The following is a 141,905-nucleotide window of genomic DNA, read 5'->3' on the forward strand; positions in this document are numbered from 1 at the left end:
TGCATTGCTGCTGGACGATTCATGCTCAACAGTTTCCCGTGTGTATTAAGAATGATCCACTACCCAAAGGACATCCAGACAACTTGACACAACTGTGGGAAGCATTGGCGCCAACATGGGCCAGCATCCCTGTGGAACGCTTTCAACACCTTGTAGAGTCCATGCCCCGATAATTTGAGCCACTTCTGGGAGCTAAAAGGGGTGCAACTCAATATTACGAAGGTGTTCCTAATGTTTTGTACACTCTGTACACTGGAGCTCTCCAGATATTGGCTGTAGCTTTACCAAACCCTTGTTGTATGGAGAGCGTCTGCTAAATCCCCCCCCCCAAAATGAAATGCATGTTGTCGACGTTATTGTTACAGGATCCTTTGTGCCTGGCGATTCTACGACTGATGTTCAACATAGCCCAGTGTATTTTGTCGTGATATGTTGTGTGTGTCCCTATGGTTATGATGGGTTGACAGTTGTGGCTGTTGTGTCTGACTAACCCAGGCCCCAGAGTCTCTTCTGAAGAAGCACTATGCCGACCTGAAGGACAGACCCTTCTTCCCTGGTCTCGTCAGCTACATGGCCTCCGGCCCAGTGGTGGCTATGGTAAGACAAACGTTCCTTGTTGTGTTCATTGACATGATGTAAGCATCTAGTTTCTCCTACAAGAAGACCGAGAAACCTACACATTCTAATGCTGTGGTTCCTAATAGCCCCTGTAACGGGGAACTGTGGTTCCTAATAGCCCCTGTAACGGGGAACTGTGGTTCCTAATAGCTCCTGTAACGGGGAACTGTGGTTCCTAATAGCTCCTGTAACGGGGAACTGTGGTTCCTAATAGCTCCTGTAACGGGGAACTGCACCATAAACACATTCGCTATCTGTACCAATGTCAGATCATAACTTTGATCCTCCAGGCGTCAACATATTAACCCTCCTGTTGTGTTTGCTTCATGTTAACTGTGTTTCCAGTCCAAAATGACCGCCCCATTATAGCTGCTTATAAATCCATAATAATACATATAATCACCTAATGTTGTGTTAGATCTCTTTATCAACTTCAGTTCTTGTGAACATTACAGGTTTTGAACTTCTATTGGCTCTTTATGGTCTGAAGGCCTCTTGACTTGAGCTCATACAACTCATTTTTGAGTTAAAAAAGCATAATGTATGGATTATTTTGACTCTAACAAATACTCAGATGAAACATATTGTGCTATTTATCACAGACTACTTTGTGTCAAAGTTTAACAAGGACTCTCTCCTTCTCACCAGTGTCATGATCAAATATATGATCAAGAGCTTCACATACAGTATATTGTTTGGTCATTGTACTGCCACAGAATGAATTGTGAGCAGGGCCTCAAAAAAGCTTTATATACCAGAGCTGTGAGAAGTTATATATATATTTATTTATTATTGAAACAATGTTGCGATTGTTTGTGAGAATGCCAACAGGTGTGGTTCCCCTGGGGGGAAGGTTCCCTGTGGGGGTTGCCATGGAAGCCAAGAAGGGGAGTGAGGTGTGTGTGTGCTCAAACACACATGCATGTGAGGCATCTGGGAGAGGTGTGTCCATCTGATGAACGTTCATGTGGCTGAACTCAGTTTTATACACTAATTGTAGTCTCACCCATTCATTTCTAATGACCGGTCAATTTTGACTGGGAACACCACAGGTGAACAAAAGTTAAATAAAACATCCAAAATGTAATGAAAATAATCAACATGTATTTTGTGTGTTCAGATGCCCTGTGTGGACAAAGTCATGGAACCTTATGACAATCAGATTTAAATGAACTACATTTTTCAGAGAACTTGTGAATCGGTCCAATTCGACTGGAACGCAGCAGGAGGGTTAAGACTAGTACTTCTATCTTGAAATGTGTTTGACCGCTGTGCATAGAAATGGAAGATCAGAAAGAATACTGTTAATAAAGCGTTATCACTCTGTGTGGGGTGCCAGGTGTGGGAAGGGTTGAATGTGGTGAAGACCGGCAGAGTGATGCTAGGAGAGACCAACCCTGCCGACTCCAAACCCGGCACCATCCGAGGAGACTACTGCATCCAAGTGGGCAGGTGAGAATCAATCGCAGTATGAGACATAACACAGTGATCCTATAATGTAAAGATTCTATGAAGCCTCAACCTTTATGATGGATCATAGGTTTATCATCAGGGCCAGGACCATACCAGTATCGCGATACTCGTTATATATATATATATATATATCACGTACTTTATGGGGTATTTTCACTTTTTATTTAGACAGAGATTTGAAGTGAGAGGGGAGAGAGCGAGGGAGATGCAGAGCGGTGTCTGGGACAGGATTCGTACCCATTCTGAGGGTGTAGTATTTGTGCTGCAGAGCGGTGGCGTTATCCGTGCAGGTTGACTCTTATTGTCTTGCGTCTTCTCCTGCAGGCAGAATTGAGCCATTTCTCCTTAAATAGGCCAGCTGCAAGGTCAAAATTGTTTATTGTAAACATTTATGAAAAGAAAAATGTGCTTTTTGGTCTTAATGTCAGGTTAGGCATTAGGGTTACCAGTGTAGTTAAGGTTAGGGTTCAAAACAAATTGTATTTGTCACATACGCTGATACAACAGGTTAGACCTTACAGTAAAAATGCTTACTTACAAGCCCTTAACCAACAATGCAGTTTTAAGAAAAAAAAGTATTTACTAAAATAAACTGAATAAAAAAAATAAAAAAAAATGAATTTAAGGAGGAACAAGAAAATAACAGTAGTGAGGGTATGTACAGAGTCAATGTGGAGGCTATATACAGGGGGTACCGGTACAGAGTCAATGTGGAGGCTATATACAGGGGGTACCGGTACAGAGTCAAGGCTATATACAGGGGGTACTGGTACAGAGTCTGTTTATTCGAGGTAATTAAGGTAGTATGTACATGTAGGTAGAGAAAGTGACTATGCATGGATAATAAACAGAGTTGCAGTGTAAAAATGGGGGGTGTGGACAATGCAACTAGTCTGGGTAGCCATTTGATGAACTGTTCATGAGTCATAGCTTTTGGGTAGAAGCTGTTAAGAAGCCTTTTCGACCTAGACTTGGCGCTCCGGTACCGTTTGCCGTGCGGTAGCAGAGAGAACAGTCTATGACTAGGGTGGCTGGAGTCTTTGACAATTTTTAGGGCCTTCCTCTAACACCGCCTGATATAGAGGTCCTGGATGACAGGAAGCTTTGCCCCGGTGATGTACTGGGCCATACGCACTACCCTCTGTAGTACCTTGTGGTCAGATGCCGAGCAGTTTCCATACCAGGCGGTGATGCAACCGTTCAGAATGCTCTCGATGTTGCAGCTTTAGAGCCTTTTGAGGATCTGAGGAACCATGCCAAATCTCTTCAGTCTCCTGAGGGGGTAAAGGTGTTGTCGTGCCCTCTTCACGACTGTCTTGGTGTGTTTGGACCATGATAGTTTGTTGGTGATGTGGACACCAAGGAACTTGAAGCTCTCAACCTGCTCCACTACAGCCCCATCGATGAGAATGGTCCTCCTTTTCCTGTGGTCCACAATCTTCTCCTTTGTCTTGATCATGTTGAGGGAGAGGATGTTATCTTGGCACCACACTGCCAGGTATCTGACATCCTCCCTATAGGCTGTCTCATCATTGTCGGTGATCAGGCTGTTGTGTCGTCGGCAAACTTGATAATGGTGTTTGAGTCGTGCTTGGCCATGCAGTCATGGGTGAACAGGGAGCGCTGGAGGGGAATGAACAGGGAGCGCTGGAGGGGAATGAGCACGGACCCCTGAGGGGCTCGAGTTTTGAGGATTAGTGTGGCTGATGTTGTTACCTACCCTTACCACCTTGGGGCATCCCGATAGGAAGTCCAGGATCCAGTTGCAGAGGAAGGTTTTTAGTCCAAGGGTCCCTGAGCTTTTAGGGCACTGATTTATGGTTAGGTTTAAAAACCAGATTTGTATGACTTTGTGGCTGTGCCAGCTAGTGACCACTCTGCAGTGCTGCCTTCAGAACAAGCTCTCCTGCATTATCAGGCACTATTTCCATCGCTTTGACAACTACAGTACTTTCAAACTCATAGTCCCTAAATATAAATATCTTTCCTTATGTCATTAAATGATAATTGTTCTTTCCTTATTGTTTCAGGAATATCATCCATGGCAGTGACTCCGTAGAGAGTGCTAACACAGAGATCAACCTGTGGTTCAAACCTGAGGAGCTGTGCAGTTACACTAGCTGCTCCAGCAGCTGGCTCTACTGAGGAGCTGAAGGCTACAAGTTGCCCCCAGGCACAGGTCTAGGATCAGTTTACCATCCATAAACCATAACCGTCAGCATTAGAAGGGGGAATATAAATCTCTTCCTGGCCGCTGAGGACACTTCCTGTTTATCTTCTGTACCCATCTGTAAATTGGTCCATCGCTGATTCCATTCATTCCTCTGGACGTACAGTTGTCATAGTGAAAATGTTTTTTATCATTTGTTCAGCTTTCCAATAAAAAAAATCACAACCCCTTATTTTTCCTTGATGCTGATTATAACACACAATTTTCTATAGATATTATTATACGTTACATCATGAACATAAACTTTTCTTCGAACATAGACAGTTTAATAGTGCACCCATGTCTTGTGTGCCTCGGTGCTGTGACCAGATTGACATTTCAAACATTAACAGGCAGGCCTCGTCACTGCCAACATTAAGAGGGATTAGCTGGCTCCATAATCTCAGATTGGGATTAACTGTAGATCTGCTGCTTTGCTCAGTTGAGCTAACGGTCAACCTAATGGTAGAGGAGCGGTTGACCTGGGATGACACTAAAGTTGCAAGCGTCACGCACGTGCACTCACACAGAACAGAATATGCTAAGAATAGTGCTGGTGTCATTGGGAAGGTGTGACCTGAGATGCATATCGTGAAAACACCTGAGCCCAGCAGGGTCTTATCTGGCAGATCTCTGTAGTCCGTCTCATTGCAGGGGTCTCCAGAGACGCACTGGGTGTCCACTACAGGCTACAGTGACCTCGGAGCTCCAATCCTCAGCTCTGGCTCTCATCTCCAGGACTTTGCCCACAAGTCCAAAACCCCATTGTGTCTATCTTATCGGCTGGGAACTCATCAATGGCCTTCTGGGCGTTCTGTTGAACCGACTCAAACAAGTTGATGCATGTGTCCATTTCTGATGGATTTATAATGACTTGAGGTGAAGCTGTGGTTTAAAAGGTGTGTGCTTCATAATGGACAGTGGTGTAAAGTACTTAAGTAAAAATACTTTAAAGTACTACTTAAGATGTTTTTTGGGGTATCTGTACTTTACTATTTACATTTTAGGCAACTTATTTCACTACATTCCTAAAGAAAATTATGTACTTTTTACATTTTCCTTACATGGTACATTTTGAATGCTTAGCAGGACAGGAAAAGAGAACATCCCTGGTCATCCCTACTGCCTCTGATCTGGTGGACTCACTAAACACATATGCTTTGTTTTTAAATTATATCTGAGTGTTGGAGTGTGCCCCTGGCTCCATAAATAAACTGGTTTGCTTAATATAAGGAATTAAGTTATTCATACTTTTACTTTTGATACTTAAGTATATTTAAAACTAAATACTTTGACTTTTACTCAAGTAGTATTTTACTGGGTAACTTTCACTTATCCTTGAGTCATTTTCTATTAAGGTATCTTTGCTTTTACTTAAGAATGAGAATTGAGTACTTTTCCCATCACTGCTAATGGAACACCATATTACCTCATTCTACTTCATACGACTTTTTGACCACATCTTTCATTTCCTGTGGTGTTTAAACCAAAGGAGGCTGGTGGGAGGAGCTATAGGAGGACAGGCTCATTGTAATAATGGCTGAAATGGAATAAATGGAACAGAGTCAAACGTGGTTTTCATGTGTTTGATACGGTTCCGTTTATTCCATTAATATAGTTCCTCCCACCAGCCTCCTCTGGTTGAAACAGCATTGAGGTGAAGTAACCTATGGAACTACAAAGAGAGAGAAAAAAAAAATCGGCATTGACAAATATGGTAATTTATAAGTATCAATTTTAATCAGCGTAAAAAAAAAAAATTCTTACAAAAATGGTTAACAGACACCTTTTCACAGCCATGCGGAAACAGTTTGCAATACTTGGAAACAAAAGACACAAAAATAATACAACCAATATTATGTCCCCAAACATTTGGTTTATTTACAAATACAAGGTATTGTCTATCAAACCTCGATCACAGCACAAAATGACCAGAAGAAAGAACCTCATGTATCTAGATAGAGATGTACAAACCACATTGCAACCAAATTTCTACCACAAGGGTCAGTGTTTATAATTTCAATACTATAATTTTTTTTTAACAAATCATTTAGTTATTTGTATCCAAAATAAAACACCAAAACATAACTTAAGCCCCTCCATAATTACAGTTAATGAGAATTATTTCCCCAATAAAATAACTAAATCACTTTATCAAATATATATATAGCACCATGATATATAAGGGTTGAATATAGTGGGGTTGTCACATACAAAAAGAGACCCGTGTTAGTATTCAAAGAACAAACAGACACCTCGTTCTAGATTGACTCCCCTACTTCCACTATACATTTAAGATCCGAAAGGTTTGGATAGGTGTAAGCAATATGCCTCAAAATGCCACTAAGCCTATCAAAAGGGCAAAATGGAGCTTGTACCATCTTTCTCATACCTATCCAATCCTTTCGGATCTATAGCATACATAGGATTAGTGGCTAGGGGTCGATTTTAGAGTGAGCGGTAGCACGACTAAAGACCATAACAGCAAACCAAGCTCAGTGTTGGTCCACAGAAAGACCGTACAATTTTGCATGCACTAACTCAATTGATCCGGTCCCAAATCAGCCCCTCCCTCCACACACTTCCTGAATCGCCCCTTGTACACCTGAACAAATAGGTGTGAGCCTATAATGGCATCCTGTTCTTTCAGGTCTCTTAGGGGGGATTCAGAGGTGTTGATTTTGGATTGGGCATCTCGGTGACATTCCTACATCCATTTCTAAGAATAAAGAGTCATTGTATCACTGAAAAAGAAACCTCTCTCTCCAAAATGTGATTGTGCATTAGGAATTATTTGGGTTATTTGGAAGGTAGCAGCAAAGTTAGTCTATAAACAGTTGTGTCTTTTTGTTTTTCTAAGATACGTAATTTGATCAGTTAATTGGTTAAGATTACCACAATCGTTTCACGCTTTCTTCATTCTCATCTAGTTCGTCATAGTCTGTGCCAGATCTGATTACTTGAAGTTAACAAAAAACAAATCCTGAACTCCAAACCTTGTTGACATAAGAGGATAGTGACACACTACATTTAATTACTCTGCTGGACATTGTATATAACCTTAATTAATATTAACAACTAAATCTAAAAACCCAGAGAGAGGAAACGGTAGAAACTATTGATCGTACATCCGTTGGAAAAGGAACTACACATGGAAACAATAATTGAGGGTAAAAACCTAGCTACACAAAGCATGGCGTCAAACTGAACACTGATCAAGGGGTTCTCAATGCATTGTAAATCATTAGGACATGAAGGGTTTATGTCAAATACCTCACCAAATCAACAGAACAATCACAATACAAGAAACCATATCATAAACAGGGGAGAAATCAACATTCAGACATGGGCAAGAAGAGACATTCATTTGTAAAGCAAGTTATTCCATTAAGACTTTTCTTTGAATAACTTGATGCAAAATGTCATTCTGTTTCATTTTGACTGTAATGCACTTCGCTTGACCCTTGCAGCCAAGAAAACACCTTAGAGAAAAATGCAAACATTTCCTGAGAAGTTCATTGTCAACCTTACTGGTATATAGAAAGAGAGATTATAGGTCATTTCCCATCTACTGCAACAATAACTGAGCTCGGTCAACTTTTCTGTACTATTCTATTTATACATAGTGGGTTCAAATAACATCTATTATATTCTGTTTATAGACCATAGTTCACATAGTTGCCATAGTTATGCAATAGAATGTAGGTCAATTGAAGCAAGTATAACATATTGCATGTACCTTAATATCACTTCAGGGTGTTGTAATTCAGCGATCTGACATAGCAAAATACAGAAAACATTATTGCATATTATTCCATTTCGAGGACTACCTCAAAATGTGCTGTTACAAATATCTGTGTTCGGTGTCTAGTCAGACATATGAGGATATCATTATTTTTTATTTGCATATGGTATATCAAGTTGCCCAAACCTGCATCTCAGATTAGAGACACGTTACGATGTCTCTATTTGACTGCCAAGCTCATCAGGAGGTAGTACAACAATATAACATATCACTGCGAGGGAAGAGAGGAAGTCTAGATACAATTGTCACCACTAACTACCGGCTACAATGCACAAGCAGATTCAGGAAGTCAGGAGGATCTCCAACCAATCAGGAATCTAGCAAAAAATGTATGCGGTCTAATTGGTGAATAAAGAAGCCAATGGGAAAGGTTTTCTCCTGCTATAGCCTACTCCAATCAGATCCCATTGGTTTTGTGAACGTACACTTACAAAAGGCTATCAACAAAGCAATGTTTAATAAATGGAGACATTAACACCGACAACGTTGTTATCCAGTGACTCGGTTGAATACTTAACCAGTACACATCCATTTGGCTCTGAAATAAAGAATTAGCCATAAACAAGAGGGGGGAATTCCTAATCAAACGGTTTTGCTTACCTCGATGTCGTTCTTGACATGTAGCCTACAATGTTTTATTTCTGATTGACATCATTTTAGGATTAAACTTTTGCTCGATTGATAGAAATTCTCTCTTTTACGGGACAAGATTTATGTAGAGTTTGCACTTGTTTTCTTAGAAGAAAATAGGTTATGACAAGGAATAAGACATAATGGTTGAGTGTAATAACGAGTATCTAATGTGGTTTAGCTTTGTTTCTGGAGTTGTTTTCCTAGTTAAAAAAACAGACACTAGAGAAGTCTGGTCTTTCTATTCTAAAGCTGCTGCCATGCTAGAGGTAAGGATGGTTCCAACAAGCCAAAGAGACTGGCTGTTTGCTCCTGTAGTGCAATCTGTGACTGTGTTTCCCAATACACACACTAGCATACTACATAGTATGCATAGACAATACTAAGTAGTATGTCAGTTAACCTATTGGGGCACAACCCCCATCTAGTCCTATCACAAGGTTTCAAAACCCACTCAGGCCAAATCACTTTCCTTAATATCTATATAGTTCTATATTGAATAGGTCTCGTCTATGAATATGTATCCTTACTATAATATCCACGCCACTCCCACAAAGAGCTGTTGATAACAAATCAGCATTTAAGACAAAATAACAACCCTTCAATTGAAAAAGTACAAAAACTAACAAAAACAGAAACTTTACCAAAACTTCAAGTACTATTAGCAAATCAAAGCAAGTCCACTTGGCAAAATTGTTGGAAAAAAGATACCTGTTTTATACAGCTTTTTCCCTCCCCCTCCTTTCAAGACCGCGTGAAATAAAATCCCTCCTTCTTAGCTCTCTTACCTGAAAGAAATAAACCAAAGACCTATATATCTGTCACAGTTAGTGCAGGTGTCTGTGTGTGTGTCCCCGAGTTGTGTCAGAGGTCCTGCCTGGCCTACGGCAGGGTGGTGGGAGAGACAGAGTACCCAGAGAACAGGCTTCTGTAGTGGGCATCCAGAGCTCCAAGGCCCCCTGCCTAGATGCATTTATGGAGGAAGACAGAAAGCCACGGTCATATCCAATCATTCAGGGATGTGGGATTCTGATCAGGTTGTCCAGGTATCTTAGCCCTCTTCCCGGCCAGTGGCTTTAGGAAGTGTCCAGTTACCCGTTGTTTATATGGTATGTCAGTCTCACTGAATGAGTGACTGTCCATCAGGGCTCCAGGGTTTGATGTTGTTGCTGCTCAGAAGTGTTCTTCTCCCCTGGATGGTTTTGGGGAGACCTAAGTAGCTCCCTGTCTTGATTTTGTGGGGTACGGGTTTGGGTTTCAGGGCATGTAGTCACTTAGTGTTTTGGGGTACCAAGTCCCCCAGCAATATTCTCCCCTGATTGCTGTGTTAGAGGGCCATCTTTTGTTGACAAGGTTTTTTAGAGCTCTCTCTGCCCTGTTGATCTTGTCTTGGTTTAGGGATGTGTCTTGTCTTAAGTTGGGGGTTGTAGGCAGTGTCTCTCTGGATGTTGGATTTCAGGGGTTTCTATTGTCCAGCTCCCCCTACCCAGGCTTAGCCCCGGTCCCCTGTCCCCCCTGTCAACAGGGCTCCTGTTTGATGTAGTAGCTGCCAGAGCCGATGCTCTCCTGATCTGAGACGCCATGGGAGAAGGTGAACTCATCCACCTCAGCCTGTTCCTCCTTAAGACGTAACAGAGACTCTAGAGTGAAGGAGAGAGAGAGAGGGAGAGAGAGTTAGCAAAATAGAGGGTTACATAAATAAATAAAAATATATATATTTTTTTAATAGTCGAAACCCTGTTCAGCATACCAAGACAGAAGAAAATAGCTAAACAACCATTTAAAAAATATATATATATCTCTTAGGGGGTAAACAACCATTTAAAAAATATATATATATCTCTTAGGGGGTAAACAACCATTTAAAAAAAAGATATATCTCTCTTAGGGGGTAAACAACCATTTAAAACAAAGATATATATCTCTTAGGGGGTAAACAACCATTTAAAAAAAAGATATATATATCTCTTAGGGGGTAAACAACCATTTTTAGTCACAAAACACTTTTCAGCACAGGAACAGCTATACTTGTTAATACCTAGCCCTCCATCTGAGCCTGTAGTTCCTGTAATGAAACCAGACTTCTAAAGTATATTACATCACCACTTTTCCTCCTTCCTGCAAACGTCCTGCTCACCTAGTTTATTTATTTATTTTTCACCTTTATTTAACCAGGTAGGCCAGTTGAGACCAAGTTATCATTTGCAACTGTGACCTGACCAAGATAAAGCAAAGCAGTGCGATGCAAACAACAGTCAATAATACAGTAGAACAAAATAAAACAAAAAGTCTATATACAGTGAGTGCAAATGAGGTAAGATAAGGGAGGTAGTAAGACAATAAATAGGCCATGGTGGCGAAGTAATTACACACTGGAATGGTAGTTGTGCAAAAGATGAATGTGCAAGTAGAGATACTAGGGTGCAAAGGAGCAAGATAAATACAGTATGGGGATGAGGTAGGTAGATAGATGGCTGTATACAGATGAGCTATGTACAGGTGCAGTGATCTGTGAGCTGCTCTGACAGCTGGTGCTCAAAGCTAGTGAGGGAGATATGAGTCTCCAGCTTCAGTGATTTTTGCAGTTCGTTCCAGTCATTGGCAGCAGAGAAGTGGAAGGAAAGACGACCAAAGGAGGAATTGCATCACGAGGTGAGAGGAGAAATTGCCATTTCTCACATTAGTACTTTCACTTCAATAACATGACACAGAAACAAGTGAATAGAACTTGCTTTCATGCAGGTGTATCCAACACACAGCGATCGCCCTGCAGGGTCAGCACCTACAGTGGCTGAGGACTGACCCCTGTTAGCACCCTCTGTCTGTGTGGAGGTCTCAGTGGTTATTTATTGGCAGTGTTACCTGGTTTGTGGGTGTGATGGTGGTGGTGGTAGTGGTGGTGGGTGCGGGACCGGGGGGCCAGAGTGGGGCCCTGGTTGGAGTAAGGGGGCGGACTCTGCTCTTCGTCCTCCCCTGATAGGCTCCTCCTCCTGCCTGCCTGACTGAAGAGCCGACGACCAACCGGAACCTTCCGCTCTAGACACCAAGTTAGACTCAGGTAAGCTACTAAGGGTGCTTTCAGGGTGCTACCGCTCCCAACAGTGTAGATTTGAATGTTCGGTGGCATAGGGTTACTTTATATGTATTTTGAATAATAAAATAAATGCTAACTTATTAACTAATTAATTACAGATCCTATTGTGTGTGTGTGTGTATATAAAGGTAAATGGCCTAGATAATCACATGATGTAATACATTATATAGCATGTACAGTTGAAGTCGGAAGTTTACATACACCTTAGCCAAATACATTTAAAATCAGTTTTTCACAATTCCTGACATTTAATCCACATAAAAATTCCCTGTCTTAGGTCAGTTAGGATCACCACTTTATTTTAAGAATGTGAAATGTCAGAATAATAGTAGAGAATTATTTATTTCAGCTTTTATTTCTTTCATCACATTCCCAGTGGGTCAGAAGTTTACATACACTCCATTAGTATTTGGTAGCTTTGCCTTTAAACTGTTTAACTTGGGTCAAATGTTTCGGATAGCCGTCCACAAGCTTCACACAATAAGTTGGGTGAATTTTGGCCCATTTTTTTCTGACAGAGCTGGTGTAACTGAGTCAGGTGTGTAGGCCTTCTTGCCACTGTGCTTTTTCAGTTTTGCCCACAAATTTTCTATGGGATTGAGGTCAGGGCTTTGTGATGGCCACTCCAATACCTTGACTTTGTTGTCCTTAAGCAACTTTGCCACAACTTTGGAAGTATGCTTGGGGTCAATGTCCATTTGTAAGACCCATTTGCGACCAAGCTTTAACTTCCTGACTGATGTCTTGAGATGTTGCTTCAATATATCCACATCATTTTCTGTCCTCATGATGTCATCTATTTTGTTGAAGTGCACCAGTCCCTCCTGCAGCAAAGCACCCCCACAACATGATGCTACCACCCCCGTACTTCACGATTGGGATGGTGTTCTTCGGCTTGCAAGCCTCCCCCTTTTTCCTCCAAACATAACGATGGTCATTATGGCCAAACAGTTCTATTTTTGTTTCTTCAGATCAGAGAACATTTCTCCAAAAAGTACGAACTTCGTTTTTTTTCATGGCGGTGTTGGAGCAGTGGCTTCTTCCTTGCTGAGCGGCCTTTCAGGTTACGTCGCTATAGGACTCGTTTTACTGTGGATATAAATACTTTTGTACCCGTTTCCTCCAGCATCTTCACAAGGTCCTTTGCTGTTGTTCTGGGATTGACTTGCACTTTTCGAACCAAAGTATGTTAATATATAGGAAACAGATTGTATCTCCTTCCTGAGCGGTATGACGGCTGAGTGATCCCATGGTGTTTATACGTGCGTACTAATTTTTATACAGATGAACGTGGCACCTTCAGGCATTTGGAAATTGCTCCCAAGGATGAACCAGACTTGTACAATTTCTTTTCTGAGGTCTTGGCTGATTTCTTTTGATTTTCCCATGATGTCAAGCAAAGAGGCACTGAGTTTGAAGGTAGGCCTTGAAATACATCCACAGGTACACCTCCAATTGACTCAAATGATGTCAAATAGCCTATCAGAAGCTTCTAAAGCCATGCCATTATTTTCTGGAATGTTCCAAGCTGTTTAAAGGCACAGTCAACTTAGTGTTTGCAAACTTCTGAAACACTGGAATTGTGATACAGTGAATTATAAGTGAAATAATCTGTCTGTAAACAATTGTTGGAAAAATGACTTGTGTCATGTACACAGTAGATGTCCTAACCAACTTGCCAAAACTACAGTTTGTTAACAAGAAAGCTGTGGAGTGTTTGAAAAACAAGTTTTAATGACTCCAACCTAAGTGTATGTAAACTTCTGACTTCAACTGTACATGTTCAAGTTATTTTATTCTGCTTAAATACAATATTTAAAAAACACCAATCATGTTTCAAACGGTTCAGAAGACGGTTCTGATTTATTTATTTTATTTTTCCGTTATTTTGCCAGGTAAGTTGACTGAGAACACGTTCTCATTTACAGCAACGACCTGGGGAATAGTTACAGGGGAGAGGAGGGGGATGAATGAGCCAATTGTAAACTGGGGATTATTAGTTGACCGTGATGGTTTGAGGGATATGGCCAGATTGGGAATTTAGCCAGGACACCGGGGTTAACACCCCTACTCTTACGACAAGTGCCATGGGATTTTTAATGACCTAAGAGAGTCAGGACACCCGTTTAACGTCCCACCTGAAAGACAGCACCCTACACAGGGCAGTGTCCCCAATCACTGCCCTGGGGTATTGGGATATTTTTTAGACCAGAGGAAAGAGTGCCTCCTACTGGCCCTCCAACACCACTTCCAGTAGCACCTGGTCTCCCATCCAGGGACTGACCAGGACCAAACCTGCTTAGCTTCAGAAGCAAGCCAGCAGTGGTATGCAGGGTGGTATGCAGGGTGGTATGCTGCTGTGAAATGTTCTAACACATGGTCTGAATACACCCAAGGTAAGCCAGACTCAAGTAAACCAGCTAGCGTGGTGTGTGACCACATGTCTACACATAGCCCTGCTAAACCACTTCCTAAGACGTGGAACAAGCTGTGCTTGGAACATAGAGGTAGACAGATGGCTCTAGATGGATAGAACCAGTTTCAGCATGGACATTGCCATCGAGGCCTTCCACCAGTGGCCAACTGGGTGGGGATTCCTATGGGTTGGGAGTTACCAGCCAAAGATCAGAGCATTGCCTCCTTTAAATTGGTTTGAAAATGGCTTTAAGCTATATCACTGCCATTTAGTGGCCACACATGAATAACACACAAGAAGACTCCAACACAGCAGGGGACGATAAATCAACAACATTATCTTTATGCTTTTTCAAACACAACAGAATAACATTCAATACTTTAAAATGGAGAGAGCCCCAATGGCACTGCCTATGTTGTCACGGACACCATAATGGCACAGACAGAAAGATAAGTTTGACTCCATTCCACTGAATCCATTCCAGCCATTATTACAATGAGCCCATCCTTCTATAGGTCCTCCCACCAGCCTCCACTGGTGTGGACCAGGGAAAGAGGGAAGCGAGTGATGATGAAAGAGAAGAGAACTCACTTTTCTTTTGTCCTTTGTATTGTTGGGCTTTCTTCTTGTGCTTAGGTACAGCTGCTGGGACTTCTCTGGCCACTGAAATGACAGAAAATAGAGGAGCAAATAAACAGTGGCCTATTGTTTTACACAAATGTTTGTGCCTGTTATTTTGGGACTCCAATCGCATGTTATCAGGTAATTGGTCACGTATTAGCTGGAACTTAATCCAATCCATCAATGAGAGCCTAAGTGGTAGTTGTTTGGTTTATGTGTTACATGGTGTGTTAGTGTGTTACATGTTGGTGTGTTACATGTTGGTGTGTTACATGTTCCTGTGTTACATGTTGGTGTGTTACATGTTAGTGTGTTAGTGTGTTACATGTTGGTGTGTTACATGTTCCTGTGTTACATGTTAGTGTGTTACATGTTGGTGTGTTACATGTTAGTGTGTTACATGTTGGTGTGTTACATGTTAGTGTGTTACATGTTGGTGTGTTACATGTTAGTGTGTTACATGTTAGTGTGTTACATGTTAGTGTGTTACATGTTGGTGTGTTACATGTTGGTGTGTTACATGTTGGTGTGTTACATGTTAGTGTGTTACATGTTAGTGTGTTACATGTTAGTGTGTTACATGTTGGTGTGTTACATGTTGGTGTGTTACATGTTCCTGTGTTACATGTTAGTGTGTTAGTGTGTTACATGTTGGTGTGTTAGTGTGTTACATGTTAGTGTGTTACATGTTGGTGTGTTACATGTTGGTGTGTTAGTGTGTTACATGTTGGTGTGTTAGTGTGTTGCATGTTAGTGTGTTACATGTTGGTGTGTTAGTGTGTTACATGTTGGTGTGTTAGTGTGTTGCATGTTAGTGTGTTACATGTTGGTGTGTTAGTGTGTTACATGTTGGTGTGTTACATGTTGGTGTGTTGGTGTGTTACATGTTGGTGTGTTAGTGTGTTGCATGTTAGTGTGTTACATGTTGGTGTGTTACATGTTGGTGTGTTAGTGTGTTACATGTTGGTGTGTTACATGTTGGTGTGTTACATATTGGTGTGTTAGTGTGTTACATGTTGGTGTGTTACACGTTGGTGTGTTACATGTTGGTGTGTTACATGTTGGTGTGTTGGTGTGTTACATGTTGGTGTGTTACATGTTGGTGTGTTAGTGTGTTGCATGTTAGTGTGTTACATGTTGGTGTGTTACATGTTGGTGTGTTAGTGTGTTACATGTTGGTGTGTTACACGTTGGTGTGTTACATGTTGGTGTGTTACATGTTGGTGTGTTGGTGTGTTACATGTTGGTGTGTTGGTGTGTTACATGTTGGTGTGTTGGTGTGTTACATGTTGGTGTGTTGGTGTCTTACATGTTGGTGTGTTACATGTTGGTGTGTTAGTGTGTTACATGTTGGTGTGTTACTGTGTTACATGTTGGTGTGTTACATGTTATTGTGTTAGTGTGTTACATGTTGGTGTGTTACTGTGTTACATGTTGGTGTGTTACATGTTATTGTGTTACACGTTATTGTGTTACATGTTGGTGTGTTACATGTTGGTGTGTTACATGTTAGTGTGTTACATGTTAGTGTGTTACATGTTGGTGTGTTACATGTTGGTGTGTTACATGTTCCTGTGTTACATGTTAGTGTGTTAGTGTGTTACATGTTGGTGTGTTAGTGTGTTACATGTTGGTGTGTTAGTGTGTTACATGTTGGTGTGTTACATGTTGGTGTGTTAGTGTGTTACATGTTGGTGTGTTAGTGTGTTGCATGTTAGTGTGTTACATGTTGGTGTGTTAGTGTGTTACATGTTGGTGTGTTAGTTGTGTTACATGTTGGTGTGTTAGTGTGTTGCATGTTAGTGTGTTACATGTTGGTGTGTTAGTTGGTGTTACATGTTGGTGTGTTACATGTTGGTGTGTTACATGTTGTGTGTTACATGTTGGTGTGTTAGTGTGTTGCATGTTAGTGTGTTACATGTTGGTGTGTTACATGTTGGTGTGTTAGTGTGTTACATGTTGGTGTGTTACATGTTGGTGTGTTACATGTTGGTGTGTTTACATGTTGGTTGTTACATGTTGGTGTGTTAGTGTGTTACATGTTGGTGTGTTACACGTTGGTGTGTTACATGTTGGTGTGTTACATGTTGGTGTGTTGGTGTGTTACATGTTGGTGTGTTGGTGTGTTACATGTTGGTGTGTTGGTGTGTTACATGTTGGTGTGTTGGTGTCTTACATGTTGGTGTGTTGGTTACATGTTGGTGTGTTAGTGTGTTACATGTTGGTGTGTTACTGTGTTACATGTTGGTGTGTTACATGTTATTGTGTTAGTGTGTTACATGTTGGTGTGTTACTGTGTTACATGTTGGTGTGTTACATGTTATTGTGTTACACGTTATTGTGTTACATGTTGGTGTGTTACATGTTGGTGTGTTACATGTTGGTGTGTTACATTTGGGTAGAACTGTGGTGTTTGATCTCACTCTGTGCGGCGGGGGGCTGTAGCTGGTATCCGGTCAGCTGACACCAGCCCACGGGGTAGAGGTCAGACGACTGACAGTCCACCCATTGGTCGTACTCGTCCTCCCAGCCGTCAAAGTGGATGCGCAACAGGCGGTGGACGATCCGAGTCACAGTGGCAACACACACCAACCTGGGCTCCATCAGGTCCACAGCCTCCAGCTTCATACCCTGACGGAACCCGTGGTTTGGAACATCCTGGGCAGGGGCAACAAGATGGCGGAGGCAAAGACGAGAGACATTTTTATGTTCGTGGTCAATACAGTGTTTTTTCCATAACAATTTTTGAAAAATGTATTACATCAAACATGTATGTTAGCGAAAAATAGATAAATAATTTGCCTTGTTGGTAATGCCTGCTTGTAGTCGTTTTATTTTGAAGTATAATTTTTATGTGATCATAAAAAGACAGAACCACAGGACTGCGCTAACCAACAAAACAACACAGCCACGATGTCAGGAATCAGTCCTACCTTGTTAAAGAGCTTCACAGGAGCGGCTATTGAACTTGTTTCTCTGAGGTAGTCAAACCATTTAAATGGCAGTTTAGTGTACCCTGTGGGCAGAGTCAGTGGTAAGGCTGGGTTAACACATAACCCTTGACCAGAGAGGCCAAAGAGGAAGAGGAACAAGAGCTACCTTCAACAACTGGGACAAAGAGACTATCTCAATAAGACTATCCTTAATTAAATAAACAACGGTTGAAAAAAAAAAAAAATACCTGAGTGAGGGAATGTTGCAGTCTGTAAAAGAAGGAAAAGAAAGATGGGGTAAGAAGTGTACCTCTAGGGTGTGTGAGTTCGATGTTGTTGATTTCACAGAAGCCGGCAGGGAAGATGGAGGGAGAGGTGGAGTGGTAGCAGAACCAGTCTGAGCCGTCCGTCACCTCCGACCCGTCGACGCCGATCATGAGGTACCCGTCTGCCAACACCTGAAACAGACAGCAAACATCAATCTAAGAAGTATACAACTCAAAACCTTAACAGGTGACCGGGGACTGAAAGTAAGTAGAGGGAAACCCCAATCCAGGGGAGCCAACAGTGGAGTAGTATGACCCTTGAATTCTACCATGGAAACGACCCAAACTGTTGCCATGCCTTTATTACAGTGGCTACACAGAAAGTGGAGAAGTGAGACAGTTACCTTTCTTACAGTGGCTACACTTATAGCTGAGAGGTTTAGAGGGTCGATGGCCTCTAGTTTCATCCTGTCCCTGAACCATTCACCATTCTGGTCCACGTCTTTCACCTGAGGAGATATCACAGATTCATTCATCATTCTGGATCCGTACATTGGAAAAATAATCAATACAAACCACAGAGGCACAAAGACTTGGGGCATTGTAAGCATGTGGTGTATTTACATTACCTTGGCAAACAGCTGGGCGGGGGCATCCATTTGACCATCGATTTTCTTTGACACATCTGGGAAACAAACATTGTCAGCAGAGTCCGAAAACAAACACATTGGACTAACTACCTACCTAGGCCTAACTCACTAACAAATTAACTACCCAAAACCAACTAACTTGACTGACCGGATCGTTTGAAGCGGTGTCCGATGCTCCGTGACCATCCGATGGAGTGTATGAGCGGGGAGTACATGTGACACCAGAAGTCGTCAGAGCCCTCTTCGTAGACGAGCCTCAGCCGTCCCCCAATCACCTGCTCCACCAGGGCCACCCGTGTCCGGCACAGGTGAGTCTTATCCACCACCTCCACACGCATCAGCTTCTTAAAGGGGAACTGCATGTTCTCATGGACCTGGGTAGAGAGGGGGGAATGAAAGGAAGTGCTATGAGTGGGTGCTTTTAGAGAACTAGGGAGAGTTTAAGCCATCGTCCTTACCAGTGTTTACATCTTGCAGCTCAATATGATGAAATCTTACCTTGGTGGCAAAGTCTGGTGGTAGCGTTTTGGCTCCAGTGAGACGCTTCACAAGGAAAGCTTTCCAGTTAGAGTACTTTAGCTGTATCGCTGAGAGAGAAACCAGAAACATAATCCATCATCAGTCTATCAATCTGTTTTCCATCTTCTGTTAAGATCAAGGCCTGTTAAAAAGGCCTGTTAAAAAGGCCCGTTAAAAAGCCTGTTAAAAAGGCCCGTTAAAAAGGCCTGTTCAAAAGGCATATTAAAAAGGCATATTAAAAAGGCACGTTAAAAGGCATATTAAAAAGGCCTGTTAAAAAGGCCTGTTAAAAGGCATTTTAAAAAGGCCCGTTAAAAAGGCCTGTTAAAAGGCATATTAAAAAGGCCTGTTAAAAAGGCCTGTTAAAAGGCATATTAAAAAGGCCTGTTAAAAGCATGTTAAAGGCCTGTTAAAAAGGCCTGTTAAAAGGCCTGTTAAAAGGCATATTAAAAAGGCATGTTAAAAGGCCTGTTAAAAAGGCCTGTTAAAAGGCATATTAAAAAGGCCTGTTAAAAGCATGTTAAAGGCCTGTTAAAAAGGCATATTAAAAAGGCCTGTTAAAAGCATGTTAAAGGCCTGTTAAAAAAGGAAGCGTATTACTATGACCATGATTATGGAATGATGTTTACATTTGGGAGGTACGAGCGGTTTCCCGCTGGATGCGCACCACCCGACGTGGTGGATCTCTGGAACACAGAGGTTACACCAGAAGTCCCTGCTGGTGTCGTTGTCAAAACCCTCGTACCGCAGCAGAGCCTTGAACCCTGGGGAAGAGAACAGAAACACTAAGAGCCTTTCATGGGACATCTTTACAACACCATTACTGTGCATTCTTCAAAGAAATATTAAGAACAGTCTGCTCATTATGGCAAAAAAAACCCAACAACAATACTTTCAAAATGTAAAGAATTGTTTTGTTACACGGATAAAAATCCTTCAAGTGGTTAGATGTGTTCTTACCTGACAGTTTGACGATCCCTGCTACCCAGTAGACTTTAGTAGAGAGGTTAGTATCGGAGTTGAGCACCTCGACCATCACTCCTTCAGCTAGGTCTCCCCAGCACGTACCCATAGGGACCTGAGACACCGAGAAATAACGAAATGTTACATGTTAAATGCTTAATATATCCCACAGGGTACACTGTTGTTGATCAAAACCAGGTAGATTTACAGATATAGAACCTTAGCATCTGCAATTGACTTCATTACAGGACCATTTGAACGCCTAGCTGTTGTTTAAACGTACGTGCTTGAAGCAGCTGACTGGTGCTCCAACCAAGTTATTGCTACATATGTACCGCCCCCAGTCAAAGCCTTCAACAGGAACCACTGTTGGGGAGAAGGAACAAGGTCAACATTAACTTCACTACACTGGGTCAGGACAGAGAATGTGTGTTCTTATGACTAAAACCATCTTCCATTCAAGGCCATTCTTCTGCATAACAACAATATGAGAGATTGTGTGTTCTGACTATAATATAATATATGCAATTTAGCAGAAGCTTTTAACCAAAGCGACTTAGTCATGCATGCATACATTTTACATAAAGACGGTCCCAGTATCCTGGCTTTGAAGCGCCATGCTCTACCAACTGAACTACAGATGGACTCGCCTGCTTTTGACTTAGCCTGGTTCTGTTGTTGTTGACTTGCTTGGTACTGGGCGTAAGCTGCCAACTTCGCCATGAGAGGCTGTTTCTGTAACACCTTGGCCTTTTTCGTAGGTGGTTTACCCTTTAGTAAAAAGCACAAAACATTAACAGTGAGATTAGATTGAAGAAACAAAATATGCCCACACTTTCTACTGGTTATGTTCTCTTGCATTTCCAAAGGAAATAGAAGAAGTTGTTCTAATTCTACTATCTGGCTACAACAAATAACATACAGAACAGTATGGGATTATAAGGTTACCTGGAGTCGAGCCAAGATGCTGGCTTTTTTAGAGTTGGAGGAGTAACTTCTAGAGCAGGAGACGCTGCAGAAGCGTTTAGTCTTGGAGTAGAAGGCGTCTCGCACTCCGACCATCCCACACATCTCACACGTGGCTGGAAAACAAGGCAACACATAAACATTTCCTGGAAACTCAGAATAAAGCAGGAAATTCCAATTCATTCAAAGCAATGTAGTCTTCTTTCATCAGTTATTTTTCTCAACTATATTGTATGAAATGACAGGATAACTATGACAGTAGCAGGCCGGGATCTATGTCAATCACAGGCAGCCACTCAATTCACTCGCTCAACCGGTTTTGTGCAATCACCCCAGAGACACTGACTGACCCATAGGATTCGTAACTGATTTATATCTATGGATTCTATATCAATATTTCCCTGTACTGACCCATGCCGGTCTTGCCGTCGGGATAGGTGTAGACCTGTCCATTGTTTTTGATGATGGGCAGGCTGGCGGGGATGGAGGGCACCTCGTCCTCACTGTCATCTGAGCTGGAGCTACTGGTGCTCTCCTCACTGCAGCTGTCGTACCGGTCAAACATCCCAAACGAGTCCTGGCGCTTACGCTCCGAACGCGGGGTGCGTTCAGCCTGGAAGGAGCAGAGAGAGGGAACGCATGACGCCCTACTGACCCAATTGTACAGTGAGGGGGATATAATATAATTTATTGACACTTGTTTCTTTCAACAAGTGAATAATCACAAATAACATGTTTTATTATGGCATATTAGTCCTAATAGAAGATTGGTATACTTGGAAACGGTGTACGGTAAACAATGTGATACAACAGCCACGCTGATATGTAGCAGATATAACTACCATGGCTACAGATGAGAAACATCCATACCAATACAGTTACTAGCATCGGATAACAAAATGTAACTGAGCAATAACTGAGTCTTACGTATATATATATATATATATAGAGAGAGAATACAATACCAGTTTCCTTGCTATATAATCACAAAGCCGCCTAAGAGTGTTAATTTACCACCTCTGCATATAATAGTAGCTGGTAGCTAACGCTAGCTTGCTAACTTAGCTGTCTGGAGAAAACACCTAAACGATCCTTTCTCCCTCATCTTAATCACATTAACGTTACTTGCTAGCTATTTATGTTATCGTTAACACGTAGCTAGCTAATATTGTTAAAAAGGATTTTGCGGAATGAATGTGAGAGACATGGGCTGGGCCTTAGCTAGCAAACCTGTTATTCCAGTTCTAGCGTTAGTTACTTGGTTAGCTGACCTAGCGTCTGTTACAAGACAACGCTTGCAATAAATTATTTAAATGAGTAGCCATTTAGCATGTAAAAAACGAGTAAAGTAGCCACATATTCACTTTCCAATAAAATAAGGGCTGTTGGATATTGCTATTTTGTAGTTTAGGGGATTCAATCAGCTGTTACTACAATCCGATAATGAAAGGGAGGCGCTAGCTAAGGCTAAAGTTAGCAAGCTTGCTACACAACAAATCGGATACGGACGGACCACATCGGGAAAATTAACTCACCAAATCCCTTGTGTTCTCCATCAGCCCTTCATATAGTTACAGTATTTTATTGGCTCAATTTGAATAGTAAACCCCCCAAAGTAGGGGGTTTAATAGCTTGAAAAAGCTCAACTCAGAGCCCGGAAAGGAACTCAAGCAGGATAGTATCAACAAAAATACAATGTGTCAAATGAGCATGCGCGTTCAGAACCCACTTTGCTGTGATTGGTCAGTGCTGAACGACAACACAGAAAACAAAACAATTGTAAATAGTCCACCCTACTTTCATTAAAATGTAATTTACTAATATAACCATTTTCGATTGTAAAAGAGCAAAGTGACCTGCCAAAAGGTTCATAGTCAATATACTGTAAAAGGCATTTGTAGAGTGGAACAGACGAGGCACAGGTATACTCTGAAATCAAATCAGAAAAGCATTCTGACATTTAACATATTTAAGTGTAATATCTTTATTTTCACAACATAAAACTAACGCACAATAGTACAGAGGCTTACATTTTAATTTACAGATTGATTTTGTTCTAACAGCCACAATCACCTAATATAGGGCTCGAACGACTCCTAGCACAGTGCTTTATCTTAAACAATACTGGCATTCGACTTCTTTTTCCTCCATCTCTTCTCCTCAGCAACTTAAACAATAAACACATAGCAGCAAAGCATAACTGCATGAAAGGCATAACCCAAATCAACCCGTATCAGGGAAAGACCACAGTTCAATGAAATTGGCTGGGAGAACTGCTGCACAGTCTGCAGATGCTAACCATTCCTGCAGATCAGTAGTGATCAGATTGGTTCAGGCCACATGGTAAGTGGCTAAATTTGCCGGCTGAGGTTTTGAAAAAAATTATCCAATTGTTTCAGATAAAACAGAAAATGCCAAGGAGTACGGGGCTAATGGTTCATTTGGGATTCAGCATGAGTCAAGTAAGGCTTCATGAAGAGGACGAGGGGGTTGGTGGCGTGGGGGTGAGGGAAGGTGTCCACTTCATAACATGGAGTTGATGCAGAGAGTGGATGGTCAGTGCTGAAAGAAAGCGAAGGTGAGGAAAACATTTAACAGGCCAATTTTAGTACAACACATCCCACTACACACATCCAATAAAAAGACATGTTAACAAAAAGTCAAGCCTTTGAATTTGTATCCATTCATCATTAAATTCGATCAATTACAATCAGTGCATATTTAACAAAAACATTACAGAAACCAGGGAAGGGTATACGGAACTTGACAAGTCTGTCTTTGGTCTCAGACGAACTCGTCCTCTAGAACATCATCAACGCTTCCTGAGATTGAGGCCACTTCTGAAACAAGAATATAAAAACACACATTAGGTCAACTAATAAATAAGCATCGTCATTCTGGTTACACATTTAATTCACCACCACATCTCAGTGAATTGTCCAGACAGTGTTCCACACGACCCCTGATGAACAACAGGAAGTGCCTTGGTGATTGAGGAGTGACGCAGGCCCAAAGACACACAATAGCCATGTGACGAATCAACCCTAGTTGTGAAAAGTGGAGTCCCTCTGAAATTCAGCTTTACCTCTGTTTGGGATAGACTCCTTCATAGGTCATAACTCCTGAGGGCTCGCTCTCCTGTCATTTACTTCAGTGCAGTTGGATTGCTCGGCGGTTCGCAGACCACTCCTCTGATGCGGTGGCCGCTCTGCAATACCCAATTTTCCACTCTCCGTCCCAAACTCCTCTGATGAATGGAATCCCGCTGAAGGTTCGTTCCTGTGTTCAGATCCTGACTCCTCCCCAAGTGGACTCTTCACTTCCTCCATCTCGTGTTCGTCCAGTCGGTTTCTCTGTTCCTCAGTCTTCTCATACATTCCAGCTTGGCTTTCCAGGGCATTCATGTCCATTGCCTCCTCAGAGAGGTGGAACGGTAATCTTGTTTCTTTCCTCGTCCTCTGTGGGTTGCCACCATCAACATTAGGGCAGGACACAGCCTGACCCTTCTCCCAAGCAGGCGCCACTGACCCCATATAGATAATATCACTCCCACTGCTACTGAAACTACTGCCAACTACAACCACACTAAGACTTTCAGTGCTATCTTCACCACCCCCATGCCTGCCCTCTTCCAGCCACAAGTGCCTCTGTGTGGGGAAGGTAGGAGTGGAACCGATGTCGATGGCCCCCTCACTGTTCTGTTCCTCGTCCACTTCCTCCTCCAGACTGTCACCTCTAGTCGACCACCAAGTTGAGTTTCCCCCAGTTGTCTCCACTTCTCCGGAAGACGAGGTTATGCCACATTCCTCATCCCCGTCATAACTGGAGCCCTCCAGGAAGACGTTGTCACTCAGCATGACCGAACCCAAAACAGAGGTCACGACCTCCAGAGGCGACAAGGAAGTAGACGAAGAGGTACAGGAGGACATAGGAAGTGTGTGTGTGAGTTGCAGCTGGGGCACTGAAAAGCTGTAGAGGTTGGTGGTTCGGTTGAGTGTGTGACAGCGCTCGTCCGGGACCTGGTGGTCTGGGGAGAGGGGGTGTTCAGAGGGGCTGGGGGACTCCAGGATGTGGGAAACCAGGTCCACCAGGGCTCGCTGGGCCGGGGTGGAGTGGGTCAGCCCAAAGCCAAACCCAGAGGGGCTGTCATCAACATCAGCCCGCTGCAGCTCCAGAGGGCTCAGAGAGCCTGAGAATGACAGTGTGGCCAGCTTTAACACCCACTCATCATTCTGATGGCCTGTAACTTAAGACATGTGTTGCCAAAAGGAGTTGGTCACACTGCGAAAAGAGAAAACACCTGGGGACAACGATTTGATTTTCTAGGGCCGTGTATAGGGCTGTGGCGGTCACGAAATTGCATCAGCCGGTGATTGTCAAGATTGTTAATTACCTTGTTATTTGCTTGAAACATTTAGCATCTCCTGGCTTCCACACAACCTACAACCCACTATAAAACCTAATAAATCCATGTAATATAGCCTACACCTTCATTATTGATTTTAGACAGGTCTAAGGAGGCATGACATGAAGAAAATGTAGTCTATTTCAGAAGAACAGAATAGCATACTCTGAGTTGTCCTTATGTTAGGTCCTGATGAGGCTATGCCAAATGGCTGTGGGCTACACTAGTTCATTTACCAGACAAGATTTGCTTAGAATTCCATCAAATTATTTTATAGTATGAAGAATACAATTAAACAAAAGCTGAATAACATAAATTAGCTGCAAATTGAGGGTTTGCACATGTTGGTATTCTGTGTTGAGCGGTTAACAAAGAAATAGATATTCCTATACGCTTAATTTAGAGTTAATGTAACTTCATACAAACGTTGGGCTGTTTTAATACATTGTAAGGCTGTATGAGACTAATGATTTGAAAAAGTCAATTGAAAGGCATGAGCTCTGCTTTGTTTTTTTGCACAGGCTGTACACTCCAATAGTCTCTCATTCACAATTTGATAAGCGCTTGCGAATGCCTCGAATTTCCTGGCGGAATCCCCCTTTTTGGCTGTAATGTACCTAAAAAAATAAACATGTATTTTTCGGCCCGGAGTGACCTTCTCCGTATGTGTGCTGCACAACCCAAAGTGTTTCACACGGCTCTCCGTCATGTGAGAATGACTTGTCATGCAAAGTAGATGTCCTAACCGACTTGCCAAAACTATAGTTAGTTTTTCCTGTAAATTTGATGAGTGGTTGAAAAACGAGTTAATGACTCCAACCTTAGAGTACATAAACTTCCGACTTGAACTATATATCTACGCACTTAAAAAGCAAATGGAGGACACTCATGCCTGCCAGGTAGGCTATGCTCCAGTTGTGAAGAGAAGCAATGTGCTTAACATTAGGAAATTTGAGAAATAAATAGTAGGTCTAGTCTGTTGAGCAACAAGTGTTTGATTAGATTTGCTAATACATTTGCATTGATGTCAGTGATTAGAGGGACAATGGAGCGCTGAGTACCATGCACTTAGTAGCCTACCAAACTTGCAAATGACCAGCAGCAGCATCAGAGCTTAGAGAAGCCTAACTACATGTGGAATTTGACTGCCTTCATGACCGCCAAATACATTCACCGCAACAGCCCGTGTCATGTTCAACAAAGCAAATAAATGCATTGAAAAGGAACATGAGTTATTTCACTCGCTCAGGTAGAACATATTCCATTTAAATGTTTTTGTTGATTTACTTACTGAATGGAACCCTCAGTGTATACCCACCTGATAAGCTGATGCAGGACAGGCTTAGCTCCGACGTGGCTCCAGTCACATCATCCTAAAAGGAACACAGTTAAGTCATATATTTCTGTACTTGAAATCTTCATCTCTAATTGATGGTCCCTCTCCTCTGCCTGGTGTTCTTACCAGCATCCTCTGTAGTGTTCCAGGGTCGTCCCTGTCGCCACCCCCGTTCCCATTATCTTGGCTAGGTACAGCATGGCCCAGACTCACCATCTCCTCTCCTAGATCTACAGCCTGACAGAGAGACCACCAGATCAGGAAGTTCAAATGTTGACAATCATAGGGGAAGAAAAAAGTATGACAGGGCTATAAGAGCCTGAGGAGGAGAGAAAGTGTGAGTGAGTGACAGTTGACAGCCATTTTCCATCCTAGTCCAGTACGGACCTTGCCCTCGGTGTTGTCGTAGAGCTGTACACTTGGCCAAGAGGAGACCTCAGAGTGGGTGTAGCTGCACAGTTTGGCCAGCAGGGGTCTCCACTCTGCAACATACGTCAGGCGCTCAAAGTCATCCAGGGCTTGGTCGCTCCACACGTCACCTGCAGGGTTGACTCCAGCTAGGCTGCACTCGATGGCCTGGAATGGTAGGCTGAGAAAGTCACTTCTAGAAGGGGCATGAGAGAAGACAAAACATTAGCCAAAGAGCCACTAGAGAACACTTTCATCTATGATTTATTAATACAACTAGGAACGCTGGACTATCGTCCAGCTCTTTCTGACCCCTCACCTCATACTTCGGAGACTATCCCTGGGTAGTTCTCCATTGTCTCCGAAGTCGACATAGTAGAGGTCCACTAGGCCAGAGCCCATCACCCCCAGGACCCTCGCCCTGTTCCAGGTGCCGTAGTCCCGGTACGGAGCTGCCACGATGTCCCCCACCACGATGGTCTCCACTCGCTGCTCCTGGAAGAGTAACACAAGTCTCAACACAGACAATCCTATAGAAAGTGTCAAAAACATCTCTGCAATGTAGAATGGTGTTTAGAGCAGACTATTTCAATGGTTTTTTTGTAGGTGGAATCTAGACAGTTGTGTTCATTGAGGCAGGCAACGGGAAACAAATGGGCATGTCTTAATGGACAAGACAGTCCCTTCCTGTTTCAGTCCGTTTTCACCTGTTTGGTGTCTAAAGAATACAAGCAATGACTGACCTGCAGGGTGCCGTTGCTGTAGAAGCGGCTCATCTCGGCAGTAAGTTTGTCCAGCTGGAGGGAGCGGACCCCCAGGATCTGGATCCAGAAGTGGTGGGGGTTCTCTGACGCCGATACATACACCTCCAGGTGCTCATCTGGCTGGAAGCTCAGGTCTGGGCTGGGAACTGGAGAGATATATATTTGAGAGAAAATATGAACATACACACCATTACATAGTCTGTGCTGCAGAGAATAGGAAATCTCATTCCGTAGTCAATGATTAAGAAAATCAGCAGAGTCAATGGGAGAGCACCTGTATCCATCTCAGTATTGTACAGCCAATTTCAAAATGGCTACAACTATCCCAGAACTCAGAACATCAAAACTCACTTTCAAATTTAGAAACATCTGATAGGGAGTCGGGCGACAGAAGATCGTCATCCTCTCGTGCCTCTGTAGCCAGCTGTACGGTCTCTCCTCTATCCTGGGCAAGGTCTCTCACTGCGGTCTGAACACCGTTAGCATGGACCAGCCTCCCTTCCTCCATCCAGAGAGACTGTGGAGCCTCCTCCAGCTTCAGTTCCTGTGTGGGTTTGATCTCAGTGACCTCTGTAGTAACAGAGTAGAGTCCATACAGCCAGATGCTCTAATACACCCCTATATTAGGTTAATAACCATTAAAGGAATGTGTTAGAGCATCAGGGTGTATGGGTCACTACATGACTACTATAGCAGGACTTCTGCACTCCAGAAAAGTGACGCGTTGGACCTTTGTTTACCTCAGACCCTTGACCCTGGGGCTCGAAGGGTCTTCGTTTCTGGCGCAGGGCCGAGGACTGGGTTATCCTCCTCCTTACAGCCTCATCCTCAAATACCTTCTCTAGGATGAGCTCCTATAAGAATAATTAACATGACATTGTTTAAGTGTGAGGTACATAGCTGGTCATAACACTGCAGAACATAAACATTCTTGCCCTTACCTTGGCCCGTCTGACCTCCAGTCTCGTCCCTGTGACAGACACCATGCCCCTCTCTAGGCCCCGCCCCCTCTCCCTGGGACATAGGACTCTTGCTCCTGTTGTCCTGGTGATGAGCTTCAGAGACTCCCCTCCACGACCTGAAGCACACAGTAATATAATTCAAATCATTCATACGATTTCTACCTATGAAACGGTGAGAACTGGAACAAGGCTTTTAAAACCTGTTGGGGCTAGGGGGGGGCACAAGGAGTTCCCTGAAGGGAACACGCCCTCCCATTCAGCTGATAAAAATATTATTTAAAATATTTAACATAAAATATTATTATCAATATAAAATATTCATCTTGTTAATCTACCCATCGTGTCCGATTTTTAAAATGTTTTACAGCGAAAACACAACATATATTTTTGTTAGATGACCACCAAATTCAACACCACAGAGCGATATTTCAGTCACAAAAGCATAAATATAGATAAAATGAATCACTAACCTTTGATTATCTCCATCAGATGACACTCATAGGACATCATGTTATACATGTAGTGTGTTTTGTTCGATAATGTGCATATGTGTATATATAAAAATCTCAGTTTACATTGGCGCGTTACGTGCAGAAATGTTTTGATTCCAAAACAGCCGGTGATTTTGCAGAAATACTCACAATAAACATTGATAAAAGATGCAAGTGTTATTCACAGAAAATTAAAGATAAATGTATCCTCTATGCAACCGCTGTGTCAGATTATTTATACAGAAAGAATCTGAAAATGGTGCTCAGAACCCAAAGAAAGGCACCATTTGTCTCAACAGAAGCGGCAAAAAAACCTAGAAATATTCACTTACCTTTGAATATCTTCATCAGAAGGCAGTTCCAGGAATCCCAGTTCGACAATGACTGATTTGTTCCATAAAGCCCAGAATTTTGCCACTTGTTAGCTTGTTCAGCCCAGCATTCAACCCTCAAAAAGCACAAGCAATTCCTCCAGACAAAAGCTCAAAAAGTTCCGTTACAGGTCGTAGAAACAAGTCAAATGTATGCAATCCATATTTAGGATGTTTTAAACATTAAATCAGCAATAAGGTTCCAACCGGAGAATTTCATTGTCTGAAGAATTGCATTGGAGCGCAAATACACGCTCTCGTGACCGCGCGCAACGAGACCGAGGCTTTCTACCAGACCACCCACCAAAAGAGCTACTATAAGTCCCTCCTTCATAGTAGAATCATTCAACCAGAATCTAAAGACTGACATCTTGTGGAAGCCCTAGGAAGTGCATGCTCATCCAGATCTAACATGGACATCCAATGGCACTGTTCTCTATATTGAGTATTCACTTCCTGTTTGGATTTCTTCTCAGGTTTGTGTCTGCCATATGAGTTCTGGTATACACAGACATAATTCAAACAGTTTTAGAAACTTCAGAGTTTTTTCTATACACCAGTAATAATACTATGCATATATTCCCATCTGGGAAAGAGTAGGAGGCCGTTTACTCTGGGCACGCCTCTCATCCAAAAGTGAAAATACTGCCCCCTAGCCTCTTAACCTAGACATGGCAGTTTCTTTACAGGCATGTAGAACACCCTCTTTACCTATGATACGTCCGAAGGCAGTCTGGGGTACCTCCATGACGTCAGTGGTGGTCTCACAGTCTGCGGCCAGGTTCTCCAGGGAACACCTGGCCAGCAGCACCTGCTGAGGTGAGCCCTGCAGCAGGAAACACACGGAATTCTGGCAACTTTGCTCCCCCTCGCCTGCCTGTGAAGACTCAGAGAGCACCCTCACGCGGGCACCGGACTTCTGCATCACCTGGATGGAGGGCAAAAGAGGGACAGGTGAGAAGAGACCCTCCACACCGTCACACAGAGCCTGACATCATGATGAAATAGTAAGACAACCGGGCCAGGTGGGCTGGTAGGTCACTGACCAGGTCCAGGAAGGAGGCTTGGTACTTGGTAATAGTCCTGTAAACCTCCAGAGGTACCGACATCCTGGACTCCTCGGTGTTAGCAAGCGGAGCTATAAAATAAAAGGAAGACACCACTCCATAACCCATAGTGTAAAAGGTGGTTATCGAGTACCAACGAGATGCGAGACTCACAGCTGGTGCTTTTGATTTGCCGGTAGACTATGTATCCCACCGTCGCTCCTACAGACAGCCCCGCTGCCAGAGCCACAACTTTACCAGAGCTCAGGGTGCTCTTAGGGCCCTCCCGCACTGCCTCCATCACACGCCGCGTGCCCAGGGAGAGACTCCACCTACACAAAGCATGTTACGTCAGACACCACTTAGACAAGTAGAACACGTCATAATTCAGATTACCTAGACAGACGTCGGATTCCACCTGAAAAGCATGTGTTTAATGGCCTCCTGAAAGTGGCACCCATTCCCACACGACACATTTGCTGTTGGAAACTGCACATCCTGAAAGCTCCATAGAAGCCATGCAGTGAAATTGTGAGCGTACAAACCAGTTGGCTAAATTATACTTACCATTGAAATTGGCAAAATAAAAACAGTTATTCCAAAGCAAGAGGGAATAACACCATTTCCCTCAACATCTATACCGTGGAGATAGGAACGTGAAGCAATCGCCCCACTAGTCTGATGTAGGCTACTGCATTCCTTCAGATCAAACCAACACACACAATAGTAACCTATGTGATTAGCCACTGAGCACGAACACACACAAAGCACGGTTCAGCCATAGGGCAGAGAGCATACTGCCTTTGGCCTCAGCCCAGAGTGGCGGCTGCAGACAGAACCCAGACGTGCTGTTAGCTGTGCAACAAACACCACAGTTGGGCCCAGCTCAACTCCTGCCATTAGAAGTAGACCACATGAGGCCCGAAACACTATACAGATAAATACGTCCATCTTTCTAATCTTTGTAACTGGTCCAAGTCCATTTATGTTAATGCATTTGCTGCTTGTGCTGAAATAGGACCGGACTGGAAAGGAGACTATAGTGTAGAACTGAAAGGATTCGACTCGGTTTCGGGGCATACGTAACCCAACAGTGTGGTGTATACGGCCCACTCAGGCCTGAGGCAGCTATAGCGGTCACACCATGCAGACTGAGGCGTGTGTGTCGTCTCACTGTGACAGGATGGCCCGCGGGCTGTAGTTGAGAAAGACCTGGGACTGAGAGATCCCCAGGTTCCCCACGTCCATCTTGGCAACCCAAACAATGTCACTCCTCTAGAATTTGGGCTCTTTTGAGTTCACCAACCAGGAGAATTGACAGACAGGTAAGAGGTTATCAGCAAGTGGCTCATTTTACAGCAAAAATGAAGTATTTGGCACCATCTAGAGACTGTAGATACCTGCTTGCAACTGTGGAAAGGACTAAGTTTGATCATACACTCATGCTGAGCTGGACTATTGTTTGGAATTTGGCTGAATGTCAGTGACCCTGCTGCATGCAGGAAGCTAGCTTGCCTAATAAAAATCAGACTGATGGTAATTGGTATATAGTCAAATAAAGCACTTACAAGCCAGAATGTTGAATACAATTACATTTGTACTTACTCTACTGGCTCTCTGCGGGGTTGGTCCTTCAGCTGGTCGAAATCTGAGACAATAGCCACAGGAAAGCATTATCTACCCAGCATTTTAGAGCGCCAGTACTGATGTTGAAATGTCTTTCACCTGACATGGGCAATACCATGCAAAACACCTGCAAGACATAGTTCAGTATGCATGCTGCATGCCTCACCTGCATGTACATCCAAATTGTGCACGTGCTTTAAGATGTTTGCTCATGACCTGATTACCACACAGAGACCCGCATATCGAAGTGGGTCCAACCTCACGGACAATCGGCAGACTATGTTAAAATATAAATTGTATTCAGACTTAAAAACTAGACATTCCTTGTCTAAGTAAAATGTGCGTGACTATGTTGTACAGGCAATTGAAAGCATCGCCACAATCGGGACTAGGTACCGCTGCAGCAATTAATCCGTAGTACTCAAAATGTACTGCGTCGTGTAAAAACATTTAGCGCCGGAGACCACAAACAGATGCTAGCGTAGAGAACCTGGTTTTCAACGAGGACGTTCAAAAAGCAAACATTCTTTTCATTTCCTTTGAGACATATGCTCAAGTTACATGCGGATGCAAATCATTATTTCCTTTCAGGCGTTAGTCCTTCATTGCAATGGAGAAGCCCGTAACGCTACGTTTGGAGTGCCGCACTAGGCTGCGATGCGTTCTGTGTACCACATGCGTTCAATATTTTCAACTCGTGCGTTGCTTTATGGTGCGGTGGTAAACGGAAGTACAGACTCCAACTATATAAAAGCTATCTAGTTGAACAGCTAAACACATGTACGGCAAATGCGGACTACACACCCGGCAAAACGCATATGCATCTGATGGACATCGGGCAGTGACCGTTTGGAAAGCAGTGTACCGACACTAGCTAACTCACTCAGAATGAGGTCTCAAGTCATTTGGTGCAAACGGAGTCGCAGTGACATTGTCTAGCAGCATTCGATATGTCAAACATGATCATCAATGTCAAATACATTAAAAGCAATCAAAACTAGTGTTAGTTATCGTTGACACTTACAAAAACACCTTCGCTCGTCCTTTGACCGCTCTTCAAAAATCTTCTCCGTTCCAACTCGACGCATGGACGGACGTAAGTAATGTTATATCAAGGCAAACTCAATGATATTTGACTGGTTGGTTAAGAATCCGAATACTGGTGATTTCAGCCAATCACAGCCGAGGTGCTCGGTTGGTCATGCTTTGGGGGAAGAGCTGTGGCCTAAAATAACCAATCACCAATCAAATGTTCAAATTGTCCTCCAGAAGGTGAATTGATGTTGCAGAAAAAACAATGAAATAAATATATTGTACATACAGCGCACGCTGTTGCACGTGTACAGTCAGGTCCAAAATTATTGCCACCCTTGATAAAGATGAGCAAAAAACACTGTATTAAATAACAAATACTGAGCTATATTGTATGCAAAAAAAAGGGGGAATTATATTTTGTTATACTAACGCAATTGCTCAGATAGATTTAGTTTAACAAGTAATATTTATTCTGTAATAGAAAAGTGTCAAAACTATTTGCACCTGTTTTCAATACCTCACCTTTCGAGAATAATGCAACTGAGCCTTTTTCCTAAATGTTTTATGAGTTGGAGAACACATTGGGAGGGATCTGAGACCATTCATCCATACGGAATCTTTCCAGATCCTTGATATTCTTCATCTGCTCTTCAACTCAAACCACAGGTTTTCAATGGGTTTCAAGTCTGGAGACTTTTGATTTTGTGGCCAATTAACCATTTCTTTGTGAATGTTGATGTGTGTTTGGGGTTATTGTCTTGCTGGAAGATCCACTTACGGGCAAGTTTCAGCCTCCTGACAGAGGCAACTGAGGCTAAAATGTCCTGATGCTGGGTAAAGTGCACAAACAAAATCTCTTTCTCTGAGCAATTGTAGTAGTATAAAATCTTATTTTTTTTTAAAATGGCATACAATATAGCTCAATACTTGTGTTATTTATTTTACAGTATTTTTTTGGTCAAGGGTGACAATTTTTGACCGGACTGTAGGATGATTGGGCAGTGATGGCTTTTAATTTTCATCCAAGACCTTTAAATCATGAGGTTTCAGTGGCGATTTTAGCATGTAAATCTTGGTGAGGCAAAATAAAAATAAAAAGTGGGATGCATGCCAGCAAAGCCACAACACAACACAATACACTAAGTGCACTATAACGTTGACAAACGGTGCCCACAAACTGTTAGGGCCTACATAAAGCTGTCCCAACAGCAGAGTCCCAAAAACAGCCCTAACACCTTTCCACTGCTACACCAGGCTATCAGCGGAGCCTTGTCTGGCAGCGAAACCGTTAACTCGGCCTCATTTACTGCCTTTAAAAAAAGCATAGATGAAATGGCTGACTTGTTTAAACGAATGTGGTTTCTGCTGACAATTGATGTACAAACTATGGCATAAAGGGAAGACAAGCGGATAAGAGGCAATCCGTAATTTGGATTAAGACATTAATGAGCGATCTAAGACAGACATAGCCAATATAACTATTTGTTCAGCACTTTTTAAATGTACAGCTCCAGAATTTAGAACATGGGCCGTTCTTACATTATTCCCCCTGTAAACCAAGTCAGAACCATAAGATAAATAAAGGGGTCTGCATATAAGCAGACAATAAAAGCTCTTACAATATTCAACGATTACTTTTCTCAAAAACAGGTAGGTGAAATTAAAAGGTGAAAATAGACCACATTATTTGGGTGAGGCACATGGGCACATGGGCTACTAATAGCTTACTACACAACATACACTTAGAATTACTTTCTAAACTACAGTAGACATATCTCCCTGGCATATTACATAATGTATGCAGCAGCATACAATACATTTTTGGACTCACCTTGTGGTGCTGAGCTCACTTGAACAGGAAGGTGGCATGGCGGTCCTTCATGGGAAAATTTTGTCATCATACTTTGTCATCAAAGTCTGGCATTCTCTGGATTTATTGTGCTTTCAAGTGGGACCTCGAGAAAAAAAGAAAAAAAAAAGGATGAATCATGATGATGTCAGTTCCCAGTTGTCTTGAACTCACTAAAGTCAGATTTTGTAGTTCCGAGTTAAGTTGTTTTGAGCCTGGCACAAATCATGCTACATTGACAGCATGGCCAATGTTGAATGTTTATGATTTTAAACTAGAAAAAGAGACCCTTAAATCTTAGACTTGGGACCACACAGCCACTCCACTGAATAGCAGGCTAATGATTGCTTTGCAATGCTTGCAGTTAGCTGCTGATTCCTTCCAAACTACTCATTGTTGAATTTGCAATTTCCAACTTGTGTAATTTTTATGTCCAATGGCCGATGAGCACCGCACCGATACGTTTTATCTGCCGGGGCGGCAGCGTAGCCTAGTGGTTAGAGAGGTTGCACGTTCAAATCCCCAGCTGACAAGGTACAAATCTGTCGTTCTGCTCCTGAACAAGGCAGTTAACCCACTGTTCCTAGGCCATCACTGAAAATAAGAATTTGTTCTTCACTGACTTGCCTGGTAAAATAAAAGATCTATAATTTGTTTTCATTATTTCTCTTCATGTGACAAGGACTAAGAAGTATTTGCCAGTAGATTGTCGACTTGATTCATGATGGACAGCTAAGATTTTAAAGGTATGATTTTGAAATGATCAGTCCAATCAAAGCTACTGTAGATATAACATGATCTGACATCATTTTATCTGTGGCCAATGACCTTGAGCCTTCTTGGATGGACACTTCTGATGTAACTCTATGGCAGCCCCTTGGCTAAGGTGCTTGAACTTGAACTCTACCCTTAGACTTTAGCAGTGACTTAGTGTCCCCATGAGTAACAGAACACTGAGCCAATCAAGGCACAACGCTCCGTATTTTCTGCTGGCTTGCCCTACCACCACAGAAAGCACTGAGCTGGGCTGAAACACCTGCATTTTACATCTGCCCTACTCAAGAACACAAAAACGAGATCATGTTCGTACACGGCTTTATTAACTCAATTATATTTTTTTTATACATTGTTTGTAAATTGATGTGACACGTATTAATGCAAAAAAATTACATTCAAAACAGGCAAGCCCAACATTGTTTTTACAAAAAATGTGGGATCTCTGCCCCACCTGCCCTGAACGACAGGTCGCCAGAGGTTTACATTTGAGTCATTTAGCAGACGCAGAGCAACTTACAGAAGCAATTAGGGTTAGGTGCCTTGCTCAAGGGCACAACAGATTCTTCACCTAGTCTGTGACCTTTTGGTTACTGACCCGCTGTTAACCAATTTCTGTCTAATCTGTGTACTGTATCAGAGATGAAGAGGCACATCTTTGACTGTACTATGGTACTGTAAAAGCCATAGCTCTGATTTATAGGGTCAGAATACTAGTCTATCTAGTTTTGAATTAAATTAAATAGTTGCTCTCCCATATATTATTATTCAAAGACATTTTAATAAGTGCTTTCTATAGTCGTTCTCAACATGTCCTTCTCTAAGCCTCAAGCAGCCTGCCTTAATTCTGCACAGGACATCCCTGTTGTATCTCAGAGGCCATTGGATGCTTTTCATTTGTGGAATACATATAGTTAGGTGGAATATTTATTTAAAAATACCATATGACATATTTTTGCAAAAAAACAAACAATTATACATCTTTAAAAATATATACGTTTATCAATTCACCAAAGTCTCACATTTTAAGTCAATTGACACAAGGTTCAGCTTTACGCATTTTAATATGGACAAAGTTCCAGAGCCTTGGTTGTTCCACCAAAACTGCTGTTTACCCACCCCAATCCACCTACATCCCCTACCTTCAACACCACCCCAATCCACCTACATCCCCTACCTTCAACACCACCCCAATCAACCCACAGCCTGTACCTTCAACACCACCCCAATCCACCTACAGCCCGTATTGCCTACACTGATCCAGTCCTTTCAGATCTACACATATCTAGGGGTCAATTTGGAGCTGGGTCGTGGAAGAGTGGTAAGAAGGTGTCTAGGTCGATCTGTGTAGTGAAAAAAAACACCTGCAGGCCAAGCTCCACTGAGTTCACATTGCATACTCAAACTGAAAACATTAAAAAACTGAAACCATATCATGACCAAGACTTGGCATCTATAAGGTCTTATTTCTGCATACATGTAAGCAATGACATGAGAAATATATATTAGATACACACAAAACTAGTCAAAAGTTTGGACACTCATTCAAAGGGCTTTATTTTTTTTTACATTGTAAAATAATAGTAAAGACAAACTAATACGGGATCAAGTTGTAACCAAAGTGTGAAACCAATCAAAATATATTTTAGATTTTAGATCCTTCAAAGTAGCCACCCTTTGCCTTGACAGCTTTGCACACTTGGCATTCTCTCAACCAGCTTCATGAGGTAGTCACCTGGAATGTATTTCAATTAACAGGTGTGCCTTGTTAATTTGTGGAATTTCTTTCCATCTTAATGCGTTTGTGCCAATCAGTTGTGTTGTGACATGGTAGGGTTGGTATACAGAAGATAACCTTATTTGGTAAAAGACCAAGTCCATATTATGGCAAGAACAGCTCAAATAAGCAAAGAGAAACGACTGTCCATCATTACTGAAAGACATGAAGGTCAGTCAATCAGAAAGATTAAGAACTTTGAAAGTTTCTTCCAAGTGCAGTCCCAAAAACCATCAAGAGCCATGATGAAGCTGGCTCTTATGAGGACGGCCACAGGAAAGGAAGACCCAGAGTTACCTCTGCTGCAGAGGATACGTTCATTAGAGGTAACTGCACCTCAGATTGCAGCCCAAATAAATGCTTCACAGGGGTCAAGTAACAGACACATCTCAACATCAACTGTTCAGAGACTGTGTGAATCAGGCCTTCATGGTCGAAATGCTGTAAAGAAACCACTACTAATGGACACCAATAAGAAGAGACTTTCTTGGGCCAAGAAACATGAACAATGCACCGGTGGAAATCTGTCCTTTGGTCTGTGTCCAAATTTGCGATATTTGGTCTTTGTGAGACGCAGAGTAGGTGAACAGATGACCTTAGCATGTGTGGTTCCCACCGTGAAGCATGGAGGAAAGGGGGATGCCTTCAACTGAAATATGTCTTCCGCATTTAATTCAACCCCTCTGAATCAGAGAGTTGTTGGGGGCTGGCGTCTTTGGTGCCCAGGGAACCGTGGGTAGATTGACAGATTTTTACCTTGTCAGCCTGGGGATTGAATCCAGCAACCTTTCGGTTACTGGCCCAACGCTCTAACCACTAGGCTACCTGCCGGAGGTGGTGTGATTGTGCTTTGCTGCTGCCACTGTCAGTGATTTATTTAGAATTCAAGGCACACTTAACCAGCATGGCTGCCACAGCATTCTGCAGTGATACGCCATCCCATCTGGTTTGTGCTTAGTGGGACCATAATTTGTTTTTCAACAGGACAATGACCCAACAAACTTCCAGGCTGTGTAAGGGCTATTTTACCAAGGAGAAGAGTGATGGAGTGCTGCATCAGATAACCTGGCCTCCACAATCCCCCAACCTCAACCCCAATTGAGATGGTTAGAAATGAGTTGCACTGCAGAGTGAAGGAAAAGCAGCCAACAAGTGCTTATTATGTGGGAACTCCTTGAAGACTGTTGGAAAAGCATTCCTCATGAAGCTGGTTGAGAGAACACCAAAAGTGTGCAAAGCTGTCATCAAGGCAAAGGGTGGCTACTTTAAAGAATCTCAAATATAAAACATATTTTGATTTGTTTAACACTTTTTTGGTTACTACATGATTCCATGTGTTATTTAATAGGTTTGAAGTTCACTATTATTCTACAATGTAGAACATAGTACAAATAAAGAAACCCCTTGAATGAGTAGATGTGTCCAGTCATATATATGGGAAATACATGTTTTTTTTTAAATAATGGATTGAAATGTACTTATGTGCAGTGTGTGGATGCATTCTATTGTACAAAAACCAACATCTTCAGTCTGTTTTCCCTTTTAAGATAGCTACATTGTTCATTCAATAAGGATTTCTACGTAGTCCAGTGCTTTTACATGACATCTACCTCACACACAGATCTAGCAGACCATGCAACTACCAACTCTTCTATGAAATAGTGTCACTTAAAGTACGCACCAACCAAAGGGAGCCTGTGAAGACCACAAGTGTGCGAGGCCCGATCCTGAGGTGTTAATCTAAAAAAAAAAAAAAAAAAAAAAAAAAGTAGGCACCATGTTTTTATGCCATCTTGGGCCCTGCTCCGACCCCATGTCAATATAATGTATGAGCATTGTAGCCCGCATTCAAAACAGAGAGGGGTAACCAATACCAGAGCACGTGGTGAGAAGTCGAGAGAGGTGTGGGCGCACCACGCATGATCAAACGTATACAGTTTGACTGGGGCACAGGAGTTTTTTTCTGACCTCGTGATACAACCGGGGGAAAAACTCCAGACCGAAGTGCATAGGATGCCATTTGGGAAACAAGGATAAGAAGATCAACACGTCAAGCTGTGAAAATAACATACAACAACAATGAAAATAGAACAGCAGTGGCCGGTCAATCTGTAGCTAGTCATCATTTGTAGAGTTCAAATGGGTCTACTGATATGATCACCCTACAGACAGGTAGCCTGGCGGGTCTCAATAATTCTGCCTTTAGGCCAGGCTTCAATCCGAAAGCACCATTCAGCGCTTGACATAGGCCATTTCCAATTGAGCCGAGGTCTGCAGCTTTAACCTTAAAATGGGATCTCCACGAACGCGGTACCATTGCCTTTGAAAGCAGCATTGTCTACAAGCGTGATCGGATTGAATCGCGGACTAAGTCAGCTTGCACATTGTTGTTGTCGAATGCAGAAACAAGCACACAGGCCAGTAAAAAGACAACTGGATGACATGAAGCACCTTCAGAATACCCTGGGATGCTCTAGAACTCGAGGCTATTCTAATCTAGAAAACCACTGACGAAACCTTATTAGCTTGAGTAGACCACAGTCCCTCAGTAGAACTCTGGTGGGAAAAACAGTATGTACACAAGGATCAAACCGGTCTAGGATGATTGATGATTAAACAAATCCCTTTCTTACAGTACATGAGTTTCAAAGTGGCAGGCTAGCACATTCTTCAAAATACAATTAACCTAGAAAGAGACAAATTCGGATTTTACTTGTTTATAGTAAATTAAATGAATCTTCATTACTTATTGCATTAGAGCAGGATTGCCCTTGGCTTAGCTCGGGAGTCGGATCGTGTGGTTGAAACAAAGGAAACATTTGTTAGGAAGGAAAATCACAAGGGTTATTCTTGGATCCTGGTTAAGAACATGCCACGTTGATTTCATGGCTAGAAGTCTGGGCTATAAAGAGTAGCCTTGTTAAGAAATCCTTAGTATGGTCAACAGAACCTTTCCGAAACTGCTTCAAGTGAATCCACAGGGTTAGTACTACATTGTGGACTCCAGACTTCACCTTGATGGCAGGCTTTTCAGGTCTATCAATGCCAATTATTTGACAGATTTAGGACCAGGACATTGTCCCAGACCAGAATCTGGGCCATGTTACTAGATACATCTCTCCTATCCTTTCAGCACTGCTTGGTCATTCAGATATACAGCAGCAAGTGGCTGTAATGACACACTACATTCAAGGTGAAGGCTATTGTACTCTACTATGGTATTGGGATTCATGTGAAAGGGGGAGACATGCTGAAGTGTGATAAAGTGTGATAATCCCCATGTGAGCCAGTATCAGAGACCAGTGACTAGGACAAAATACCCCCTTCCCTAAACTCAAGTAGGGGATACAGTAAAACCTTCCCCATTCGTTAAGAAAAACATTCCACTAGATAATAAATTATTCACATTTCTTAGCTGTCTTTTAAAAGCAAAAAAGAAAATAACATTCTTTGGGATTTTCCTCTTTTTTTTTTTTTTTTAAACATAATGATACAATATAATTTAAATCTAAAAAATAAAAAAAGATTGGATTTTCGCAGTGTTCGACCACCCAGCACATGTAGCGGTTTGGAGGACCTGCTAGGCAAAGTGCTTTCGGGGTGAGGTGGGTTGAGTGATCCTGGGTTCAAGTCAATGGGCACTCAATGAGTTTGATTGATTCTGGGTTTAAGGTAGAAGTTCCCCTAAACCACAGATCTAAAGTCAGGTAACCCTTTCTCCAATCCTAACAAACAGAGGGATGAGAACCATCTGACCCTGTGTCAGTGGTTAGGGCCAACTTCGGCCTCCTCCAGATTCTGGTGCCTCATCTTTCCCCGAGGGCTGATTGGTTCACAGCATGCTTTGCCACGCCCTTCTGTTAATTGTCAATCAGAAGGGAGAGTTCATCCCTAGTTTAGTCTCAAACTGTAGCTTCTGTCTCTTCTGGTAGCGAACCCTCACCCTGCAGACAGAAGGAATGGAAAGAACAACACATGAGAACCATTTCCCCCCCACATGACATCATCCTCCATCCCACAATCCTCACAGAATCCTCTATTTTCAACCCTTCTGTCTTTTCCGCAATCTTCCTCCCATCATACCCCTCCTCCTCTCACCCATTCCTTCCTTCCTCCATCTTACCGTATCTCGTGTAGTTTGACGGCCTCGTTGAGCAGCACCACCACCAGGCAGGACAGGGAGACCAACAGCCAGGCCAGCATGGGGATGTCCTTCAGGCCAAAGGTCAAAGAACCCGACCTGTCCTGCCACAGCTTGTAGTCCACCGTGGCCTGTACCATCTGACCCAACAGACTGGAGGTGGAGAGGAAGAGTGAGAGTATCAGATGATGCCAACAAAAAAAACATCTATTGCAGCTGCCCGCTTCACAGTTGTTTGAAACAATTAGGCTACACACACACACACACACACACACACACACTTACACTACAAGGACAGTGAGGCACCACCAGGTGTTGCTGAAAGGGTTCTTCTTCCACAGAGGCTGGGAGCGATGGACGTAACTTAGCGAGATGACCACTGGAAAAGAGGAAGGGAGGACACTTCAGAACACAGGACTCTCCACCAGAGAGAACAGAAGTCAGAGTCTGCGTCTGAAATGGAAACCTGTTCCCTATATAACACACTGGTTAAAAGTAGTGCACTACATAGGGAATAGGGTGCCATAGGGCTCTGGTCTAAAGTAGTGCACTATATAGGGAATAGGGTGCCATAGGGCTCTGGTCTAAAGTAGTGCACTATATAGGGAATAGGGTGCCATAGGGCTCTGGTCTAAAGTAGTGCACTATATAGGGAATATGGTGCCATTTAGGATGCATCCTGACTTAACAGATGCAGGGGTGAGAGTTCACCGAGAGCTCCTCCTACCGGTGTGCAGGGCCAGGAACCCAGCCATGACCTTCTGAGTGAGCAGCAGGCCGTTGGACAGCTCTCTGAACCAATGGGGAGCGTCCCGAGCCGAACTGACCCTGAGGATATCAGTACAGTTGATGGTGGTGTTATCGGCCAGTGTAAGGTTGTTGGTCCTCAGGCAGACCTCGTGCAGCGTGAAGCCAAAGCCTAGCAGGTAGGCACACACGGTCAGGCCAAACTTCAGCAGGAAACAACCCAGGAAGTAGGTCTGCGTCTGCAGGAAGTATATGTAGGAAAATCAAGATGTTAAAAGGAATGCCATGGTACACATCATGAGTCATGATTAAGATACACTTTATATACAAAGAAATGGAGCACACAGCCATGCAATCTCTACAGACAAAATTTGCAGTGAAATGGCCTTACTGAAGAGCTCAGTAACTTTCAATGTGGCATTGTCATAGGACGCCACTTTTCCAACAAGTCAGTTTGTCACATTTCTGGTCTGCTAGAGCTGCCTCATCAACTGTAAGCACTGTTATTGTGAAGTGGAAACTTCTAGGAGCAAGAACGGCCTCAGCCGCAAAGTGGTAAGCCACACAAGCGCACAGAATGGGACCGCCGAGTGCTGAAGTGTGTAGCGCATTAAAATCGTCCGTCCTCAGTTGCAACACTCACTACCCAGTTCCAAACTGCCTCGGGAAGCAACATCAGCACAAGAACTGTTCGTCGGGCGATTCATGAAATGGGTTTCCATGGCCGAGCAGCCGCACACAAGCCTAAGCTAACCATGCACAATGCCAAGCGTCGGCTGGAGTGGTGTAAAGCTCAGCGCCATTGGACTCAGGAGCAATGGAAATCTGGGCGAATCGGAGTTCGGCGGATGCCAGGAGAACGCTACCTGCCTCAATGCATAGTGCCAACTGTAAAGTTTGGTGGCGGAGGAATAATGATCTGGGGATGTTAATTATGTTTTTTTCCAGTGAAGGGAACTCTTAACGCTACAGCATACAATGACGATTCTTCAAACTTTGTGGCAACAATTTGGGGAAGGCCCTTTCCTGTTTCAGCATAACAATGCCCCTGTGCACAAAACAAGGTCAATACAGAAATGGTTTGTTGAGATCGGTGTGACTTGACTGACCTGCACAGAGCCCTGACCACAACCCCATAGAACACCTTTGGGATGAATTGAAACACTGCGACTGCGAGCCAGGCCTAATCACCCAACATCAGTGACCGACCTCACTAAAGCTCTTGTAGCTGAATGGAAGCAAGTCCCTTCAGTAATGTTCCAACATCTAGTGGAAAGACTTCCCAGGAGAGTGGAGGCTGTTATAGCAGCCAAGGGGGGACTAACTCCATATTAATGCCCATGATTTTGGAATGAGATGTTAGACCAGCAGGTGTCCCCATCCAATTGGTCATGTAGTGTATCAACAACAAGCATCTGACTCAGCATATTTGGAGTTGGCCAATCATGACAATCCTCCTAAAATTAGCATAGTGTAATGTCTGAAACCGGGCCGGAGTGGGTATAGTACCTTTCTGGGGATGGCATCTTGGTTCTTCCCTGTGGCTACATTCATCACAGAACTGTCTGGTGGCTTTCCTAAGAATGACACACTGCCAACAACACACAGAGACATGGTTAGTATCATGTAAGTCTACTGTTGTACTAGATAACACGAGTGTGAAATCGATATGGTTAGTAGTGGTGGTACCTGAGCAATGGACAGCTGAAGCAGGACAGCCACAGGATGTCAGTGATGTTCATGGGAGGAGGGAGCTGGGCAAGGCAGGCCAGAAACTACACCAACAATAATGTAATCCAATATTCAGGTGAAACTGTTGCATCCTCAGTTCTTTTATTATAGCTGAAATGAATTGGCTGTATAGGTGTTCTCTCACCTGGATGAGGACCAGGGTCAGCTGACACTGCAACAGGAACAGGAAACTCTTGCGGATGCTGTAGGTGGTGTGACGTGCCTGGAAAGGAACCAGACATGTAAAATAAATATACTGTATCTTTGTGTGTCTGTACATGTTTTCCTACCTTATCAGAACCAAAATGTTTCGACAAGGTAGGAAAACAAGAATCATTTGGAAAGTCTGTACTTTTTTCAGGTCCTGAATTTGTTAGTCTTAAGGGTTAAGTTTGGGGTTAAAGGTTAAGGAAAATAGGATTTTGAATGGCAATACATTTTTACTCCCCAAAAATACCTGAAATGTTATGTTATGTATAAATATATATACATATAATAATATGTATTTATATAAATATGAAATATATATAATTATAAAATATATATAAATAAATATATATAAAAATATATATAAAAATAAGAGAGAGCGAGAATGTGGTCGGAAATCCCACTTGTCACCCAACGTCCCCCACTACGCAAAAAAAAGAAAAAAAAAGTTATGAAATGTAAAAAACGCTCAGAACTCCCTCCCCAAAAATGCAGCTCCGAATTCCCTCAATTAATTTTGTTCAAAAATATCATTTAACAAACACCCCATCTACTTTTGTGAAAATGTACCATTTGGTTTTGATGTAGACTGTCGTAAGATGCTTCAAAATTTCAACATGTTGTAGGCTATTAAACAAGGATCTACCTGATGGTAGGCTCTGTGGCCACCGTGTTAAAAAACAAATAGCTATTTCTCTAATCTATTGATGATCAGACACTTCAGTTATAACTGGTTCTGTTGCGCTCACATTTTACAGTCGATAACCACCTTTAGTATTGTTCCAAACTTACTCCTTTTTTCATAAAAAAATAAAATAATTGCCTGTATAGAAATGAAAACGTCTCTGGTGTTTCAGCATGGGTTCATTCACCTTCATGCCATCAATTATACAGGCTGTGTGACCTAGCTCTTGGTTGACTCATCCACATCTCTGTGCATTAGTAATGGGGTAGGCTAAATATATACAACAGAAATCAGAGCGGGAGAGGATGACACTTTTTAAAAAACACTTTTATACTCTCCATGTTCCAGATGACTCAATTACTCATGCTCTGCTCCAGTTCCACTCACATCCTCTGGTGTGTGTGTGTGTGTTTCTCACCTGTTCTATGAGTTTGACCATGCTGACTGACTCCCCCTGGTGGAAGGTGACAGAACAGGCCAGGGTGTTGAGTTGACCAGACAGACTGAGAGGAGACAGACCCTCCACCTCCCCGTTCAGCCCTGCCCCTGTAGCGTAGCCAAACGTCTCCCACGAACACCGCGACGGGTACAAGGGGTCCAGGGCGATGCTGGGGGGAGGGAGGGTGGGGGTTAGGAAACAATAGTGTGTGATCTGTATTCCTCTCCATACTGTCATTAAGTCCAGCAGTATTATGTGGTTGTAAGTGTACTTATGGACGCACATCAAAGACTATTTATAAATTAACTAGGCAGCAGCTGCCGTGTTTGTGACGTGATCACGTGTGTACCTGAGGTCACTCTGTAGAAAGAGGCAGCTGTTGCGGAAGTTAGCAGAGCTCCCCAGGCAGCACGTCACTTCTCTGTTCTCCTGCATGATCTTGATCATCTCACACATGGCTACACACAGAGAGAGAGAGATTTAGAGCACTCACACATGCTGTAACACGCATAACTACATTGCATATCTTGTGATAAAGTACACTTCTATAGCGTGGTCAATTGATTTGTATATTAAAATATAGGAATGTCTCAGTAACAAATACTACGGTTTTTGGAAAACAGAAACGTTTGTTTCATGTAAGTGGAGATGTTCAGACTCACTCTCTGGGGTACAGTCGGTGAAGAGGGGCACCAACAGAGGCACGTTGTCAATGTTCTTCAGGTGAGGACGAACCTGGTGGATACCACGAGGTAGCTTCGCCTGGAGGGAGACAGAAGGATTAGCATGAGACAGGGGGAAAGGACAGACGAGGGAAGACCAACAGTGTATGTTCCTGTACCCGGTTGCAGTCCTCCAGGAAGCTGGGGACATCAGTGGGCTCCTCCTCTGGTAACAGCAGACCCTCTGCCTCATCTCTGGAGTCTTGATGTTCATCGTGTACGGAGTACTGGCCGGGGCTGTTGGGGGCGCCGTCACAGGGACTGTCTCTGTTTGGGGTCAGAGAGATATGACAGTTCCACCCTGTCTCCAGGCCCATCTTCTCTGCAAACACCTACCACATTCACAAAACAGACAGACAATCATCAACGTCACCGGCATCATCACATACATCTCAGCAAACACACACACACACCTTGCTGCGTAGTTCATCCTCCATAGAGAAGTAGACGAAGCGTATGCAGGCAGTGACCAGAGCGTCTATGAGCCTGACGGTGTCTAGACGAGCCTGGAACTGTGATGACACCATCCCCATGAAGATCTGACCACTCAGAGCCTGAACACAGTCGTCCTTCTCCACACCTCCTATACCCTCTATGGAGAGAGAGAGAGAGAGGAGTGAGAGAGGAGGGGGACAAGACAAAGTTACACTAAGATACAACATCTTGTGAGTGTAGCAGCATCTCCCTTCCTGCATACTCCAGTCTTCCCTCCCTCAGTCCCTCCCTCCCTCCCTCCCTCAGTCCCTCCCTCCCTCAGTCCCTCCCTCCCTCAGTCCCTCCCTCACCATCAGAGCTCCAGGAGTTCCTGCGGGAGACATGTTTGATAGGGGTGGTGGAGGGCAGTTCTACCCCAGAGAAGAGGTTGGGTCCGGGGGCTAGCTCCACACATTTCCCATTGAGCTGGTTGGACAGAGACACCTGCATGGGCTTGTAGGCAAAAGCAGAGCAGTATCCCGACAGACAGGCCCGTTGGTAGAAGTCCAGAACCTTCTTCCTGTAGGGGGGGTAGACATATTAAGGGCTAATAATAGTTGTCATGAGGCTGCTATAAGGCTGTCATAAGGCTTCACGAGGCTGTTCTGACCTGTCGGAGCCAGAGAGGGGGTAGATGTCGGTTCCGTCCCAGACGTCAGTGCAGGCCTCCAGGATGAGGTCAGCTGAGCCGTGAGACAACATCTGGACGTTATCTAGAGGTGAGAGGTCAGGGGTCACAGAGGTGCAACAAAACGTTTCCAAGAAAGAGGTCAAGGGTTAAAGAAGAGGAGGGCAAGAGATGGAGAGAGCGAGAAGCCAATCAGAGAGATGAGTGAGAGGGGAGAAATACAAAGAACAAAAGAGCTATAGAGAAAAAAATTATAATACAAATTGAGCTATTCTCACTGGAAGAGGAGTCTCTGATGAAGAGGGAGATGAGGTGGCTGATGGGAGGTTGTCTCTTGGTAAAGTTATGTTGGCGTCGAGGGACAGACTCCTTGGCCTTCTCCCCACAGGGCAGCTGGTACAGAGCTAGGTGGTTCTCCTGTTTAAACAGCTCCCTCGCCCCGGGAGTGAACCCTGAGAGAACCCCAGGAAGAGAGAGAAGGAGTCAGAGTGTATGAGTCTGGAGTTCACACAGTAAATGTATACTTTCTCTTCCTCTCCTCACCTATAAGCCTGGACAGCTCACACAGTCCCCAGGGCACGTGGACGGGCAGCACGGCCCCGTGGCTCTCCTGCAGCGCCAGGTTACTGAGGTGGTCGGAGAAGCGGCAGAGCTGCTGGGTGACGCTGGCGTTGCACAGGTTGAGCAGGATGTTGAGGCCCAGGGGCTTGAGGCTGGGCAGGTGGCACTGCCAGCCCTGCTCGTCGAACTGGATACTCACCGGGTTCTGCTGGTCCTGAGACAGACTCAACATTTCCAGGTGGTAATCACACACGTAGTCCTCCGCTTCGTTGTCATAGCAACCCGACATATCCTGTAGAGAGGGGTGATGAGAAAGAAGAGAGAGAGGGGAGAGAAATGCTGTGTAGTAAGATGACAAGAGAATTATATACAGTGTGTGTGTGTTTTACCTGTTCAGGGCCCTGATCCCCTCCATCAGTGTCGTGGCTGAAGCTGACATTAGATCCTGAGGGGTGTTTGGTGCGTGTGTGTGTCTCCCGTGCTTGCGAACAGCCAGTGTCATGTGACGTCTCGCTGGGCTCATACCCATCCATCATTGGCATACACAGCAGAGCCTCCCCCTCCAGTGTCTGATGGACAGGATGAACAGCCAGACATTACTCTTTCAATCACTGAAAAGCACTCAAGTTAAAATAAAGTAAATAAATAAGTCGTTTTTGGGGGGTATATTTTTCATAACTTTTAGGTCACTATATTCCTGAAGAAAATGTGTTTTTTCTCCATACTATTTTTATCAGTACTATTACATTTTGAATGTTTACCAGGACAGAAATGGTCCAATTCACAAACTTATAAAGAGAACATCCCTGGTCATCCCTACTGCCTCTGATCTGGAGGACTCACTAAACAGAGAACATCCCTGGTCATCCCTACTGCCTCTGATCTGGAGGACTCACTAAACAGAGAACATCCCTGGTCATCTCTACTGCCTCTGATCTGGTGGACTCACTAAACAGAGAACATCCCTGGGCATGGTGAGAGGAGGAAACTCTAAAAACAGACGTTACACACAGGGGAGTGGCCAATCACATTTAAACAAACATTTAAACGGACGTTACACACAGCGGAGTGGCCTGTTACACACAGGGGAGTGGCCTATCACATTTAAACAAACATTAAAACAGACGTTACACACAGGGGAGTGGCCAATCACATTTAAACAAACATTAAAACGGACGTTACACACAGGGGAGTGGCCAATCACATTTAAACAAACATTAAAACGGACGTTACCCACAGGGGAGTGGCCAATCACATTTAAACAAACATTAAAACGGACGTTACCCACAGGGGAGTGGCCAATCACATTTAAACAAACATTAAAACGGACGTTACCCACAGGGGAGTGGCCTATCACATTTAAACAAACATTAAAACGGACGTTACCCACAGCGGAGTGGCCAATCACATTTAAACAAACATTAAAATACTGTTAGAAGCAGTGAAGTAAATACATCCATACCGGTATATAGGAAGATACGACATACCACCCATCCACCCAGCCACACACCCACCCAGCCACCCACCCAGCCACCCAGCCACACACCCCACCCACCCACCCACCCAGCCACACACCCACCCAGCCACCCACCCAGCCAGCCAGCCAGCCAGCCACCCACACACCCAGCCACCCACACTGCCACCCACACTGCCACCCACCTCGTCCCGGTCCTCGGAGTTGACAGAGAGGTCGTCTCGCAGGTCTTCTTGACTGTCGTTGTGAGGCGGCTCCACGCGACCACTAAAGAACAGTACCGTCTCTGGACTGGGGTTAGGCCAGGATAATACACCCCGTTTATCCACACAACACAACACCTGGAGAGAGAAAGAGAGCGAGTTACACACAAATGCACACACACACACAAAAGCACAAATGCACACACACTTACAGTGACAGAGCCAAGTGTGTGTAGCAGGCTGGAAGTATAGCAGAGTGTCTGTGATTCTCCCTTCAGCACGCCCAGCAGGTGTCTCCACACACACCGCAGCATCTCCTGCACACACACACACACACACACACACACATTTAGGCTACATCGCATTTTCACCCACTAAACAAAATACATAGTTGATACATAGTTGACTCAATTTTGCGGGCAATATAATCTACAGTATAGTGGGCTACAGTGCCTTCAATAAGTATTCAAACCCCTTGTCTTATTCCACATTTTGTTGTGTTACAGCCTGAATTCAAAATGTATTTCATTGAGATTGTGTGTTACTGGCCTACACACACACAATACCCCATAATGTCAAAATGGAATTAATGTTTTAAGAATTGTTTACCAATTCATTTTAAAAATGACTCGTGTGTACAGGTCCTTCAGTCGAGCAGTGAATTTCAAACACAGATTCAACCACAAAGTCTGGGGAGGTTTTCTAATGCCTCGCAAAGAAGAGCACCTATTGGTAGATGTGTAAAAATGTTTTAATAAAAGCTGATACCCTATTGAGCATGGTGAAGTTAATTACACTTTGGGTGGTGTATCAATACACCCAGTCACTACAAAGATACAGGCGTCCTTCCTAACTCAGTTGCCGGAGAGGAAGGAAACCGCTCATGGATTTCAAAACAAGGCCAATGTTGACCTTAAAACAGTTAGAGTCTTATTGGCTGTGATAGGAGAAAATTGAGGATGGATCAACAACATTGTAGTTACTCCACAATACTAACCTAAATGACAGAGTGAAAAGAAGGAAGCCTGTACAGAATGAAAAATATTCCAAAACATGCATCCTGTTTGCAAACAAGACACTGAAGTAAAACTGCATGAAATGTAGCAATTAATACAAAGCATTATGTTTAATCCAACACATCACGGAGTACAATGCTCCATGTTACCAAACATAGTGGTGGCTGCATCATGTCATGGGTATACTTGTAATCATTAAGGATTGGTGATGAAAATAAACAGAACAGAGGACAGGCAAAATCCTAGAGGAAAACCTGGTTCAGTCTGCATTCCACCAGACACTGGGAGATGAATTCATCTTTCAGCAGGACATTAACCTGAAACACAAGGCCAAATATACACTGGGGTTGCTTACCAAGACGACGTTCAATGTTCCTGAGTGGCCGAGTTACAGTTTTGACTTAAATCAACTTGGAAATGGCTGTCTAGCAATGATCAACAACCAACTTGACAGAGCTTGAAGAATTTCAAAAAGAATCATGTGCAATTATACAGTCCAGGGGTGCAAAGCTCTTCTTAGAGACTAAACCAGAAAGACTCACAGCTGTAATCTCTTCCAAAGGTGATTCTAATATGTACTGACTCAGTGGTGTGAATAAATGTGCAAACATGTTTTCACTTTATTTCATCCATTTTGAATTCAGGCTGTAACACAACAAAATGTGGAATAAGTCAAGGGGTCTGAATACTTTCTGAAGGCCCTGTATATTATTAGTGGCAAAGTGGAAAAGAAAACACCTCTAGAAGACCTTCATCTTTCCCAAAATGGTTGAAACCTAAATGTGAGTAAACACAGTATTTGTAGACGTCATTTTAGATGTCTTCAGTCTGACTACAGTCCAGGCGATGCAATCAGGGACTATGACCCAATATTCTCAGATGCTTCCTTTCCTTAAGTCTTTTTCTTAAGAAATTATATTTCTCCCAGGTCCTTCTGACCCTTTCCAGATTCATTTTCATCAAGTAAGACTTTTGAGTAAAGGACACAAGGAAAGGAAGTCGTTTGAGAGTTGAAGTACACAGCTAGTGAGGCAGAGTTTCCCCATCATGCATTGCAAGCTAGAGGACAGAAGTGGCAGGCTCATGGGAAAGGCCGATCCAGAACCAAGCCCTATAGCAGGGAGGGGGTTAGTTCTGGACCAGGCCAAAGTGTCAGTAACGTAGAGGTGGGGGCGGTGAGTACTGGGGTTTTGTGGGGGGAGTCAAAGGGTTACGTGATTAGCTAAAGAAATGGTATGATGAAAAATTGCCCAAACTAGATGAGTCAAATTTGCCCTTCCATTAGGGATGATCGGAGAAAGACTGATTGGCTGACAGAGAGAACCAATAGAAATGCCAAAGAGACGAGATCTCATCATGCCAGCTGAAGAAAATCAATCACATTAGGGATAAACAATGCAAAACCAAATAGATGATTGGAGTCCCAAACTCGAACAACAAAAGAAGATGCGTGAGGTGGGTGTGTGTGAGCTACAGGGTTTCACAGTGGTGGGTGAAGGGGCGAGGGCGGGCAGCGTGAGGACAGGAACGAGGGGGGAGGCAGGGGTAGGACTTGGAGAAGTTATACCTGGGAGGACACCACTTCAGTGTAGCTGCTTAAAGTGTCCTCGGAGAACTTAGCAAGCTGGGGCGAGAGAAGAGGCTAGTTAAACCACACAGGAGGCATCTCTCTGTGTCTCGCATGGCGCTGGTGTATGCGTTTCTCACCAGGCCAGTAGGAGAAGCTCTGCTGGACTCAGCCAGGACGCTAGCCTCGCCATAGGTGTTGACCAGCACCCACATGACAGGAAACAGCAGAGGAAGGATGGGCAGCACTCCCATCAGCTGGAACACAACACTTATTATAATAGGAATATTTTATAGGTTTGAAGAGATTCTGTCCCCATAGGATCGCCCACCCTGCTGTAAATAGGGAGAAGGGGCACGGCCAGGAAGAGGGAGTCTCCATACCTGCAGCTGGATGAAGTTGAAGCGTCCAGGAGTGAGGCTAGGGGCGTCAAAGAAATAACGCACTGTATTCACAACCAAGAACGTCATCTATAGGAGGAGAGAGGGATAACGTGAGGGACAACAGCAAGTAGCTTTAATTAAGAAACTGTGTTTCTGTGTCTGCTTTTCTCACCAGTACAATAGGGCAGGCGAACTTGGCCATGATGGACTGAACGGTGAACCTCTCGTTATCCAGGGCTGTGATTGGTCGAGACAGAGCCAGGTCCAGACTGTTCCTGTAAAGCACAGAGGTGGATTCAGCCAGGGGTGTCAGTCATTTTAGATGACGTCATGAGACGGTTTGAGCCTCATCCTGGACAACAACAAACATGCAGTTCAGAACAGTATTAGACTTAATGTGGGTCTGGGAAACCTGCCCTGCATCTTTAAACTGCTTCAAAATGACACACTGAGACGTCACAATTTCAGGTTTCCTTTGACTCTAGATGATCATTCATGATTTGCGCAAACTTTCTCCTCGAGTTGAATTCTTGGACCAAGAATGGTTGGATATCAAACTAGCTCGAGGTGAATTATTACCTCAAACCCGTTCATCTCAAAATCAAAGTTTGTCAGACTGTTTAGCCTCAAGAGGATGCATTGCCCACCTGACGCTGTCGAGGATGGGCGTGCGGACCACCCTGAAGAGGCGGTGCTGCTGGGGGCTCTGGGGACCCCTCTTCTGGTCCCCCCGGGGGGAGGGAGGGGGAGAACGAGGTGGGAACATGTCCCCTGGCTCCAGAACTATATGATCGTCATCCTGGAGAAGGGAGATACAGGTGAGACCTCCACATAAGCAGTATCCACCTCCTCTCTCGCCTTTACCATCTAGACCCCCCTCTTTCCCTCTCACCTTCACCATCTACGCCTCCCTCCCTCTCTCTACCCCCCTCTTTCCCTCTCACTCTTCATCCCTCTCGCCGTACATTGATGCCTCTGAGAGAAGAGAATGTCTCCTGTCCTGGCCGTAGTGCTATGACGTCTCCCTCCACCAGTAGGGACACAGGCAGGTTGACCAGGTTGGAGTCGCGGTAGGTCCAGTGGAGCGACCAGGAGGGGGAGGAGGGGGTGTACAGGTCAGGGTAAAGGGAGGGAGACCACCTCATCCCCTCACCCAAATCTGCCCAGCCCGACAGGTAGCCTGGAGGCGGGAGAGAGAGGGTGGAAGGGGAAATTAAAAGATAGGATCACAAAATGAGAATGGTGGAAACTTGTCAACCTCAAATAAAAGTGTTTATTTCTTAACATTTTCCCTCCATTTAAATGTCCAACTGTCAACTCTCATCCCATCTCCTCTCCTCCTTGCGCCACCCCCCCCTTTCCCTCACCGTTGAGCTGATTGATGATGCTGTTGAGCCGGTGCACCATCTCAGTTCTCCTCAGCCTCTGCTGTCGACCAATCAGCATGAAGCTCAGCGTGAAGAGCATGAGGAGGGCTGCAGCGTTCACCAACTCTATCCCAGAACTACAGAGAGAGGAGAGATATGATAGTTTTCACAGACTGTTGGGGATTCCTGTGTTTCAACCTTATTTTATAGTGAGGTAGCTCTGATAGGAACATTTGGGTTGAAGTCCCAGTCTAAACAATACCCACACAAGTCCCAGTCTAAACAATACCCACACAAGTCCCAGTCTAAACAATACCCACACAAGTCCCAGTCCAATACCCACACAAGTCCCAGTCTAAACAATACCCACACAAGTCCCAGTCAAACAAGTCCCAGTCTAAACAATACCCACACAAGTCCCAGTCTAAACAATACCCACACAAGTCCCAGTCTAAACAATACCCACACAAGTCCCAGTCTAAACAATACCCACAATTTACAGAGGCCCAGTATAAATAACACCCACAATCAAAAAAAGTTGGTCCAATTGCCTGAATTGATACCATAACAATAAATAGAATGCCAAGTTCATAACATTAATGTGCACCACTGTTTATTCAAATGATCCTTTAAACTACTACTTCTAGTTTGATGGTTATAGTCATCAATTGTCCCATTAACGATCACCCATATTAGCAAACTTATGTCATATCAAACTTATTTCACATTTCTCTAGTATAGGTTACTTATCGTAATGAACGATATCAGCAAACGCTATCGGTATGGTCTGTGTCGATAATGTTCTGTCAATTGTCCCAGCTCCACAGTCAAACACACCTGCCGTGCGGCTGGTCGCCATAACAACAGAGAAGTCCCACCACCACCAGCAGTGTGAGGGCGGCTCCCGGCCAATGGAGACAGGAGTGGCGGTTGCCATGGTGAAGGAAGCTTTTCACCCACTGCTCCTAAAATAACATCAACAAACAAAACAGCTCATTACGCTCTACAACAAAGTGTGTGTGCGTCTGTGTGTGTGTGTATGTATGCGAGTGTGTGCGGTGCTATCTACCTGTGCAGTGGGTTGTTTGCCACGGCCTGTGGTCTGGTGCTGGTCAAGCAGGGTGGTGAGCTGGTCCCTCAGTGTTCCCAGAGCCTGACCAGTGGACAAGCCCAAGGTCCCCGCTCCCCCCTCCTCCTGAAACACACACAGACACAAAATATATAGTTAGAAATCACATTACAGTCAAGAATGATTCAAATATTTCAAAAAGGTCACAAATTCATGGACATTTATGGTACAAAAAGCACCTTGTCCACATAGCTTGGCTGCCCATGACCGCTGAAACAGAGCAGTACCTTGCTAGCTGCTTTGCCTTGGTCCTATGCACAGCTAAACTGAACTGTACAGTATAATTATCGTCACTCTAAACTGAAGCCAATAGGAATTGGTTTTAAATGAGCAGAGATTAGAGGTCGGACGATTTCAAGTTTTCATAACAATCTGTAATCGGCATTTTTGGACGCCGATTACATTGCAATCCAACAGACCACCTGTTACGCGAGTGCAGCATCAAAAGGGCCTTGTGGCTGCAATGAGCCAAGGTAAGTTGCTAGCTAGCATTAAACTTATCTTAACATAATCACTAGTTAAACTAGTAATATCAACCATGTGTAGTTAACTAGCTTGTCCTGCGTTCCATATAATCAATGCGGTGCCTGTTAATTTATCGTCGAATCACAGCCTACTTCAACTTCGCCAAACGGTTAATGATTTAACAAAAGCGCATTTGCAAAAAAAAGCACAATCGTTGCACCAATGTACCTAAACATAAACATCAATGCCTTTCTTAAAATCAATACACAAGTATATATATTTTTTAAACCTGCATATTTAGTTATAATAAATTCCTATGAGCAGGCAATATTAACTAGGGAAATTGTGTCACTTCTCTCGTGTTCTGTGCAACAGAGTCAGGGTATATGCAGCAGTTTGGGCCGCCTGGCTCGTTGCGAACTGTGTGAAGACCATTTCTTCCCGAACAAAGACCGTAATTAATTTGCCAGAATTTTACCTTATTATGACATAACTTTGAAGGTTGTGCAATGGAACAGCAATATTTCGGGTTGACACCCATTCGATAACATACTTAACGGTTCCGTATTTCACTGAAAGAAAACTTTTTGATTTTGAAATTATCGTTTCCGGATTTGACCAAGTTAATGACCTAAGGCTCGTATTTCTGTGTGTTATTATATTATAATTAAGTCTATGATTTGATATGATAGTCGTTATCGGCTTTTTTGGGTCCTCCAATAATCGGTATCGGCGTTGAAAAATCATAATCGGTCGACCTCTAGCAGAGATTGTTATGCTATAAATGTAATCATTCCTCTACACTGAACAAAAATATAAAAACACAAATGTTGGTTCCATGTTCATGAGCTGAAATAAAAGATACCAGAAATTCTCCATACGCACAAAAAGCTTATTTCTCTCAAATGTTGTGCAAAAATGTGTTGACATCCCTGTTATTGAGCATTTCTCCTTTGCCAAGAAAACTCCATCCACCTGACAAGTGCGGCATATCAAGAAGTTGATTAAACAGAATGATAATTACACAGGTGCACCTTGTGCTGGGGACACAAGGTCACTCTAAAAGATGCAGTTTTATCACACAACGCCACAGATGTCTCAAGTTGAGGGAGCATGCAATTTGCATGCTGACTGCAGGAATGCCCACCAGAGCTGTTGCAAGATCATTTCTCTACCATAATCCTCAAACGTCATTTTAGAGAATTTGGCAGTATGTCCAACCGGCCTCACAACCGCAGACCACGTGTCCAGCGTTGTGTGGGCGAGCAGTTTTCTGATGTCAACATTGTGAACAGAGTGCCCCATGGTGGCAGTGGGGTTATGGTATGGGAAGGCATAAGCTACAGACAACAAACACAATTGCATTTTTATCGATGGCAATTTAAATGCACAGAGATACCGTGACGAGATCCTGAGGTCCATTGTCGTGCCATTCATCCACCGCCATCACCTCATGTTTCAGCATGATAATGCACAGACCCATGTCGCAAGGATCTGTACACAATTCCTGAAATATGAAAATGTCCCAGTTCTTCCATGGCCTGCATACTTAGACGTCACCCACTGAGCATGTTTGGGATGCTCTGGATCGATGGGTACAACAGCATGTTCCAAATACCGCCAATATCCAGCAACTTCGCACAGCCATTGAAGAGGAGTGGGACAACATTTCACAGGCCACAATCAACATCTCCTATGCAGTGTGTCGCACTGCATGAGGCAAAATGGTGGTCACACCAGATATGGACAGGTTTTCCTTGTTTTGAAGGTATCTGTGACCACCTGTTTGACCAGTCATGTGAAATCCATAGATTGGGGCCTAATGAATGCATTTAAATGGACTGATTTCCTTAGATGAACAGTAACATCTTTGAAATTGTTGCATTTATATATTTTTGTTCAGTATAGTTATGCGCAACAGAAGTGAAGCTTGCTGTAGAGGAACAGTCATACCTAATGTCAGTGGGTTAGGGTTACAATGGAAGTGAAGCTAGCTGCAGAGGAACAGTCATATCTAAATGTCAGTGGGTTAGGGTTACAATGGAAGGGAAGCCAGCTGCAGAGGAACAGCCATATCTAAATGTCAGTGGGTTCAGGTTACAATGGAAGGGAAGCCAGCTGCAGAGGAACAGTCATACCTAATGTCAGTGGGAACCCAATCTTTTCCCACACTCTACAGACACCTAATTTCAGCTCAGCTTTGTTTTCAAGCTCCACATCCCACACAGCTATAAATAAAACGGACAATTCTCCAGAGTCAAGAAGCAGAAAATCCTCTAGACATGGACACACACAAAACACACCCGGACGTCAGAGCCTGGGTGACACCGCTTCAGCATCCTAATGCCTGGCTAGCCGGTCTCATCTCTCTCTGCCCTACACTGAATCTTGGTCTAGCTCAGCCACAGCCCAGTGCCAGCTGGACGAGCTCAGACTGAATGTGCCTCTGCAATGTCTGTCTAGATGATACAGGAGAGTGTAAGAGTGGAGGCATATGAAAGCTGAAAGAAAGAGTGCATGGGTGGAAAGGAGAAGAGAAACTGTATTGAGGGTTGTGCTTTGCAGTGTTTCCGCAGCAGTTGTTTAGTGTGGTGGTGCGCCACGACAAATTTACAGTCCACTTTTCCTCTGCAAACAAAACAAGTAATGAAAATAAAACCTACTCTACTCTTGATGTTATCAGAATGATCCATTTACCTAGTCGGCTTGTGCGTTTTATGCCAGATAAATATTCCTTGAGGAACAAGTTACGAGTGCTATAGGGAGGGAAACATGAAATTCTGACAAGTAGTCAATGCATAACAATTCTCGCAATTGCAGGGAAAACAGAAATTAATGGCCTTTGTTAAAAAGAGGACCCCAGCTTTCCAGTCCTACGTTCCTACTTTTAAACTCCTAAATATGAGCAAACTGCAACATTTTAAACCAAGAGTTTTTAGCAGTGGCATGGTTAATTAAGCAAGTTACCACTGCTATTCCCTGTGAGTGCATAGGGGAAAGTGGGGCTAAATCATGGGTAAATTGTAGGGTAACTTGGGGTAAAATGCCACCCGCCCTCAAAACACTTTCAGTTGAGCAAGAATAGTGGTCGCCAGTGAAAGTGTTGGGGGAAAAACTGCCATGAAGTGGTTTCTGTGAGAAGTATAGACAGGGGGCGTATTACCCCGGGTGGTGGAGTGGCCCCAAGTTACCCAAACAAGACAGGCCTACATTATATTCAGTGTTTATGCAAGTTTTTGGGGACTTAAAATTCATCAATAGGATGCTAACTAGTTAAAATATCACATTTGGGATCTAGCTAATGATTAGTGCATTCGGGAAGGAGTCAGACCTTTACTTTCTCAACATTTTGTTACATTACAGCCTTATTCTAAAAATTGATTTGGTTTTTTCCCCCCTCCTTAATCTACCCAAAATACCCCATAATGTCAAAGCAAAAACAGGTTTTTAAAAATGTTTGCAAATTTATGAAAAAATATGGGGAAAAAATATCACATTTACACAAGTATTCAGACCCTTCACACAGTACTTTGTCGAAGCACCTTTGAAAGAGCTTACAGCCTCGAATCTTCTTGGGTATGACACTACAAAGCTTGGAACACCTATATTTGGGGAGTTTCTCCCATTCTTCTTTGCAGATCCTCTCAAGCTCAGATCCTCTTCTCCCTTGATTGCTCAGTTTGGCTGGGCGTCCAGCTGTAGGAAGAGTCAAGGGTGGATCCAAATTTCTTCCATTTAAGAATGGAGGCCCAATGCGTTCTTGGGGACCATCAATGCGGCAAAAACATGTTTGAGACCGAAAGGAGCAAGTGTGACACTCACGTGTCCAAAATCAGTACTCTAAGCGCTCAAGTGGACTCTGCAATGCAGCAGAATACCACCCTTAGGTACTTCTGGAGGAAGTCCAGCGTGACCACCAATCCAAGCAACCGGAGCCCTGTACTCACAGGACTAAAGACGATAGATTTCAGTCTTCTCCTCTTGGCTTCCTCTTCTCCTCTCGGCACTGAGTAATATGGCGCCTCTTCGCCAACAACAAGAAGGCTTGGCTTCTCCTCTTGGCCTTTCGGCCCCAATCTCTCCACAGGATGAAGCCAACCCTCTTCGCCCGCTTGGCGCGGAATACCTTGACAAACTCATCAAGAATTTCCCCACCTTTGACCCCGTTCCAGGTCAGCCAAACGATACTGAGACATTCCTAGCTGACATGGAGGACGCGTTGGAGGGCCAAACAATACGGGTTCTGACAGGGTTTGCCTGTTGAAGCGAACATCGAACAGACACGTGACAAGGTTCATTCGTCTACAACAGCAACACGTGCTAAATGTCTACGCTAAACTTGCCACAGCTCTGAATTTAGAATTCAGTGGTTCTGTGACTCGCAAACACAATAGCTCACTGGCTAACACCGTCAAACAAGCTCAGAACAAACACCCACAGGCGTACTATCATAGGCTTCGTTCAGCTTACTTTGGCCTACTCACTGAAACAGGCATGGAAGACTTGTTACCTTTAAAAAAAAAAAAAAATCCTGTCAAACATGTATCCTACCTTCATTACCTACTTGGGCCCTGCAGCCCACGTTGGCTTGCCTATCTTACAACTCAGAGCTTGCAAGCACAGCTTGAGGCATCAAAAGTTCACAACGCTAAGAGCCCTGATCACTCGGTTTTGAAGTTTGACCAGGAGCACTCACTCCAGTTAGAGGGAGCAGTATCAGGTATTGGAGCGTTGAGAGATGACGCACAACAACAGTTTCTACCATGAAACCATGATTCCAATAACCACAGCGGTCAAAATAACTGTGAAGTACGTCGCCATCAACATGACTACCGCTACAATCGACCTGTTCACTACGTTCCTGCACCCAACCCACACAAAGGGTCAGAGCACAAGGGTAACAAAGGGTTGAAGGATGATCAAAACGTAGACCAATGTTCTCCAGAAGTTCCACTACGTAAGAACTAAAGCGAGAAATATTTGAGAAAAGGGTAAAAGATAAGTCACAAATACCGGACACCAGGTCCGCAGGAATTAACATCCATAGCAAGGACGTTAAAGTTTTAATTTCTCCCGCTCTCATTCGAGACCCTATCCAGGGCTCGCTTGATCAAGAAACAAGCCCCCGGGCTTTGTCTATAGATTCTGATACAAAGGTTGCAAAGAAAAAGGTCAAACACTTCGTTAAAGCCAAGCCCACTCAAAATCGGAAAAGTCAATCTGCTTCCACCTTGAACAGAAATGGCACATCACGTCGTTGCGAACGACCACTCCACTTTGTGGGGAATATGTCCACTAAACACAAATCGAAACGCCCATACCTGGAAACAGTCCTGGAGGACTGCTTAAACTTGTCATGCGCTAATTGAGTCGGGTGCGACAATATCACTCATCTCTCAAACATTGTTTGATGATCTTAAAAGGGCTTTGAAGCCAACTAAACGTTGGTTAAAAGTGGAACGATGCGATACTACACTTCGAGGGGTCACTCAGACTACCTCGCCTCTCACATTGAGAGTCATGCTGAAACTACACTTCCAGGACGTATCACTCGTTCACCCTGTCTATGTTACCAGCCTCGAAACTGTAACCCTGCTACTTGGAGCAGACTTGATGGATCGGTTACTCCCATTGATGGATTGGAAAACCAATCAGGTATGGTCACAGGCCACAATGCCTTCTCCACCGACCCACACTGTCTACCCCTAACGCTAGCTGCAACGCAGTCATTCACGAGGGGTATGTCAAAAGCACCCATTGGGAAAAAGACATTTAGAAACCTCTTGGGGCAGAATCCGATCCAAGGTGATATTACGATATCTCGACACATTCCATCAGCCAACCTGATTGACCATTCTTTTCATGATTTCGAGCCAGCCGTCTCTGTGAATACGCAACTTCCCTCCTCCTTGCAGTCGTGCAATACGGTAGTTGAGATGAACTTCTCTTGCCCTTCGGACACTTCCGCAAGCACTACGGCCGTCTCAGCAAGAAAAACATTGATGCGCAGAGTATACTCTGATTCCGATGATACACCTGTCACCCCTTACAATGTCACTAATGGCGTCAGTCCAGCAATTGACCTGATGACTCCCACTGGTGAAACACATTGCGAGATCACAGACCGATATCCTCATCTCAGTTCGCAGGTACTGAAGAGGTTGCCACACACGGACGCGGTGGTGACTGACATGCCTCTACAGCCACTGAGCATTTTGAAGCACAAACACCAGGATATTTGGTTGAAAGTTTACAGCCATTCTCATAACAACGTGGCCGCTGACAACTCGTACATAATAGGGTCCAACCTTTTCGTTTGCGCCTCAGACACCAACACCACCCGCTGGTGGGGGTTCCCAAGACACAAATGGGGGAGGAATAGTAGCCCAGACCCATGATGAGCCTCATCGAGGCCGGTGGGGGGGTCGAGACTAAGGACAACACCGTCGAGACTAAGGACAACACTCCCCTATGAGAACAGTGAGGAGCGAGGCCGCCTTAGAACATAAATGAAATCTAGAAATGAAATCCCTTTGAGCACCAGTACCAATACCAGCGACAGTCAGTCCAGCTACAATCAGTAAGAAGGTTAGAGACCTAACCAATCAAATTACCCTTGACAATAGCAACATAGGAGTCACTCAAAGTGCCACACATGGAAGGGAATCTCCAGTGCACTCTTCAAATGGTTAACAGACACGTCACTAATAGAATCCTCCATTCAGGACGATCATGAACCACGATCACACCACGTACGACTGGTCCAATACTTAAAGAGTACTTCCTTCATGAGGTTAGCTTCTATGTGGATAACATAGCTATGAAAGAGACTTCATACCTATCGCTACTACAAGTGGAAGACACAGTGACTTGTAGTAAAAACTACTACAGACTCCCTCGACACCAATTCTGATTGACCTCCAGGCATTGACCTAAAAATTACCTGACTACATCAGACTCATTCTGAACAAGTTGTAATCTGCCAGGATACTTGGTTTTCTTCCCTTGACATGCGTGCTTGTGTAAGCATAAACACACATGCACAACAGAACATCCAATTAGGATTTATGCTAGGATCACTTAAGGGTCCAAGCAAAATACCAGCCTTAGTAAATAAAGTTGAACATTTACTTCTAGGCCTTTGACTCTACAGCACTCACCAGTTTTCTTCCCAGAAGTCCATAGGTCATCCCTGTAGACTGCCCAAAACTAGTGCCTTCCAGCTGAAAACTTATCATATAGTTATCAACTTAGGATAGTGCCTAAGCAACACACCAAGTAGGAAAACCCTAGATATGGCATTAGAGACAATGTCATGATAGTCATTTTGCCAGAACATTGGACGTATATAGAATACAGTCCAATTAGATAATTTTTGTGTGAGAACTATATTTTGTATATCTTTTGTTTATGCTTCCATTCCTTTTCGGTTCAGTTCCTTTGACACTTAGGAAGTGATAGAGCCATAAACAAAGTCCCCATACAACCATCACTTAGTGCCACAGCGCCGCTCATTGGGGAATGAATGTAATTCCATATATTTCATGAGTGTGTGTGCGTTGTTAACATCTGCCTAAGTTACTGCCCAGATCTTCCAGTCTGGACGACGACCAGATGACGGGTCCGGAACGGCGACTCCAAACCCGGACACCCACGGCCCATCCTTGTGGCGGCATGCCCCGCTGTCAGGGAGCCTACCAAGGTAAACCACCAGAGGGGGGGACCGCAACGGCGATCACCAACCAGGACATCCCCTGGCCCTTCCTGGGGTACTTTGCAGCTTCCAGGGAACCTACCAAGGTACATCACTAGAAGGGACCGCAACGGCGATCACCAACCGGACATCAACTGCCATCCTTGTGGTGGACTGCTGCGCTTTCAGAGAAGCCTACCAAGTTTAACCACCAGAGGGGACTGCAACGATGATCTACAAACAGGACATCACGTGTTCATGGTTTTATGTTGATTTGTAACTTGCAGGACAAACAAGCAAGATCCAAACCACCAGGGGGGTGTATGTCATGACGTTGTCCTTTTGGGTATAGCAAGCCCATCCTCCTCTCCCTGCCTCCCCCTTTGCCTCCTTCAACTAGGCTGCTGTGGTCAGAGGTCGTAAATTCCTGAGAAGACCTCATGGACACAGTTATAGAGAGTAGTTTTTCATGGAGACAAAGGAAATCCTTCCACCTCACAGAACTTGAGGTACGAACAAATTTCATGTTCCGGAGAAAGTGTAAAAGATCGGTGAAGAATACAGCTACGAACTGGTCCGTTTGTCACAACTTGGGAAGCTCATGGGAGACGGTGTGGCCACATTACCATAACACTGTTTATATAAAGAGCCCCAGATATAAGGTTTACATCTAATTGTTGTATAAGATGAATGAGTGAGTATGACACTGTTTACACAATTTTACAATGTGATTTTGGACTGTTTAATGAAGGAAAACTCAAAAAGGGAATTGGATTTGAACTAAATCAGAGGACTGCCCCTGAGCCCAGTTAGGGTCAGACATCCTGGGACAGCCCTTTCCTGCCATTTGGAATAAAAACCCAACTTTGAGAAATGATCACCAGACCAAGCTTACCTCAATTACGAGATGGCTAAAGGTGTATGCCATTACAGAATCTTTTTGAACCATACCACGTGGTTAAACTCTTAGACTATCGATACCGACAGAATAAGAACAAGTCTTTGATTTTGATTACTAGTCTGCAGCTAGAAATTCGGCATCATTGAACGCGAAGAACGACAACCACCGAAACATCCATTCTATAACGAATGTCATTCTGAACAATCCCCTCTAACCACAACCGAGAGAGAGGGAGAGACGGACAATTCTACAAAAGAAATGAACTTTTCACCAGCGATCAAGACGACACACTGAGCGTAAATATATATATATATTGATTGCAATTGTTCCAGACTGAGTGAGCGTTCATGTGTAAGGATTAGCATTTCAATTGTTATAGTTATCACTTTGTAGTGACTTCTTAGTCGACCCCCACTTCCCCTTTTGTCTAACAAGCCGCCCTGCCGGTTCAGCCCACTAGGGCACATTCTCCTATCATTTCATGTAACCTCATTTACCTTGTTTGTTTGTTTGTTTATGCATTTCTGTGAATTACTTAGTAATAAATAAATGATTTAAGACAATTGATGTATGGATGACTCCTAGTGAAGACTGGGTTCGTGCAGATAACCAACCATTTACGACGTTTGGAATGAGACTAACGTGAGGTAAAATAAATCATTAATTAATTAATTCAAAGACTAATTGATCAGATAAAATATCTGAAAAGTTATTTTAGGAAATGATAACTTTGTAATCGGAATATTTTTCCTTGGTGCCACGACTTCCTAGTTAATTAGTTAAGTGATTAATTAGTTGATCGCGCAGTAACTAATTACAGAGAATCTTTGATAAAAACTATAAGTCTTCAGTTAATGATAGTAAAGACACGACAATAGCTAGCCATTTCACTTCGGTTACACCAGCCTCATCTCGGGAGTTGATATGCTTGAAGTCCTAAACAGCGCAATGCTTGACGCACAACAAAGAGATGCTGGCAAAACACCCGAAAGTGCTGTTTGAATGAATGTTTACGCGCCTGCTTCTGAATACCACTGCTCAGTCAGATACTTTGATACTTGTATGCTTATCCAGATTATATGCAACGCAGGACACGCTAGATAATATCTAGTAATATAATCAACCATGTGTAGTTAACTAGTGATTATGATTGATTGTTTTTTTATAAGATAAGTTTAATGCTAGCTAGCAACTTACCTTGGCTTACTGCATTCGCGTAACAGGCAGTCTCCTTGTGGAGTGCAACGAGAGAGAGACAGGTCATTATTGCGTTGGACTAGTTAACTGTAAGGTTGCAAGATTGGATCTCCCGAGCTGACAAGGTGAAAATCTGTTGTTCTGCCCCTGAACGAGGCAGTTACCCCACCGTTCCTAGGCCGTCATTGAAAATAAGAATGTGTTCTTAACTGACTTGCCTAGAAAATACTGATTTCCGATTGTTATGAAAACTTGAAATCGGCCCAAATTAATCGGCCATTCCGATTAATCGGTCGACCTCTACTGTCTGCACTTGGGCTCTGTGTGTGTGGATGGCTCGATGGATGGTGTCTGTGGTGCCAGGCGAGTTTTCAATATAGCCTGCCTGCGGGTCATGGATCTGATTGTGGATCTGGGGGTCATTTTGGAGAAGTCCTGGAGACAGGCTTTCTTTGGAGGAGTGGACTGTGGATGTTGTTCAATGGGAAAGTTTTTATTAAAAATAAATCTTAGGTTCCATGTTGTCACAGTTGCTTCTTGTTGACGAGGCATCAGCTAACGTTAGCTTCCTCTGCTTCTTGTTGACGAGGCATCAGCTAACGTTAGCTTCCTCTGCTTCTTGTTGACGAGGCATCAGCTAACGTTAGCTTCCTCCGTTTCTGAATTCATTTGTGGCCTTTTTTTCTAGCTGGCAAAATATGTGAGCTAGATTGTTTGTGTATTACCATATGTTGATAACATACCCAAGTTTGTCACTGGTATTGGCTAGTAAATATCCTAAATCTAGCCAGCTAGACAGTTATAGCCGCAAGCTAAAACTAGGGAAAGAGGGAACAGAGAATTTACTTTGTTTCATCTGCAGCTGGCTTGATAAAGTCATTTTACAGACTATAATTGCTCAATATGTTGTGAATATCGTAGGAAAATCCTCACAGCTTAGTGGGCATCAGCTCATCATGTACAGTAGGTTCACCGTGTGAATCTTCTTGTGTTCGGTTTTCATATGCAGGGAAAATAAATTGTACAATTGTAAAGTAAAAAGTTAGAACCCATGTATATTCATAGTCGAGGGAAGTAATGGTGCCGAGGGTGCTGCAGAACCCCCTGACAAATCACAATTCAATTCATATCATTTGAACTGATATACTCTAGGCCTTTATTACTCCTGTATGAGCGGAGAAAAATACTCCACAGCAGAGTGGGGTGACAGAAAAGGAGGAGGCTGAGAAGGAGAGCGGATGGTGTGGTTGCTGACACTTGTCAACCTTCAGCTCACTGCTTTAAAAGTACAGGCTCATGATAACGAGCTGACAGTCCAGTTCCTCTTTTGAGACCCCAGACCAAAAACGGTTTCAATGTCTGTCATGAATAGCCTACATTTATTGGCCAACTTAAAAAAAAAACCTTGGAAGAGCGGTCTGCGGGGATCAGTCAGCGCACACACACCAAGGAATCTCTGTTTCACAAACAGCCCACTTCAGGGAGCCAGCTGACATCGCTGGGCGCTAGGAAACTCACCTGCTTCTTATCCTGTAGCTCCATGGCAACCAGCGCAGCCTCTCACCATGCTCCGAGTCTCACACACACACCAGACGAGCATAGGCAGCGCCTTCACCCTCCGAATGTCCCCTCGATCCCCAACTTCGGCTGTCCCCTCGATCCCAAACTTCGGCTGGAGGACAATGTCACCCACTGGCCCCGCTATGTCAGCCTGCTCTGCCAGACTGAGGGGATGACCACGCACACCCACATGGACTCACTGCAGGGTACGCTGGGAGATGTAGTTTTTGAGGAGGCTAGTTACTGTAGTCACGAATGGCTGGGTAGATCTGTGTGGGGAAGAGATCAGTAAAAGGGAAAGATAAATGATTACGGTATTGGTATATAGCAGTGATTTCATACCCTAGCTATAGGTCCGTGGGAAAGAGGTAGAGACGGATGTCTTTCTGACAGTTTCAGCTGAACAGGTACAGGAACCAAACCCAACGTGTATGATCCATTTACTTAACATGTATACATGGTGTAAGAATGCGGTCCAATAAGCAACTGGTGCAAACTACTCTGCACAAAGACGTCATGAACTTATATAGCCAGCCCATTCACAACAAGAGCCTACGTCAGAAGCAGAACTATTCGTTGCTGACAGATGTACAATAGATTTAACGTACTCACTTTCTGCGTATGCTTATCCTTGGATTTCCTTGCACTGATTTGACCTGTACTTACAGTGTCTTCTATGGGAGAGAGAGAGGCGATGAACGACAGCCCACATGTCATGATGCTTTTATAGTGACTTCCGGTTTTAGTGTGCATACGGAGCTTATGGTTTCACATGCCTTCTAGATAACTGGGAGTCAATGGTAGTGTCTGCAGATTCTGCCATGGAAAAACAAGAATGCAATGCACCTAGCTAAAACTTCCCACTATCAATGCTGTGTGAAAAAAACACGTGTTAATGTTGCCAGCTAAAGCACTGTTTCCGATTCATCGCCAGCTAGCTAATGCGAGCTAAGCTAGCTAGCGTTGCCATTTGCAACGTCAAGGTTCGTTTTCTTATCGATGTCCAGAGACGCCTGCGATAACTGGCAATCTCGCGCTAAGCAATTTACAGAGCGAATGACACCACTGTCAATGCGCCAAATATATCTGTCATACTCACGTTCAGGTTGCAACGAGGTCTGTCTCTCGTCACAACGTTTAAACCTCAATTTGATCTCGAAAAGCCCGTGTACAGTCCACTAGTGAAACGCCATGTTCGTGAAGGAGTGGCATTTCTTGTTGGAAGCGGTGAAGTACGGTTGTGATAGGTTGGGATTCCTGGAGGGCTTGCCATAGGTGGAATATTCTCTCGTTTGTTGATAAGGGTTTTGATTGACGTGTGTAGGAGGGGCGGCTGGTGGAAGTCCTATTTTTACGGTCTAGACACGAATCGACCGTTTTAGTTTTACTTATCCTCAATTCAATTTCAATTCAAGGGGCTTTATTGGCATGGGAAACACATGTTAACAAGCAAGTGAAATAGATAATTAACAAAAGTGAAATAAACAATAAAAATTAACAGTAAACATTACACTCACAGAAGTTCCAAAATAATAAAGACATTAAAAATGTCATATTATGTCCATATACAGTGTTGTAACGATGTGCAAATAGTTAAAGTACAAAATGGGAAATAAAATAAACATGGGTTGTATTTACAATGGTGTTTGTTCTTCACTGGTTGCCCTTTTCTTGTGACAACAGGTCACAAATCTTGTTGCTGTGATGGCACACTGTGGTATTTCACCCAGTAGATATGGGAGTATCAAAATTGGGTTTGTCTTCAAATTCTTTGTGGGCAGTGTGCACATAGCCTGTCTTCTAGAGTATGGGGGCCTTTCTCAATAGCAAGCCTATGCTCACTGTATAAGTACATAGTCAAAGCTTTCCTTAAGTTTGGGTCAGTCACGGTGGTCAGGTATTCTGCCACTGTGTACTCTCTGTTTAGGGACTCTTCTCCAGGTTCATCTCTCTGTAGGTGATGGCTTTGTTATGGAAGGTTTGGGAATCGCTTCCTTTTAGGTGGTTGTAGAAATTAACGCCTCATTTCTGGATTTTCAATCTCTCTGTAATCTTTTTCAAAGGTGAGTAGGTTACTGCGTAGTTGGCTTTACCAGAGAGGAAGAGGCGGTCCATGAAAATAAGCCCACGAAGTAAGGATTCTTTTGTAGGGTGGTCCATCAGAGCGTGTCAAATTTGGTCAACATTGAATTGTTAATTTTCTACAAGAGGCAATTTTTGTTGTTGTTGATTGAATAGAAGTTTCTTCATGGTTAGGTTGTTTCCAATGCACTGATATAAAATGGATTCACGTTGTAAAAACAACAACTTTATATCAGAGTTGTGTCTGTTGTCATGGAGATAGAAGCCTCGTCATTTTAGCATGGACATTGCCATTGAGGGCTTCCACCATTTTAAAGTGTTCAACTGGGTGGGGATTGCTACGAGTTGGGCGCAATCCGCCAAAGAAGAAGAATACATTGTACTACTTTAAAACGTAGAGAACCTCAATGGCGCTTCCCATGCTGTCACAGACCGGCCACATCATGATGATGCAAAAATGCATAATTTTGCATATTCCTGATATGGCTGGTGAAACTTTGCTTATTCACAATGATTCACAGCTGTAATGGCTGCCAAAGTGCTTCCACCAATGTTAGGGCAACATTTTAATTTCCACCTAAATAGACATACCCAAATGTAATTATTTTTCATGACATGGCTATAAACAATAACTGGTATTGTGACATTGTTTAAGAAAGGTCTGGAATTGACCTTTCTGGTAAAAAAATAATTATAAATGCTGAGATTTTCTCCTAAAACGTCCAATGAGCGTCGCAGATACCATTCAAATGTGTGCCGACTGATTACAACAGCAGCATAAAGCACAAAGTGATTTTGTCCGTCTGTGACCATGGAAAAGTCGTCTTCTTTCAATTCTGTAGCATTTTTTTCCATTTTGAGAGCTCAAAATCCAGCTGAGACTATCACAGCGAGATGAAACCATAATGGCTGGACTGTCATCGTTTCATTTGTTATCTCTAAAGCTGGGCTCACTCACTCAGAGGAAGAGATAAGCGATTCTTTGTATGGATCGAAGACCTGGGATAACTATAGTTTTAACTAGGCTTTGTGGAAAGTACCTATTTTCTCTGGGAACAAATAGTTACTTTGGAGGTGACTACAAATATTTGAATACATATCCCAAAAAGTACTACTTTTTTAAAAACTATTTCAATTCAGATCTCAGAAAGTAACTAACTACTTTTAAAAAAAATGTTTGATTACAGATCTCAGGAAGGGACTTCTTTCCTGAAGCTATTGGATTGGCTGCTTTAAACTAATGTCCGGAATGTATCTGGAACTGCATGTTGAAGGTATAAATGAAAGGGATAGAGCACACACCATCTCCTATACTATTTCAATCTATCTGACAGTCATATGTGATCTACACAATATATTTCTATCTGAACATTCCATTGTCCTATATGTCCATTGCCCCAGGTGTACATAATCAAGTCAAACAAATTATATTCTGAACAGATACGTATAAATAAGTTGCAATTCTCAACTACTGTATGATTCTTTCAACATGCCACTGAAAAGGTTGAAATCGGCAAATCCTTTTATGATACCTGACAAATACTGCAGAGTGATTCAAAGCCTTTTATGATACCTGACAAATACTGCAGAGTGATTCAAATCCTTTTATGATACCTGACAAATACTGCAGAGTGATTCAAAGCCTTTTATGATACCTGACAAATACTGCAGAGTGATTCAAAGCCTTTTATGATACCTGACAAATACTGCAGAGTGATTCAAATCCTTTTATGATACCTGACAAATACTGCAGAGTGATTCAAAGCCTTTTATGATACCTGACAAATACTGCAGAGTGATTCAAATCCTTTTATGATACCTGACAAATACTGCAGAGTGATTCAAAGCCTTTTATGATACCTGACAAATACTGCAGAGTGATTCAAAGCCTTTTATGATACCTGACAAATACTGCAGAGTGATTCAAAGCCTTTTATGATACCTGACAAATACTGCAGAGTGATTCAAAGCCTTTTGCAACCGTTGCAAACAGCAAGTTGGATGCTGAGCAAAAACAACTTCAAACCTCTTTGTCCATCTGAGGGTAAGAGTTCTTGTTTCAACCACACACTACACCCTCTTTAAAGGGATAGTTTACTCAGAATACAAACTAACACGATTTTCAACCTACCTTGGCTGTAGTTGTTTCAAGGAGGCAGGTTTTTGATATTTTGCAACACATAATCACCATATTTTGTGACTGCAAGCATTCTCAGTTTTATTTTACAAGGCAAGTCAGTTAAGAACATTTGTTTTTCAATGACGGCCTAGAAACAGTGGGTTTATTGCCTTGTTCAGGGGCAGAATGACAGATTTGTACCTTGTCAGCTCGGGGATTCAATCTTGCAAGCTTTCGGTTACAAGTCCAACACTCTAACCACTAGGCCTCCTGCCGCCTCAGTAACACCTAACATTAAACTGTTCAAGAAACAGCAGAGGGAGCACCCTCCCATCCACATTGATTGGAGAAGGTGGAAAGTTTTTTTTTTTTAAGTTCCTCGGCGTACATATCACTGACAAACTGAAATGGTCCACCCACACAGACAGTGTGGCGAAGAAGGCGCAACAGCACCTCTTCAACCTCAGTCGGCTGAAGAAATTTGGCTTGTCACCTAAAACCTTCACACTTTTATAGATGCACAATTGGGAGCATCCTGTCCGGCTGTATCACCACCTGATACGGCAACTGCACACCCACAACCGCAGGGCTCTCCAGAGGGTGGTGCGGTCCGCACAACAGGGGGAAAACTACCTGCCCTCCAGGACACCTACACCACCCGATGTCACGGGAAGGCCAAAAAGATCATCAAGGACAACAACCACCCGAGCGAGCTACTGCCTGTTCACCCTGCCATCATCCAGAAGGCGAGGTCAGTACAGGTACAGCTTCTATCTCAGACTGATAAAGAGTCATCAGAGGGGCTGCTGCCCACACACAGACCCAAATCATTGGCCACTTTAATAAATGGATCACTAGTTACTTTATGGTGCCACTTTAATAATGTTTACATATCTGCATTACTCATCTCACATGTATTTACTGGTCTATGCCACTCTGACGTTGCTCATCCATATATTTATATATTCTTAATTCCTTTACTTAGATTTGGGTGCAATTAGGTATTTGTTGAGAAATTGTTAGATATTACTTGTTAGATATTACCTGTTAGATATTACCTGTTAGATATTACCTGTTAGATATTACCTGTTAGATATTACCTGTTAGATATTACCTGTTAGATATTACCTGTTAGATACTACATGTTAGATATTACTTGTTAGATATTGCTGCACTGTCTGAACTAGAAGCACAAGCATTTTGCTACACTCACAATAACATCTGCTAACCACGTGTATGTGACCAATACGATTTGATTTGATTTGCCTGTGTAATAAAACTGTAATTAATTTTGGATCAACATTTTATTTGCATGTCGTTACATAGTCATACTCTGGTAATTGTATTTTAATTGCGAAGCAATGAGCTGAGTTTTTGTAACTACTGTACAAGAGGTATAGTGACTGTTCCTTATTCCACTTTTGTAAAGACTCCATTATTATGGAATTATAAATGAGTTTACAAAGTCCTAGGTAACAACAATGTTGCTATTGTAGTAATCACAAGGTTACTACAAAGGTTATTACTACAATGTATAAGAACTGGATGTCAAGTGTTACTGTATCACTTATCTCACTCATTATGGCAATATAGTCATTTTCAAGCTACAAAAGTGCAAAAAAAAGTATAATGCTGAGGTGATTCCCTAAACAGAGAGTACACAGTGGCAGAATACCTGACCACTGTGACTGACACAAACTTAAGGAAAGCTTTGGCTATGTACAGACTCAGTGAGCATAGCCTTGCTATTGAGAGAGGCCGCCAAAGGCAGACCTTGCTCTCAAGAGAAGACAGGCTATGTGCAGACAGTCCACAAACTGAGGTGGAAACTGAGCTGCACTTCCTAACCTCCTGTCAAATGTATGACCATATTAGAGACATATTTCCCTCAGATTACACAGACCCCAAAATTATTTGAAAACATATCCAATTTTGATAAACTCCCATATTTACTGGGTGAAATACCACAGTGTGCAATCACAGCAGCAAGATTTGTGACCTGTTGCCACAAGAAAAGGGCAACCAGTGAAGAACAAACACCATTGTAAATACAACCCATATTTATGTTTTTTATTTTCCCTTTTGTACTTGAACTTGTATGAGTGTAATGTTTACTGTAGACTTTTTATTGTTTATTTCACTTTGTTTATCCATTTCACTTGCTTTGGCAATGTTTCCAATGCTAATAAATCCCCTTGAATTTAATTGAGCAGACCGATTAGGCTTTTAGGCATTATAAGGCATGGGACCCTACAGTGTTCAGAGTGCTTTGTACACCAATGTCAGTCAGAACCAGAACCGCTCATCTAAGAGTTTTTTTTAAACTCTGAATTGTGACGACATCAAGACATCTTAGTCTTTTATTCATTTGGAAAATGTTCTGTAATTTTATTTCACTTTTAAAATGTCAAGTAGATCTATGGGGGTGTAATCAAACTGAAACCCTTAGATTTAATATTAAGGTAGCAAATTGTGAATACTGTGCAAGGTGTGTGAACTTTGGATAGCTTGAGGAGACACAGCTTCTCTGCCACAAACCAGACCTGTTGTGGCAGTAAATAATGAGCCCACTAATAATGAGCCCACTAATAATGAGCCCACTAATAATGAGCCCACTAATAATGAGCCCACTAATAATGAGCCCGTCAATAAAACAAACAAAACAAACTTGAACTTTTTTTGTGTGTGAGGATTTCTGGATCCCGTGTGGCTCAGTTGATAGGGTATGGTGTTTCTGGATCCCGTGTGGCTCAGTTGATAGGGTATGGTGTTTCTGGATCCCGTGTGGCTCAGTTGATAGGGTATGGTGTTTCTGGATCCCGTGTGGCTCAGTTGATAGGGTATGGTGTTTCTGGATCCCGTGTGGCTCAGTTGATAGGGTATGGTGTTTCTGGATCCCGTGTGGCTCAGTTGATAGGGTATGGTGTTTCTGGATCCCGTGTGGCTCAGTTGATAGGGTATGGTGTTTCTGGATCCCGTGTGGCTCAGTTGATAGGGTATGGTGTTTCTGGATCCCCTGTGGCTCAGTTGATAGGGTATGGTGTTTCTGGATCCCGTGTGGCTCAGTTGATAGGGTATGGTGTTTCTGGATCCCCTGTGGCTCAGTTGATAGGGTATGGTGTTTCTGGATCCCGTGTGGCTCAGTTGATAGGGTATGGTGTTTCTGGATCCCCTGTGGCTCAGTTGATAGGGTATGGTGTTTGTAACACCAGGGTTATGGGTTCTATTCCCACTGGGAAAATGTAAGAGCATCTGCTAAATTACTCAAATGTAATGAAAGAGTGTACTGCCCTGTTGAGGAGAGCGTTTCATTGTACCATTTACACTGTACCCTGTGCATTTGACCAATAAACTGTAGAGGAGAGCATTTCATTGTTTCCTGTGCATGTGACTAATGAACTTTGGTTTATTTTGAGACCATTTGACTTGAGCCTGTTGTAATCTGTTTATAATTGTATAATTAGCCTAGCAGTAGTAATTATCATGTTATGGGTTAGATGGGATGATCTATGTGCATTGTGTTTGTGCTGAGATAAAGGGGGCCTGTCTCTGAGTGCAAAAATGATTCCATAACATAACATTAGACCGCTGGAGCGCCTGTTGATTTTGTCCACCCAAACTAGACCCGATCAGGACACACAGGTTGAAATATCAAAACGAACTCTGAACCAACTATATTAATTTGGGGACAGGTCAAAAAGCATTAAACATGTATGTCAATTTAACTAGCTAGCTTGCTGTTGCTAGATATTTTGTCCTGGGATGTAAACATTAGGTTGTTTTGTCACCTGAAATGCACAAGGTCCTCTACTCCGACTATTAAACCACAGATAAAAGGTTAAACCAAGTTAGTTTCTAGTAATCTCCCCTCCTTCAGGCTTCTTCTTCTTCTTTGGACTTCATATGGCGGTTGGCAACCAACTTCAAGGTGCATTACCACCTCTAACTGGACAGTGGACCTCAGTTCACCTTTCAACCACCCACATGGGTATACGCTGCTAAAAGCCAATGAGGATATGGGAGAGGCGGGACTTGCAGCGCATCAAGCATCAAAAACAGAACCAAGTTCTATTTTTAGCGCGCAGTGTGGGTGCAATGATTGACTAACTTGTATGTGTAAATGTATTTTGCAATGGTTGCGCTCACGCTGTGTGGTCAGCATGTGAGGGTTGAATAGGAGCCATGTGTCTGGGGTTTGCTCTGATAGACCATAATCACTGTTTTATAACTTTACACTTTTTTTATACTCTTAGAATGAATATGCATTTAAAAAAAAATACATTCTTAGAGATTGAAAGTAGTGTTAGGTTTAAGGTTTGAGAAGTGTAATTATCTAGTGCAGTAGACTGTAGGAATGTGTACTACCAATAACTCAAAGCCTCTCCTGACTCATTTTTTATTTATTTTATTGTATTTTATGTAACCTTTATTGAATTAGACAGGTCAGTTAAGAACAAATTCTTATTAATAATGACGGCCTACCCCGGACAAACCCTAACAACGCTGGGCCAATTGTGCGCCGCCCTATCGGACTCCCAATCACGGCCAGTTGTGATACAGACTGGATTCAAACCAGGGTCCGTAGTGACGCCTCTAGCATTGAGATGCAGTACCTTAGACCGCTGCGCCACTCGGGAGCGCAGCGATAAGAAGACCTGCGAAAGGCCCGGAGGAGTGCGAAGGCTCTGGACTCTGGGACACGGTAACACCAAGAGGAACAGACTCAGTTTCTGCTCAGCAACAGAGACTGGTTGTTCATCCTAGACATACGGTAGGGGGGTCTAGTCAGAAGTGGGGTTTAGTCAGAAAGGTATACATCTATGTGCTTGTGTGACCTGTAGATTGTCTTTTGCAGCTGCAACACTCAGTGTGGTGAATAAATCTAGCTTGATTTTTCTCTGAGTCCGTCTGGAACACAGGAGGTTGGTGGCACCTTAATTTGGGAGGACAGGCTCGTTGTAATGGCTAGAGCGGAATAAGTAGAAAAGTATCAAATACATCAAACACATTTTTTAAAAATATTTATTTTACCTTTATTTAACTTGGCAAGTCAGTTAAGAACAAATTCTTATTTTCAATGACGGCCTAGGAACAATGGGTTAACTGCCTGCTCAGGGGCAGAACGACAGATTTGTACCTTGTCAGCTCGAGGGTTTGAACTTGCAACCTTCCGGTTACTAACCACTAACCACTAGGCTACCCTGCTGCCCCGGTTTGATGCCATTCCATTCACTCTATTCCAGCCATTCTTATTCCAGCCATTCAATCCTCCCCTCAGCAGCCTCCACTGGTCTGGATTATTGTACCAGAAATTAGAACCTACCAGTATCTTACAAAGATTCCAGGATTGCCAGGCCTACTGTAGGCTTCTGGGCTAGAAGTTGTTTCCATACTGTAGTTATGTAAGAATGGGACAGGTCAGTTTGTTGTTTTATAGGCCTATCAAACTGAACACAGCTGGAAAACAGTATCTCTTTCTAGCATAGCTTTTCTATTAGCAATACATGTTCACATAGAATTTAAACAACAATACCTTATTCATCAAGCTTTTTCATAGTTATACACAAAGTAAACAAGAACATCAATCCCCAAAATATTTTTTAAGGCCAGGCACAACAGGCTGAAATGAAATGTTTGCTTCTACTTATACATTTTGAGATTTGTTGGTATTTTATAATATGAGTAATTTCTAAAAAAGAAGCATAATTTTTTAAAAACTTGATAAAAAAATATATTTTCTTTAGTTTATCATACTATAGTGCCACTTTAAAATGGACATATATGAATCATTTCAAAACTCACTACATTAAATTACCAATAATTTAAAAGACCATTGCATAGATAATGTTACAAACTGGACTATATTCAGTGACCTACTTTGAAGAGATGGTGATTGGGTATAAAAAGGCATTTGGCCCCCAAATTCAGTGTTCTTAAACTGCCACTTCTCGAAAATACCTCCTCCCACAACTAGTTTTTCTCAGCTTCAGAAGCATCTGCATTTACAACATATTGTGTGGTTATCCTTAAATATATTCTCAAGACTTCCCCTGAAGGAATTGTTGAATCACTACATGACCAAAAGTATGTGGACTTGTCGAATATCTCATTTCAAAATCATGAGCATTAATATGGAGTTGGTCCCCCCTTTGCTCCTTCAACAGCCTCCACTCTTCTGGGAAGTATTTCCACTAGATGTTGGAACATTGCTGAGAGGACTTGCTTCCATTCAGCCACAAAAGCATTAGTGAGGTCGGGCACTGACGTTGTGCGATTAGGCCTGGCTCGCAGTCGGCATTCCAAATTATCTTCCACACCGATCTCAACAAACCATTTCTGTATTGACCTCGCTTTGTGCATGGGGGAATTGTCATGCTGAAACAGGAAAGGGCCTTCCCCAAACTGTTGTCACAAAGTTGGAGGCACAGAATCGTCTAGAATGTCATTTTATGCTGTAGCGTTTTCCTGAAAAGATTTTCCTTCACTGGAACTAAGGGGCGTAGCCCGAACCATGATATACAGCCCCAGACCATTATTCCTCCATCAAACTTTACAGTTGGCACTATGCCTTCAGGCAGGTAGCGTTCTCCTGGAATCCGCCAAACCCAGATTCGTCCGGTGGACTGCCAGACGGTGAAGCGTGATTCATCACTCTCGAGAACGAGTTTCCACTGCTCCAATGGCGCTGAGCTTTACATCACTCCAGCCGACGCTTGGCATTGCGCATGGTGATCTTAGGCTTGTGTGCAGCTGCTCGGCCATGGAAACCCATTTCATGAAGCTTGTGGCGGAACAGTACTTGTGCTGCTTGTTGCTTCAAGAGGCAGTTTGGAACTCTGTAGTGAGTGTTGCAACAGAGGACAGGCAATTTTGAATCACTATGTTTTCCAGCACTTGGCAGTCCCATTCTGTGGGCTTGTGTGGCCTACCACTTCATGGATGAGACAATTTTGCTCCTAGATGTTTCCACTTCACAATAAAAGCACTTACAGTTCACCAGGGCAGCTCTAGCAGTGCAGACATTTTACGAACTGACTTGTTGGAAAGGTGGCATCCTAAGACCGTGCCACATTGAAAGTCACGGAGCCAATCTACTGACAATGTTTGTCTATGGAGATTGCATGGCGGTGTGCTCGATTTTATACACCTGTCAGCAACGGGTGTGGCTGAAATAGCCATTTGAAGGGGTGTCCACAAACTTTTGTACATATATTGTATGTTGTACATTTTTTATTCTAGATAACATTTTCATTGGAAAAATGCACCAAAAATGCATTTTATGTGTCTAGTATTTCACAGATAGAAAGATAACAAATATTTATCCACAATCTGCTCTGGACAAGTCCGGTCATGGAGTGTCTTAACAAAATTAAACCAAAATATTTAGACTGACATGCATGATATGCAAATATGTGGCCATTTAATTAGATATTAAGTCATTTGCATATTTAAACCAAATATTTCAGAATAATTGTAATACGAAAAAATATTATAATTGTGTCTGCATTCAACTGGTAAAAGTGAATTGCTATATTGATTAAGGGGAAAAAATTACCCTGTGAGGGTGTGGTGCCTGGCCTTAAATTACACAAACATTTATTGCAAATAAATCTTCACATTGATTATATAAACACGTACAAAGGAATTTAAAAATGTGGACTTTCATTGGTACTCGTAGCTGTAATATGTTGATTTTTGTATAACTAAATGATGTAGATAAAAATATGAAGGTATTGATCCTGAGCCATCTAGGCTGAGGGTATCAGCAGGCTCCCTCGCTAAGAGTGTGTGTGTGTGTGTGTGTGCGTGCATCTACTAGTTGCGGCTAGAGAGAACTATTGATGGGTGGTTGTACCAGCTTCTCCATAATGACAGCAATGATGTGGCACAACTCCTTGGCCTGTAGGGCAGAGAACACACACACACACACACACACACACACACACACACTATTGAGTAGCGTTCAGGTTGCATCTCTAACGTGCGCTGCCCTTAGTGCCCAAGTCCCTTCCACTGTCTAACCTCACGGCTTACACAACTAACCCATACACCAGTGGTCACCAACCTGTTGTCCTGGAAAGCTCCAACTAAATTCTGCACTCCATGTATCTCTACACGGGACTGGGGGTTGGTGACCACCGCACTGTCATAGCCTACTGTGTACTGAGTTGTACTTCACCTGCTTGAGGTGGACGGTGATGGTTTTTGGGCGTCCTGGGTTGCCGTACTTGATCTCCACTCCTGGCACCTTCTTGTCTTGCTTGGATTTGACCAAGCTCAGTGACTGCACTTCCACCAACGGGATCACAAACGCCCGCTCCTGAATAACACAGGAAAATTATTAGAAAGCATTAGTAGATGCGAACTAGAAATGATCAAAACATTAATAATTGCAGACATCTTTCAAAGCCACAGATCCATAAAATCAATCAGTTCACTCATAATTCCCGAAACACTATGCCTACATTATGTACGTTTGGGGTGTCCCTCCATACACAACAGTGTTTCTGGGGTGTAAATTCATTACCTGTGTTTTGGGATGGCAGAACAACACTTCCTCTTGGTTGACAGCCACCAGGCAGGGCGAGGGGCAGCTGCGATGGCTGACCTTCTGAGCCAGGAAGATATTAGAGCCGAACAGAGGTAGGGAGCTCAGGCACTCTGGGGATAGAGGCAGCAAATCAATCAATATAATTATACTCATACAGCATTATACTGTAGATATAGTGAATCTAAATATATTTGCAAATACATTTATCACAAAGTGCTTTACACAACCAAGGCCAAAATAAAAGTGTTAAACATGTGTGTGTGTGTGCTGTGTGTGTGTGTGTGTTGGTGCCTCACCGAGTAAGCGTGCTTTGGCGTCGTGGGGGCTGAGGGACAGCATGGTGGTTCTCTCTCTGAGGGAAATAGAGTGGATCTGCTCCAGGTTGGTGCTGCCCCCTTCCTGTCGGGGGAGGTACTCCTTCAGTTCAGGCCTGACAGGGACAGAAGAGAGAGAACTATCATTAACTCTATCACTCTTAACACAGGACAGAGAGAACAATCACTTATGTCCGGTTTGAAAACAACCGTATGGCTCACAGTGAGGGCTGCTGATGAGTGTAGGGGCTAAGGCAGTGTTACTCATTGCGAGGCTCGCGGTGATTTTCCGATTTTCCCTGGATGGGGAAAATTGTTCCCTGGATGGCAGATAGATGGCAGTAAAGTGCAGCTGTTGAACAGAAAGGCCGAAATAGAACACAACTGCTCAGCTACAGCAACTGACACGTATCAGTTTGCTACTAGCTAATTTTGCAGTCTGTTCAACATGGATCGATTTATTGTAAAAAAAATAAATCTATTGACAATGAAAATGAGGGAGAAGAGCTGGAGAACAATGTGACCGCTATGAACGAATAACCACCGGAGAACAAGGAAAATCAGGAAGATGGCGGTGGGGAAATGCAGCTAGCTAATGTAGCTAATGTAGCTAACGTAGCTAACGTAGCTAACGTAGCTAACATAGCTAATGTGGCTAACGTAGATAATGTAGCTAACGTAGCTAATGTAGCTAACGCAGATAATGTAGCTAATGTAGCTAACGTAGATAATGTAGCTAACGTAGCTAACGCAGATAATGTAGCTAACGCAGATAATGTAGCTAACGCAGATAATGTAGCTAATGTAGCTAACGCAGATAATGTAGCTAACGTAGCTAATGTGGCTAACGTAGCTAATGTAGCTAACGTCGCTAATGTGGCTCCGGTGGCTAAGAGAAGGATACGAGTCAAGAAGAACACCAAAAGTTCCAAGAGAAGTGGACAGAAGTCTTTTTTTTGTACTGCATGATGGGACTAGCTCACTTCGTCTTATTTTCCAGAAATTGTTTTCAACAAGAAAATTTAGAGCGACATTTCCAGTCACACATTGCCCACTTTGACACAACATATCCGCCACAAAGCAACCTCAGAAACAACAAAATAGCGCAACCCAAAGGACAGCTCAAAGGACAGCAACAAATGATGGACAGATCTAGCACTGTAGCAGAGAAGACGACAGAGGCAACATGAGATTGCTTGGATACCCGCCAGAAACAAGAAGACCTTCACAGACGCGGAGATTGTCAAATAAATGTTTTTTGGCTTTAAGCTAAAATATTGTATGCTGAAATTGAAAGCCTTTGTTACATTTTTTGCTGAAAATAATATTGACTGGTCAAATCGGGCATCTGTGTGCACTGACGGCGCCCCAAACATGCGAGGGAAGGAGAAGGGACTCACAGGCCTGATGAGAAAGAGAGAGGATATTCCCCAATGTGTTACGTTTCATTGTGTTATTCATCAGGAAGCACTTGTGGTTAAACTCAAAGACCGTGACTGAATTTGATCCAGGAAGTCGTGCGCGTGATGCACATGATAATTGCGAGGGCACTGAATCACCGTCGGTTCTGGACTTGCTGGAGGAATACCAGACAGAATACAGCATCTCTCTCTCCTTCCTCAAATCCGTGAATTTGTTGCAAGCCAGGGGGAGAGAGGAGCCAGAGCTGGATGATCCACAGTGGATATTAAAGCTGTTTTAACTTGCATCACCTGCCACCTGAACACGGTGAATCTCCAGCTCCAAGGGAAAGATAAAACTCTGGGCAAAATGCTGCATGTGGTCACAGCATTTCAAAATAAAATCACCACACTGTTCATACCTGACAGATTGTTCATTTCCCAAAACTCAGAGCAGTCACCACATCCAACCCAGACATAATGCAACATGTTAACTTTGATGCATTTGTGCATGTGTTGAAAGAGTTGGAGTTTGAGTCAAGATTCAAGGATCTCATCAAGTACAAGGAGTTTTTCAACTAAATCGAGAACCCCTTTCATGTGCCAGTGTCATCTCTGACCCCAGTCATCACAGCCCTCTGTCCTGACCGTGCTGGAATAGAGAGTGAGATTAGTGTCATCTCTGACCCCAGTCATCACATCCCTCTGTCCTGACCGTGCTGGAATAGAGAGTGAGATAGTGTCATCTCTGACCCCAGTCATTACAGCCCTCTGTCCTGACCGTGCTGGAATAGAGAGATAGTGGAGCTGCAGGGAAAATGACACATTGCAAGGTGAACTAAGATCAGGTGTTATCCATTTCTGGAGCCTTGTGTCAGACACAGAGTATCCACTTCTGAAGCAGTGTGTGCAAAAGGTGACATTCATTTTTTTTGTCAGGACTTATTCATGTGAAGCAACATTTTCAACAATGAGTATTGTGAAACAAAAACAGAGAAACAGGATGACCAATGCACACCTGGATTGCCTCACAAGGATAGCAACAACAGACTATACATTTATGAATTAATTCAGTCAAGGAGCAGCAGGGACATTTTCTCTCATCCAACTACTGAGGTAACCCTTAATATGGGTCTTATACATGTGATGTGCTGTACATCAAATCAATTACAGGTGCTCTATTGCTCTCAATTTGCTCTCAAATTGGATAATTCGATAATATTGGAAGAAAAAGTATAACAACTTAAAGATCTGCGCGGCTCTCTGAATGATTGTCTCAACCCAAAGTGGCCCCCATACAAAAAATAGTGAGTAGCACTGAGCTAACGGCTAAAGGTTAAGGCTAGTACTCACACAGAGGGCTCTTGAGTAAGTCCCTGTGCCAGATGCTGCAGGACAGCCAGCTCTGCCATCTGCTGGACAACATTGGCACCACCGCTTGGCAGCAGCAGTTTGCCATCCAGGTAATCACCCAGGACCTGCAGGTAACAGACAGGGACAGAAGGAGTTCATTGAACTACAGGGACAGAAGGGTTGTCACCAGGGCCTGACATAACTGGAGGTGTTTTCTATGATAATAACAGAACTCGGGGTCGTTACTATGGTACCTGTTGGAAGTGGAACTCCAGGTACAGGTCATTGTCGAAGTGAAGGGGGTGTGTCCACATGACGCGGTGGAAGGACAGGACAATGGAGCCGTCATCCAAAAGGAAGTCAAACAGGTACTCATCAGGGTGGATTGGCCGCGTCATCCCCTCTGACGGAGGAGGGGAAGAAGAGAGGCAGGAAGGAGGTTGTGATAAGGCAGGATGAAGAGAGAAGAAGAGAGATCTTTCTGCTGCGCCACAAAATCTCTACACAGTCATTACCTATAATACATCTCTACACAGTCATTACCTATAATACATCTCTACACAGTCATTACCTATAATACATCTCTACACAGTCATTACCTATAATACATCTCTACACAGTCATTACCTATAATACATCTCTACACATTCATTACCTATAATACATCTCTACACATTCATTACCTATAATACATCTCTACACAGTCATTATCTATAATACATCTCTACACAGTCATTACCTATAATACATCTCTACACAGTCATTACCTATAAAACATCTCTACACAGTCATTATCTATAATACATCTCTACACAGTCATTACCTATAATACATCTCTACACAGTCATTACCTATAATACATCTCTACACAGTCATTACCTATAAAACATCCCTACACAGTCATTACCTATAAAACTTCCCTACATAGTCATTACCTATAAAACATCCCTACACAGTCATTACCTATAAAACATCCCTACATAGTCATTACCTATAAAACATCTCTACACATTCATTACCTATAATACATCTCTGCACTTAGCAAAATAATACCATCTGACTGCTGTTAATCTGACTAATGTTGGAGGATTTATTCTGTTTTAATGTTACTACTGAATCACTATGATAAATATAATCGCTTTTATTGTTTTATTTTTATTTTTAACAAAGCTGATATTTACTTTGCAGTCCAAAGTGTAGGAATACAGGTGAAATCAGTTATTGACAGAGTTATGGAGGCGTAACAGGAAGATCAGAATGCTGTGAACCAAGAGGTTGTGAGTTCAAATCCCAGGTGAGGACATGTTGAATAATGATTACTGTATAAATAAACACACAATGTAATTCGTGACATCCTAATGACTCATTTCTGTTTGGGGGGGGGCATCATGTGACAATTAGAATGTGAAAGGTTATGTGATCACACTGGAAATTTCACATGTGAAATCATGTGGGGGTTTTTAACTGTAAGGGAAGCCTTTTGCGGTCACAAAATGAATGTCTAACAATATTTTGTCAGTTGCAGGTGAACAGTTTGGGGGAGTCATTTGGGTTATATTGTCACGCCCTGACCTTAGAGAGCCTTTTATTCTCTAATTTGGTTAGGTCGAGGTGTGACTAGGTTGGGTACTCTAGTTTTTGTATTTCTATATTGGTCTGGTATGGTTCCCAATCAGAGGCAGCTGTCTATCGTTGTCTCTGATTGGGGATCATATTTAGGCAGCCTTTCCCACTGGGTTTTTGTGGGATCTTGTTTTTGTGTTGATGCCTGTGAGCTCAACAGAACGTCACGTTTCGTTACTCTTTATTGTTGTTGTGAGTTTCATTGAATAAACACGTGGAACTCTACGTACGCTGCGCCTTGGTCCGTTAATTCATTAGACGATCGTGACATACAGTATATAATCTATAGCATGTTAGCTATATGATGTCTGTTTGTCCTCCTACCCTGGTCCTGGCTGGCATGGATAGAGAACTCGTTGACTTCTGACAGGTCCTGGATGCCCATCTCTGTACACAGCTCTTCCACCACCTCCTGAGCCACCTGGGTACACAGAGTCGATCTTTATTTTTCTTCGTGATGATAATGAAAGGGAGGCAGGGGAAAGGAGAGAAGGAGTCTTGACTTACGCTAAAGCTGCGTATCTTACAGGGGAAGTCTACTCCACCCGGCAGCTTGATGGGGAACCGGCGAGAGCTTCTGCCAGCCTACAGAGAACAACACACACCAAGCGATGATGGAACTGATCGTCACAAAATAAAATATCCACACTCATGTCTCACCAGTATGGCTTCCATCTCTACTTGAGAGGGGACGTGTCTGCGACCTCCGTGGATCAGAGACCGGAACAGGTTCTCCTTACAGTATTGAGACAGCTCTGAGATGGAGAGGAAACACACACACACACACACACACACACACACACACACACACATCTGCATTGGATACAGAAGAGCGCTGGGGTAGCAGACAGCTGCAGACTTTTAAAGGGATATCTTTGGGGGCATCGCCAGTGTGTGAGGGGGGAGCAGGGCTGTGTGTGTGTACCTTGGTAAGGGTGTGAGGGGTCTTGGCTGATGTTTTGTAAGAGTTGTGTGACGTAGGGATTGAGAGTGCCAGAACAGGGGAAGAACCCTGTTACCAGGTTCAATAAACGCCAACCTCGGGTACAGCTCTGCCTGTATACCACACACACAAAACACACACACACATACGTAAGGAATTGACCCTCTGTATACTATTCACAGGTAAAGGTTTATACACAGACTGCCAGCCTCTCACCTGTGAGTGTTGTTAGTCGTCTGTTTGATGACCTGGCAGTAGATCTCATCTCTCAGGAACTCCTTCTCCTTTCCCAGCTGAACACACAAACACGATAGACAGATATTACTCCCATGTTTTCATTCAAGCAGTTGTATCCTCATTAGGAGTGTACGGTGAGCGATAGTGTGTGTGTGAGATATATGTATGTCTCACCATCAAGACATGGCTGACACAGTCTTCCTCAGACTTGTGATTCCCCAGAGGCTGGTCTCCCATGAACTGCATCACACCTTCAGAGAGAGTATTATCAACGAGGAAAATTGATACGCAATGTAGTGCAGGTGTGTGTGTGTGTGTGGACTCACTCATGAAGGCCTGGACAGCCAGGTTATTAAGATCAGGATCAGAGTACAGGATGAGAGATTCCCGAACGGGAACCTCTGTGTACTGAACCATCTCTGAGAAGTTTCGACCTCCATCAAGAAGACCTCTACCCTCCATGCTGTGATAGAGAGACAAAGGGAGGAGGATTAAGAGGAAGAGAAAGAGGAGGAAGGAAGAGGAGGAGAAAGAGGAGGAGAAAGAGGTGAAAGAGGAGGAGAAAGAGAAAGAGGAGGTGAAAGAGGAGGAGAAAGAGGAGGAGAAAGAGGAGGAGAAAGAGGAGGAGAAAGAGAAAGAGGAGGCGAAAGAGGAGGAAAGAGGAGGAGAAGAGGAGGAGAAAGAGGAGGAGAAAGAGAAAGAGGAGGAGAAAGAGGAGGAGAAAGAGGAGGAGAAAGAGAAAGAGGAGGAGAAAGAGAAAGAGGTGAAAGAGGAGGTGAAAGAGAAAGAGGAGGAGAAAGAGAAAGAGGAGAGAAAGAGGAGGAGAAAGAGGTGAAAGAGGAGGAGAAGAGGAGGAGAAAGAGGAGGAGAAAGAGGAGGAGAAAGAGGAGGAGAAAGAGGTGGTGAAAGAGGAGGTGAAAGAGGAGGAGAAAGAGGAGGAGAAAGGAGGTGAAAGAGGAGGAGAAAGAGGAGGAGAAAGAGGAGGAGAAAGAGGAGAAAGAGGAGGAGAAAGAGAAAGAGGAGAAAGAGGAGGAGAAAGAGGAGGTGAAAGAGGAGGAGAAGGAGGTGAAAGAGGAGGAGAAAGAGGAGGAGAAGGAGGTGAAAGAGGAGGAGAAAGAGAAAGAGGAGGAGGAGGTGAAAGAGGAGGTGAAAGAGGAAAGAGAAAGAGGAGAAAGAGGAGGAAAAGAGGAGGAGAAAGAGGAGGAGAAAGAGGAGGAGAAAGAGGAGGAGAAAGAGGAGGAGAAAGAGGAAAGAGAAAGAGGAGGAGAAAGAGGAGGAGAAAGAGGAGGAGAAAAGAGGAGGAGAAAGAGGAGGTGAAAGAGGAGGTGAAAAGAGGAGGAGAAAGAGGAGGAGAAAGAGGAGGTGAAAGAGGAGGGAGGAGGAGAAAGAGGAGAAAGAGGAGGAGAAAGAGGAGGAGAAAAGAGAGGAGGAGAAAGAGGAGAAAGAGGAGAAAGAAAGAGAAAGAGAAGAAAGAGAAAGAGGAGAAAGAGAAAAGAGAAAGAGGAGAAAGAGGAGGAGAAAGAAAAGAGGAGGAGAAAGAGGAGGAGAAAGAGGTGAAAGAGGAGGTGAAAGAGGAGGTGAAAGAGGAGGAGAAAGAGGAGGTGAAAGAGGAAGAGAAAGAGGAGGAGAAAGAGAAAGAGGAGGTGAAAGAGGAGGAGAAAGAGAAAGAGGAGGTGAAAGAGGAGGAGAAAGGTGAAAGAGGAGGAGAAAGAGGTGAAAGAAAAGAGGAGGAGAAAGAGGAGGAGAAAGAGGAGGAGAAAGAGGAGGAGAAAGAGGAGGAGAAAGAGGAGAAAGAGGAGGTGAAAGAGGAGAAAGAGGAGGTGAAAGAGGAGGAGAAAGAGGAGAAAGAGGAGGAGAAAGAGAAAGAGGAGGAGAAAGAGGAGGAGAAAAGAGGAGAAAGAGGAGGAGAAAGAGAAAGAGGTGAAAGAGGAGGAGAAAGAGGTGAAAGAGGAGGTGAAAGAGAGAAAGAGGAGGAGAAAGAGGAAAAGAGGTGAAAGAGGAGGAGAAAGGTGAAAGAGGAGGAGAAAGAGGTGAAAGAGAAAGAGGAGAAAGAGGAGGAGAAAGATTGGAGAAAGAGGAGGAGAAGAGGAGGAGAAAGAGGAGGAGAAAGAAGAAAGAGGAGGTGAAAGAGGAGAAAGAGGAGGTGAAAGAGGAGGAGAAAGAGGAGAAAGAGGAGGAGAAAGAGAAAGAGGAGGAGAAAGAGGAGAAAGAGGAAGAGGGAGAAAGAGGAGGAAAGAGAAAGAGGAGGAGAAAGAGGAGAAAGAGAAAGGGAGAAAGAGGAGGAGAAAGAGGAGGTGAAAGAGGAGGAGAAAGAGGTGAAAGAGGAGGTGAAAGAGGAGGTGAAAGAGGAGGTGAAAGAGGAGGAGAAAGAGGAGGTGAAAGAGGAGGAGAAAGAGGAGGAGAAAGAGAAAGAGGAGGTGAAAGAAGGAGAAAGGTGAAAGAGGAGAGGAGGAGGAAAAAGGTTCAAGAGGAAAGGAGGAGAAAGAAAGAGGAGGAGAGCATCTCTGAGAAAGAGGAGAGAGAAAACTCTGAGAAAGAGAGAGTCTGAGGAGGAGAAAGAGGAGGAGGAGGAGAACCGGAGAAAGAGGAGGTGGAGAGGAGAAAGAGGAGGCTGAAAGAGCTGGAGAAAGAGGAGGAGAAAGAGGGAGGAGGTGGAGAAAGAGGTGAAAGAGGAGAAAGAGAAAGAGGAGGTGAAAGAGGAGGTGAAAGAGGAGGTCAAAGGTGGTAAAGAGGAGGGGAAAGAGGAGGTGAAAGAGGAGGTGAAAGAGGAGGTGAAAGAGAGGAAAGAGGAGGTGAAAGAGGAGGTGAAAGAGGAAGAGGAGGAGAAGGAGGAGAAGAGGAAGATAAAGAGGTGAAAGAGGAGGAGAAAGAGGAGGAGAAAGAGGAGGAGAAGGGGAGAAGTTTGATAAAGAGGTCACCCTTGGAGGAGAAAGAGGAAGAGGAGGTGAAAGAGGAGGAGAAAGAGGAGGAGAAAGAGGAGGAGAAAGAGGAGGAGAAAGAGGAGGAGAAAGAGGAGGAGAAAGAGGAGGTGACAGACAAAAAGAGGAGGAGAAAGAAGAGAAAGAGGAAGATAAAGGAGAATGAGGAGGTGAAAGAGGAGGAGAAAGAGGAAGATAAAGAGGACAAAGAGGAGGTGAAAGAGGAGGAGAAAGAGGAGGGAGAAAGAGGAGGAGAAAGAGGAGCTGAGAAGAAGAGGAAGAGAAAGAGGACACAAAGAGGAGGAGAAAGAGGAGGAGAAAGAGAGAGGAGAAAGAGGAGGAGAAAGAAGAGGAAGAGAAAAAAAGAGAAAGAGGAGCTAAAGAGCTGCCCGAGTCAGAAAGTGAAAGAGAAAGAGTTAGAAAGAAGTGGAGAGGTCTAGGTGAAAGAGACAGGTCAAAGAGGACAGAAAGTAGTAGGAGAAAGAGGAGGAGAAAGAGGAGGAGAAAGAGGAGGAGAAAGAGGAGGAGAAAGAGGAGGAGAAAGAGGTTGCAGAGGAGGTGAAAGAGGAGGTTCCAAACTGTCTCTGGAAAAGATAAAGAGGAGGACAAAGAGGAAGATGTTCGTCAAAGAGGAGGAGAAAGAGAAAGATAAAGGGTTTCCAAGAGGAGGAGAAAGAGGTGAAAGAGGAGGAGAAAGAGGTGAAAGAGGAGGAGAAAGAGGTGAAAGAGGAGGAGAAAGAGAAAGAGGAGGAGAAAGAGGAGGAGAAAGAGGAGGAGAAGAGGAGGAGAAAGAGGAGGAGAAAGAGTTCTCTGGAGTGATGAAAGAGGAGGAGAAAGAGGAGTTCAAAGAGAGGAGAAAGAGGGTTTGGAGGAGGAGAAAGAGGAGGAGAGAAAGAGGAAGTGAAACTGTAAGAGAAAGAGGGAGGAGAAAGAATGGTTTGGGAAAGAGCCCCTGAAAGAGGAGGAGAAAGAGGAGGTTAAAGAGGTGAAAGAGGAAAATGAAAGAGGAGGAGAAAGAGGTCTGAGGAGGTCCTAGAGGAGGAGAAAGAGGAGGAGGAAGTTTCAGAAAGAGGTGAAAGAGGAGAAGGAGGAGAAAGAGGAGAAAGAGGAGGAGAAAGAGAAAGAGGAGAAAGAGGAGGTGAAAGGTGAAAGAGGAGGAGAAAGAGGTGAAAGAGGTGAAAGAGGAGGAGAAGGAGGTGAAAGAGGAGGGGAAAGAGGAGGAGAAAGAGAAAGAGTAGAAAGAGGAGGAGAAAGAGGAGGTGAAAGAGAAAGAGGAGGTGAAAGAGAAAGAGGAGGTGAAAGAGAAAGGAGGAGAAAGAGGTGAAAGAGGAGGAGAAAGATGTGAAAGAGAAAGAGGAGGTGAAAGAGGAGGTGAAAGAGGCTGAGGAGAAAGAGGTGAAAGAGGAGGAGAAAGAGGTGAAAGAGGAAGATAAAGAGGAGAAAGAGGAGGAGAAAGAGAAAGAGGAGTAGAAAGAGGTGAAAGAGGAGATTTTTAAAAAGAGGAGGAGAAAGAGGAGAAAGAGGAGGAGAACATCCTTTTGAGGAGGAGAAAGAGGAGGAGGAAGAGGAGGAGAAGGAGAAAGAGGAGGAGAAGGAGGTGAAAGAGGAGGGAAAGAGGAGGAGAAAGAGAAAGAGAGAAAGAGGAGGAGAAAGAGGAGGTGAAAGAGAAAGAGGAGGTGAAAGAGAAAGAGGAGGTGAAAAGAGAAAGAGGTGAAAGAGGTGAAAGAGGAGGAGAAAGATGTGAAAGAGAAAGAGGAGGTGAAAGAGGAGGTGAAAGAGGAGGAGAAAGAGGTGAAAGAGGAGGAGAAAGAGGTGAAAGAGGAAGATAAAGAGGAGAGAGGAGGAAAGAGAAAGAGGAGTAGAAAGAGGTGAAAGAGGAGGAGAAAGAGAAAGAGGAGGAGAGAAAGAGGAGTAGAAAGAGGAGGAGAAAGAGGAGGAGAAAGAGGAGGAGAAAGAGGAGGAGGAGGAGAAAGAGAAAGAGGAGGAGAAAGAGAAAGAGGAAGAGAAAGAGGAAGGAGGGGTGATGATTAAAGAGAGAAAAAAAGAGGTGATTGTGTAGTTATGGCAGACAGTTGTAACACTAAACATAGGATTACACACTGTACATTGTACAACCCTATTACCAGTGTTGTAATTGGGCTCCCGAGTGGCGCAGCGGTCTAAGGCACTGCATCTCAGTGCTAGAGACCCTGGTTCGATTTCAGGCAGTATCACAACCGGCCGTGATTGTGTGTCCCATAGGGCGGGTCACAACTGGCCCAGTGTTGTCTGGGTTTGGCTGGGGTAGGCCGTCATTGTAAATAAGAATAGGTTATTAACTGACTTACCTAGTTAAATAAAGGTTCAATTAAAATGACCCCTCTTACCTCGTGTCAGCATCTCTGAAGTATTTCATGGCAAACTCTGTCATCAGGAACGTCTGTACGTCATTCATCTCACTACCCTGAGCCGACCCCAGGACGGAGCCATCTCGGCTGGGCTGTGCTGAGCCGTTGTGGGAGGTGGGTCTGGGGGTTGGAGCTCTCATGCTCTTCCTCCTCTCGTCGCGGCGGCCAAGGTGGTCATGGTGGTAGTCAGGAGGGGCAGACGGCTGAGTGATGTCCGTGGGGAAGAGACCCGAGCGCCCCCCAATGGAACCGAAACACCAACCTGAGAGAGAGGGAGAGAGCAGGGTTAGGACTGTCACAGAGAGAGAGAGAGAGAGACAGAGGTCAAAGGTCACTGTGATGACCTCACCTGGTTCGAGGCCATCTATGGGCAGCAGTTTGATGATGTCACCCTTGCGGAAGTTGAGCAGGCTCTTGTCGACCGTCTCAAAGCTCTTCAGGGCGATCACATGATCCGAGCCCTGAGAAGGTTTGGTAGGAGGTTACACACAACAAAGATTCTACACAGTAAGATGTACCAGGAAATGTACACTATATATTCACAAGTATGTGGACACCCCTTCAAATTTGTGGATTCGGCTATTTCAGCCACACCCGTTGCTGACAGGTGTATAAAATCGAACACACAGCCATGCAATCTCCATAGACAAACATTGGCAGTAGAACTAAAGAGCTCAGTGACTTTCAATGTCCCACCATCATAACATGCCACTTTTCAAACAAGTCAGTTTGTCAAATCTCTGCCCTGCTAGAGCTGCCCCGGTCAACTGTAAGGGCTGTTATTGTGAAGTGGAGAGGTCTAGGAGCAACAACAGCTCAGCCACATAGTAGTAGGCCACACAAGCTCACAGAGTAGGACCGCAGAGGGCTGAAACAATAAATATTGTCTGTCCTCGGTTGCAACACTCACTACCAAGTTCCAAACTGTCTCTGGAAGCAACGAGCAGCACAAGAACTGTTCGTCACAAGCTTCATGAAATGGGTTTCCATGGCCGAGCAGCTGCACACAAGCCTAAGATCACCATTCACAATGCCAAGCATTAGCTAGAGTGGTATAAAGCTCGCTGCCATTGGACTCTGGAGCAGTGGAAACACGTTCTCTGGAGTGATGGATTGCTTTACACCAGGCAGTTCAACGGACAAGTCTGGGTTTGGAGGATGCCAGGAGATTGCATAGTGCCAACTGTAAAGTTTGGTGGAGGAGGAATAATGGTTTGGGCTAGGCCCCTTAGTTCCAGTGAAGGGAAATCTTAACACTACAGCATAAAATGACATTAGAAACGATTCTGTGCTTCCTACATTGTAGTAACAGTTTCCTGTTTCAGAATGACAATGCCTCCGTGCACAAAGCGAGGTCCATACAGAAATGGTTTGTCGAGATCGGTGTGAAAGAACTTGACTGGCCTGCACAGAGCCCTGACCTCAACCCCATCGAACACTTTTGATTTACATTGGAACACCGACTACGAGCCAGGCCAATTCGCCCAACATCAGTGCCCGACCTCACTAATGTTCTTGTGGCTGAATGGAAGCAAGTCCCTGCAGCAAAGGGGGGACCAACTCCATATTAATGTCCATGATTTTTTAAATGAGATGTTCGACGAGCAGGTGTCCACATCCTTTTGGCCATGTAACGTGTATATAAACAACTATTTGAATGATATGAGATGTGGAAGAGGAGGGTGGTTACCTCGACGAGTTCTTGGTGGAACAGCCTGACCACGGCAGTGATCTGAGCAGCTCTGTTGCTCTGCAGCTGCAGCTGTTCTTCTTTCAGACTGAATTCCACCATGTCTGCAGACCGCAGCTTCACCGACAGCAGCTCCGCGTAGCTACACAGAGAAAACCACAGCACTTACTGTACACATACAGGGAGAACATACACCGACATCACATACTAGATGTATACTCTCACTTAATCATTCATAGTTCATACGTCTTTTCCATTTGGTTGTGATTGAAGGATGGGAGTACCTGTAGCTGCGTAGCAGGATCAGGTGTTTGGGGTTGATGCCTGATGCTCTGGCCACCTTCAGCAGACGAAGCCCACGATGAGACACACCCAATACCTGGGTGTCCCCGCTGGTATCACCCTACAACACACACACACACACACACACACACACACACACACAGAGAGGTTTATACACACTCCAGTCTCTCACACACAGGAGAGAGAGAGAGAGAGAGGGGGGGACTAACTCACTTTGACAGGAAACAGTCTTGTGAAGTAGTTTTCCCAGTTGTCTCTGGCAGCCATCACTATCCTCTTCTTCATGCTGTCATCCTGGACCAAGCTGACACTTGTACCCACATTGAAACTGGCTGGAATAGAGGGAGAATAGAGAGAAAATGACAGAGAATGAGGGAGAAGAGAGAGAAGGAGGGAGAATAGAAAGAGAAGGAGGGAGAGGAGAGAGAGAATAGAGAGAGAATAGAGAGAGAATAGAGAGAGAAGGAGGGAGAGGAGAGAGAGAATAGAGAGAGAAGAAAGGAGGGAGAATAGAGAGAGAATAGAGAGAGAAGAAAGGAGGGAGAATAGAGAGAGAATAGAGAGAGAATAGAGAAGGAGGAGAATAGAGAGAGAATAGAGAGAGATAGAGAGAAAGGAGGGAGAATAGAGAGAGATAGAGAGAGAAGAGAATAGAAAGGAGAGAGAATAGAGAGAGAAGGAGAGAGAATAGAGAGAAATAGAGAGAGAAGGAGAGAGAGAATAGAGAGAGAATAGAGAGAGAAGAGAGAGAGAGAGATAGAGAGAATAGAGAGAAGGAGAATAGAAATAGAGAGAGAATAGAGAGAGAGAAGGAGGAGGAGAATAGAGAGAATAGAGAGAGAAGAAAAGAGAGAATAGAGAGAGAGAATAGAGGAGAATAGAGAGGAGGAGAATAGAGAGAGAATAGAGAGAGAATAGAGAGAGAAGAGAGAGAGAAAGGAGGAGAATAGAGAGAGAAGGAGAGAATAGAGAGAGAATAGAGAGAGAGGAGAATAGAGAGAATAGAGAGAGAATAGAGAGAGAATAGAGAGGAGAGAGAATAGAGAGAATGAGAGAGAATAGAGAGAGAGGGAGAATAGAGAGAGAGGAGAATGAGGAGAGAGAGAATAGAGAAGAGGAGAGAGAATAGAGGAGAGGAGAGAGAATAGAGAGAGAGGTGAATAGAGAGAGATTTTGGAATAGAGAGAGAAGGAGGAGAATAGAGAGACAAGAATAGAGAGAGAATAGAGAGAGAGAATAGAGAGAGTAGAGAGAGAAGAAAGGAGAGAGAATAGAGAGAGAATAGAGAGAGAGAATAGAGAGAGAGAATAGAGAGAGAGAGAATAGAGAGAGAAGGAGGGAGAGGAGAGAGAGAATAGAGAGAGAATAGAGAGAGAAGAAAGGAGGGAGAATAGAGAGAGAAGAAAGGAGGGAGAATAGAGAGAGAATAGAGAGAGAAGGAGGGAGAGTAGAGAGAGAATAGAGAGAGAAGAAAGGAGGGAGAATAGAGAGAGAAGAGAGAATAGAGAGAGAAGGAGGGAGAGTAGAGAGAGAATAGAGAGAGAATAGAGAGAGAAGTATATAAACAACTATTTGAATGATATGAGATGTGGAAGAGAGAGAGAATAGAGAGAGAAGAGAGAGCAGGTGAATAGAGAGAGAATAGAGAGAGAATAGGAGAGAAGGAGAGAGGAGCAGACGAGAATAGATATAGAAGAACTATAGAAGAGAATGAGAGTGGAGAATAGAGAGAGAAAGGAGGTGTCCAATAGAGAGAGAATCCACATAGAATTTGAAGAGAACGTGAATAGAGAGAGAAGAATTTGAATAGAGAATAGAATAGAGATGAGAGAGAGAGGAGGGAGAATAGAGAGAGAATAGAGAGAGAGGTGTCCACATCCTTTTGAATAGAGGGAGAGAAGAGAGAATAGAGAGAGAATAGAGAGAGAAGAATAGGAGGGAGAATGAATGAATAGAGAGAATAGAGAGAGAAGAGGAGGGAGAGAGAATAGAGAGAGAAGAGAGAGAGAAGAGAGAGAAGAGAGTAGAGAGAGATCCTTTTAGAGAGAGAATAGAGAGAGAAGGAGGAGATAAAGAGAACTATTTGAGAATAGAGATGAGAAGAGAGAGAATAGAGAGAACAGAGAGAATAGAGAGAGAATAGAGAGAGAGATAGAGAGAGAAATAGAGTAGAGAATAGAGAGAGAATAGAGAGAGAACAAATAGAGAGAGAATAGAGAGAGAATAGAGAGAGAATAGAGATAGAGAGAGAACAGAGAGAGAAGGAGGAGAGAGAATGAGAGACCTAGAGAGAGAAGAGAGAGAGAATAGAGAGAAGAGAGAATAGAGAATAGAGAGAGAGATATAGAGAGAGAGAATAGAGAGGTGAATAGAGAGAGAGAATGAGAAGAGGGAGAGAGAATAGAGAGACCTCGAGAGAGCATCCTTTAGAGAGAGAATAGGCCCAGAATAGCAGACGAGAGAGAATAAACAGAATATTTGAGCTGATAGAGAGAATAGAGAGAGAATAGGAGAGAGAGGAACCACAGAACTTAGAGAGAAAGAGAGAACTAGACTAGAGAATGATATAGAGATGGAGAGAACAGAGGAATAGGGAGAGAATAGAGAGAGACCTCGACGAGAGAGAATAGAGAGAGGTGGAACATAGAGAGAGAATAGAGAGAGAGAATGACACACGGCAGTGAGAGAGAGAATAGAGAGAGAATAGAGAGAGAATAGAGAGAGAGAATCTAGAGCAGCTCTGTTGAGAGAATAGAGAGAGAGTAGAGAGAGAGGAGAGAGAAGAAAGGAGAGGAAGAGAGAGAGAGAATAGAGAGAGAATAGAGAGAGCAGCTGAGAGCTGTTCTTCTTTCAGAGAGAATAGAGAGAGAATAGAGAGAGAGAATAGAGAGAGAATTAGACCTGAGAGAGAATCTGAGAGAGAATAGAGAGAGAGAACAGAGAGAGAGAATAGAGAGAGAGAAATAGAGAGAGAGAAAAGGAAGAGAAAGGAGAGAATAGAGAGAGAGAAGAAAGAGAGAGAATAGAGAGAGAATAGAGAGAGAGAATAGAGAGAGAATAGAGAGAGAATAGAGAGAGAGAGAATACACATAGAGGAAGAAAGGAAAACCCAGAGAATCAGAGAGAGAAGTTTAGAGAGAGAGAGAGAGAGGGGAATAGGAGAGAGAATAGAGAGAGAAATAGAGAGAGAGAATAAACATACAGGAGAACATACAGAGAGATCAGAAGATAGTAGAGAGAGAAATATGAGAGAGAATTCCAGGAGAGAGAGATAATAGAGAGAGAAGAAGAAGAGAGAGAATAGAAGAAAGGAGAGAAAGAAAGGAGAGAGAAAGAGAGAGAATAGAGAGAGAATAGAGAGAATAGAGAGAGAGAACAGAGAGAATAGAGAGAGAACAGAGAGAGAATAGAGAGAGAACAGAGAGAGAATAGAGAGAATAGAGAGAGAATAGAGAGAGAATAGAGAGAGAATAGAGAGAGAATAGAGAGAGAATAGAGAGAATAGAGAGAGAATAGAGAGAGCCTAGAGAGAGAATAGAGAGAATGCGAGAGAATAGCAGGATCAGGTTTGGTTGAGAACAGCCTGATTGCCACCCAGAGATGATGAACACACCAGAGAGGAGATATACCTGAGGAGAATAGAGAGAGAATAGAGAGAATAGAGAGAGAATAGAGAGAGAATAGAGAGAGAGTAGAGAGAGAAGAAAGGAGGGAGAATAGAGAGAGAGTAGAGAGAGGATAGAGAGAGAATAGAGAGAGAATAGAGAGAGAGTAGAGAGAGAATAGAGAGAGAATAGAGAGAGAATAGAGAGAGGATAGAGAGAGAAGAAAGGAGGGAGAATAGAGAGAGAGTAGAGAGAGTAGAGAGAGAATAGAGAGAGAATAGAGAGAGAATAGAGAGAGAATAGAGAGAGAATAGAGAGAATAGAGAGAGAATCACACACAGAAAAGAGAGAGTAGAGAGAGAATATGGAATTAACTCACTTTGAAAGGACAAGAGATGCTCTGGCCACCTTAGAAGAGAATAGAGGAGGGAGAGAGAGAGAGAATAGAGAGACACTTGAGAGAGAAGGAATAAAGAATAGAGAGAGAATAGAGAGAAGGATAAAGAGAGAGAGAGTAGAGAGAGAACAGAGAGAGAGAGAATAGAGAAGAAAGAGAGAGAATAGAGAGAGAAGGAGGGAGAATAGAGAGAAATAGGAATGGAGGGAGAGTAGAGAGAGAATAGAGAGAAGGAGGAGAAATGATTTAATAGAGAGAGAGAGAGAAGGAGGGAAGAGAGAGAGAAGGAGAGAGAGTAGACAGACAGAGAAATAGAGAGAGAAGAGAATAGAGAGAAAATGAGAAGAATGGAGAGAGAGAAGGAGGGAGAGTAGAGAGAGAAGAAAGGAGGGAGAAGAGAAATAGGAGAGAAAGTAGAGAGAATAGAGAGAGATTAGAGAGAGAATAGAGAGAGAATAGAGAGAGAATAGAGAGAGAATAGAGAGAGAATAGAGAGAGAAGGAGGAGAGAATAGAGAGAGAAGAGAGAGAGAATAGAGAGAGAATAGAGAGAATAGAGGAATAGAGAGAGATTAGAGAGAGAATAGAGAGAGAAGGAGGGAGAAGAGATAGAGAGAGAATAGAGAGAGAATAGAGAGAGAATAGAGAGATTAGAGAGAGAAGGAGGGAGAAATAGAGAGAGAAATAGAGAGAGAATAGAGAGAATTATGGAGAATAGAGAGAGAATAGAGAGAGAATAGAGAGAGAATAGAGAGAGAATAGAGAGAGAATAGAGAGAGAATAGAGAGAGAATAGAGAGAGAAGGAGGGAGAATAGAGAGAGAATAGAGAGAGAATAGAGAGAGATTAGAGAGAGAATAGAGAGAGAATAGAGAGAGAATAGAGAGAGAATAGAGAGAGAAGGAGGGAGAATAGAGAGAGAATAGAGAGAGAAGGAGGGAGAATAGAGAGAGAATAGAGAGAGAATAGAGAGAGAAGGACGGAGAATAGAGAGAGATTAGAGAGAGAATAGAGAAGAATAGAGAGAGAAGGAGGAGAATAGAGAGAATAGAGAGAGAATAGAGAGAGAATAGAGAAGAATAGAGAGAGAATAGAGAGAGAATAGAGAGAGAAAGAATAGAGAGAAGAGGGAGAATAGAGAATAGAGAGAGAATAGAGGAGAATAGAGGAGAATAGAGAGAGAAGGAGGGAGAATAGAGAGAAGAGAGTAGAGAGAGAATAGAGAGAAATAGAGAATGAAAGAGAAGGAGGAGAATAGAAGAGAGAAAAGGAGGGAGAATAGAGAGAGAAGGAGGAGAGAAGAGAGAGAGATTAGAAGAGAATAGAGAGAGAATAGAGAGGAAATGGAGGAGAATAGAGAGAGAAGGAGGGAGAATAGAGAGAGAATAGAGAGAGAATAGAAGAGAAGAAAAGAGGGAGAATAGAGAGAAAATGACAGAGAATGGAGAGAGAGGAGAATTAGAATAGAAAAAGGAGGGAGAATAGAGAGAGAATAGAGAGAGAATAGAGAGAGAAGGAGGGAGAATAGAGAGAGAAGGAGGGAGAGGAGAGGGAGAGTAGAGAGAGAATAGAGAGAGAAGGACGGAGAATAGAAAGAGAAGGAGGGAGAATAGAGAGAGAAGAAAGGAGGGAGAATAGAGAGAGAATAGAGAGAGAAGAAAGGAGGGAGAATAGAGAGAGAAGGAGGGAGAATAGAGAGAGAATAGAGAGAGAAGAACTAGAACTAGACTAATTTGGTAAAATAAACAACGAGACTCACCTGGTAAAATAAAAATCTAGACTCACCTGGTAAAATAAACAACGAGACTCACCTGGTAAATAAACAACGAGACTCACCCAGTAGGTCCTTCATTTTCCTCCTCTCCTCTCTGGAGATCCTCACACAGGTGTCACAGTATGTGTCTCTCATGATCTGAAAGGCAAACAAAAACCCAGATTTATATTAATATAAGGTGTGATATGTAGGAGGTAGTGAATAAAAAGGGTCACAGGGAAATAATCAACACTGACCTGCTCACAGAGGAGATTGAGGATGTAGGGGTGGTTGAACTTCTCTCTGGGGTAAAACACCTGAACACACACAGGGAAATGATTGTGATTCACATACAGTAGAATGCAAACACATTGTAGAACAATACAGACAATTCTATGTTCTTGCCTGCAGTTCCAGCTCACCTCTTTGCGTAGGAACAGTTTGCCAGGCATAGCCGAGTAGGAGAAGTAGACGCTGGCAGAGAACCTGTGGAGCTGGGAGCGAACACTCTCCTCCCCAGACAGCAGATCTATGAAGGACAAATCAAATCAGTTGTTTCTTTGTTGTTGTATATCTTGTATATATTTTGCAATTTAGTACAAACAAAGGAATAACACAGCTGCCAGACATATGAAATGAAGTATTTCTTAAGCAAGACATGGGACAAGAAGAGAGCTTATCTATGCTTATCTATGTAGAAGTCTTAAATTGTGACCAGTCCCTTCTCCCTCCATTTAATATACACCAGATGGAACAATGGAAGGATTAAAGCAAATAAAGCAAATCAAAGGTTATTGGTCACATCCCCATATTTATCAGATGTTATTGGTCACATCCCCATATTTATCAGATGTTATTGGTCACATCCCCATATTTATCAGATGTTATTGGTCACATCCCCATATTTATCAGATGTTATTGGTCACATACCCATATTTATCAGATGTTATTGGTCACATCCCCATATTTATCAGATGTTATTGGTCACATACCCATATTTATCAGATGTTATTGGTCACATACCCATATTTATCAGATGTTATTGGTCACATCCCCATATTTATCAGATGTTATTGGTCACATCCCCATATTTAGCAGATGTTATTGGTCACATCCCCATATTTAGCAGATGTTATTGGTCACATCCCCATATTTATCAGATGTTATTGCGGGTGTAGTGAAATTTATCAGATGTTATTGGTCACATACCCATATTTATCAGATGTTATTGGTCACATCCCCATATTTATCAGATGTTATTGGTCACATACCCATATTTATCAGATGTTATTGGTCACATACCCATATTTATCAGATGTTATTGGTCACATACCCATATTTATCAGATGTTATTGGTCACATACACATATTTAGCAGATGTTATTGGTCGCATACCCATATTTATCAGATGTTACTGGTCACATACCCATATTTAGCAGATGTTATTGCGGGTGTAGTGAAATGCTTGTGTTCCTAACTCTAACAGCGCAGTAATATCTAACAATTCACAACAATGAAACACAAATCTAACTCTCCTCACCAAACACAAAGAATGTGAGTTACTTTACCTCTCTGTGGAGTTGTGACTGCAGTATCTGAGTTATGGAACGTGTATCTGAGGCTGTGGCTGGTCAGGCGGTGCAGAGACAACAGTGCAAACACAAACACTGTACTACTGTCCATGCCTGCTCGTACTGTACCTCTGAAGTAGTTTAACTTACTGAGTGTGGGGGCAGCCTTGGTGGGGGGGTCTGGCAAGCTCTCATAGATGTGTTGGACTGGGGGAGGAGGAGGAGGGGCGAACCCGGGAGGAGCAGGCGGAGGATTCTCGGAGCGTCCCTGAGTGCCGAACATGTCGGCAAGGGAGCGCTGTTTCTGCTTCATGTGGTTGGAAATGGGGTGAGGCCCTCTGGTGGAGGGAGGAGAGGGTTGCCGTGCAGGGGGAGGCTGTCTCTGACGGGGTGAGGGGAGGGGGAAGAGTATTACTATAGGCTAGGTAAGATAACTGAATGGATATGTTAGCTCCTCACCAACATGTCTCGGGCTAGGCAACAATGTACACACAGCTCTGACCTTCTGCTGTTGTACAGGTCCGTTATTTCTGAGGATAGAAAGGGCCTCCTCTTTAGGATCTTTCTTCTTCACAAACGGCTGTGCTGGAACCCTGGAGAGGAGCGAGGGAGTTAGATTTCCGCTAATGCAGCGGGATCTACACAGCAGATGACATGTGCTTCAAACATTTAGGATGGATCCACAGTCCCACTGACCTGATTGGTTTCAAGGGTTTTGGATCATTGACAGGGCGGTTCTGGTACTGTTTAATAATGTCGTGGATTCTGGTGCTGGGAGGGGGCGGCGAGGCAGGGGGGCTGGGGCGGTCTGGTTCTCTGGCAGGAGGAGACGGGGGACGTTGCCAAGTCCTGGGTGCTGGAGGTGGGGAGGGGGAGCGGGGAAGGGTCTGTTTGGGGTGCTCCCTCCGGGACCTTGCCAAGTCCTGGGTGCCAGGGGTGGGGAGGGGGAGCGGGGAAGGGTCTGTTTGGGGGTGCTCCCTCCGGGACCTTGCCAAGTCCTGGGTGCCAGGGGTGGGGAGGGGGAGCGGGGAAGGGTCTGTTTGGGGGTGCTCCCTCCGGGACGTTGCCAAGTCCTGGGTGCTAGGGGTGGGAGGAGGAGGGGGAGCAGGGACGGGTCTGTTTGGGGGGGCTACTGGGAGCAGGGCGAGGCTTTGGCGGTTTGGCTGCTGGCTTTGGCTGAGAACCTGACAGAGTGAATGACAGCACAGGCAGCTGGGTGTAAGGTAAGACAAGTGGTAGTCATTTTATCCTGTGAAAACTACAGTTTATCTGAAGTTGAATAGGAAGATGTGTCCAACTCTACTCACCAATCTTCTGGAAGAACTCTCTCTTGTCCTTGAAAGAGTCCAGCTGGTCTGGACTGACAAAGTCCACATCTCTCTCCGGCTGATAAAAACAAAGACACTTTACATCTCAGTTTGCTTACAAGATAATGTTGTTGTTATTAATGTGTTTCTATTGTAATGAAATAACACATTTTTGCAATGGTTAAGTACATTAAAGATAAAAAGAATCAAGCAGAATTGAGCACAAACACACTAGCATCACACCACTCCTCTGTAGTACAAACCTCAGGTATGTGGTGCTGTATCTGTGGTTTCCTCTGGCTGGGTGTGGTTAGCGGCGGAGGGGCGCGGGGGAGTGTTTGTGTCTGGGCTGGGAGTGAGAGGGCAGAGTGGTGTGTCTGTGTCTGGGCCGGGGGAGAGGGGGCGAGGGGGGGTGTGACGGGTCGAAGGTTAGCCTGGCGCCGCTGCTGCTGTCGCTGCTGCTCCTGAGTCTGCTGCTGGGACATAGTCATTGCCTGCATTGTCATCTGCTGGGCCTGGAGAGGGAGGGAGGACGAGACATGAGAGAGAGAAAGTGAGTGAGTGAGTGAGTGAGTGAGTGAGTGAGTGAGTGAGTGAGTGAGTGAGAGAGTGAGTGAGTGAGTGAGAGAGAGAGGGAGAGAAAGAGTGATGAGTGTGATGGAGAGAGAGAGAAAAAGAGAGAGAGAGAGAGTGTGATGAGAGAGAGCGAAAGACCGATGGAGTGATAGCGAGAGAGCGAGAGAGAGAGAGAGCGAGAGAGAGCGAGAGAGCGAGAGAGCGAAAGACCGATGGAGTGATAGCGAGAGAGCGAGAGAGAGAGAGAGAGAGCGCAATGGAAAGAAAGAGTGATGGAGAGAGAGAGAGAGAGAGAGCGCAATGGAGAGAAAGAGCGATGGAGAGAGAGGAAGTGTAGTCATGTTAGAATAGAAATGGTGATATCATAAGAACATGAATTAAGGATAGGGGTAGGATTATGGTTTGTTTGTTATCATGGCATGTTTGTCCCAGTTTTCCACCAGTGTCTCCAAGTCCTTACCATGAGTAGGGCCTGTTGGTTGATGAAAGCCTGCTGCTGTGCTGCCATCTGCTGGGGGTCCAGGCCTGGTGCAGCTGGCTGGGGTGCCATCATGGTTGGCATCATAGGCATGGGGGGAGCTGGCATCATACTTGGCATCATTGGAGCCCGGTAGTTTTGCATGGCAGGGTTCACTGGCATTCCTGGGAGACACATTTTTTTTTTGGGGGTGATCATCGTTAGAATAATGCAGGATAGAGAAAATAGATGACTTGTGTAAATCACAATTAGAATGTTTGTGTAATTAAATTACTCCCCTCACTCACCCATAGAATAGCCTGGCATTGTCATTGGAACACCTGCAACACAGATTTTGTATTTAACATTATAATTAAAATAATGAGAGAAACTGACAGAGAGAGAGAGAGAAACTGACAGAGAGAGAGAAACTGACAGAGAGAGAGAGAGAGAAACTGACAGAGAGAGAGAGAAACTGACAGAGAGAGAGAGAAACTGACAGAGAGAGAGAGAGAGAGAGAAACTGACAGAGAGAGAGAGAGAGAGAAACTGACAGAGAGAGAGAGAGAAACTGACAGAGAGAGAGAGAGAGAGAAACTGACAGAGAGAGAGAGAGAAACTGACAGAGAGAGAGAGAGAGAAACTGACAGAGAGAGAGAGAGAGAAACTGACAGAGAGAGAGAGAGAGAAACAGACAGAGAGAGAGAGAGAGAACTGACAGAGAGAGAGAGAGAGAAACTGACAGAGAGAGAGAGAGAAACTGACAGAGAGAGAGAGAGAGAAACTGACAGAGAGAGAGAGAGAGAGAAACTGACAGAGAGAGAGAGAGAGAAAGAAACTGACAGAGAGAGAGAGAGAGAAAAACTGACAGAGAGAGAGAGAGAGAAACTGACAGAGAGAGAGAGAGAGAGAAACTGACAGAGAGAGAGAGAGAGAGAAAACTGACAGAGAGAGAGAGAGAGAAAGAAACTGACAGAGAGAGAGAGAGAGAGAGAAAACTGACAGAGAGAGAGAGAGAGAGAGAAACTGACAGAGAGAGAGAGAAACTGACAGAGAGAGAGAGAAACTGACAGAGAGAGAGAGAAACTGACAGAGAGAGAGAGAAACTGACAGAGAGAGAGAGAGAGAAACTGACAGAGAGAGAGAGAGAGAAACTGACAGAGAGAGAGAGAAACTGACAGAGAGAGAGAAACTGACAGAGAGAGAGAGAAACTGACAGAGAGAGAGAGAAACTGACAGAGAGAGAGAGAAACTGACAGAGAGAGAGAGAGAGAGAGAAACTGACAGAGAGAGAGAGAGAGAGAAACTGACAGAGAGAGAGAGAGAGAAAACTGACAGAGAGAGAGAGAGAGAAACTGACAGAGAGAGAGAGAGAGAAACTGACAGAGAGAGAGAGAGAGAGAAAACTGACAGAGAGAGAGAGAGAGAGAGAAACTGACAGAGAGAGAGAGAGAAACTGACAGAGAGAGAGAGAAACTGACAGAGAGAGAGAGAGAGAGAGAGAGAAACTGACAGAGAGAGAGAGAGAGAGAGAGAGAGAAAACTGACAGAGAGAGAGAGAGAGAGAAACTGACAGAGAGAGAGAAACTGACAGAGAGAGAGAGAGAGAAACTGACAGAGAGAGAGAGAGAAACTGACAGAGAGAGAGAGAGAAACTGACAGAGAGAGAGAGAGAAACTGACAGAGAGAGAGAAACTGACAGAGAGAGAGAGAGAGAAACTGACAGAGAGAGAGAGAGAAACTGACAGAGAGAGAGAGAGAGAGAGAAACTGACAGAGAGAGAGAGAGAGAGAGAGAGAAACTGACAGAGAGAGAGAGAGAGAGAAACTGACAGAGAGAGAGAGAGAGAGAGAGAGAAAACTGACAGAGAGAGAGAGAGAGAGAGAAACTGACAGAGAGAGAGAGAGAGAAAACTGACAGAGAGAGAGAGAGAAACTGACAGAGAGAGAGAGAGAGAGAAACTGACAGAGAGAAACTGACAGAGAGAGAGAGAGAGAGAAAACTGACAGAGAGAGAGAGAGAGAGAGAAACTGACAGAGAGAGAGAGAGAGAGAGAGAGAAAGAAACTGACAGAGAGAGAGAGAGAGAGAGAGAGAGAGAGAGAGAAACTGACAGAGAGAGAGAGAAACTGACAGAGAGAGAGAGAGAAACTGACAGAGAGAGAGAGAGAGAGAGAAACTGACAGAGAGAGAGAGAGAGAGAAACTGACAGAGAGAGAGAGAGAGAGAGAGAAACTGACAGAGAGAGAGAGAGAGAGAGAGAGAGAGAGAGAGAGAGAGAGAGAGAGAGAGAGAGAGAGAGAGAGAGAGAGAGAAACTGACAGAGAGAGAGAGAGAGAGAGAGAAACTGACAGAGAGAGAGAGAGAAAGAGAGAGAAACTGACAGAGAGAAACTGACAGAGAGAGAGAGAGAGAGAGAGAGAGAAAACTGACAGAGAGAGAGAGAGAAACTGACAGAGAGAGAGAGAGAGAAACTGACAGAGAGAGAGAGAGAAACTGACAGAGAGAGAGAGAGAAACTGACAGAGAGAGAGAGAGAGAGAGAGAGAAAGAAACTGACAGAGAGAGAGAGAGAGAGAGAGAAACTGACAGAGAGAGAGAGAGAGAGAGAGAGAGAGAAAACTGACAGAGAGAGAGAGAGAGAGAGAGAGAGAGAGAGAAAGAAACTGACAGAGAGAGAGAGAGAGAGAGAGAGAGAGAAACAGAGAGAGAGAGAGAGAAACTGACAGAGAGAGAGAGAGAGAGAGAGAAAGAAACTGACAGAGAGAGAGAGAGAGAGAAACTGACAGAGAGAGAGAGAGAGAGAAAGAAACTGACAGAGAGAGAGAGAGAGAGAAAACTGACAGAGAGAGAGAGAGAGAGAAACTGACAGAGAGAGAGAGAGAGAAACTGACAGAGAGAGAGAGAGAGAGAGAAACTGACAGAGAGAGAGAGAGAGAGAGAGAACTGACAGAGAGAGAGAGAGACTGAAACAGAGAGAGAAAGAGAGAGAGAGAGAGAAACTGACAGAGAGAGAGAGAGAGAGAGAGAGAAACTGACAGAGAGAGAGAGAGAGAGAGAGAGAAACTGACAGAGAGAGAGAGAGAGAGAGAAACTGACAGAGAGAGAGAGAGAGAGAGAGAGAGAAACTGACAGAGAGAGAGAAACTGAGAGAGAGAAACTGACAGAGAGAAACTGACAGAGAGAGAAACTGAGAGAGAGAGAAACTGACAGAGAGAGAGAAACTGACAGAGAGAGAGAGAGAAACTGACAGAGAGAGAGAGAGAGAAACTGACAGAGAGAGAGAGAAACTGACAGAGAGAGAGAGAAACTGACAGAGAGAGAGAGAGAAACTGACAGAGAGAGAGAGAGAGAGAAACTGAGAGAGAGAGAGAGAAACTGACAGAGAGAGAGAGAGAGAGAGAAACTGACAGAGAGAGAGAGAAAAACTGACAGAGAGAGAGAGAGAGAGAAACTGACAGAGAGAGAGAGAGAGAGAAACTGACAGAGAGAGAGAGAGAGAAACTGACAGAGAGAGAGAGAGAGAGAAACTGACAGAGAGAGAGAGAGAGAGAGAGAAAACTGACAGAGAGAGAGAGAGAGAGAAACTGACAGAGAGAGAGAGAGAGAAGAGAGAGAGAAACTGAGAGAGAGAGAGAAACTGACAGAGAGAGAGAGAGAGAAAACTGACAGAGAGAGAGAGAGAGAAAACTGACAGAGAGAGAGAGAGAGAAACTGACAGAGAGAGAGAGAACTGAGAGAGAAACTGACAGAGAGAGAGAAACTGAGAGAGAGAGAGAGAGAAACTGACAGAGAGAGAGAGAAAACTGACAGAGAGAGAACTGACAGAGAGAGAGAGAGAGAAACTGACAGAGAGAGAGAGAGAGAGAAACTGACAGAGAGAGAGAGAGAGAGAGAGAGAGAGAAACTGACAGAGAGAGAGAGAGAGAAAGAAACTGACAGAGAGAGAGAGAGAGAGAGAGAGAGAGAGAAACTGAGAGAGAGAGAAACTGAGAGAGAGAGAGAGAAAACTGACAGAGAGAGAGAGAGAGAAACTGACAGAGAGAGAGAGAGAAGAAACTGACAGAGAGAGAGAGAGAAACTGAGAGAGAGAAACTGACAGAGAGAGAGAGAGAAACTGACAGAGAGAGAGAGAGAAACTGACAGAGAGAGAGAGAGAAAACTGACAGAGAGAGAGAAACTGACAGAGAGAGAGAGAGAAACTGACAGAGAGAGAGAGAGAAACTGACAGAGAGAGAGAAAACTGACAGAGAGAGAGAGAGAGAGAAACTGAGAGAGAGAGAGAGAGAAAACTGACAGAGAGAGAGAGAGAGAGAGAAACTGACAGAGAGAGAGAGAGAGAGAGAAACTGACAGAGAGAGAGAGAGAGAGAAACTGACAGAGAGAGAGAGAGAGAGAAACTGACAGAGAGAGAGAGAAAAACTGACAGAGAGAGAGAGAAACTGACAGAGAGAGAGAGAGAGAGAGAGAAACTGACAGAGAGAGAGAGAGAAAACTGACAGAGAGAGAGAGAGAAACTGACAGAGAGAGAGAGAGAAACTGACAGAGAGAGAGAGAGAGAGAGAGAGAGAAACTGACAGAGAGAGAGAGAAAAACTGACAGAGAGAGAGAGAGAGAAACTGACAGAGAGAGAGAGAACTGACAGAGAGAGAGAGAGAGAAACTGACAGAGAGAGAGAGAGAAAAACTGACAGAGAGAGAGAGAGAGAGAAACTGACAGAGAGAGAGAGAGAGAGAAACTGACAGAGAGAGAGAGAGAGAGAAACTGACAGAGAGAGAGAGAAAGAAGAGAACTGACAGAGAGAGAGAGAGAGAGAGAAACTGACAGAGAGAGAGAGAGAAACTGACAGAGAGAGAGAGAGAGAGAAGAGAGAGAGAGAAACTGACAGAGAGAGAGAGAGAGAGACAGAGAGAGAGAGAGAGAGAGAGAAACTGACAGAGAGAGAGAGAGAAAACTGACAGAGAGAGAGAGAGAGAAACTGACAGAGAGAGAGAGAGAGAGAAAGAGAGAAACTGACAGAGAGAGAGAGAGAGAAGAAACTGACAGAGAGAGAGAGAGAGAGAAACTGAGAGAGAGAGAGAGAGAAAACTGACAGAGAGAGAGAGAGAAAAACTGACAGAGAGAGAGAGAGAGAAAACTGACAGAGAGAGAGAGAGAGAAAACTGAGAGAGAGAGAGAGAGAAACTGACAGAGAGAGAGAGAGAAACTGACAGAGAGAGAGAGAGAGAGAAACTGACAGAGAGAGAGAGAGAGAAAACTGACAGAGAGAGAGAAAGAGAGAGAAACTGACAGAGAGAGAGAGAGAGAAACTGACAGAGAGAGAGAGAGAGAAACTGACAGAGAGAGAGAGAGAGAAACTGACAGAGAGAGAGAGAGAGAAAACTGACAGAGAGAGAGAGAAACTGACAGAGAGAGAGAGAAACTGAGAGAGAGAGAGAGAGAGAAACTGACAGAGAGAGAGAGAGAGAGAAACTGACAGAGAGAGAGAGAGAGAGAAACTGACAGAGAGAGAGAGAGAAACTGACAGAGAGAGAGAGAGAGAAACTGACAGAGAGAGAGAGAGAGAGAAACTGACAGAACTGAAACAGAGAGAGAGAGAAACTGACAGAGAGAGAGAGAGAGAGAGAGAAACTGACAGAGAGAGAGAGAGAGAAAACTGACAGAGAGAGAGAGAGAGAAACTGACAGAGAGAGAGAGAGAGAAACTGACAGAGAGAGAGAGAGAAAACTGACAGAGAGAGAGAGAGAGAAAACTGACAGAGAGAGAGAGAGAGAAAACTGACAGAGAGAGAGAGAGAGAGAAACTGACAGAGAGAGAGAGAGAGAAACTGACAGAGAGAGAGAGAGAAACTGACAGAGAGAGAGAGAGAGAGAAACTGACAGAGAGAGAGAGAGAGAAACTGACAGAGAGAGAGAGAGAGAAACTGACAGAGAGAGAGAGAGAAACTGACAGAGAGAGAGAGAAAGAGAGAGAAACTGACAGAGAGAGAGAGAGAGAAACTGAGAGAGAGAGAGAGAGAAAACTGACAGAGAGAGAGAGAGAAACTGACAGAGAGAGAGAGAGAGAAAACTGACAGAGAGAGAGAGAGAAACTGACAGAGAGAGAGAAGAAACTGACAGAGAGAGAGAGAGAGAGAAACTGAGAGAGAAGAGAGAGAAAAACTGACAGAGAGAGAGAGAGAGAAACTGACAGAGAGAGAGAGAGAAACTGACAGAGAGAGAGAGAGAGAAAAACTGACAGAGAGAGAGAGAGAGAGAAACTGACAGAGAGAGAGAGAGAGAGAAAACTGACAGAGAGAGAGAGAGAGAAACTGACAGAGAGAGAGAGAGAAAACTGACAGAGAGAGAGAGAGAGAAACTGACAGAGAGAGAGAGAGAGAAACTGACAGAGAGAGAGAGAGAGAGAAACTGACAGAGAGAGAGAGAAGAAACTGACAGAGAGAGAGAGAGAGAGAAACTGACAGAGAGAGAGAGAGAAACTGACAGAGAGAGAAGAGAGAAACTGACAGAGAGAGAGAGAGAGAAACTGACAGAGAGAGAGAGAGAGAAAACTGACAGAGAGAGAGAGAGAGAGAAACTGACAGAGAGAGAGAGAGAGAGAAACTGACAGAGAGAGAGAGAGAGAAACTGACAGAGAGAGAGAGAGAAACTGACAGAGAGAGAGAGAGAAACTGACAGAGAGAGAGAGAGAAACTGACAGAGAGAGAGAGAGAGAAACTGACAGAGAGAGAGAGAGAAACTGACAGAGAGAGAGAGAGAGAAACTGACAGAGAGAGAGAGAGAAACTGACAGAGAGAGAGAGAGAAACTGACAGAGAGAGAGAGAGAGAAACTGACAGAGAGAGAGAGAGAGAGAAACTGACAGAGAGAGAGAGAGAAACTGACAGAGAGAGAGAGAGAGAAACTGACAGAGAGAGAGAGAGAGAAACTGACAGAGAGAGAGAGAGAGAGAAACTGACAGAGAGAGAGAGAGAAACTGACAGAGAGAGAGAGAGAGAAACTGACAGAGAGAGAGAAACTGACAGAGAGAGAGAGAGAGAAAACTGACAGAGAGAGAGAGAGAGAGAAACTGACAGAGAGAGAGAGAGAGAAACTGACAGAGAGAGAGAGAGAGAAACTGACAGAGAGAGAGAGAGAAACTGAGAGAGAGAGAGAGAACTGACAGAGAGAGAGAGAGAAACTGACAGAGAGAGAGAGAGAAACTGAGAGAGAGAGAGAGAGAAACTGACAGAGAGAGAGAGAGAGAGAAACTGACAGAGAGAGAGAGAGAGAAACTGACAGAGAGAGAGAGAAACTGACAGAGAGAGAGAAGAAACTGACAGAGAGAGAGAGAGAGAAACTGACAGAGAGAGAGAGAGAGAGAAACTGACAGAGAGAGAGAGAGAAAACTGACAGAGAGAGAGAGAGAAAACTGACAGAGAGAGAGAGAGAGAAACTGACAGAGAGAGAGAGAGAGAAACTGACAGAGAGAGAGAGAAACTGAGAGAGAGAAAGAAACTGACAGAGAGAGAGAGAGAGAAACTGACAGAGAGAGAGAGAGAAAAACTGACAGAGAGAGAGAGAGAGAAACTGACAGAGAGAGAGAGAGAGAGAAACTGACAGAGAGAGAGAGAGAGAGAAACTGACAGAAGAGAGAAAGAGAGAGAAAACTGACAGAGAGAGAGAGAGAGAAAACTGACAGAGAGAGAGAGAGAGAGAAACTGACAGAGAGAGAGAGAGAGAAACTGACAGAGAGAGAGAGAGAGAGAAACTGACAGAGAGAGAGAGAGAGAGAAACTGACAGAGAGAGAGAGAGAGAGAAACTGACAGAGAGAGAGAGAGAGAAAAAACTGACAGAGAGAGAGAGAGAGAGAAACTGACAGAGAGAGAGAGAGAGAAAAACTGACAGAGAGAGAGAGAGAGAAACTGACAGAGAGAGAGAGAGAGAAACTGACAGAGAGAGAGAGAGAGAAACTGACAGAGAGAGAGAGAGAGAAAACTGACAGAGAGAGAGAGAGAGAAAACTGACAGAGAGAGAGAGAGAAAACTGACAGAGAGAGAGAGAGAAGAAACTGACAGAGAGAGAGAGAGAGAGAAACTGACAGAGAGAGAGAGAGAAAACTGACAGAGAGAGAAGAGAGAGAAACTGACAGAGAGAGAGAGAGAGAGAAACTGACAGAGAGAGAGAGAGAAACTGACAGAAGAGAGAGAAACTGAGAGAGAGAGAGAGAAACTGACAGAGAGAGAGAGAGAGAGAAAACTGACAGAGAGAGAGAGAGAAGAAAACTGACAGAGAGAGAGAGAGAGAGAAAACTGACAGAGAGAGAGAGAGAGAGAGAAACTGACAGAGAGAGAGAGAGAGAGAAACTGACAGAGAGAGAGAGAGAGAGAGAAACTGACAGAGAGAGAGAGAGAAAACTGACAGAGAGAGAGAGAGAAAAACTGACAGAGAGAGAGAGAGAGAGAAACTGACAGAGAGAGAGAGAGAGAAAACTGACAGAGAGAGAGAGAGAGAAACTGAACTGACAGAGAGAGAGAGAGAAAACTGACAGAGAGAGAGAGAGAAACTGACAGAGAGAGAGAGAGAAACTGACAGAGAGAGAGAGAGAAACTGACAGAGAGAGAGAGAGAAACTGACAGAGAGAGAGAGAGAAACTGACAGAGAGAGAGAGAGAGAAACTGACAGAGAGAGAGAGAGAAACTGACAGAGAGAGAGAGAGAAAACTGACAGAGAGAGAGAGAAGAAACTGACAGAGAGAGAGAGAAACTGACAGAGAAAAACTGACAGAGAGAGAGAGAGAAACTGACAGAGAGAGAACTGACAGAGAGAGAGAAACTGACAGAGAGAGAAGAAACTGACAGAGAGAGAGAGAGAGAGAAACTGACAGAGAGAGAGAGAGAGAGAAAAACTGACAGAGAGAGAGAGAGAAACTGACAGAGAGAGAGACTGACAGAGAGAGAGAGAAACTGACAGAGAGAGAGAGAAAGAAACTGACAGAGAGAGAGAGAAAACTGACAGAGAGAAACTGACAGAAACTGAGAGAGAGAGAGAAAACTGACAGAGAGAGAGAGAAAACTGACAGAGAGAGAGAGAGAGAAACTGACAGAGAGAGAGAGAGAGAAACTGACAGAGAGAGAGAGAAAGAAAGAGAGAGAGAGAAAGAAACTGACAGAGAGAGAGAGAAACTGACAGAGAGAGAGAGAGAGAAACTGACAGAGAGAGAGAAAGAAACTGACAGAGAGAGAGAAAGAAACTGACAGAGAGAGAGAGAGAGAAACTGACAGAGAGAGAGAGAAAGAAACTGACAGAGAGAGAGAGAGAAACTGACAGAGAGAGAGAGAGAGAAACTGAGAGAGAGAGAGAAACTGACAGAGAGAGAGAGAGAGAAACTGACAGAGAGAGAGAGAAAGAAACTGACAGAGAGAGAGAGAGAAACTGACAGAGAGAGAGAGAGAAACTGACAGAGAGAGAGAGAAAGAAACTGACAGAGAGAGAGAAACTGACAGAGAGAGAGAGAGAGAGAAACTGACAGAGAGAGAGAGAGAGAAAGAAACTGACAGAGAGAGAGAGAAAGAAACTGACAGAGAGAGAGAAACTGACAGAGAGAGAGAGAGAAACTGACAGAGAGAGAGAGAGAGAAACTGACAGAGAGAGAGAGAAAGAAACTGACAGAGAGAGAGAGAGAAACTGACAGAGAGAGAGAGAGAAACTGACAGAGAGAGAGAGAAACTGACAGAGAGAGAGAGAGAGAAACTGACAGAGAGAGAGAGAGAAACTGACAGAGAGAGAGAGAAAGAAACTGACAGAGAGAGAGAGAGAAACTGACAGAGAGAGAGAGAGAGAAACTGACAGAGAGAGAGAGAGAGAAACTGACAGAGAGAGAGAGAGAAACTGACAGAGAGAGAGAGAGAAACTGACAGAGAGAGAGAGAGAAACTGACAGAGAGAGAGAGAGAAACTGACAGAGAGAGAGAGAGAGAAACTGACAGAGAGAGAGAAACTGACAGAGAGAAAGAAACTGACAGAGAGAGAGAAAGAAACTGACAGAGAGAGAGAAAGAAACTGACAGAGAGAGAGAGAAAGAAACTGACAGAGAGAGAGAGAAAGAAACTGACAGAGAGAGAGAGAAAGAAACTGACAGAGAGAGAGAGAGAGAAACTGACAGAGAGAGAGAGAAACTGACAGAGAGAGAGAGAGAGAAAAACTGACAGAGAGAGAGAGAGAGAAACTGACAGAGAGAGAGAGAGAGAAACTGACAGAGAGAGAGAGAGAGAGAAACTGACAGAGAGAGAGAGAGAGAGAAACTGACAGAGAGAGAGAGAGAGAAAACTGACAGAGAGAGAGAGAGAGAAACTGAAACCAGAGAGAGAGAGAGAGAGAAACTGACAGAGAGAGAGAGAGAGAAAAGACAGAGAGAGAGAGAGAAAACTGACAGAGAGAGAAACTGAGAGAAACTGACAGAGAGAGAGAGAAGAAACTGACAGAGAGAGAGAGAGAAACTGACAGAGAGAGAGAGAGAAACTGACAGAGAGAGAGAGAAACTGACAGAGAGAGAGAGAGAAACTGACAGAGAGAGAGAGAGAAACTGACAGAGAGAGAGAGAGAAACTGACAGAGAGAGAGAGAGAGAACTGACAGAGAGAGAGAGAGAAACTGACAGAGAGAGAGAGAGAAAAACTGACAGAGAGAGAGAGAGAAACTGACAGAGAGAGAGAAGAAACTGACAGAGAGAGAGAGAGAAACTGACAGAGAGAGAGAGAGAAACTGACAGAGAGAGAGAGAGAAACTGACAGAGAGAGAGAGAGAAAACTGACAGAGAGAGAGAGAGAAACTGACAGAGAGAGAGAGAGAAACTGACAGAGAGAGAGAGAGAAACTGACAGAGAGAGAGAGAGAAAACTGACAGAGAGAGAGAGAGAAACTGACAGAGAGAGAAAGAAACTGACAGAGAGAGAGAGAGAAACTGACAGAGAGAGAGAGAGAGAAACTGACAGAGAGAGAGAGAGAGAAAACTGACAGAGAGAGAGAGAGAGAAACAGACAGAGAGAGAGAGAGAGAAACTGACAGAGAGAGAGAGAGAAACTGACAGAGAGAGAGAGAGAAACTGACAGAGAGAGAGAGAGAAACTGACAGAGAGAGAGAGAAACTGACAGAGAGAAACTGAAAAACTGACAGAGAGAGAGAGAAAACTGACAGAGAGAGAGAGAAGAGAAACTGACAGAGAGAGAGAGAGAGAAACTGACAGAGAGAGAGAGAGAGAAACTGACAGAGAGAGAGAGAGAGAAACTGACAGAGAGAGAGAGAGAGAAACTGACAGAGAGAGAGAGAGAGAAACTGACAGAGAGAGAGAGAGAGAAACTGACAGAGAGAGAGAGAGAGAAACTGACAGAGAGAGAGAGAGAGAAACTGACAGAGAGAGAGAGAGAGAAACTGACAGAGAGAGAGAAAGAAACTGACAGAGAGAGAAAGAGAGAGAGAGAGAAACAACAAGTGTGCGGTTAAAATTGGCAAAAAACACACACATTTCTTCACACAGGGTCGTGGGGTTAGACAGGGATGCAGCTTAAGCCCCACCCTCTTCAACATATATATCAACGAATTGGCGCGGACACTAGAAAAGTCTGCAGCACCCGGCCTCACCCTACTAGAATCCGAAGTCAAATGTCTGCTGTTTGCTGATGATCTGGTGCTTCTGTCACCAACCAAGGAGGGCCTACAGCAGCACCTAGATCTTATGCACAGATTCTGTCAGACCTGGGCCCTGACAGTAAACCTCAGTAAGACCAAAATAATGGTGTTCCAAAAAAGGTCCAGTCACCAGGACCACAAATACAAATTCCATCTAGACACTGTTGCCCTAGAGCACACAAAAACTATACATACCTTGGCCTAAACATCAGCGCCACAGGTAACTTCCACAAAGCTGTGAACGATCTGAGAGACAAGGCAAGAAGGGCCTTCTATGCCATCAAAAGAAACATAAATTTCAACATACCAATTAGGATTTGGCTAAAAATACTTGAATCAGTCATAGAGCCCATTGCCCTTTATGGTTGTGAGGTCTGGGGTCCGCTCACCAACCAAGACTTCACAAAATGGGACAAACACCAAATTGAGACTCTGCACGCAGAATTCTGCAAAAATATCCTCCGTGTACAACGTAGAACACCAAATAATGCATGCAGAGCAGAATTAGGCCGATACCCACTAATTATCAAAATCCAGAAAAGAGCCGTTAAATTCTACAACCACCTAAAAGGAAGCGATTCACAAACCTTCCATAACAAATCCATCACCTACAGAGAGATGAACCTGGAGAAGAGCCCCCTAAGCAAGCTGGTCCTGGGGCTCTGTTCACAAACACAAACACACCCTACAGAGCCCCAGGACAACAGCACAATTAGACCCAACCAAATCATGAGAAAACAAAAGGATAATTACTTGACACATTGGAAAGAATTAAACCAATAAACTGAGCAAACTAGAATCTTATTTGGCCCTAAACAGAGAATTAGTTTTTGTTTTTTTATTTAACCATAACCTCAGTGAATACCTGACCACCGTGACTGACCCAAAATTAAGGAAAGCTTTGAACATGTACAGACTCAGTGAGCATAGCCTTGCTATTGAGAAAGGCCTCCGTAGGCAGACATGGCTCTCAAGAGAAGACAGGCTATGTGCTCACTGCCCACAAAATGAGGTGGAAACTGAGCTGCACTTCCTAACCTCCTGCCAAATGTATGACCATATTAGAGAGACATATTTCCCTCAGATTACACAGACCCACAAAGAATGTGAAAACAAATCCAATTTTGATAAACTCCCATATCTATTGGGTAAAATACCACAGTGTGACATCACAGCAGCAGAATTTGTGACCTGTTGCCACAAGAAAAGGTCAACCAGTGAAGAACAAACACCATTGTAAATACAACCCATATTTATGTTAATTTATTTTGCATTTTGTACTTATTTGCATATTGTTACAACACTGTCATAGTGTTTCTTCTGTTTATTTCACTTTTGTTTATTATCTATTTCACTTGCTTTGGCAATGTAAACATATGTTTCCTTTGCCAATAAAGCCCCTTGAATTGAATTGAGAGAGATACAGTACCTGGTCTATACATCCCTCCTCCTCCTCTCATCCTCCTGTTCAACTTGACCATACACTCCTGGTCCTACACACACACACACACACACAACGGAGTAACATGCAGTAATATAAACACAGTAATATATCACAGTAATATATCACAGTAATATAACACAGTAATATATCACAGTAATATAACACAGTAATATATCACAGTAATATATCACAGTAATATAAACACAGTAATATAAACACAGTGATATAAACACAGTAATATAAACACAGTAATATAACACAGTAATATAAACACAGTAATATATCACAGTAATATAAACACAGTAATATAAACACAGTAATATAACACAGTAATAAACACAGTAATATATCACAGTAATATAAACACAGTAATATAAACACAGTGATATAAACACAGTAATATAAACACAGTAATATAAACACAGTGATATAAACACAGTAATATAAACACAGTAATATAAACACAGTAATATAAACACAGTAATATAACATAGTAATATAACACAGTAATATAAAACAGTAATATAAAACAGTAATATAAACACAGTAATATAAACACAGTAATATAAACACAGTAATATAAACACAGTAATATAACATAGTAATATAACACAGTAATATAAAACAGTAATATAAAACAGTAATATAAACACAGTAATATAAACACAGTAAAATAACACAGTAATATAACCACAGTAATATAACCACAGTAATATAAACACAGTAATATAAACACAGTAATCCAAGACGAAGGAACAGAAGACCCAGTCCAACCAGTAACAGGTAATCACAGGTAATCACAGGTAAACACAGGTAAACACAGGTAAACAGAGGCAAACAGAGGCAATCACAGGTAAACACAGGTAAACACAGGTAAACACAGGTAAACACAGGTAAACACAGGTAAACACAGGTAAACACAGGTAAACACAGGTAAACACAGACACCTCCTATTATATATAACATTGAATGGTGTAGTGAAAAGAGTGTCTCAGGTAATATACCGACCCCTGGTCCCTGGTCCATCACTGGGTCAAAGAGGTCATCCAGATAGCAGTCCAACTGACCAGAACCCCCTGACTGCTGGTAGTCTCTATGGCCCTGCTGGGGGAAACAAGGGGCCGGAATGGAGGGGGCCGGGGGGATGAAGCCATCTAGATCTGTTGTAATCATCCTAATGGAGAGACAGAGAGAGAGAGAGACAGAGACAGAGAGAGAGAAAGAGAGCGAGAGAGTGAGAGAGAGTGCGCGAGTGAGTGAAGTTGGGGTCCTGTGTTCTCCCAATCTCACGAGTCTCCCTCATTGTTGAACAGGTAGTCAAGGTCTGTGTGCCTCCCAATCTCACCAGTCTCCCTCATTGTTGAACAGGTAGTCAGGGTCTGTGTGTGCGATCTCCAGTGTAGCATCAGTCTCTGCTCCAGCCAACAAGTCCAAGACAAAGTCACATCCAGCCAGATCAGACCAGCCCTCATCAGCTAGCAGAGACACAGACCAGCCCCGTGGAGCCTCAGGTAACCCTCTGAAGTGGAGCAGCCACGAGGCCAGCTGCTCCCCTGTGGTCCAGGACTCTACCTCAGCTGTCATCTTCTCCTCTGGAAGAGATGGAGAGAGAGAGGGAATGAAGCATACTACCTTGGTGCTGGAAACATCAACACTCCAGCCAAGTGTACCACCAGAATCCCACTGAGCAAATGGAACCACAACACAAGACAGAAAAAGCGTCAGATATTCTGTAGACATTACATATACAGTCGTGGCCAAAAGTTTTGAGAATGACACAAATATTAATTTTCACAAAGTCTGCTGCCTCAGTTTTGAATGATGGCAATTTGCAAATACTCCAGAATGTTATGAAGAGTGATCAGATGAATTGCAATTAATTGCAAAGTCCCTCTTTGCCATGCAAATGAACTGAATCCCCCCCAAAACATTTCCACTGCATTTCGGCACTGCTAGAAAAGGACCAGCTGACATCATGTCAGTGATTCTCTCGTTAACACAGGTGTGAGTGTTGACGAGGACAAGGTCCAGGAACAGTTTGGTGACGAACAATGCCTTTTTCCAGCATGATGGAGCACCTTTCCACAAGGCAAAAGTGATGACTGAGTGGCTCGGGGAAACTCCCCAGACCTTAATCCCATTGAGAACTTGTTGTCAATTCTCAAGAGGCGGGTGGACAAACAAAAACCCACAAATTCTGACAAATCCAAGCATTGATTATGCAAGAATGGGCTGCCATCAGTCAGGATGTGGCCCAGAAGTTAATTGACAGCATGCCAGGGCGGATTGCAGAGGTCTTGAAAAAGAACGGTCAACACTGCAAATATTGTCTCTTTGCATCAACTTCATGTAATTGTCAATAAAAGCATTTGAAACTTATGGAATGCTTGTAATTCTACTTCAGTATTCCATAGTAACATCTGACAAAAATATCTAAAGACACTGAGGCAGCAATCTTTGGGGAAATTAATATTTGTGTAATTCTCAAAACTTTTGGCCACAACTGTACTGTTATAACCCCTCTCACTCACCGTTGAAGGTATGCATGTCCATCACCAGATTTCCTCTCCTCTGATTGGTTGTCCACTCCAGCTGGGAGGGGGGGTGGAGGCGGGAGGCAGGGGAGGGTAACTTGAGGGAGGTGAGGAGTTTGTGCTGGCACAGAGAACGATATTCACCTGGACCATTATCAGATACATACCTGTTCACAGGGGAGACAGAGAAACACAGACTTACATACCTGTTCACAGGGGAGACAGATAAACACAGACTAACATACCTGTTCACAGGGGAGACAGATAAACACAGACTTACATACCTGTTCACGGGGGAGACAGAGAAACACAGACTTACATACCTGTTCACAGGGGAGACAGAGAAACACAGACTTACATACCTGTTCACAGGGGAGACAGAGAAACACAGACTTACATACCTGTTCACAGGGGAGACAGATAAACACAGACTTACATACCTGTTCACAGGGGAGACAGAGAAACACAGACTTACATACCTGTTCACAGGGGAGACAGAGAAACACAGACTTACATACCTGTTCACAGGGGAGACAGATAAACACAGACTTACATACCTGTTCACGGGGGAGACAGAGAAACACAGACTAACATACCTGTTCACGGGGGAGACAGAAACACAGACTTACATACCTGTTCACGGGGGAGACAGAGAAACACAGACTAACATACCTGTTCACAGGGGAGACAGAGAAACACAGACTAACATACCTGTTCACAGGGGAGACAGAAACACAGACTTACATACCTGTTCACGGGGGAGACAGAGAAACACAGACTAACATACCTGTTCACGGGGGAGACAGAGAAACAGACTAACATACCTGTTCACAGGGGAGACAGAGAAACAGACTAACATACCTGTTCACAGGGGAGACAGAGAAACACAGACTAACATACCTGTTCACAGGGGTGACAGAGAAACAGACTAACATACCTGTTCACAGGGGAGACAGAGAAACAGACTAACATACCTGTTCACAGGGGAGACAGAGAAACAGACTAACATACCTGTTCACAGGGGAGACAGAGAAACACAGACTAACATACCTGTTCACAGGGGAGACAGAGAAACACAGACTAACATACCTGTTCACAGGGGAGACAGAAACACAGACTTACATACCTGTTCACGGGGGAGACAGAGAAACACAGACTAACATACCTGTTCACGGGGGAGACAGAGAAACAGACTAACATACCTGTTCACAGGGGAGACAGAGAAACAGACTAACATACCTGTTCACAGGGGAGACAGAGAAACACAGACTAACATACCTGTTCACAGGGGAGACAGAGAAACACAGACTAACATACCTGTTCACAGGGGTGACAGAGAAACAGACTAACATACCTGTTCACAGGGGAGACAGAGAAACACAGACTTCCATACCTGTTCACAGGGGAGACAGAGAAACAGACTAACATACCTGTTCACAGGGGAGACAGAGAAACACAGACTTCCATACCTGTTCACAGGGGAGAAAGAGAAACACAGACTAACATACCTGTTCACAGGGGAGACAGAGAAACACAGACTAACATACCTGTTCACGGGGGAGAAAGAGAAACACAGACTAACATACCTGTTCACAGGGGAGAAAGAGAAACACAGACTAACATACCTGTTCACGGGGGAGACAGAGAAACACAGACTAACATACCTGTTCACGGGGGAGACAGAGAAACAGACTAACATACCTGTTCACAGGGGAGACAGAGAAACAGACTAACATACCTGTTCACAGGGGAGACAGAGAAACACAGACTAACATACCTGTTCACAGGGGAGACAGAGAAACACAGACTAACATACCTGTTCACAGGGGAGACAGAGAAACACAGACTAACATACCTGTTCACAGGGGAGACAGAGAAACACAGACTTACCTGCACATGTAACACAAAATCCAAAGAACCAAGAACATAATGGTTGACAAAGAGATTACATTTTAATGGCTCTCTTCTAGTACTACACAAAGCACATGTTTAACCACTCCAAAAAAGACATCTTTACAAATTATTTTTCTCACTGCGCTGCTTACTTGAGTAGGGGTTTGTCCAGGGCTGGGGAGGGGGTGAATGTACTAAGGCAGTAGGCCAGTAACAACCAGCCCCGCAGCGCCACCTCCTCTGACTCCCTGCCCCAGGTGGTGTGGGCCAGCTGGGCTAGGATCTCATCCCTCAGGGGGGGTCTAGTCTGGCCCTGCTCCACAATGTAGTTCCCCAACATCTGCTCTTGCCAGCCACTCAGATCACTGTCCCCTGCAAAACGCAGTATCTGAGGGAAAGACGGGGATATAGAGGGAGGTGACATGAAGTTAAGATAACACCAGCACCATACTGTAAGCATCTGTCTTCTTGTCCCTATATCAGTGTGTGTGCGCATGCGTGTCCAGTACTGACCAGTTTGTGGATCTCCAGAGCGGTTTGAGCGTCTTCAGGCTCCAGAGAGGTCAGAGGTCGCTGGAGGGAGTAGCCCTGTGGCTGACACCAGCCATCCTTCAGTGTGGTGTTGGCGTAGCGTGAGAAGGGGTAGCTGTCGATATCGAGGGGCAGGATTAGGGTGTTTTGTGCTTTCACCTGTGGAGGCGCCACCTCTGTCACCCCTGATACGTGCTGCCGCCCTGGTGGAGAGACACAGAACTAGAATCACACAGAGAAAAGACAGAGGCAATGGCAGCCTTGGGTCCAGTCCAACAACAACCTGTCGTTTATTTGTTCTGGGGTGACAGGGTAGCCTAGTGGTTAGAGTGTTGGACTAGTAACCGGAAGGTTGCAAGTTCAAATCCCCGAGCTGACAAGGTACAAATCTGTCGTTCTGCTCCTGAACAGGCAGTTAACCCACTGTTCCTAGTCTGTCATTGAAAATAAGAATTTGTTCTTAACTGACTTGTCTAGTTAAATAAAGGTAAACAAATAAAAATTAAAAAAATTACAGAGCAGAAGAAGTCAGATAAAAGCGTTATGTTCTACATAAATGTTTTAGGCAATCCCAGCCCTCCTCAACCCATCTTCTCCAATCCCAGCCCTCCTCAACCCATCTTCTCCAATCCCAGCCCTCCTCAACCCATCTTCTCCATTCCCAGCACTGCTCTCACTCACCTGCTGCGCTGCGTAGTCTGGCCGATAGCTCAGCCGGAATCTCCAACGTTCTCACATCCTGGAAAAGGGAATTATCAGGAAGGAGTAGTTGATTAGACCAGAGGCTCCTTTTAAATATACGGCTCTGAATTCTATATCTAATAAAATACTTCAATTGGAATAGATTTTGTACAGGTGTTAAGAAACAAACTGTAGTTAGCTCCCACCATTCCTGTAGAGTACGAATCCTGGGTCTTTGTGGTGGTGGTATTTTTCACCGTGCTCCTCTCATTCCTGTCTTTTTCCTGAGAGCAAACAAACACACAGCTTCGACTGAGTTGAGCCCCAAGCTATCTATATGATGTTAAATAGTTTTCATCTAATCAGGAGAGGCTGAGCACTGATAGGCAGCGAGGACCCCTCCTTTCAATATAACAGAAACCAAACAGACAACCCATGAACACACAGCTGACAAAGCTTTACACAAACAGGAATCAGCAATTAATTTCATATATTAAATTATATCCAGCCTTTTCTCAATTATTTCCCAGCTTGTGAATAAACCTTCGACTGTTTTTCTCCAGGTGTTTCTCCTGTACCTGTCATCAGGTGTGCTTATTCTACCTGCTCAGGAGAGGCGTGAAGAGGTCTGTCAGGTAAACAGACTATGGACAGAGAGAGAGAGTCCAGTCCTATTCTCAGTCACACAACCTGCTATATATCCCAGCTGCCTTCCCTCCGCCCACAATACAAGCCACACGGATACTAGAGTCCAGAATGCAATCCTTTATCTTATGGTTTACAGCCTGAGCTCGATACAGCTAAAGGTGTTCCCTCATATCCCTGTGAATGTATCATCCTGTACTCTTCTGTTAGGATGCACGTAGATCCCTTGTCAATGTATTTACTGAGGTGTATTGATGGGTGTGTGTGGGTTACGCAGTACACAAACAAAGAAACACACAAACAAAATGTAGTTTTATGCTGAGGTGCATGGGTGCACACACACACACACACACACACACACACACACACACACACGCAAAGACAATGTAGTTTCCTGATTAAGAGATTTGCTGATGTGATTGCTGGGTGGTTAATGGGTGCTGTCAGTTTACTAAACGTGTGTCAGCTACATCTGTTGCAATTAAAAGCGATAGTCCACTAGAGTATCTGTATTGTAATCCTTTCATTAATCCACCACATTTGGTATGATGGGGACAATATCTATACATCCATTCCTGTAACGGGGTAAGTGACTGATTGCCGGGAAGTCAGGCACAGGAGAGCAGAGATTGGTGATAACAGGATAACTTTAAAATACACCCTGGCCCAAAGGCACAGGAGAGGCAGCAAGCACAAAGCACAACCACGGTAACATGAACCGGATAAACAAAAACAAACAAACCTAGGTTTGAAACAAACCTAGCGCAAGACAGCCTGTAGCGTAACAACCTACACAAAGAACAATTCCACACACAGACATGATGGAAACAGAGGGTAAAATACATTTAGTCTGATGAGGGAATGTGAACCAGGTGTGCGGGAAAACAAGACAAAACAAATGGAAAATGAAAGGTGGAGCGGCAATGGCTAGAAGACTGGTGACGTCGACTGCCGAAAGCCGTCCGAACAAGGAGGGATCGACTTCGGCGGAAATTGTGACAATTCCACAGAGTTTGAATTCCACATTACTTATCAAGTAATATACAGTGCCTTCAGAAAGTATTCCCACGCCTTGACATTTAAAAAAAAAATGGAGATTGTGTGTTAATGGCTTCCATACAATACCCATAATGTCAAAGTTGAAAATGAAAAGCTGAAATGACAGTAACTATACAAGCCTGACTAAGTTCTGGAGTAAAAATGTGCTTAACGTGGATTTTTGAAAGACTTCCTCATCTCTGTACCCCACACATACAATTATCTGTAAGGTCCCTCAGTTGAGGAGTGAATTTCAAACACAGATTCAACCACAAAGACCAGGGTGGTTTTCTCAATGCCTCAGTGCCTCGCAAAGGCCACCCATTGGTAGATGGGTAAAAACAAAAGCTGACATTGAGGTTATTAATTACACTTTGGGTGGTGTATCAATACACCCAGGCACTACAAAGACACAGGCGTCCTTCCTAACTCAGTTGCCGGGAAGGAAGGAAACCGCTCAGGGATTTCACCACGAGGCCAATGATGACTTTAAAACAGTTACAGAGTTTAATGGCTGTGATAGGAGAAAACTGAGGATGGATCAACAACAGTGAACTTACTCCACAATACTAATCTAAATGACAGAGTGAAAATAATCAAGCCTGTACAGACTAAAACATATCCCAAAACATGCATCCTGTTTACAATAAGGCACTAAAGTAAAACTGCAAAAAAAAAATGTGGGAAAGAAATGACCTTTATGTCCTGAATACAAAGTGTTATGTTCTGGGGCAAATCAACACAACACATCACTGAGTACCACTCATCATATTTTCAAGCATGGTGGTGGCTGCATCACGTTATGGGTATGCTTGTCATCGTTATGGGTAGGTTAGATTGGATGTTTATTTAGTGACATGCACAGGGTCACAGATGCCGTAAAATAGCACCAACAATACAGGTGTGAATTGTATGCAGATGGGGGAGAAAAAAACATACATTTAATCGGTTTTGAATTCAGGCTGTAACAATAAAATGTGAAATAAGTCAAGGGGTACGAATACTTTCTGAAGGCTCTGTACATGGTACAACAGTTCACAACAACTCTACCAGGTGATCGATAGCCTCTCTTTCTTTCTCCCTGGCCTGTCACCATGACAACAGCGTCCATAGTCCAAGTCCCATAAAACAATAACACCCAATGAGACTAATTCAATAACCAGCACCCAAAGGGGAAGCAAAAAGAAAGTAAACTAAACCGCTCTAATAGATGAACACGGAGAAAAATGAAATGAACAACAATAGATTAGAGAAAAATAAAGGGAGAAGACCACCTTCACCATCATCCACCTTAACAGCAAACAAAAACTAAACATTGGCAATAGTATACTCTCTTACTTCCTGTCACTCTTCCTCCCTCTTTCTCGCTTTCACCCTCTCCCTCCATCTCTCTCTTCTTCCCCTAAACTCTCAAAATGTCAATACAGCCCTGAAGAAGATGCAGTATTATCAAGTATTAAAAAGCCTATTGATAAAAGAAGCAATACCTGTTAATAATCCTGTATTAGTCCAGAGAGGGAGGCAGAACTGGCAAGCGGAAGGAGAGATGCCACAGCCTCTTACTTCAGTAATATGGGTTAAAGTCCAAGACAGGAAGGGTGTGCGTGCGTGCGTGCGTGCGTGCGTGCGTGCGTGCGTGCGTGTATGAGGAACACGAAACAGAGAGAGAATGGGTATGGAAAGAATATAGAAGGTGGTAAGTGTAGGTAAATTGGACAAGGACAGGAGGTAACTGAAATATTTCGGTGACCACGACCTGTTTACATCACATTACACTATAAAAAAAATGTTGTAGGCATTGTGTTACTTAGTTAGGGTTGTTTTCTTTAAAAATAACCAGGTTGGGTTGTTGATGATGGGTTATTGAGATATGACCCAGTGGGTCAGATTAGAAGGCTGTAGCCGTAGTATAGAATGGGTGTGGCTTTTAGGACATTATTTTTGGCCACCCGTGATAGCAAATTTAATTCCGGTTAATCTGTTCTGATCACGTTTGTGACTTTAATGAGATTTACACTAGTGTATAAGTCCCTTAAGAGCTTCAGAGCATATCGTCATTTTGGGGTGGATGCCATTTTGTTACAATATGTAAATAATAACATTATTAATTTAGTTTAAGAATATGTAATGTGCAAAAATATTAAAGGAACATTTTAATTTGCAGTGTACATACTTGAAAAAGAAGTGTACAAACGTAACATGTGGAACAGGATAAGTCAACCCAGCGTGAAAGGGAATAAACCCCAGAACTGATTCCAACAACCCAACACGTGGAATTACTCATGCAAAAAAAACAGTGTGTGTTCTATCTAATATTTACCCAACGCTGGGTTATCAAATAACCCAAATTGGTTTGTTTTTAACCAATCATTTTTTAGAATGTACCTGGCAGTGATGCAGAGAGGGAACAGCAGGCTACCTGGTTACACATTCACTTCAATTCACTCCTGATGCCTTTCTTCTCAAAGAACAATTATAGGATCAAAAACACACATTTCCTATAACTACATTCATAAACAGTCACCTGTTCTTGCCAGGAGAGTTACTGAGACAATTTAATCAATAAATATTCTCTGAAACAGTAGTGATTCACCCTAATCTGTATGTAATTATACATAAATAAAGTCACTCCCAACCTCATAACATGCTAGTTTAATAAACAATAGAAAATAGAACACTCCAATTGAATTTACAGGATTCTCTCTAAGCAGGAAGTGACTGTATCGTACCTCACGTAACCTACAGATCAATGATAGGGACACCCCGGCTCTCCCCAAACACAAAGATATGAATTTCAAAACCACAAACACTTACTCTGTCAACACAAAGACTTGAACTCATTCTAATCCTGAAGTTCTCACACAATCAACTAAATTCCTCAGAATTCAAAGTCTCTTTGGGATGAAAATGAACCAGGCTTTATTGATTCAGCCATGACTGAGGTGAACATAAACATGAGTGATGAACACCAACAGGTAATACCAAAGCCACGTTCATACAACATTGTTGAACTTAGGAAAGTCAGGCTTCCTCGCTGGTCCATAGGATAAAACTACAGCAGTAGGTTACGTGAGATATTATATATATTATTATATATTATGGTACCACAACAGTATCAAGATGCATTACAATACGCATTCAGGTATAATATGGAAGGTCATGATGAAACGACATCAGGGTGGGAGAGAGAGGGGAGGGGTACACATTCCTCCATTACACCTGTGATGGGGTTTCTTACAGTGCCTTGCGAAAGTATTCGGCCCCCTTGAACTTTGCGACCTTTTGCCACATTTCAGGCTTCAAACATAAAGATATAAAACTGTATTTTTTTGTGAAGAATCAACAACAAGTGGGACACAATCATGAAGTGGAACGACATTTATTGGATATTTCCAACTTTTTTAACAAATCAAAAACTGAAAAATTGGGCGTGCAAAATTATTCAGCCCCTTTACTTTCAGTGCAGCAAACTCTCTCCAGAAGTTCAGTGAGGATCTCTGAATGATCCAATGTTGACCTAAATGACTAGTGATGATAAATACAATCCACCTATGTGTAATCAAGTCTCCGTATAAATGCACCTGCACTGTGATAGTCTCAGAGGTCTGTTAAAAGCGCAGAGAGCATCATGAAGAACAAGGTACACACCAGGCAGGTCCGAGATACTGTTGTGAATAAGTGTAAAGCCGGATTTGGATACAAAAAGATTTCCCAAGCTTTAAACATCCCAAGGAGCACTGTGCAAGCGATAATATTGAAATGGAAGGAGTATCAGACCACTGCAAATCTACCAAGACCTGGCCGTCCCTCTAAACTTTCAGCTCATACAAGGAGAAGACTGATCAGAGATGCAGCCAAGAGGCCCATGATCACTCTGGATGAACTGCAGAGATCTACAGCTGAAGTGGGAGACTCTGTCCATAGGACAACAATCAGTCGTATATTGCACAAATCTGTCCTTTATGGAAGAGTGGCAAGAAGAAAGCCATTTCTTAAAGATATCCATAAAAAGTGTCGTTTAAAGTTTGCCACAAGCCACCTGGGAGACACACCAAACATGTGGAAGAAGGTGCTCTGGTCAGATGAAACCAACATTGAACTTTTTGGCAACAATGCAAAATGTTATGTTTGGCGTAAAAGCAACACAGCTCATCACCCTGAACACAGCATCCCCACAGTCAAACATGGTGGTGGCAGCATCATGGTTTGGGCCTGCTTTTCTTCAGCAGGGACAGGGAAGATGGTTAAAATTGATGGGAAGATGGATGGAGCCAAATACAGGACCATTCTGGAAGAAAACCTGATGGAGTCTGCAAAAGACCTGAGACTGGGATGGAGATTTGTCTTCCAACAAGACAATGATCCAAAACATAAAGCAAAATCTACAATGGAATGGTTCAAAAATAAACATATCCAGGTGTTAGAATGGCCAAGTCAAAGTCCAGACCTGAATCCAATCGAGAATCTGTGGAAAGAACTGAAAATTGCTGTTCACAAATGCTCTCCATCCAACCTCACTGAGCTCGAGCTGTTTTGCAAGGAGGAATGGGAAAAAAAATTCAGTGGTTACAGCAGGCTGTACTGGCTGGGCTGGTTGTGTTGGCAGGATTCCATTGGCCTTGCCCATGCCCAGCTTGTTTATTCTGGGGAGCACGATGGTGGCTGGATGGAAGGTGGATTGGGGATCCAGAGACTCTGCTCTTCTTGCTGGCCAGGCCGCTATTACTAGCCACACACATGGTCATCCTGTGTTTGAGCAGGTGGCTCCCTCCCTCTGCTTGATGGCTTGGAGAGTGAGCCAGTGGGAGACGCCAATGGCCTAGGGTCACTGCTCAGTTTACCCCTCAGGTTGAACCCTTTGGGCATCTTCCCTTTGATCCAGCCCAAGACATGTCGTAGAGTCATCATGCCTTTCCTGCAAGCGATGACGGTCCGTGGGTTTGGCTGAGACTGCATCTGTAGACCTGTAGCTGCTTCCTCTCTAGGCTTTGCCAGCAGCTTACTGGTCCTGTACCAAACAGACGCCATCTTGACTCTGCCCAGGACCGGGCCAATGTTTTTCCTGTTCAGGACAATGTTTCCTTCTCCATCTTACCTTTCGCTTGTTCCTGTTCTCCTTTGCCAGATGGGCTTTGAGGTCTTTTTTTTTGTTGCTTTCAGCATCATCATCCGTGATGGGCCTTTGGATGAAGCTGAGGTAGCCTCATCCCCCTGCGTCTCCACAGGGGAAGAAGCATCGGTCTTTGTCATCGTCACCTTTCAGAATCAGGGCTCCTTCCTCTGCTCCACTGGCTTTCCGTTTCCCTTTCTCTCTGCTTTACTGGGTTTCTATTGTCACGGATTTGTCAGCCATCTTGCATTTCAGACCCTTGCTGGGTCAGGGACGCTGGTTGTCAAACTGAGTGGGGAGCCAGGCCCAGCCAATCTGAATGAGTTAACCCACAAAAAATGGCTTTACTACATAAAATGTTTAGATAACTTAGACAAGTGCACCAGGTCATGTAACGAGCTTGTCAAAGAGTCAGTCAACATTAGGACAGAGCTTGACGTTTTACACCCTGATCACCACAGGCCATAGGTGAGAGAAAGTTTAGCTACTGAACCCATTAGCTCCAGGATCACAAGTGCCATCATAGCTCCTGTACTGTGTAGTGAAGTGTATTACCACACAACATAAGACTTGCTACGATTAACTACCAAAGACAAAAATAATTTCAGGTTTTTGTTATTCGGTTGATGTTAATTTAATAATTTAGAACATTGCAAAAAAAACTAAAAACTAAAACACCCTACGTGGTTATGTTTGATCTCAGCTTGAAGTAACACTAGCTGTAGATGGATCTAAATAGGTATTCACGTGTCACTGGTGAATGAGGGAGTGGAACGGTGAGAGCAGGTGTGTGGTGATGAGACAAGGGAGAGAAGGATAGAATGAAAGAGCAGTGCCTTCTCTTGGAAAGAGATATAATCTGTGCTCTGGAATGCACAGGCTAAGCTCTATTTCTTGCTTCATTTTCCTCCCCCTCTTCACACTAAATTCATTTCACTTGTTTTTCAGTTGAAGAGCATTTAGATTTCATCTACAAAACATGCAAGTGAAAATGTTTTACTTATGGACCAGGAAACGGTTAAAACAATATGAAAGGACATTTGATTGGCTACATGGGTAAACAAATATGCTCTAAACAGCACATTCTGGCAGGGCGTTATAGTTCATAGGGGCAAGGTGCTTTCTGTCATGTTTGAGCCAACAATAAACATTCTCCCTTTCACCACCATTAGAGAGTGAACAGTCGGATCTTTGAGTGCAGCCTTATAGATGTTCAGTTTCAGCAAAGCGATGGTGGACCAGCCAATTAGTGCTGCTCAATAGTTGATCATTAAAACTCTTGGCTGTGCTTGTATGACAACCGATCCCTGCTTTATCCACTTCACCGGCCAGCACCAAACTCACCAGGCTCAGGGTATACCTGCAGGCCATGGCCATCAGATAATCATACCTGGTTGTGAATGTGCCGATTGAGGGGAGAGTCAGAGCAAGGCTTGAATCAGCAATCCTAATATTCAATCAAGCAGTCAATAAAGTCCAACTTCATAAAAAGGAACAGACGAACTCTTGTGAAAAAAAAAGAAACTTGTATTCATTTTCCAGCAGGACATTATGTAGTGTGAAAGTTAGCAATCCAAAACTTAGGGTTCTCATACTCAACCATTCACTACAAAAATATATTCTAGAGACCATAAAAAAATGCTAAAATACCCAGCATTTCGGAGAAACAGTACCAAAATATTTCCTTGTAAGATCCGACTATAGCAGCCAACCCCAATTAACAAAACAGGTCCAACTGCAGGCCTAGAATCATCATATAATACATATATATATTAAACATTTGACTACAATATCTTAAAATTACATTCCTAAATTACATTATTCAATGCGATGTTCAAAACAAAAGACGTTGGACAAAAATGTAAAACCCCCATAGAAAGTTGTTCCCCTAGACATTGTGTGCTACACGGTAGTGGACAAGTACCTACGACAGGTTATAACACCTTAACGAGCGGACGGTGGGGGAGGCCAGTTAGCAAAAAAAAAAACGCTTGGGGGAGACATTTACGGCACAGTGGTCTTGCACGACTAGTCTAGTAGTCAGATCAGTTTCTGAGGTTGGCTAAAGCAGGAACAGGGCCCGTATACACAAGGAATGCTGATCTAGGATCCGGCCATATAATCTTATTATACTCTTATAAACCTAAACCGATCCTAGATCATCACTCCTACTCAGAGGCTTTGTGGACATGGCTACCAGGCTGATGTTCTAGGATTAGGTCTGGTTCAAAATTAACTGTTCCGAATCCACAGACACTCAGTGTTGCTCTCTCTCGCCCCAAACAATGTCTTGTCAGCATTAGCAACAAACTACCATGTCAAACAGGTCACTTTTTAAACATTCCTGTTGTTTTCTTGTACAGTCCCCCCCATCTAGATTTTAGGTCGAATCAAAACAAAAATACTAAAATCACAGGTCAAATTAAATCACAATTAAAATATGAATAAAAACAAGTCCATTCCTCCTCCTGATATCTCCCAGTCTCTGACCGTGTCTCTCTAGGAGACGAAGGCAAGCGAGGATGTGCCGAGGCAGGGTTGGGACGAGTTCCACAGGTCAGCTTGGGTTCAAAGGTCGGAAGGCCGCGACTGGGGTCGGGGTGAGGAGGGAGTGGATGGGTGAGTGAGTAGGGTGTGTTAAATGCAATTATGGCTTGTGTGTGAAGGTGTGTGAACTGTGATTGGCTTTGGACAAGCGCGTCAGCGGAATGACCATATCATGACCACTGCGTTGCAGGTGTAGAGGTACCAAGTGTAGGAGGGTATTACAGTACAGTGGTTGGTCTCTAGGCACAGCCGGTGGACCCCCTCTCCATCGCTCTTCTCTCTATATGGGCTCAAATCACACCCTAGTCCTCATACACTACACCACTCGCCCTATATGGGCTTGGTAAAAAGCAGTGCACTACTTGGGGAATAGAGTGCAATTTGGGACACGGACAGTGAGTCAGTCTTTTTGGGTTAGGGGGTGAGGTTTCAGTCTCTGGGGGCTAGGGGTCATGGTTCAGGGGTCAGTAGTGGCAGTATTAGTAGTGTTGGCGTAGTTTGCTAGGCAGACTCCATGATGTCTCATGACCAGGAAGGACTGTCTCAGTCTGAAAGAGAGAGAGAACAAGAGATGAGGCTGTTCATTTGTTTTGCTCAATGCTATCGTCATAGCAAATCATAATCATCACCGTTGTGATACTCATCATACCGTTTCAGACCAGGGTACAAATATCTGTTACATTCAAAGTAGGCATTCAGTGGCTGAATATTTTTGTGCCTTTGGAAATACACTTGGAAAATATTTGAAAAAACTAAAATACATCGACTCCCATGCACTTAAGCTAGGTATTTGGAAATATACTGAAATATAAATGCAATTTATAAAGTGTTGGTCCCATGTTTCATGAGCTGAAATAAAATGCCCCAGAATTGTTCCATATGCAAAATAAGCCTGTCATTAAAATTCTGTGCACAAATTTGTTTACATCCCTGTTAGTCAGCATTTCTCCTTTGCCAAGATAATCCATCCACCTGACAGGTGTGGCATATCAACAAGCTGATTAAACAGCATGATCATTACACAGGTGCACCTTGTGATGGACAATAAAAAGCCACTCTAAAATGTGCAGTTGTCACACAACACAATGCCACAGATGTCTTGAGGGAACGTGCAATTGGCATGCTGACTGCAGGAATGCCCACCAGAAATGTTGCCAGAGAATTGAATGTTAATTTCTCTACCCTGAGCAGCCTCAATGTCGCTTTAGAGAATTTAGCAGTACGTCCAACTGGCCTCAACCACAGACCACGTGGAACCACACCAGCCCAGGACCTCCACATCTGGGTTCCTACCCTGCGGGATCATCTGAGACCAACCACCCAGACAGCTGATGAAACTGAGGAGTATTTCTGGAAGCAATAAAAACCTGTTTGTGGGGAAAAACTCATTCTGATTGGCTGGGCCCACCAAGGTCCACCTATAGCTGTGCCCCTGCCCAGTCATGTGAAATCCATAGATTAGGTTCTAATTGAATTGATTTCAATTGACTGATTTCCTTATATGAACTGTAACTCAGTAAAACCTTAACTGTTGCATGTTGCGTTGATATTTTTGTTCGGTATAGTTCTAGGTGTGATTAGATGGTCTTCCTTTCTGCAGACTGGGACAAGTATTGCAGCTTCATGTGATCTCTGTCTGGTCACGTTTTTATTCATCTCGGTTAACCCAGAACTAAAAGCTTGCGTAATTTGGTCAGATGCTACATTATGTTTAGGTAGTGTCTGTCAATGAGAGATTATGTTTTCATAAACTCCTTCCCACTGTAGGCTGGCTACATTCATTTAAATGGACTGTCATCCTAGTGGGTCTGAGGCCGCGGGGCCAGGTTCACAGTGAGGTCACTATAAAATATAAATTCAAAATGCTCACTAAAGTAGTGCACTGGACCCTGGCCCAGTCCCGCATTAGAGGACCCTGGCCCAGTCCCGCATTAGAGGACTGACATAGTCCCGCATTAGAGGACTGACATAGCTGTCTGTAACACGGTCACAAAAAATGATAATATTTGAACCCGGTTCTTCACTGATCATACCAAACTCACCTCCATTGGTCAGCACCTTCCCTCCAGCGAGAGCACTCTTCACGTTGTTCTCCAGGAACGTCCTGTAGCAAACAAAAATGAGTACCAACAAAACACATTGGAAGGAGCAGCTAGCCTAGCACATTAGAGCATTGGGCCAGTAACCTAAAGGTCGCTGGTTCGAATCTCTGAGCTAACTCGGTGAAAAATCTGTCTGTGCCCTTAAGGCACTTAAATCCTAATTGCTCCTGTAAATTGCTCTGGATAAGAGCATCTGCTAAATGACTCAAATGTATAGTACCAGTCAAAAGTTTGGACACACCTACAAAGCTGTCAGAGGCAAACGGTGGCTCCCTTGAAGAATATAAAATATATTTGGATTTGTTTAGCACTTTTTTGGTTACAACATGATTCCATGCGTGTTATTTCATAGTTTTGATGTCTTCACTATTATTCTACAATGTAGAAAATAGTCAAAATAAAGAAAACCCCTGGAATGAGTCGGTGTTGTAAAACTTTGCGTAAAATGTAACGTTTTGTCATGAACACTTGGCTTTAGGGACAAATACTCACGGCTGGTATCCTTCTAGAGATTTCTGGATCTCCTGAAGCACAGCTGTAAGGAACAAACAGGTCAGACCACAGACACACAATGATGATTGACAGTTGCCATGAGTTAAGTTGGCTATGATGAAACATGCAGTAGGGTGGTCGTGGGTTGCTATGTAACAGACGGAGCTGACAGTTAAATTGGACACTTCAACGCGGCTCAGCAGGTGAGATCATGGCAGTAGCAAACATGAAGGTTGCTGGTTCAATCCCCCGCAGCGATCACATCCTAAAACATTGCTGTTGGTTACGGTTATGTTCTGCAGGCTACTCACTCTCGTCATTCAGCAAAGCATGTTCCATCACATGTCTAGCAGAGATCTCTGTAAACAAACAGCACGGCAGGACGCAGTCAGCACATCAAGACACGCAGCATGATCGACAACCAGTGTGTGTGTGTGTGTACAAAATGTCATCTTAAAACACACATGCAGCAAGCTGATCAACACACAGAACAAGCAGACAGGCTGACGGAAACCTTCCTACTGTTAGGCACAGACACATGCACGATGTAGTACTAGTGACATAACTACAGCTAACATTACACTGCAGTTTTTATATATTTTTTTACATCTTACCCACGTCATCGGTGTCCCGCGTGGAATTTCTGGAATGACAGAAAAAAACACAGTTCAGTAAAATGTGAAAAGATCAGTTGAGTCAAGAAGTCACAGTCAGAAAACACTGCTTCCAAAGACGATAGTGAGCACCACTAAAGAGACGCACTGGGAGTGTACCTGTGTGCCACAGACGGCCCGTCAGGCTGCGCCCGAGGCAGGGTGGTGCCGGGTGTCTGGGAGGGCACCTCCACTAGAGACCTGGGCTCCACCACACAGCAAGTAGACAGAGAGAAACGCTCAAACTCAGACGGAGAGATCAGGTAGAAACCTGGAGAGGAGAAAGAAGCTGAACACATGAAATGGAAAATGCTTGTGAGAGGTCAAATGTGTGGTTGTCTCTCTCTCGTCCTACCCTGTCCGTGTTTGGTGAAGACACAGGATGCGATGCCGCTGACGTCCTCTCTGCGGATACAGGGGTACTGGACCTGCAATTTCACCCCCGGCAACGACACCACGTGGAGGTCTCCCTGATTGGTCAGGACGGTGAGGCCACTCTCACCATAGTCCTCCGAGCGGCTGCTGCCAAACCAGGCCACACCCACCCTGCGCACGCGCGAACCATCGATGGCGGTGAGCTTTAACTTCATCTTAGCGCTCACCTTGGGCAGGGTGAACACCTGGAAACAGACAAACATTACATATTCATTTTAAAGTCTTGGAAGACAAAACATTCCAAGTTCCTTTATCAACCTGTGACCAAATAAAGTCTCCCCATCAGATGAGTGTGAGTGGGTAAGATGTGTGTGTGTGTGTTCTCACCTTAAACTGTTCCTCGGATATGACCAGTAGCTGGTGGCAGCCCTGCATGTCAGCTGAGCGGGCCAGGTCATGGGCCACCTCCAGGGGCTCAGGCAGAGGGGAACCGTGGCCGTCCAACACCACGATGCCCACTACTGGAGCACGGTGCATCAGCTGGATCTCCTTAGCTGAGAGAGATGGACGAGAGGAGAGGGTCGACGGAGGCACGAGGGAGAGAGATGGACAAGAGGAGAGGGTCGACAGAGGCACGAGGGAGAGAGATGGACGAGAGGAGAGGGTCGACAGAGGCACGAGGGAGAGAGATGGACGAGAGGAGAGGGTCGACAGAGGCACGAGGGAGAGAGATGGACGAGAGGAGAGGGTCGACGGAGGCACGAGGGAGAGAGATGGACGAGAGGAGAGGGTCGACAGAGGCACGAGGGAGAGAGATGGACGAGAGGAGAGGGTCGACAGAGGCACGAGGGAGAGAGATGGACGAGAGGAGAGGGTCGACAGAGGCACGAGGGAGAGAGATGGACGAGAGGAGAGGGTCGACAGAGGCACGAGGGAGAGAGATGGACGAGAGGAGAGGGTCGATGGAGGCACGAGGGAGAGAGATGGACGAGAGGAGAGGGTCGACAGAGGCACGAGGGAGAGAGATGGACGAGAGGAGAGGGTCGACAGAGGCACGAGGGAGAGAGATGGACGAGAGGAGAGGGAGAGAGATGGACGAGAGGAGAGGGTCGACAGAGGCACGAGGGAGAGAGATGGACGAGAGGAGAGGGTCGACAGAGGCACGAGGGAGAGAGATGGACGAGAGGAGAGGGTCGACAGAGGCACGAGGGAGAGAGATGGACGAGAGGAGGAGGGGTCGACAGAGGCACGAGGGAGAGAGATGGACGAGAGGAGAGGGTCGACAGAGGCACGAGGGAGAGAGATGGACGAGAGGAGAGGGTCGACAGAGGCACGAGGGAGAGAGATGGACGAGAGGAGAGGGTCGACAGAGGCACGAGGGAGAGAGATGGACGAGAGGAGAGGGTCGACAGAGGCACGAGGGAGAGAGATGGACGAGAGGAGAGGGTCGACAGAGGCACGAGGGAGAGAGATGGACGAGAGGAGAGGGTCGACAGAGGCACGAGGGAGAGAGATGGACGAGAGGAGAGGGTCGACAGAGGCACGAGGGAGAGAGATGGACGAGAGGAGAGGGTCGACAGAGGCACGAGGGAGAGAGATGGACGAGAGGAGAGGGTCGACAGAGGCACGAGGGAGAGAGATGGACGAGAGGAGAGGGTCGACGGAGGCACGAGGGAGAGAGATGGACGAGAGGAGAGGGTCGACGGAGGCACGAGGGAGAGAGATGGACGAGAGGAGAGGGTCGACAGAGGCACGAGGGAGAGAGATGGACGAGAGGAGAGGGTCGACGGAGGCACGAGGGAGAGAGATGGACGAGAGGAGAGGGTCGACAGAGGCACGAGGGAGAGAGATGGACGAGAGGAGAGGGAGAGAGATGGAGAGGAGAAAAAGGCATGCTCTCACCAGGGTTTGCGTAGACGGGGTCCTCTGATCTGCGTTCCACAGGCGGTAGGCGGAGCTGGTAGGCGAATACCGAGCCCCCATTGGTCCCTGCCCAGAGAGAGGGCGTGTGATGGGAGCCTTTAGGAGAGAGGAATGAGCAATATGAGACATCACAAACATTAAATAACCCAAGCTCTGTGTGTGTGTGTGCGCGCGCGTCTTACTGTCTGAGAGGAAGGTGTCAGCGAAGTACAGTGTGCGAACGAGGCCGGTGAAGGAGTCGTCTGAGGATCGTGCCTCTATCTTTCTCTGAACAGGAGCTAACTCCATCTCTGCTAGCTCAGCCTCCAGACGAGCATTGGCCTCCTGCACCTACACACACACACACACACACACAGAGAGAGAGGAGCATGTTTGAGACACGTCCTAGTCTTCAACAACTGATCTTTAGGAACTTCGTTCAATAAGGATTCATGCAGTCATGTTTTTATTTTACAAAAAAAATATGATTTTGTTGTTGTTTACCTTAGCAGCGCTGTTGACGTGGTGTTTGCGTAAAGACACTCGGCTGCGTCTGATCCTCCTGAAGGACTGGCGGAGAGACTTCTTAATGCTCTTTACTCTGGACAGAGGACCTTCCATAGCCAGCTGGTCACTGGGGTTCAGAGTACACCTACAGGAGAGGGTTCACACACAGTCGTCTATATCCCATCTCTGCCACCTGCCGTGATATTGAAGTCATACAGGCAGAAAGTTGCAGAAACACACTCGTACCTGACGAGGACGTTGCTTTTCTGCTGGTAGTCGTAGAGTCCGAAGCCGTGGCTGGTCCCGAAGGTCACTAGTTTCCACTCAGAGTGCAGGGTTAGAGCGGTGACAACAGCAGGAGGCTGACACTGGACCAGGGAAAAGGGCTGGAATCCTGGGGGGAACGTCACCGGCTCCTCCCTCACCTCCAGACGCGTGTGGCCCTGATAGGGACAGATGGTTACAAAAAACGATATAGACCGTAACCCGAAACGGTATACAATGTATTGATCACTCATCGTCTCACCGAAATCCAATTCAATTAAATTAAATTGGTGTTTACGCAGATTTTTTTTATAACGCAACGTTGGTTTTACCTTCCAGCGGAAACTCTCCTGTCCCTGTAGCAGGTCAGCTACCGTGGCCTCCACCGTCTGTTCTGCTGCCTCATCGTTCAACTCTAACACCAGGATCTACGGAGGGGAGAGGTCAGACCGTCAGCGCCCTGTTCTGTTGTTAATGACAGATCATAGAGAAGACTGATGATCCAGTGCTCTATAAAGGATGGGAGACCAGTTTCATCAGTTATCATATTACATTATAGGAGAGCCATGCAGACTGGGTCAGGAAAATGGGTTGTTCACTGAATGTGTGACTGTCCGTGAGCCAAATAGCCCCAGGAAAAGATTGGCGAGGGGAACGAAGACCTAGTGCCAAAGAATGTTGGAAATGAAGACAACAGCAGCAGTAAGTAACAACTACCTCTTTCCCTACTGTATTTAATTAATTTATTTATTTTGCTCCTTTGCACCCCATTATTTTTATTTCTACTTTGCACATTCTTCCATTGCAAATCTAGTGTTTACTAATTCCAGTGTTTTACTTGCTATATTGTATTTACTTTGCCACCATGGCCTTTTTTTGCCTTTACCTCCCTTATCTCACCTCATTTGCTCACATTGTATATAGACTTGTTTCTACTGTATTATTGACTGTATGTTTGTTTTACTCCATGTGTAACTCTGTGTCGTTGTATCTGTCGAACTGCTTTGCTTTATCTTGGCCAGGTCGCAATTGTAAATGAGAACTTGTTCTCAACTTGCCTACCTGGTTAAATAAAGGTAAAATAAATATTTAAAAAATAATGCACAAATATAAACACTGCTGCGCTTTGACAAACCGGCCACCAGAGGGAGTAGTGGTTGGTTTTCCCCTGGTTAACTCACCTGTCCAGCAGTGCCAGCTACAGTCAGGTAACCACTGTATTTACACAGGTGGATCTTCTGAATGCCCAGGCGAGGGTCGTCACTGTACGGGTCAAAACAACCCACCTGGGGGGATGGGGGAAGAGGCGAGGGGGACATATTTAACACCGTCTCCAGGTGTGAATCGGCTGGTTATTCATTGTGAGTCAGTACACACATTTCCTGTAAAAGAAACACACCTTCCTACAGGGACACCATTATGTTATTACACACACACATCAGAATGGTGGTAACTCTGGTTATTTATACACACACACCTTTCTGAAAGGTGGCCACTCTCCCTCTGTGCACTGGTTCATGTTGGGTTCATTGGGTTCTGCGTCTGTGAGGAACACCCCTGCCGTGCTCAGCTTGTACATGGGGTACAGACAGACTCCCGACGCGTCCCAGAAACGCACCGTGCCGTCCTCGTGCCTAAGAGAGGGGGAGGGAGGATATTAGGACACGTTTGTGAGGATTAACAACCAGAGAAACGTGACTTTAACCCTTTGAAACCCTGTTCACGGTCTCCACATAGGATCTATGTTAAATGTTGGTAACTTGTATTGAACAGAAACTGATGAGCTGTGAATGTCCACTGACCCGGTGAGAAGTAGGTCTCGCTGAGGAGCGTCGGGAGACAGGTTCTGTCCTCCTGTTATAGGCCACGGCTAGACAGAGGGAGAGAGAAGGGACGGGGGGGAAGAGAGAGAGAAGGGACGGACGGGGAAGAGAGAGAGAAGGGACGGGGAAGAGAGAGAGAAGGGACGGGGGGAAGAGAGAGAGAAGGGACGGGGGGAAGAGAGAGGAGAGAGAGAGAAGGGACGGGGAAGAGAGAGAGAAGGGACGGGGGGGAAGAGAGAGAGAAGGGACGGGGGGAAAGAGAGAGAGAAGGGACGGGGGGGAAGAGAGAGAGAAGGGACGGGGGGAAGAGAGAGAGAAGGGACGGGGGGGAAGAGAGAGAGAAGGGACGGGGGGGAAGAGAGAGAGAAGGGACGGGGGGGAAGAGAGAGAGAAGGGACGGGGGGGAAGAGAGAGAGAAGGGACGGGGGGGAAGAGAGAGAGAAGGGACGGGGGGGAAGAGAGAGAGAAGGGACGGGGGGAAGAGAGAGAAGGGACGGGGGGGAAGAGAGAGAGAGGGACGGGGGGGAAGAGAGAGAGAAGGGACGGGGGGGAAGAGAGAGAGAAGGGACGGGGGAAGAGAGAGAGAAGGGACGGGGGGAAGAGAGAGAGAAGGGACGGGGGGAAGAGAGAGAGAAGGGACGGGGGGAAGAGAGAGAGAAGGGACGGGGGGGAAGAGAGAGAGAAGGGACGGGGGGGAAGAGAGAGAGAAGGGACGGGGGGGAAGAGAGAGAGAAGGGACGGGGGGAAGAGAGAGAGAAGGGACGGGGGGAAGAGAGAGAGAAGGGACGGGGGGGAAGAGAGAGAGAAGGGACGGGGGGGAAGAGAGAGAGAAGGGACGGGGGGGAAGAGAGAGAGAGAAGGGACGGGGGGGAAGAGAGAGAGAAGGGACGGGGGGGAAGAGAGAGAGAGAAGGGACGGGGGGGAAGAGAGAGAGAAGGGACGGGGGGAAGAGAGAGAGAGAAGGGACGGGGGGAAGAGAGAGAGAAGGGACGGGGGGGAAGAGAGAGAGAGGGACGGGGGGGAAGAGAGAGAGAAGGACGGGGGAAGAGAGAGAGAGAAGGGACGGGGGGAAGAGAGAGAGAGAAGGGACGGGGGGAAGAGAGGATGAGAGAGAGAAGGACGGGGGGAGAGAGGATGAGAGAGAGAAGGGACGGGGGGGAGGAGAGAGAGAGAAGGGACGGGGGGGAAGAGAGATGAGAGAGAGAAGGGACGGGGGGAGAGAGGATGAGAGAGAGAAGGGACGGGGGGGAGAGGATGAGAGAAAGGGACGGGGGAAGAGAGGATGAGAGAGAGAAGGGACGGGGGGAGAGAGAGGATGAGAGAGAGAAGGGACGGGGGGAGAGAGAGGATGAGAGAAGAGAGAGAGAAGGGACGGGGGAGAGGATGAGAGAGAGAAGTGACGGGGGAGAGGATGAGAGAGAGAAGGACGGGGGGAAGATGAGAGAGAGAAGTGACGGGGGGAAGATGAGAGAGAGAAGGACGGGGGAGAGGATGAGAGAGAGAAGTGACGGGGGAAGATGAGAGAGAGAAGGACGGGGGAAGGATGAGAGAGAGAAGGACGGGGGGAGAGGATGAGAGAGAGAAGGGACGGGGGGGAGGATGAGAGAGAGAAGGGACGGGGGGGAGAGGATGAGAGAGAGAAGGACGGGGGAAGATGAGAGAGAGAAGGACGGGGGGGAAGGATGAGAGAGAGAAGTGACGGGGGGAGAGATGAGAGAAGGGAGAGAGGATGAGAGAAGGAGAGAGGGAAGCGACGGGGGGGAGAGATGAGAGAAGGGGAGAGGATGAGAGAAGGGGAGAGGATGAGAGAAGGGGAGAGGATGAGAGAAGGGGAGAGGATGAGAGAAGGGAGAGGGATGAGAGAAGGGGAGATGAGAGAAGGGGAGGTGATGAGAGAAGGGGAGAGGATGAGAGAAGGAGAGAGGATGAGAGAAGGGGAGAGGATGAGAGAAGGAGAGAGGATGAGAGAAGGAGAGAGGATGAGAGAAGAGAGAGAGAAGGGGGGGAGAGGATGAGAGAAGGAGAGAGAGAAGCGACGGGGGAGAGAGATGAGAGAAGGAGAGAGAGGACGAGGGGGAGAGGATGAGAGAAGGAGAGAGAGACGGGGGGGAGAGAGAGGATGAGAGAAGGAGAGAGAGAAGCGGGGGGAGAGGATGAGAGAAGGAGAGAGAGAATGAGAGAAGAGAGGGGGAGAGGATGAGAGAAGCGACGGGGAGAGAGGATGAGAGAAGCGACGGGGGGAGAGGATGAGAGAAGGAGAGAGAGAAGCGACGGGGACAGGATGAGAGAAGGAGAGAGAGAAGCGACGGGGGAGAGGATGAGAGAAGGAGAGAGAGAAGCGACGGGGGAGAGGATGAGAGAAGGAGAGAGAGAAGACGGGGGGAGAGGATGAGAGAGGAGAGAGAGAGGGGGGAGAGGATGAGAGCAGGAGAGAGAGAAGCGAGAGGGATGAGAGAAGGAGAGAGAGAAGCGACGGGGGGGGAGGATGAGAGAAGGAGAGAGAGAAGCGACGGGGGAGAGGATGAGAGAAGGAGAGAGAGAAGCGACGGGGAGAGGATGAGAGAAGGAGAGAGAGAGAGAGAGGATGAGAGAAGAGAGAGAGAAGAAGGGGAGAGGATGAGAGAAGGAGAGAGAGAAGCGACGGGGGAGGATGAGAGAAGGAGAGAGAGAAGGAGGGGAGAGGATGAGAGAAGGAGAGAGAGAAGCGATGGGGGAGAGGATGAGAGAGAGGAGAGAGAGAAGCGACGGGGGAGAGGATGAGAGAAGGAGAGAGAGAGAGAGAAGGAGAGGGGAGAGGAGAGAGAAGGGGAGAGAGAGAGCGA

General features: G+C 44.2%; 6 protein-coding genes across 18 annotated transcripts in view; 1 reads left to right on the plus strand and 5 right to left on the minus strand.

Moving 5' to 3' along the window:
* The window catches only part of LOC112223391 (nucleoside diphosphate kinase A), a 10,055-nt gene extending 5,562 nt beyond the window's left edge, over positions 1-4,493 (plus strand). Inside the window, exons 3-5 of the mRNA XM_024386390.2 lie at positions 496-597; positions 1,958-2,070; positions 4,122-4,493. Coding sequence (XP_024242158.1) covers positions 496-597; positions 1,958-2,070; positions 4,122-4,236 — 330 coding nt within the window. The 3' untranslated portion in view covers positions 4,237-4,493. The remainder of the gene's footprint in view (positions 1-495; positions 598-1,957; positions 2,071-4,121) is intronic.
* Positions 4,494-6,017: 1,524 nt separating this feature from the next.
* On the minus strand, positions 6,018-22,865 carry mbtd1 (mbt domain containing 1). Of its 2 annotated transcripts, XM_024386377.2 has the most exons (17): positions 22,699-22,865; positions 21,575-21,776; positions 21,146-21,279; positions 20,848-20,968; positions 20,481-20,563; positions 20,195-20,312; positions 19,864-19,998; positions 19,214-19,302; positions 18,864-19,089; positions 18,695-18,750; positions 18,470-18,574; positions 18,110-18,257; positions 17,800-17,882; positions 17,290-17,524; positions 14,837-14,908; positions 11,598-11,771; positions 6,018-10,375 (listed from the first exon to the last, which is right to left on the minus strand). In XM_024386377.2, the coding sequence occupies exons 1-17, from the start codon at positions 22,717-22,719 to the stop codon at positions 10,254-10,256; spliced, it is 2,124 nt and encodes a 707-aa protein (XP_024242145.1). In that variant the 5' UTR covers positions 22,720-22,865; the 3' UTR covers positions 6,018-10,253. The 2 variants fall into 2 exon arrangements, with proteins under 2 accessions (XP_024242145.1, XP_024242146.1); XM_024386378.2 differs by lacking the exon at positions 11,598-11,771.
* Positions 22,866-23,131: 266 nt separating this feature from the next.
* tdrkh (tudor and KH domain containing) lies at positions 23,132-33,733 on the minus strand. 6 transcript variants are annotated; one of them, XR_002949303.2, is made up of 17 exons: positions 33,597-33,635; positions 32,552-32,594; positions 32,121-32,235; positions 31,121-31,278; positions 30,947-31,038; positions 30,612-30,828; positions 29,018-29,154; positions 28,817-28,930; positions 28,428-28,620; positions 28,056-28,222; positions 27,632-27,807; positions 27,292-27,508; positions 27,031-27,141; positions 26,887-26,941; positions 24,249-25,352; positions 23,927-24,003; positions 23,132-23,725 (listed from the first exon to the last, which is right to left on the minus strand). XR_002949303.2 is itself a non-coding variant. In XM_042305555.1 (16 exons), exons 3-15 carry the CDS (start codon positions 32,192-32,194, stop codon positions 23,948-23,950), a joined length of 1,767 nt encoding a protein of 588 aa, XP_042161489.1. In that variant the 5' UTR covers positions 32,195-32,235; positions 32,552-32,594; positions 32,739-33,212; the 3' UTR covers positions 23,132-23,725; positions 23,927-23,947. The 6 variants fall into 6 exon arrangements, 2 of the variants coding, with proteins under 2 accessions (XP_042161489.1, XP_024242142.1); XR_002949304.2 differs by lacking the exon at positions 33,597-33,635 and adding an exon at positions 32,739-33,231; XR_002949302.2 differs by lacking the exon at positions 32,121-32,235 and having other exon boundaries at positions 33,597-33,733.
* Positions 33,734-40,708: 6,975 nt separating this feature from the next.
* On the minus strand, positions 40,709-68,539 carry LOC112223378 (transmembrane protein 94). 3 transcript variants are annotated; one of them, XM_024386370.2, is made up of 31 exons: positions 68,397-68,539; positions 67,910-67,971; positions 67,256-67,566; positions 55,422-55,547; positions 55,190-55,317; positions 54,353-54,489; positions 53,951-54,165; positions 53,633-53,784; positions 53,158-53,260; positions 52,986-53,072; positions 52,743-52,859; positions 52,603-52,659; positions 50,232-50,336; positions 50,002-50,157; positions 48,732-48,911; positions 48,325-48,634; positions 48,060-48,233; positions 47,764-47,866; positions 47,465-47,673; positions 47,093-47,271; positions 46,799-47,011; positions 46,620-46,719; positions 46,307-46,415; positions 45,937-46,126; positions 44,772-44,849; positions 44,585-44,670; positions 44,405-44,486; positions 42,876-43,134; positions 42,434-42,527; positions 42,131-42,301; positions 40,709-41,951 (listed from the first exon to the last, which is right to left on the minus strand). In XM_024386370.2, the coding sequence occupies exons 3-31, from the start codon at positions 67,277-67,279 to the stop codon at positions 41,879-41,881; spliced, it is 4,017 nt and encodes a 1,338-aa protein (XP_024242138.1). In that variant the 5' UTR covers positions 67,280-67,566; positions 67,910-67,971; positions 68,397-68,539; the 3' UTR covers positions 40,709-41,878. The 3 variants fall into 3 exon arrangements, with proteins under 3 accessions (XP_024242138.1, XP_024242140.1, XP_024242139.1); XM_024386372.2 differs by lacking the exon at positions 52,603-52,659; XM_024386371.2 differs by lacking the exon at positions 67,910-67,971 and having other exon boundaries at positions 68,397-68,522.
* A 10,079-nt stretch (positions 68,540-78,618) lies between these two features.
* On the minus strand, positions 78,619-126,610 carry myo15b (myosin XVB). Its single transcript, XM_042305556.1, is given in 38 exon segments — positions 78,619-79,398; positions 79,678-79,818; positions 80,026-80,159; positions 80,346-80,479; positions 83,117-83,241; positions 83,371-83,519; positions 85,064-85,160; positions 85,247-85,324; positions 85,400-85,494; positions 85,665-85,795; positions 85,899-85,975; positions 86,094-86,170; positions 86,246-86,382; positions 91,204-91,486; positions 91,574-91,685; positions 92,915-93,056; positions 93,199-93,317; positions 93,431-93,549; positions 99,054-99,129; positions 99,228-99,287; positions 99,393-99,499; positions 100,692-100,923; positions 101,044-101,134; positions 101,238-101,626; positions 101,628-101,725; positions 101,849-101,927; positions 102,112-102,363; positions 102,885-103,066; positions 103,190-103,222; positions 115,972-116,035; positions 116,995-117,160; positions 117,332-117,578; positions 118,518-118,687; positions 120,566-120,801; positions 120,927-121,147; positions 121,626-121,683; positions 121,832-121,909; positions 124,796-126,610. Coding segments are annotated over 37 exon segments (4,989 nt in total). The 5' UTR covers positions 121,835-121,909; positions 124,796-126,610; the 3' UTR covers positions 78,619-79,323.
* Positions 126,611-129,924: 3,314 nt separating this feature from the next.
* Positions 129,925-141,905, minus strand: part of LOC112223379 (LLGL scribble cell polarity complex component 2) — a 36,036-nt gene continuing 24,055 nt past the window's right edge. For 4 of the 5 annotated variants that reach the window (XM_042305557.1, XM_042305559.1, XM_042305560.1 and 1 more), the window contains exons 12-27: positions 139,063-139,130; positions 138,738-138,894; positions 138,442-138,546; positions 137,593-137,688; positions 137,243-137,439; positions 136,994-137,141; positions 136,693-136,840; positions 136,490-136,606; positions 134,975-135,141; positions 134,568-134,832; positions 134,333-134,483; positions 134,174-134,202; positions 133,871-133,918; positions 133,560-133,602; positions 133,008-133,069; positions 129,925-131,513 (exon numbers count right to left, since the gene is read on the minus strand). In XM_042305557.1, the coding sequence (XP_042161491.1) occupies positions 131,509-131,513; positions 133,008-133,069; positions 133,560-133,602; positions 133,871-133,918; positions 134,174-134,202; positions 134,333-134,483; positions 134,568-134,832; positions 134,975-135,141; positions 136,490-136,606; positions 136,693-136,840; positions 136,994-137,141; positions 137,243-137,439; positions 137,593-137,688; positions 138,442-138,546; positions 138,738-138,894; positions 139,063-139,130 (1,806 nt within the window). In that variant the 3' untranslated portion in view covers positions 129,925-131,508. The remainder of the gene's footprint in view (positions 131,514-133,007; positions 133,070-133,559; positions 133,603-133,870; positions 133,919-134,173; positions 134,203-134,332; positions 134,484-134,567; positions 134,833-134,974; positions 135,142-136,489; positions 136,607-136,692; positions 136,841-136,993; positions 137,142-137,242; positions 137,440-137,592; positions 137,689-138,441; positions 138,547-138,737; positions 138,895-139,062; positions 139,131-141,905) is intronic. The other variant, XM_042305561.1, reaches the window with a different exon arrangement.

This window comes from Oncorhynchus tshawytscha, linkage group LG24, assembly GCF_018296145.1.
Source record: "Oncorhynchus tshawytscha isolate Ot180627B linkage group LG24, Otsh_v2.0, whole genome shotgun sequence".
NCBI lineage: Eukaryota > Metazoa > Chordata > Actinopteri > Salmoniformes > Salmonidae > Oncorhynchus > Oncorhynchus tshawytscha.

Coding starts and splice junctions, on each gene's coding strand:
- tdrkh (XM_024386374.2), bottom strand. CDS start 33,660: ATGCGTCGAGTTGGAACGGAGAAGATTTTTGAAGAGCGGTCAAAGGAC. Junction 28,931..29,017: donor TGGAGGTCAGACGGGCCAAG/GTAAGGGCAAGA, acceptor TTATTCTTATAG/GAGCTCATCCTAGAGAAGGT. Junction 27,808..28,055: donor ACAGCAACGGCACCCTGCAG/GTCAGTCATTGC, acceptor TTACTCTTCCAG/GAGCAGCGAGTGGAGACCAT.
- mbtd1 (XM_024386377.2), bottom strand. CDS start 22,719: ATGGAGAACACAAGGGATTTG. Junction 21,777..22,698: donor TGGAGAACACAAGGGATTTG/GTGAGTTAATTT, acceptor TGCTCCTTCCAG/GCTGAACGCACCCCGCGTTC. Junction 14,909..17,289: donor ACAGCCCCCCGCCGCACAGA/GTGAGATCAAAC, acceptor CTGTCATTTCAG/TGGCCAGAGAAGTCCCAGCA.
- LOC112223378 (XM_024386370.2), bottom strand. CDS start 67,279: ATGGAGCTACAGGATAAGAAGCAG. Junction 52,660..52,742: donor GAGCTTCTCCTACTGGCCTG/GTGAGAAACGCA, acceptor CTCTCGCCCCAG/CTTGCTAAGTTCTCCGAGGA. Junction 46,416..46,619: donor CACCGACTGTACCCCAGAGA/GTGAGTCTGAAC, acceptor CTCTGTGTGTAG/CCATGTGTGAGATGATCAAG.